Source organism: Vipera berus (genome assembly GCF_964194415.1).
Source record: "Vipera berus genome assembly, chromosome: 1".
Lineage (NCBI taxonomy): Eukaryota > Metazoa > Chordata > Lepidosauria > Squamata > Viperidae > Vipera > Vipera berus.
The window spans coordinates 252,866,083-253,010,261 of record NC_138202.1 but is presented as its reverse complement, the minus strand read 5'-3'; the positions used below and the strand labels follow the sequence as shown (position 1 = coordinate 253,010,261).

General features: G+C 40.0%; 3 protein-coding genes across 3 annotated transcripts; 1 reads left to right on the top strand and 2 right to left on the bottom strand.

Moving 5' to 3' along the window:
* Positions 1–42,707: 42,707 nt before the first annotated feature.
* On the bottom strand, positions 42,708–61,609 carry QRSL1 (glutaminyl-tRNA amidotransferase subunit QRSL1). The gene is made up of 11 exons (XM_081325479.1): positions 61,466–61,609; positions 58,578–58,737; positions 56,234–56,332; positions 54,585–54,681; positions 54,316–54,492; positions 53,138–53,313; positions 52,928–53,040; positions 48,348–48,540; positions 45,481–45,598; positions 44,736–44,941; positions 42,708–43,168 (listed from the first exon to the last, which is right to left on the bottom strand). Exons 1-11 carry the CDS (start codon positions 61,499–61,501, stop codon positions 42,957–42,959), a joined length of 1,587 nt encoding a protein of 528 aa, XP_081181605.1. The 5' UTR covers positions 61,502–61,609; the 3' UTR covers positions 42,708–42,956.
* A 117-nt stretch (positions 61,610–61,726) lies between these two features.
* Positions 61,727–84,446, top strand: RTN4IP1 (reticulon 4 interacting protein 1). The gene is made up of 9 exons (XM_081329165.1): positions 61,727–62,486; positions 64,131–64,282; positions 66,802–66,870; positions 73,912–74,036; positions 74,827–74,875; positions 76,521–76,657; positions 77,154–77,337; positions 77,484–77,576; positions 84,320–84,446. The coding sequence occupies exons 1-9, from the start codon at positions 62,198–62,200 to the stop codon at positions 84,437–84,439; spliced, it is 1,218 nt and encodes a 405-aa protein (XP_081185291.1). The 5' UTR covers positions 61,727–62,197; the 3' UTR covers positions 84,440–84,446.
* Positions 84,447–85,683: 1,237 nt separating this feature from the next.
* On the bottom strand, positions 85,684–130,920 carry CRYBG1 (crystallin beta-gamma domain containing 1). Its single transcript, XM_081346591.1, has 21 exons — positions 129,470–130,920; positions 123,134–124,562; positions 122,801–122,968; positions 119,081–119,128; positions 118,871–118,989; positions 115,844–116,006; positions 113,528–113,664; positions 111,800–111,926; positions 110,968–111,003; positions 109,895–110,052; positions 107,771–107,897; positions 105,137–105,282; positions 102,094–102,220; positions 101,947–101,979; positions 101,216–101,325; positions 100,350–100,479; positions 97,672–97,811; positions 94,546–94,669; positions 93,385–93,543; positions 90,540–90,702; positions 85,684–87,855 (listed from the first exon to the last, which is right to left on the bottom strand). Exons 1-21 carry the CDS (start codon positions 130,168–130,170, stop codon positions 87,767–87,769), a joined length of 4,434 nt encoding a protein of 1,477 aa, XP_081202717.1. The 5' UTR covers positions 130,171–130,920; the 3' UTR covers positions 85,684–87,766.
* Between the last annotated feature and the right edge of the window lie 13,259 nt (positions 130,921–144,179).

Below are 144,179 nucleotides of genomic sequence, written 5' to 3'. Positions count from 1 at the left end.
ATTTAACGAACAGATGCTTTGGGATTAAAAAAAAAGACTGACTACATTTGATTGTGTATCACCATGGCATTAAAACAAAATTCGAACAGCGTATGAAAAATAAAGGTTCCCTAACATCTGCTGGCTATATCTATACATTTTCCTTGATAGCACTCTATTGCCTTCTTTTTAGCCTTTTTTTCAACTTCCCAGCTTAAAAAAGACAAGGCACAGGGAGCTGAAAGTTACAGAGACAAACAGTATCTGCTAAGCAACCTGTTCACACTCGGCCTTTCTTATCCTCCCACTTTTAAATTAGCCTGTACGGATTGCATTTCCTTCGATTTGAGCCATCTGAAGGCCCGTTACTGTGATGCATTCTGCTGCTCTGCAACCTGGCTGCCTGAGGAGAATTTGGCTCTCCGGAACAGTTTCCTTCAGCTCTGTGTGTGTGTGTGTGTGTGTGTGTGTGTGTGTGTGTGTGTGTGTGTGTATGTGTGTGTGTGTGTGTGTGCAAAAAAAAGGTGCCGGAACGCCGTTCTGAGCGTTCTATGGGAAAAAAAGCCCTGGATATATCACATATAATTGAAGATTGTAATTAGTTGCGTGTGCACGTTCAGCAAGTGTGATGTATTTGTGCTGGCATTTCTAGGCCTCTTTCCAACCACATCCAGAAAAATTTGTAACTGTTTGGTCCAGACAGACGAATGACTCAGTGAGGGTTACAACAATAAGGTTTATTAATACACATATGTCAACTGACAACTGTCAAAATAACTCCGGCTTATATACTCGAGCTGTTTGAACTGTATCCAATCCCAAGCCCGGGTTTTCCCGCCTTTACAACATTAGCCAATAAATGCACCCAAATCTCCCGCTTCAAAGGAACCTTCTTTGCAACAAAGCAACTGACATAACACCCCTTCCCCCCCAGTTGATGTTATTTGTTGACGTAATCTCTTAGGTATTTGGGTGGCCTATGGACCCTAGATGGGTATCTATTGGGTTGGCTACCAATGTCATTGTTAACTGACTGTCTGATTGACTGGCTGATATTTATGGGTCTGGAATTTTGAGTTACAGGCTCTGAAGATTCACTACTAACTGATTGTGATTGCTGTTGTGTCAGTTGTGGTTGTTCAGGTACTGCTGGCCTGTTCATAGGGGACAGCTCCCAATCAATCTGACAATGTTGTGGGTTTGCTGCAGCCACGCTGGTTTGAGTTTCCACTTCTCCACTGACTGGCAAGTTGTTTTGATTAAGCCGAGATGCGGTATCGCCCCCGTGTACGTTTTGACCCCCATTGACTGGCATACTTTCGGCAACCCTCTTCCTTAATTGATCAATATGTCTTTTACTTACTCTATTCCCTTCCCCCTCAATGGTGTAAGACAACGGCCCCATTCTGTCAGTGACTACCCCTGGAACCCATTTGTCCCCCTGTCCATAGTTTCTGGCCCAAACTAAGTCTCCAATGTTGAAGGACCTGTTTGGGATGTCAGGTTCAGCCCTTGAGGGTAGTTTGTCAGGATGTAACCTGTCCAGTTTAGTGGTCAGCCGTTTGCCCCACCTCATTTCCGCAGGGCTTTTCCCGGTAGCCGTGCAAGGGGTTGTGTGTTGAGTCAGCAAAAAGTCCGCAAGTCTCTGATGCCAGTCGCCACGGATGATTCGCTTCAAGGCGTCTTTGGTGGTTCTCACGTTGCGTTCAGCCAAGCCATTGGTGGACGGGTGGAAAGGTGCTGATGTTGTGTGTCTAATCGAGTTGGCCCTGAGGAAATCCTGAAATTCAGCAGAGGTGAATTGGGGCCCATTATCAGATACAATCACATCAGGTAACCCATGAGTGGCAAAGAGGCCCCTTAAAACCTGTATTGTTCTACCAGATGACATTGAATTAACAGGCACTACCTCCAGCCACCGAGAGAAACTGTCCACCACAACTAGGAAGGTTAGGCCTTGAAATGGCCCTGCAAAATCAATGTGAATCCTAGACCAAGGATTCCTGGCCAATTCCCACTTATGCGTGTGTGCGTGTGCCAGCTCTGGTCTAGATCGCTGACACAGATAACACCCTGAAACGCATTCTTCAATATCTTTATCCAGCCCCGGCCACCACAAATGACTTCTAGCTAATGCCTTCATTCGAACAATTCCGGGGTGACCTTCATGTAATTCAGTTAAAACTGTATTCCTGTGTAGTTCAGGAATAACAACACGGTTACCCCACAATATACACCCCAAATGGGATGATAGTTCATTCTTCCTCCTAAAATATGGGATGTACTTGGAATCAGGGTTAGTACTTGGCCAACCCCCTAGTACCCAGGTCATAATCCTATTGAGAATAAGGTCTTTTTTAGTAGCTTCAGCTATGTCTCTAGCTGTTAAGGGGCATTCAGGAATTTCATGTAATGACATAATTTGTCCTACTGGGGCAGGGTCCTCCTCGGTGTTGGTTAAAGGCAGTCTACTAAGGGCATCTGCATGGCCCATTTCCTTACCTGGTCTATGTTGCAGTGAAAATGAATATGCTGAGAGGAAAATTGACCACCTCAGCATTCTGGGAGACATTATTTGGGGTGTCTGCTTATCAGTTGTAAACAGTCCCAATAATGGTTTGTGGTCAGTGAGTATGGTAAAGTTCCTACCATAAAGGTAATCATGGAACATTTTTACTCCTGCCACAATAGCTAATGCTTCTCTATCAATTTGTGCATAATTCCGTTCAGCTTTAGTAAGCGTCCTGGAATAGTATGCAATTGGCTTTTGAATGCCCTGACTATCCATGTGGCTGATAACAGCCCCTACACCATAAGGTGAAGCATCACAAGCTAAATAGATCGGTTTGTTTTCAATAAAATGAGTAACTGTGGATTGGCTTGATAAAATATCTTTTAAAGTTTGAAAACTGAGTCTATGTTTTTCTTGCCACTGCCATGGGGTTTTTCTATCTAATAGTCTGTGTAATGGTTCCGCGATGGCAGCTTTATGTGGCAAGAATGTATGATAGAAATTGACTAATCCTAAAAAGGCTTGTAATTCAGCCTTGTTTTTTGGTTCTGGTGCCAATTTAATTGCCTTAATTTTATCAGCTGTAGGGTGAATTCCATTTTTATCTATTCTAAATCCTAAGAATTCTGTGGAGTTAACTCCTATACAGCATTTTTCCCTTTTTAATTTAAGTCCAGCCTCCCTAAATCTTCCCAATACCTGTTCCAGACGCTCAGCTAAAATTTCTTCATTTCTTCCAGCTATTAAAACATCATCAAAGTAAGGGCATACACCAGGTATGCCCTTTAAGGTCCTCTCCATCACCTCCTGGAAGATGCCTGGAGCTGCTGCAATACCGAATTGCAGTCTGTGGACTCGGAACGCCCCCTTGTGGGTAACAATAGTTTGAGCTTCAGCAGCTTCCCTGGAAACAGTAAGTTGCAAATACGCCTGCGCCAAGTCTAACTTGGCAAATATGGCGCCGTCCTGTATCGTGGCGAGGACCTGCTTCACCGTCGGGACCGGGTAAGCATGCTTTTTCATTCCGAGGTTCAGGGTGGCTTTGTAATCAGCGCAAATCCTCACATCCCCATTGGGTTTAAGGGGTGTGACGATTGGCGTCTCCCACAAGCCACCCTCGACCGGTTCTAGAACACCTTGGCCTACAAGCTTCTCAAGCTCGGCCTCGATTTTTTGCTTAAGGGCAAAAGGCACCCGTCGGGCCTTAAGCCTGATGGGTTTAACTGCTGGGTCTAAATTAAAATTAATTGGGGGCCCTTTATATTTACCCAAAGACCCATCAAATACGTCTGCGAATTCATCGCAGACAGATTTGGGGGTCTTATTATTATTAATGGTGTTTATTCCCCCGACCCAAATTCCCAGGGCAGTAAACCAGTTAAGGCCTATTAAACTAGTTCTATGGCCTTCTGTGACTATTAAGTCTAAGAATCCATTAAACCCCTTATATTTAACTTTAAGGGTAATTTTTCCCTTAATTTTTATTGGGGTTTTTTGGAAATCGGCCAATTGAATTTTGGTTGAACAGAGTGGAATTTTACGACCACTTTTAAGTTCAATCTGTTTAAGGGTCTCGCTAGAAATTATGGACACTGAGGCCCCAGAATCAATTTCCATTTTGCAAGGAATTCCTTGCAACTGGACTAAGATTTTTAATTTTGATTTCAAAATATAGTTTATTTTTCCCTTTCCTATGTGATTGACTCGCGCCACCTCCCCGCGGTTGGGGTATTGTGCCCTAGGTCTAGGGGTCTCCTTGCCACTATTGTAAGGGGTTACCTTACCTTCGGCCCAAACGTCGATTTCGTGTAGACGATTGTCGCGTGCACGACCCCTGCAAATGGCTTGAATGTGGCCAGTCTTTCCGCACAATCTGCATCTAGCAGAGCGGAATCTGCATGTTGCACAGGGATGGTTGCCCCCGCAGCTTCCACATCTGTTGTCGCTGTCGCGCGGTCTTGTTGGAATATCTTTCGGTTGTCGTTGTGGTGTTGTTGTTTGGAATCGGCGACTCGGTTCTTGTCCTTCGCTGCGGGATGGTTTTGCCGCCATTTTCCCAAACCTTCTGGTGACTTCGGCTATGTCGGCTTCCCATTGTTGGTCCACCTCCCCACTGTTCACAAGGCTTTCTTGGTTAATTTCGGAAGAAACAGCCGTGCTATTGCGGGGGGGGGTCGCGATACCCAGTGGATTCATACGTTAAAAGTTCGTCAAGGACTTCTTGCAAGTCGCCGGTGGGCTTAGCAATAATTCTATTTTGTAACTGCTCGTCTCTCAAGCCCAGCACCACTCTATCACGGATCCTTATTTCTAAATTGTCATATTTACAACGTAACGCTGCTTCTCTAACTGCAGCAACGAATTTGGTTATTGACTCGCCCGGTCTCTGATTTCGTTTTTCGAAAATGCGCCGCCAAAAGAGTTCTGATCGTTTCGGCGTAAAATGTACCTTTAATTTGGCCAGTAAGTCCGCATACGAAACGCTTGATACCGGCAATGGTTGACAAAGTCCCACGGCAACCCGGTACACAGGTGTGCCACAGATAGTTAGTAAGGCAGCCGCCTTTTTTCGGTCGTCGGTTATGCCGTTCACGAGCAAAAACCCTTCGACCTGTCCCACATATTCTTCCCAGTCCTCTGGGTAGTTAGGATCAAATTCTTTTAAAGAACCAATTTGCGCCATTCGGAGGTTTGTTGATTCCGCCGCGGCCGCTTGCGGTTGACTGTGAATTTTTAAAGTTACCGCCTTACGCGCAGCTGTTTGTCGCCGATCCTTCACTAGTCCGCCGTCAATCCCATCCTCGTCGCCAGTTGTTTGGTCCAGACAGACGAATGACTCAGTGAGGGTTACAACAATAAGGTTTATTAATACACATATGTCAACTGACAACTGTCAAAATAACTCCGGCTTATATACTCAAGCTGTTTGAACTGTATCCAATCCCAAGCCCGGGTTTTCCCGCCTTTACAACATTAGCCAATAAATGCACCCAAATCTCCCGCTTCAAAGGAACCTTCTTTGCAACAAAGCTACTGACATAACAGTAACAAACATTGGAATTCTTAAGGCCATGTTTGGTATTTCCCAGCAATCTGTTACTGGAAGGAAAAAGCAATCCTTGCTGCGTTACTGATCCCAGAGAAGCATTTGCATGTATGCAGGTATCCTTAGGGTGCCATAGTTATGGATGAGAAATATTGGTTGCAAAGTTGGCATTTCTGGATGTAATACAGATATTTAGGACTTATTTTTGTTTCTTTGCATGTTTGATATTTTTAAAAAGGCATATGCTACTGACTACGCTTATGCACATATGTAACATCTTTTGCTAGGATACATGATCACTACTTGTCCAAAATTTTAATGTACAGATAATGCCACCAGAAATTATTTTAGCCTTTTTAATAAATGTTGTCATTGATGTTAAGCTCACCATGGAAAACATCATATATTGTTATGTATATACTAGGTTAATTATTTAAAGACTGAAGTGCAACATAACTAGATTCTAAATAATCTATTTTTCAAAACACACAACAGTCCAAACAGTAAAAGTAAAATCCAAATTAAGAATATTTCATTCTTAAGAATTGTTTAATTTAAAGTGGTTTAGTTGTAATAGATGGTTAGATTCAAAATAGTTTTCAAGAGTATGTACAAAAGATACTATTTTTTTTCTAGCATCAACTAAATTAGACATATTACATTGAGAAAAATGTTTCTCATTTCTTTCCTGTTACCTTTATTAATTTCATTGCAGAGATGTTAACATAGAAAATAGATTATTTTGTTATCTAATTTTACCTTCCAAAAGACAGAAGCAGATGAAAAATCTGAGGTTCTTTCCTGTTGGCTTTTTTGAATTAGCCGTTTTAGATTCTAAAAGTTTAGTTCCTAGGGTAGGCAACCTTGGCTCTTTTATGACTCAAGGACTTCAATTTCTAGAATTCCTTAGCCAGCATGGCTCAGCTTGGAAACTTCTCCCTTTCCCCTCAGCATGGCTGGCTCAGGATTTCTGGGAGTTGAAGTCCATGAGTCATAAAACAGGGCCAACATTGCCTAGCCCTGCAATAGGCTTTCAGAGGAAGACTTTTTTTTGTGCAAAAAAGGGTGCCGGAATGCCGTTCTGAGCGTTCTATGAGAAAAAAAGCCCTGGTCGTCATCCATCCATCTGGAAGAATCAATTTTGGTGGTGGGTGGGAAAAGACACCTAGAGTTCTGGCAGGAACTGCTTAATGAGATCCGAAAGAAAATTGCATTAACTATTTACCATCTATTGTCTACTGTCTACCTGAGCAAGCCATTCTTATGACTTCTAGTATTGCTTCCTCGGTGTAATGGAATGTGAGAAAAATCTTGGAAAATGTATATGTGTGTATTGGGGGGGATATCCCTAAGGTAATGATTAGATAAAAGAAGGAGTAGCCTACAAGTGAGTAACTAACTAATCAGTGGGTAAAAAGAGAGGATGGGAGATTTGTACTTTCAGAATTACAAAATTCTGTTAATGTATCCTTTCAATAAAGTAGAATTAACTAAACTTGTGTTTCTTGTCTAGTCTACTTGGGTGGCTGACAATGACTACTCTCAGGTCTCCTCAGAAAAGGGAAGACCACTAGAGCCTCATATGGGCTGCAATAGCAACACTAAATGTCCACAGCAGTAACAATATGAATGTTTGAAGGAGGGGAGAGGGTATAGACTTTTCCCAGAACCCTGTGGTCTGGTAATAGAATAAAACTGAAAAGCGAACATTTGCCTAGGGATAAAAAAAACAACTGTGATGGCTTTGTGCTATAAAAGCTTTCAAATCTTTCAGTATAATTGACCCTCTTTTTTCCAGGTAAAGAAGTTCATAATTAAGCTAGGTGCATATGGTCAGGCCTAGCCTGGTACTTATCTGTAAAATCTCCAAGGGAGCTGAGGAATGCAGAATATGACTTTTTTTTTCCACAGGTGAAACTGTGTGAACCTCTTTAGCCACACCTTAAATACCTTTCGGCGGGCTGTGTGGGAGAGCGGATTAAATTGCATAGGAGGAACCCAGGTCTGTGTTGTGGACCCTCCTGGGTTAAATATACAAGGAAATGCTGTCAAGTAAATGTCTGTTTTCCTGGAGACTTATCAACAATGTCTCCTTTATTTATAGTTTTTCTCTGGGCTTCCTCACAAAAGGATGGTGGCTTTATTTTACGCCACACTTTTATGCAACCCTTATTCAGTTTCACACATCCTAAAATTGTGTGGGTCATAAAATGATCCTGTTTCTTCAGGAAGTTTTTTCCCTCCTTGCCTACAACTTTCAAATGGTGTGTGATGAATAAAAACCTGGGCATAAGTTTTAGAAGCTATTTTATTTTTTTGTGTGGTATTGTTCATCTGGAGCCACATTGGAATCAAAAGAGTGCAATATAAAACCAGGTACACCTGCCTGTCAATTGACCTCATTGGGAAATAATGACTGTTGCTTTAGCTGAGGTAAAAATGTTCAGCGGACATTCAATTTCACTTAATTCAGTATGGGAGAAACATTTAAACAGAACATCCCAGCATCACTGTTACATGCACATTTTATGTGGGATTTCAAAACACTCAAGATAGCAATCATCACTGCTTAATCAAAGTCCGCCTCTTTTTTTTAACATGCATTGTGATCAGTTTTGATCACATGTTTGTGGCCTTGGTCTTGACTTTTTGATATCTCACTTGTGCCCCTAATTATATGATCAGACTTTTGATTTCATCAGGACATTATAAATGTTGTGCATAGATTACTTAAAATTTGATGCAGTTTTCAAAGTTAGACATGGCTACACTCTGCAGTTGTGGCTCTTGCATATGCCAAAATTGATGCATGGCACATTGGGGCTTCTGCTATAGCTGACAGCTTACAAAAGGACCTGTGTAATTTATGAAAAAAAGATATTACATCTGTAGATTTGATTTGATTTTACTTATGTTTTTACATTTTTATTTTGCCTTTATTACTTTATAAGTAACTCAAGGCAGTAAACATACCTAATATTTCCTTCTCCTCTTCCTATTTTTCCCACAGCAACAAACCTGTGACGGGGGGATTGGGCTTGAGGGAAGGTGACTGGCCAAAAAGACACCTAGCTGGCTTTCATACCTAATGTCAACGCTACTAACATAGAATGTTATTGCTTGACAAGAGATGAAGAAGTAGCCATTTCATATGTTAAACTTGTGTATTGCTTTAAAAGATTTAGTTTAAGGTTGGGAGGGGGAATGAGTAGGATTGCACCTTCAAGGCCATCTCTCTAACTAAAGAAGATAAGGCCTTGGTGGGTTTTCTAACGGAAGGGAAACTGATTCTTTAAATTAATTGGAGAATATGATTAATGACAAAATTAGAAAGGTGGACAATTGTGTTTTAATATATTGTGCAAGGGGTGGAGATTTCAGATTCCAGCTTCCTTCGAGCAAGCATTTGCCAGTGTATTAGGCTAATAAAGGACTTTTAAGGTAAACAATGCCTCAGAGTCACTTGAAAAGCCCATAGGTCGGAAACTTGACACCTAATATGGGACTAGACTTCACAGTCTCCTAGTTTCCTGCCTGGTGCCTTAACTACTAGATCTGATTTTGGATGTGACATGAAAAACTGGTGTGTGTGTGCAGACACCTACCCACACTGTGTGGTTTTAGGGTCAATTAAACTGAGCAAATAAAGAAAATTAGCTTCTCTGAAACAATCAAGTCATTTTAATAACAAATTCAAGCCCTAAACCACAAACTGAGGCTGCCAAGAAATGGACTGAACACAAACCTAGAACAGCAAACTTCTTGACTATTTAACGACAGCAGATCGTGCTTATTAGCTACAAACGGCTCAATGTCTAAAGGGAAAACTCAGAAACGAGAAAGAGGGACAGAAATGAGCAGTGTGGAGGAAATCAAGATTGGCTATTTATCTTTGGCCGAAAGTAGGAATATAGGTACCGGTAGTTATCAACTTATGACCACAATTGGGTCATAAGAATGTCAGTCTCTAAGTGATATGATTATTAAACGAGTCACAACTATTTTTTTTAACCACAGTTGTTAAATGAATCACTGTGGTTGTTAAACAAATAATGTCATGAAGCAAATTTGGCTTCCCCCATTTATTTTGCTTGTTGGAAGCCACCTGGGAAGGTTGCAAGCCGCAACTGTGACTGCAAGAGGTAGCAACAACATCGTGGCTGAATGAGTGGGGGAAAAAAAATGACAGGTGGGATTCCTTCTAAAGAAAACCCAGATTTTCTGAAGGAGTCTGGGGCAGCTGTACCATGTGAATTGGATGGATAGTTCACTGGAAAGAACAATTAACCAACGTCTATTAACATTCTCTCATCTCCTGACTCAGTGTAAGTGAATTTTAGTTGTATCTTTAAATCTCTCCAAGCACATTTCTTGCTTATTGGCTTTCAGAATTGGAATCCTTACCTTTGTAAACAGGCTGGGGGAGGGTGTTGTATTTTGCCAATGTGGGTTTTGCTTAGAACAGATTGTATGATGACTGATTTAAAAAAAACACACAACTTAAATTTGGCTCAACATTCCTTCAGTCGCTCACTCCTCTAATGATTTGCCAGTGATTTCCTCTAGTTCTTCTACCCCTTTTTCCTTTTACATTCTGTATCCAAGAGACAGAATCACATAATGGAAAAGGTCATCTATGAAAGAAGCTGAAATGATAAGGACAGAAACTGTTCTCAGAAATGTATCACTTGTGTCAAAGTTTTTCCCCCCCATCAAATATTTGCATTTGCCTATGGTTTTTGGCACCTGCCGAAGTAAACTCTTCCTTCTCTCTCTTCTAATCAGATAATATGTTTGAGATTTTAATCTGTACAGAGGCAGGTCTCTTTTTTTTAAAGAAAAAATATTAATTTCCACTTTAGATTTTTTATTAGATTACCTTTTATTTAAAAGGCCAATTACAGACTTCACTGAGATTGAATAAAAGTTATGGCTGCAAACATCACTAGCCTTTATGAAAAACAAATACAGATAGTTCTTGATTTATGACGTCATTTAATGACCATTCACAGTCACAATGGCATCACAATGGGTGCTTAACCGCTGAAGTAAATTCTTCCTCTTTTCCTTTTCCAAATCTAATAAAATATTTGAGATCCTAATCTTCATGAAGGTAAGTCTCTTTTTTTAAAGAAAAAGATGAACTTCCTCCTCATAGTTTTTTAAAATAGATTTATTCATTTATTTATATTTCCTATTTCTGAACTGCCCATATCTGGACCGGCTCAGGTGAGAGCAGAGCCGGACTGGTGGACAAAGACATGTTCCAGTTTTAACATCCTATAACATCTGATAACATCTGACCTCCATTGTGAATAATGGCTCACACGGACTTTTGTTTGTATGGTCCGATTACAATACTCTGGACCGGACTTGTACGCCCTCAGGGGGGCTCCTCCCTCCTGGTCACGACCAGCCCGTTCGCTTACCATCTCCCTTGATGACGGGCCCAATTGTTGGGATCCCGAGAGGTGGTTGGGTTTACCTAGGGGCCTCTGGGGAAGACGCATCAAGAGGCCCCTGATACGTTTTCTGGCCGGTTATTTTAAAGGGTTAGGGAGGGGGAGGAATAGTGGTGAGGGGAGGGAATTATTAACCGGCACCCAGTCTGGGCCGATTATGGCCTCTGGCGGGATGGGGTTGGGGGTGGAGGTGGCTGGCTCCGCGTGTGCTGGGGTGGGGTTCCAAATCCCCACGACGATAGGGAATGGCAGCAGGTGCTTGCACGGAGGGCCACATCAATATCCGGGATCGCGCCCTCGCTATCTTCGAGCGGTGGCGCGCTCCGACCCTCCGGTTAGCACCCTCTTACCCGGGGATGAGAGTGATCAGGTCCCTGAGCTTAGGCTGGTTTATTTTAACGCCAGATCCGTCGTTAACAAGGCTCCCCTCGTTCGCGATCTGATCGAGGAGGAACGCGCGGATTTGGCATGCATTACGGAGACCTGGTTGGGCTCGGAGGGAGGGGTGCCTCTGACCGAGTTATGCCCTCCAGGTTTCCGGGTGCTACACCAGCCACGGGCTCAGGGCAGGGGTGGTGGGGTGGCGGTGGTTGTCCGGGAGACTTTATGTCTGCGGGAGGCCACCATAGTCCAGATGGCTGGGAGTGAATCCCTCCTCTTGAGATGTGGTCCTCGGGCTCAGTTGGGCTTGTTGCTCACATACCTGGCGCCCATCTGTGTGGCAACAGCCCTGCCCGAGCTGCTCGACACTCTCTCAGGGTTGGCGGTGGAGTTCCCCAGGCTTATAGTTCTGGGTGACTTCAACCTGCCTTCACTGGGAGGGTCATCTGAGTTAGCTCGGGAGTTCATGGCCTCCATGACGGCCATGGGCCTGACCCAAGTTATTGAGCGCTCGACTCATGTGGGGGATCATACTCTCGACCTGGTGTTCCTATCTGGACAGTGGCTGGATGATCTGGGAGGGGGTTCACCAACCATTGCCCCCCTGTCATGGTCAGATCATCACCTCCTGCGGCTGGTCTTCCGTTATGCCACCCCCCGCCGCTGGGCTGCGGAACCAACCAGGTGGTTCCGCCCCAGGCGCCTAATGGACCCGGAACGGTTCCAGAGGGTGCTTGGGTCTATACCCATCACCCTCACCCACAGCCCAGTCAATGTCCTGGTGGATGCCTGGGAAAGGGCGGCCGCCGGGGCACTTGACTGTGTTGTACCCTTGCGACCTCTGACCCGGCGCAGATCCCGTTGGGCTCCATGGTTCTCTGCGGAGCTCCGGGAGATGAAGCGTCGGAGACGGGGTCTAGAGAGCGGTTGGAGGTCCAGCCGGTCCGAATCTGACCGATTGCAGCTAAGAACCTTTATAAGGTCTTATCTTGCTGCGATAAGGACAGCGAAGTCTAACTACTTTGCTGCCCTTATCGCGTCTGCAGATAATCGCCCGGCCGCCCTGTTTAGGGTAACTCGCTCCCTCCTTAATCAGGAGGCGAGGGAGGACCCTTTGCGGGGACGAGCCGAGGAGTTTAGTCATCATCTGGTGGACAAAATCGCTCAGATCTGGACCGGTCTGGACTCTGACTGGGCAGAGTCTGATGTGGAGGAATCGGACGGTCTTGAGCATGTTATCTGGACTGAGTTCGATCCTGTTTCCCATGATGATGTGGACAGGATCATGGGGAGGCTGAGCACCACCACCTGTTTGTTGGATCCGTGCCCCTCCTGGCTAGCTTATGCGGCTCGGGAGGGGACACGAGGCTGGTTCCACGCAGTAATAACTGCTTCCTTGAAGGAGGGTGTCTTTCCTGCCGCCTTGAAGGAGGCGGTAGTGAGACCCCTCCTCAAGAAGCCTGCTCTGGACCCGGCTGTTCTAAATAAAGGTAGTCCTTGATTTATGATCAGTCATTTAATAGCCATTCACAGTCACAATGGCCTCAGCATGAGTGCTTTACAGTCTAGAAAGCAATACCGGCCATCCGCCATTGTGAAACCTTACACTGGCCCTACCTCCAGGTTCATGACTGTAGCTTGGATGCTTGTTGACCTGTTTACATTTGTAACTGGTTACCAAGTGCCCTGAGATCTTATGATAGCTATTTGCAATCTTCTCTGCTAACTTTCCTAGAACGTCAACAGGGAAATCAGCAGGGATGGTTGCAAGCAGAAAGGGACATTGGCTTTAAGGTCCATTTCTCCAACATGTAAAGGGATGTTTTTCTTCCACGTACTGAAGGAAAGGACTTCAGTTCTGGCAAAAATGTTATCAAACACCAGCATCCTGAGCCTTTTCAGAACAAAGGTATTTGCTGGCTTTTCAGCAAACGCCATGGTATCTCCCGAAGGGAAAATGCTAATGTACCAAATACTAGCATTCTTAGGCTTCCAGAATGATGGCATTCACCAGTTGTTTTTCCAGATCTGAGATCCCTTCCTCCACCATGCTGAGAATTTTCCCGGTGGCAGAGTGGACCTCATATCTGGCAGAGATGATGGCAAACACCATCATTTTCACAATCATTCTCCTACTGCACTAGGGCAGGGATAGAGGTTGGATCTCCTGGGTATGATAAGAGGCCTGGACTCTCTCTCCAGTGTTTCCATTAAGAATGTGTGCAGTTACTTAATAACCACAATTCAGAGAGCCGGGATTGCGGTCATTGAGCAAAGCAATCATGTGGAGTCTCACTTAACAACCGCTTCACCCAATGACCAAGATTATGGGCTCAGTTGTGGTTGTGTAAGTTGGAGGGATACCTGCAACGATATAACTTTCTGTAGTTAGACTGTCACAAAATTCTTGAAAACAATTGTAGATCCTCCACCTGACTTTGTGAGCAATTTGCATTAATGGTATAAATTCAGACAAGTTCCTGGCTGGGTCTGCCCACAATTATTCACTTTATAAGCTGTTCTTATTTTTAATAAAGATAAAATTGTTTTCAGAACTGCTTCAATAGTTCGGAGAAGGTGGGTTCATAAGCTTCACGTGTGTATCTTCTATAAACATCTTTTCATGGATGTACCATAGATTGGAGACTTGTAGAACTAGTTTTTCAGAGTTATCCCTGGAAGCATTAAAGGTCATGTTTGTTCTGAGCATCGTGAAGGCACTTGCCAAATTTCACTAATCTTCTAAATATGTCACTGTTTAACCCAAATTTTTCTTTCCTTTCTTTCCTTATTTCAGCTGTACTGGGATTGAAATCTGTTAATCTGAACAGGAAAGTTTCCAGGTAGCTTGTTTTGAACAAATAAAGATAAGCATCTAATTTGCTACAATGAGTTTCTGTGAAACTTGGTTGGCTTGCATTTCCTTCTTTGACTGACCCACAAGACAATGATTGTCATAGTACCAAAAATGCAAAAAAACACAAACAAACAAATGGTTTCTTTTTCCTGGATTTTGGCACAATGAAACGGCTTTTAGCAGAAATGCTACACTCCATGTTTTCTACTTCCAAACTAACATGGAAAGGGAAACGTTAAAGTCACACATTCGTCAACTGTTGAGATGTATTTAGCCTAAAATGCATAGGTAAGTTACCACAATTGCCTTTAAAAGTGGAATAATGTTTGTGCACCAAGAAACTTGCTCTTTGACATTACATGAATACAAGACATTAAGGATGTTGGAGAATAGCATTGGTGCAGAAGGACTCTTAAAAAAAAAAGAGTGAGCACGGAAGGAAGAAATGCTTTTTGTTTCTTGTGTGACTTGTCTAATCTCAGGCTGCTTCCAGACAAATGTTCTATTGTTCTATTAATTAAGTAACCTCATCTTCTTTTTTCTAGCTCACTGATATTTCTTAGAATTTCTTCCATCCTCTTTTTTTACTGCAGTCCCTTCTGATCAATAGCAATGATCTATTTGGAAGTACCGGTATGTGAAAAACGTGTTTTTTTCCTTAAATAGATAAACAAGCACCTTTAACTATAGCTCAACACCTGTGTTGGACAGAGGGCTTGATCAAATGAATGAACAAAACATGCCCAAGGCTTTCTAGTCAAAAAATGTCACATTTTTAGTGCATTAATACATATTTTTTGTTACAAGAATATGGTAGAGAGCAACAGGTAGGCATTCTTATATATCAGGTCTCTATCTCACCACTGCCTTTCATCCATAATAATGAGTAGGACCCTTATTATTTCTTTATTAAGCATTTCACATGCTTTAGAGTATGATTCTAAGAGATGTCTACTCAGATGTAAACTGAATCACATTTAATCCCAGATTAAAACACGTGATTAAAACGGAAACCTTGATGTGCTAGAGAAAATGACACAGGAGCTCCTAGGGAGATAAATTACTTAATAAATTACTTAATACACTGCATAACTCCAGTTTCAGTTCCCTCTTTAAGATTCTCAGGCAATGAGTAATCAATATTCAGAAGGTGTTGAGTAAGTAAGATTGAGCCTGGGGTGAAATATGTGTTTGCAACTGGCTCTAGATTTTTTTCAATGCTTGGTCCAAAGTGCCCAACATCATGCCAGGCTCTTCCAGGTTCACTTTATGCCAGGCCACACTTCCATTTGGAATTGTTCTCTGTGGTGTAGCTATTAGCACACCAAAGTGTTCAATCAAAGTATAGCTAATTTACATCTGTTGGCTCTTTTGCTCTCTAAAGAGTATGTTAAATTGCTAAGAGCAGTGGTGGCCCAGTGGTTAGAAAGCAGTACTGCAGGCTAACTCACTGCTCACGCCAGGTGTTCGATTCTCACCAGCTCAAGGTTGACTCACCCTTCCATCCTTCCCAGGTCAGTAAAATGAGGACTCAGATTGTTGGGTACAATAGGCTGACTCTGTAAACTGCTTAGAGAGGCACTGTAAAGCACTATGAAGAAATGTATAAGTGCTATTGCTATTAGCTATATTGAGGGGCAGGGAAGAGGAGAAACCACATCAGTACTGTAGGCTAAGTCTGCCCACTGTCAGGAGTTCTATCATGCCCGGGTCAGGGTTGACTTAGCCTTCCATTCTTCTGAAGTGGGTAAAATGAGGATCTAGATTGTTGGGGGAAACAGGCTGACTCTTGAGAGGGCCCTTAGAGAGGGCTGTAAAACACTATAGCTATTGCTATTGCTTTTTTGCCCCTAACATCGCCATACAGCCTCCCTATAATAGCATAACAACCCCTCCCATCCAAGAAAAAAGGCTTAGGTTTTCTCTTCCATCAATTGCACTCTGTTCCATCACTATCATAGGGTAAATACCATTAAACTCAGTAACTTACCTCTGAGTAACCTTTGCTAGGAATCTTTCTTCCCATTTCTCACCTACATTTTAAAATTTAAACCCACTTGGGAGCCAGCACGCAGCCTATTTTGACTGATCAGAGAGAGCTTAGCAGAATTCTTAAAAAGAGGACAATTGGGAAAGCTAGACTGGGAAGTCAAGAAAAACTCCTAGAGGAAGACAGGGGCTAAGGGCTTCCATTCTGCTGCTAAAACAATCACATGGAGATGTCCTGTGGATCTGAGCTCAGCTCAAGGGAGATTTTATCTTTATTCCATTAAAGCAATAGCAACAGCACTTAGGCTTATATGCCACTTCACAGTGCTTTACAGCCCTCTCTGAGCGGTTTACAGGGTCATCCTATTGCCCCCAACAATCTGGGTCCTCATTTTACCCACCTCGAAGGAAGGAAGGCTGAGTCAACTTTGAGCAAGTCAGGATCGAACTGCTAGCAATCGGCAGAGTTAGCCCGCAATAGTGCATTTTAACTACCTCACTGCCACGGCTCTTGAAAATAATATTGATCAAAATCTGGAGTGCAAGAGCTCTGTCTCTCACCCACAAGAATTCCACCAAGGCTATCTTTCTTTTCCCCCCAAACACATTGATTTTCTTTCAAACTGAATGAAAAACATTGAGGAAAAAGTGCTGAAGCAATTTCTGGTACAATACGAAAAGAAATTGTCCCACAAACTTTCTCCAGCTACTACGGAGTTGGCTTCTTCAGGTGTATCCAAGGATACAGACTTACAGTAGTTTCACAGCTTATCCCAGGGGATACTTGTTTAGTGATGAATGAATGTATTGTACCTCATACTATTGCTCTGATACCCAGTGAGCAAATGTACATACTGTGAAATGTGAAATGTAATATGTAGTATCATTGTGTTACTGAAGGCCAGTTTTTCAAATGTTATGAAATGGGAAAAACTGATCACAGGATCTTTATTGTTTTATAATATCACTACTGAATCCCACTGATTAGTGGGCAATAACTGGCTTGATCAAAATAAGCTAGACTGGATCATTTGGATATATGATTCTATGCGGCTGACATCAGCAAGGGATTTGGCCTTTGAGTTCAGTGGAAGTTGGATTGCATCTGCTTTTCAAAACTCACTTTTTAGTGAGGTATACAAGCCTGAATTTCAATTTCACACACACACACAAACACACACACACACACACACACACACACACACAGAGAGAGAGAGAGAGAGAGAGAGAGAGAGAGAGAGAGAGAGAGAAATTAGTTGCTCTGATTTCTTGTATTAACTATGTTGAGTTGCTGATATGCCAACGGCATATCTTTCCAGATTTAAAGCTGTTATGTTTTATAGACATTTGAACCATTTTAATTATTGACCAGCATGTGAATAATTAATCATGCAAAAAACATTAGCCTAATGTCTTTTAAAAGAATATTCTTAGTTTGCTCTAGCTAGACATTACAAGGTCAGGGTTGCTTGTAAGAAGAATCTATCCTCTTAACCTTATAAAAATTATTGCTCTACATTTTATCCATCTGGTTAGAGAAAGTTCAGAGGAAAGCACTTATTCACCTAAAGTTTCCAGTATGGTGTTAATGGCTGTTAAAATAGGTTTTACTCTACCCTCAGCAGTGGAAATTTCCTGATGACTTTGTCTCAATTACAGACTGTGGTAATGTTGGAGGACAGAAGGCTGTTTTTGCAGCCTTGAGTTCCTGAATAAAAGGAGGAATATAACATGCTGACTATTGCAGGGAGAATACTGTCTACAACAGGGGTCTTCAAACTTGGCCCTTTTATGACTTGTGGACTTCAACTCCCAGAATTTCTCAGCCAGGCATGAAAAAACAGACTTTCAGAGGGATTTATGTACTAGTGATGAGCATCTCATTGCCAAAATATATAAATAAACTGTTGTTGAAAATGAATAGGATTAATATATGTCATATGGTATAAGATTAAATGGGGAAAAATTGGATATAACTTTATGCTTGATCAGTGGGAAGATATGTGGATAAATGGAGTGAAATTTTCACTGAACTATAATTTGAAAGAATTTTTTTAGTAGAATGATATATCATTAGTATTTAACTCCTGAAAAATTATCAAAGACATATCAGGGAATATCAAATAAATGTTGGAAATGTAAACAATGTGAAGTCCTCTTTCATCATGTTTGGTGGATATGCTGGTCTGTCAAGAAGTGTTGTTTGATTCAGGAAAAATGAATGTAAAATTAAAACCAGAAGTTTTTCTTTTAGGTGTCATGGATAAAGATATTGAAAGAAAACATGGGGTTGTTTTTATATATGATAATGGCAGCAAGACTTTTAAAAGTAATTGGCAAAACTGATTACTTTGATGAAAGACAAAATCTAGCTTTCTTATTAGTTGGAAAACACTTTTGGATATCTTGCTTGAGAAAGATAAAAATTAAGTTTTGATTTTAGGATTTGATTATTGAATCTATTATGATTATAGAAATATGTGTCTTTCATTTTTATTATTAAACATATATATTATATATTTTTAAATGTCTAGGTTTAAACCTAGAGTAAGGTTATTTTGTTACATAATTCTAATGCTATTTTGATTGCCTAATGTGTATTTTTATATGATGGATTTGTTCTTTTGTTTTAATTTAGAGTGTGAGGTTATTCTACTACATATACAGGTATTTGTATCTATACTGAGGAAAGTTGGAAATCAATCTTTTTTTGTGTCACTTTTTAACTTTCTCCCTTTTGACCTCCCTTTCACCATTTTTTTTTGTTATTTGTATTTTATCTGTTTGTGAAACCTAATAAAGTTAATTTTAAAAAGAGATAAGCTCCATCTACAGTTCTTTCAAAAAGCGAAGCAACCAAAGTCAAGAAAAGAAGCAAACAGACCTAAGCACATCCTTTCTCATCGTGCTCCTCTTAACCAACCCCAGATTAGCAGGAACTAGCACCAGATAAACAAGAACAATAAAAGGAGAAACAATCATCCATTCAAAGAGCAATCAAGGAATAAACTTTATCCCAATTAAAGCTGATAAGACGACACACTACTATATTTAAGCAGTCAGCAAAATTTATTCACATGGGCACTGATGATGTCACCTAGCTCGCTAATGAAATGTCTGCAGGAAGATAAGCAAGCTCAGAAAACAGCTGGAACTCAACAACTCAATCCTGAGCTAAGTATAATATCAGTCTATGGCAATTTCAGTGTTGATTTGCCAAGGAAAGATAAGATTTCTTATATCTCTAGAAGGCATTACCATAGTCTTGACAAGGTCCACTAACTTCAGTAAGCAGTGGTGGTTACTTTTGGCCTGGGTTCAAATAGTATGTTAAGTCTCCATAATTCAAACTGTTTTAGCTTAATATATAATTTGTTGAGCCATGGTGGCTTAGTGGTTAGAAAGCAGTATTGCATCCTTCCAAGGTCAGTAGAATGAGGACCCAGATTGTTGGGGGCAACAGGCTGACTCTAAACTGCTTAGAGAGGACTGTAAAGCACTGTAAAGCAGTATGCAAATCTAAGTGCTATTGCTATATTATGTAAGCCACTGTTGCCTATAAACCATGACTGATAGTTGAACATGCTCTGATAGCTGGCATCTAGAGGATCTTGGATGGTCTCAAAAAGCTAAGCAAGGATGGACAAGGGCAATGTTTGGTTGGTAGCCCACTAGAAAATACCAAAGAACAGACTAGGCGAGGGAGTAGAAAATGCATGCTGGAAGATGATTTAAATCGTTTCTATACCTTGCCAAGGAGATTACATGGATATGTCCATGAAGTCACCTAAAAATAATTTTTGATGGTAATATTATGCAAAACTTTCCAACTGTGCTTAGTTTAAGAAACCATGGTTTACTTTGGTCACTGAGGCAGGTCCCCATAAAAAAAGTTTGGAGACTAAGGTTATTTTAATTATTTATATTTATGGGGATATGCATATTCTTTGTTCTGGTCCTCATGTGGGTCACCTAAGACATCTCACAACCTTGGCTGAAACATAAATAAAGCGTAATTGGAAACAGTTTTCTGACCTCATGGCTAAGGAAGTCTCCTGGTTTCTAACCTGGGTCCTTATCCACTAGTCCAAACTGGCTGAAGGTGATGATGATAATGGATCTTATGTAGAAGTTAGGGGGTGCAGCATCATAATGCATGTTTCGTCATTTTGGTGTGACTATAGTTAGGCGAACTTTCAAAATGTTTACTCTGATATTTTGTAATTGTTGAAATAGAATTTGTTCACACATATTTTTTAAAGATTTTTTTTATCATGTCTTTATGGTTTTTATAAATAACTCAAGGTGTGTACAGACCTAATACTCCTTCCTCTCCTATTTTCCCCACAACAACAACAACAACAACAACCCTGTGAGGTGAGTTGGGTTGAGAAAGATTGGCTGCTCTAGTTTACTAGATATGAGCTTCTGTACACTCAGTCAAATATACTGAAGTCCTTGGATTGTTGTATCTTGTCCTTAAAGGCAAACAAAAACTTTGGTCTAAAGTCTATTTGTAAGATCACCATAATATTAAATTCATTTTCTTTTTCCTTGGAAAAAAAAATGGGCAAATTTTACTACTGTAATACTTCAAACACAGTTCAATATTTCTTCAGCCTTCTCCTTCTTTCTGTTGTTCTGTTGTTTTTTTTCAAATGGCTGCTTAATTTTCATATAGTTTTTTGAACAGTCAGTTATACGATAACAGTTTATTATACAACTGAGTGTTGGATTAAAATCAATGAACTATGGTTTTATTAACAAAAATAAGAACAGAGCATATTTAGAAGTAGTAGGACCACTTTCAGCCCCATTAGATGATTGTGTTCTATAAACAACCAGGACCTTTTACATTTAAAATTTCTCTGCCGTGAAGGACAAAGAACTATTTACTTTTTTAAATCTCTGCTGTAGCTGTATTAACAATCCCACCTCCATATAATTATGAATAATGACAAACAAGGCTATTAAAGAAATAGGTAACTGATTGCTGTTCTGCTAATGCAGTTATGAAAGTAATTGAAATTTAATTGGTTGGTCACTATATTTTAATTAATTCAAAGAGAAAGAGAGAGAGAGAGAAAGCTGATCTAGAGAAACGAGGACTTGTATATTTGGGTTTAAAAAGTGTATTCTTCATTAATCAAATGTGGTATTGTTAGGTTCTGTCATTTCTAAAGAATGTGAAATAGGAGATCAAACTACGCATGTGCATTTCCCAGCTTAATATGACTTTTTGTATACTTTTCTTGTACATGTTTATGTTACTACTGTATCATTATAGAAGTGTGTTTTGTTTGTAATCACCTATAATGTACACATTTCTGTGGATTTTCCCATACAGTGTGCATTTTATGTATATTTTCTAAGATGAGAACCAAACCAGTATGGACTTTCTCCCAATGTCTCCGCTTGTTCTGTAAGATCTGATAGGGTGGCATTCTTTACATCCCCTCTGTTAAGCAACACCGTCTGAAGCGCCTTCTTGCCTTCTAGAATAGAAATTGCCTGGAAATCCAAACGAGCCAACTCTACTGTCCTTAAATATGCCTTGAAATCTTGCCTTTCCCCCCAAACTATAGGTCAGTGGTGGCAAACCTATGGCACATGTGCTAGAGGGGGCACTCAGAGCCCTCTCTATGGGCACACGCACCTCACTCTTTGGCTAAGATTTTGCAGGAAAAAGCCATTTCTCAAGACCCTTCCTAGCCAAAACAAGCCTCCGGAGAGAGCGCGCTGTTTTCAGCTTTGAATTATATCAAATCTGACACCAGAAACAGACTAATAGATGACCTGAGTGCTGCATGTGTTGCTCTCAAACTTACAAAGTATAAGCCAAGGTTAGACAAATTATCAGCATGCATACAACAGAAAAAATCACATTCATTGTTCAAAAGCATACCAAATGCAAACTTTTACCTTTCAGTAAAAAGTTGCTTGTGTCATTGAAAGCTTTGTTATTGTGTTTTCTTTTAAGACAAAAGATATTAATGTAGGAGTTGTTTTTTCTAAACTAAAACTTCAGTATTTAGATTCAATTGCCGTGTTGGCACTTTGCGATAAATAAGTGGGTTTTGGGTTGCAGTTTGGGCACTTGGTCTCTAAACGTTTCGCCATCACTGCTCTAGGTTAAGTAGGGTGCATTTGGGGTTTGTCATTTTCTCATAACTATCTATCTATCATCTATCTATCTATCTATCTATCTATCTATCTATCTATCTATCTATCTATCTATCTATCTATCTATCTATCATCTATCCATTCATTCATTCATCCATATCTTTCTATCTATCTATCTATCTATCTATCTATCTATCTATCTATCTATCTATCTATCATCTATCTATATCTAAGATAGATTAAACACACACACACACACACACACATATGCATGCACGCGCACACACACACACACACACACACACACACATATTTTGGGTAATGTTTTTAATTTGCATACTGCCCAGATTCATAGTGGGTTGTGTGGACTTATAAATTAATATTATAAATACATAAATAATACAAATACTAATTTTTTGCCTATATGCTAATTTATTTTGTGGGATTGTGTATTTTCTTAAAGAAAATCCAATTATGGATTGTTAAAAAATTCAGAAGATGGTAGATCCTATCACCCTACTTGATCATTTGCTATACGGATTGCAGATGACATGCAATGCTGGGAAGGCCCGAGGCTGCATATATTTAATGGAGGAGGCAAAGATTCCTACTGAGGGAGATCCTATTGGTAGAATGTTTCAATTGAAGCATGTCATGGCCTCCAGTCCATATGAGGTTTGCTATCTTTTTATGTGCTTTTTGGATTTCCTTCCAGGTGCATTTTATTCTGAGTAAGAAACATGTGGGACTTTTAGTGAAATAAAAAAAATCTCAACAATAAAAAAAGAACATTCCAATCCTCCTACTCACTTTTCATAGCCTCAGTCAGATCACCATCACTTTACTCATTATGGAAACCACTATGCCGCAGGGGTAGGCAATCTTGGCTCTTTTATGACTCGTGGACTTCAACTCCCAGAATTCCTGAGCAGCCTTGCTGGCTCAGGAATTCTGGGAGTTGAAGTCCACGAGTCATAAAAGAGCCAAGGTTGCCTACCCCTGCACTATGGAATTCCCCCACCTCCTACCCCAATTCCAGTAAGCATTGCTTCTAGATACCACTGTTTGGTCTGTCCTCACTGGAGGCTCCACAGGAATCTTCCACAAGGGGTAAATTTGTTTCTCCAAATGTTTTTGACTGCAATTTCCTTAATCCCCGATTATTAGTCTTCCGCACTCTGAAGAAGATAAATGCTTGGGGAAAGATTTCTAAAGAACTTTATGGCCAGCAATGTGACTCAGTGCAATGCAGCACAATGAGTTTTATGACTCATTAATAAGACACAGATCTGACTGCATCCAATTTGTTTAGTAGATTTAAAAAGGGCTTTATATAGAAAAGGATGGGTCCTTATTCCAATTCTATGTTGTGCATATGCAATAAAGTAATCTATCAATCCCAATTATGTCTCCTGTGATAGGCAGTGGTTCTCAAAACTTCAAGCTAGAATTTTTCCAACTCTACCTGGAGATGGTTGAGCTTGGTTTTATCACCAGTCTAAAGCCCCAAGCCAGTGGGTAGAGCATTCATCCCATTATTGGTATGGGAGTTCTGAAACATTGAGGACTATTGCAAGGGAGTCTTAGTTCCACCTGTTATAAAATGGCTTTTCAGATGACAAAATGTTATTTTTAGTTTTGCTTTAAGGAACCAGAGACCATCATGAATGTTCTCAGCAGAAATGTTATCTGTTTCCTGGTGTGAGCAACCCAAAGAACACCATTCCAGCTCATTCTTTCACGAGACTTGAGTAGGAGCGGTGTCAGTAAACCAATGTGAAGAAAGGAAGTAAGTTGAGATCTTGCCGTCATCAATTGCAGAGTTGTTTTCTCAGCTCAACTCAAATGTCATGGAAAGTTAGGAAATATATTATGAAAAAACATTTCCATTACATGCTTCTTCAGAAAAACTTTGAGTAGCATATCTTAACCTCCCCCCCTCTCTCTCTCTCTCTCTCTCTCTCTCTCTCTCTCTCTCTCTCTCTCTCTCTCTCTCTCTCTCTCTCTCTCTCTCTCTCCACACACACACACACACTGTTTGTGATCTTTGGGCTAATGAGTGTAAAAATAACATGAGTTTCAAGGGAGTCTCCTAACTATCTATCCTAAGCACTATTCTGTATCATACTGCTGTTAAGGCAAGGGTTAGACAGGAAAAGAGAACCAGTTTGGTCTAGTGGTTAAGCTGTTGGCCTAGAAATGAGGAGGCTGTGAGTTCTAATCTCACTTTAGGCTTGAAAGCTGGCTGGGTGACATGGGCCAGTCACTTCCTCTCAGGCCAACTCACCTCATAGGGTTATTGTGGGGAAAATAGGAAGCAGGAATATTATACATGTTTGCCACCTTGAGCTATTTATAAAAATCATAAAGGCAGAATATAAATAAATAGATAAAAAGTAATAGAACTAGCATGCTAGACAGTTCCTTAAAAATCAGAGCTACCCATCTTTTGTTAGGAAAATGACCACTATTATAGGAGATATCTGAAGATATCTGTGGAAGAATAATTTTGAGTAGAAAAAATGTGCTTCTCTCTTCTAAATATCTCGATTGCACATAATATAATCTAGATTCGGGTGTATTTAAGACTTAGAAAATGTTCATGTCTCAATGAGTTGGGTCATTATAAATCAGCTGCAGCTGCTGGCACATAGACATGACCTTGTAACCAAAGGAGGGAGCAGCTGGTTGAGTCAGCTGTATGATGCAAAGTCAGCCAGATAAAAGAAACAGGTTTTGACTGTCCACCACTTTTGTGTAGGCTGAGGAATTTTCCAGTTGAGATGCTTAAGCTGCTTTCCTCTCTGTCAAGCCCCGCCGGTCCGCCGGCCGCTCGGGCCTCGACATTGCCACCAAAATACTCCGGAACCTGCCGTGATGGGCGTGGCTTCGCCCAAACACCGTGGAGCGCGCCGCGGCTCCGCCGATCAGCTGGCCGGCGCTCAGCTGACCGGCGCGCCCCCTCCGACTCGTCAACGATGCCTCCGTCGAGCTCCGGAACCTGCTGTGAAGGGCGTGGCTTCGCCCGAACGCCGTGAGGCGCGCTGCAGCACCGCTGAGCAGCTGGACGCTGGAATGATGGGCGTGGCTTCGCCCGAACACCGCGGAGCACGCCGCAGCTCCGCCGATCAGCTGGCCGGCGCCCAGCTGATCGGTGCACCCCCTTCGGATCGTCGGCTTCATCGGGCCCCAGGCATTCGGTCGATGGGCGTGGCTTCGCCCGAACTCTGTAGAACGCGCCGCAGCCCCGCCGCACAGCTGGCCGGCGCCCAGCTGATCGGCGTGTCCGCTTCCAGATGGCCGGCGGACGCGCGCTCACCTCGTCGGCGAGGACGGCGCCAGGCGCCCACCGAACTATTGCTGGCGTCTGCTCCGGGCCCTGTAACATCTCGGCGGCAGGACTCTGAGCTGCAGGCAGCGTCCGGGCAGGAACAGACTGGAGGCACCGTAGGACTGAACGGTCAGCCAGGCCCGCCCCAGCAAAACGTAGAGGGGTGTGTGGCTGTGCCCGTTTTGCCAACCTCACTCACTGGGCGCTTAGATGGACTCGGAGGGGAGCTAACAGCCGCAACGCCGGCACGGACTGGGGCGCGTGAGGGAGGCTTACCTGGGAGGGGGCTTGGCGGGCCGCAGCAGTGCACACGGTGGGTGGTGGCTATGCAAGGTGATGGGTGGGGCATTTATGGGGAGGCGGGCGGATGCCGGTTTGCTTTGAAGGGGTGGGGTTAGGGTGTGGTAACATCATAAAAGAGCGTTGAGGCTAGATGCCTCAACGCTGACTTTACCGCGGTTTGATTTGTGCGAGAAATAAACCTGGTCACCCGTTCCTTTTGGAGTGCTTGTGTTTCCTGGAGGAGGACGTCGTGACAGTAAGTCAGCGTTGTTTTAGCATTCCTACTGCTGTTACTCACACTTTGGGCATGGCAGAGGATCCACCGGGGCTTGATTTGGCAGCCGAGGAGGAAGGGGCTGTTGGGGCTGCAGCTGCAACACCACCTGACCCTGATGTGGCAGAGGGGCCGGCGGTGCGGCCGAAGACCAAGGGGGTTATGGTCCCAGCTGTGGCTGGTGAGAGTTGGGAGGAAGAGTCTCTGGCTCAAAGCGGGGAGGGTTGGCAGAGCCCTCCCTTGGAGCATCTGGACCAAGTTCGTGGCGAGAGCCGTTCATGGGCCTCAGCATCGGCTTGGAGAGAGCGGCGGCTGACGGAGGAGGAAGGCGAAGAGTGGAGCTACTCCACGGCTCCAGGGGCCTATACAATGGATGTGTTACGGGACCGTTTTGGGGAGTTTGGGTATCAGAACACTGCACCTTGGTCACCTTCGGGGCCGGCCCGGGAGACGCGGCGATGGTCGCTACAGAGGTTGACACCTGGCCAGTCGGGCCAGCCCAGTTTTCGCCTGGCAAGCCCAAGGTTCCGGGGCCCGCCATCACGGCTGATGGAGAGGGGAGCTGTTCAGGCTGAACGACAACACCCCGGGGCGGCAGACCAGGCAGAGGCCACCAGGTGGGCAACAACGGCTGGGGCGTCCGCCAGGCCATGGAGCGGGCGGCACCAAGCACCAGGTACAAGGGGGCCCAGGGCCCAGGGGGGCCCTTGGGGCCCGGGGTATTACTGTGGCCCACCACAACTGCCAGTGACGTATGACGGCCACCCTGACCGGCTCGCCATGTTCCTAAGCCACACCATTCACCACCTGGATCAGTACGGTGCAGCCTATGCCTCCCAATGGGCCATGGTGGTGGCCATCACCGCAAGCCTGCAGGGAGAGGCTGCGGCCTGGGCAGCTGACCTGTACGGCGAGCATGCCAGGGAGTTGGCCGATGTCGGACTGTTCCTAGAGTCGCTGCGGACGCAGTTTGAGGATGTGGCCCGCACCCATAGGGCTGAGGCGGAGGTGGTGGGGCTTCGACAACAAGGCAGGCCCGCTGCGGAATATGTTGGTGAGTTCTGCAGGGTTGCTCGTAAGCTCCGCTCCTGGCCAGAACGCTTGCTGGTACACCATTTCCAGTCGGGGTTGGACGGTGCGCTACGCAGGGTGTGCGTGGTGTGTGGAGTGCCTGAGCGACTACTGGAGTGGTACCGGGTCGCTGTAGAACTTGACGTTCGGCTGCGCGAGTGCAGGGGTAAGTCGGAGGGGGTGGTCGGGGCCCGCAGAACCCCGGAGAAGCCAAAGGAGGAGGAACGGAAGGCCGTGGCTCCAACGGCGAACCCACCTGTGACGCTTCCGAGATCAGCCATAAGATGTTTCCGGTGCGATCAGCCGGGGCACCGTGTGGCTACCTGCCCTTTGCCGGCACCTCGTGCCGCTGCAACAACTCCCGCTGGAAAGGGCCCCACAGCACGAAAGTCGGTGGAGCGTTCCAGAGCTGCTCACCAGTTGGCGACCCTGATGATGACACCAGCAATCGGCGCAGAGACATCCGAGGTCAACGACCCAGAGCCCTACGAGAGCCAGGAGGAGGAGGAGGATCCCATGGTGAGTGACCCAGTGGTACCCTTCACAGTTCCAGTCGTGCTCATCAACCTGCGAACGGGACGTAGGGAGGCCTGCCCAGCACTGATCGACACAGGCAGCACCCGGTGCCTTATCAGCCAAGCGGTGGTTGCCCGGCTGGGATTAGAGGTGCGACGCCTGCCGACTCCTCTTCGTTTCCAGCAGGTGGACGGGTCCCTTTTGGGGGGGGCTCCGGTCACCCGGGTGACGAGACCTATTCGATTAGAAATGGGGACCCATTGGGAGACTTTGCGATTCCTTGTTGTTCCATCTATGACGGAGGCGGTGATTCTGGGGTTGACATGGCTCGACAAGTGGGGACCCACGATCTGTTGGGGGGAGGGCTGTCGGCACCTACGGTTGGGGACAGGGCCACAACCACCACCACACGCATATGTGGGACCTTCTGGACAGCTAGATGGCGAGCAAGTTCAAGGGGCTGAGGGGGTGGAGGAAGCCTGCTTTCCACAGGTGTACGCCGACCTGGCGGAGGTTTTCAACGAGAAAGAGTGTGACGCTCTACCTCCACACCGTGCGACGGACTGCGCCATCGAGCTCGAACCGGGCGTAAAGCTGCCGAAGCCACGCATGTACGCTTTGACACCTCGCGAGATGCAGGAGCTTCGGCGTTATATCGACAAAAACCTCGCGAGGGGGTTCATCCAACCTGCCCGGTCCAAGATAGCAGCGCCGATACTGTTCCGGGAGAAGAAGGATGGTACGCTTCGCATGTGTGTCGACTTTCGTGGCGTCAACGCAGTCTGCGTCGAACATCTATATCTGCTGCCCCTCATGAAGGATCTCCTGGCACATTTGTCGACGGGACGCATCTTCACGAAGCTAGATTTACGGGAGGCGTATTATCGGGTGCGGATCAGAGCTGGGGATGAGTGGAAAACGGCGTTTAACTGTCCGCTGGGCAGTTTTCAGTTCCGAGTCATGCCGTTTGGACTCCAGGGGGCCCCAGCCGTCTTTATGCAGATGATAAACCAGGTGCTTCACAAGCACCTGTACCGCGGGGTGTTAGTGTACCTGGATGACATCTTAATTTATACTAAGACTATGGAGGAGCACATCGCCCTTGTGCGCCAGGTGCTACGAAAGTTGCTGGCTGCCCGTCTTTACGTGAAGCTCTCTAAATGCGAGTTCCATAAGACAAAGCTGGATTACCTGGGATTTCGAGTGTCTGCGAGCGGTATAGAAATGGACCCTCACAAAGTGAAAGCAGTGCTACAGTGGCAGGCGCCGCGGACGCGACGACAGCTGCAGAGTTTTCTCGGCTTCGCGAACTTTTACCGCCAGTTCATCCCGGGTTTTGCAGCGACAGCCCTGCCGCTGACGGACCTGTTGCGGACGCGGCAATCCGGGGAGAAGCCACGTCCAGGGTTGAAGCTGGCATGGACCACCACGTGTCAACAGGCATTCGAGACCTTGAAAGCCCTGTTCGCTAGGGAGCCGGTGTTGGTACACCCCGATCCAAACCGTCCGTATGTGGTCCAGGTCGACGCCAGTGATGTCGCGGTAGGGGCTGTACTGCTGCAACGGAACACGGAGGGCGTGCTGCAACCGTGTGCCTACTCATCCAAAAAGCTGTCGCCGACAGAGCGCTCGTGGGCAATTTGGGAGAAGGAGGCGTTCGCCGTGCGCACGGCCTTGGAGACGTGGCGTCATCTACTGGAGGGGGCTGCCCATCCCTTCGAGGTCTGGACAGACCACAAAAACTTAGAGGTCCTGCAGTCCCCAAGGAAGCTGGCGCCCAAGCACGTCAGATGGGCTCTCTTTTTCCGGCGGTTTAACTTCATCCTGAAGTACGTACCGGGGGGGCGGAACTTTCTCGCTGATGCACTCTCACGGCTGCCGCAATACAACACCAAACGAGAAGCAGTGGTGCAAGAGCTCATCCCGCCCGGCGTATCCCCGAGTGCGACCCAGGCAATTTGCAGTGTGGGGGACGATTTGTCCCGTGCCATGGGTGAAGCCTTAACTACAGACTCCTGGCTGAAGGAGCATCCTGGTCTTCTAACTATACGTGACGGCTTGGCCTGGCACGGGGATAGGCTGTATGTGCCCCAGGCGCTACGCCCCGCCATTCTGCACCGATGTCACGATGCCAAGCAGGCCGGTCACTTCGGCTTCCTGAAGACCTTACACTTAGTACGCCGCCAATTTTGGTGGCCGTGCATGAAGGCGGACATAGAACAGCACATCCGGGACTGCCACGTGTGTGCCACAGTAAAACCCCGCGTCGGGAAGCCATTAGGTCTGCTACAGACAGTTTCGGACCCCGTGCGGCCATGGCAAGACATTGCCATGGACTTCATTGTCGGGTTGCCGGAAAGCAGGGGTTACACGGTAATCTGGACAGTAATCGACCTTTTCTCCAGACAAGCACACTTCGTCCCCTGCAAGGGGTTGCCGTCCGCCAAACGGCTGGCACAACTGTTTCTGACTCATATCTATCGGCTGCACGGGGTCCCCCGACGGATTATTTCAGACCGTGGGGTCCAGTTTACAGCACAGTTTTGGCGGGAGTTCCTACAGCACATTGGGTCTACCCAGGGCCTCAGCTCTGGTTACCACCCGAGCACTAACGGGGCCGCAGAAAGGGCCAACGCCACGGTGGAAAGGCTCCTCAGGAGTTATGTGTCGTACCAGCAAACGGACTGGGTAGACCTCCTGGTATTTGCTGAAGTTGCTCACAACAACGCCGTGCATAGCAGCACGGGGTTGACACTGTTTCAGGTGGTGGCGCGGTATGATTTCGTCCCCGTTCCTGAGTGTGGACAGGGATCGACAATACCCAACGGGTTTGGGGAGTGGACACACCACTTAGGGGCCGCTTGGAAAACCGCTAGGGAGGCGATGGTGAAAGCCCAGGCATGGGTGAAGGAGCAGGCAGACAGAAAACGGGAACCCTTCGACACCCCCAAAGTCGGGGAGTGGGTGTACCTGTCGACCAAGTATTTGCAGTTACGGGTACCGAGCAGGAAGCTAGGCCCCAAGTACCTTGGCCCGTTTCAAGTGGTTCAAGTAATCAACCCCGTCTACGGTTGCCAAAGTTCCTGGGGAAGATCCACCCTGTCTTCCATAGTAGCTTACTAAAGCTCGCTAGAGGAGTGCCAGGGAAGGTGGGTGGGAATGCTCCGGGACCTGTTCACGGGGACCGGTACGAGATACAGGCAATCTTAGATTCTCGGGTACGGAGGGGGCAGATACAATACCTCGTGATGTGGAAAGGGTATCCACTGGCAGAGGCCTCATGGGTGGAGAAAGGGGATGTGCAGGCAGCTCGCCTGATCACGGCTTTTCACCGTACACATCCGTCCAAACCGGGGGGTAGCATTGGGGACTCAGCAGCCTGTCTTCACGGAGGTCTATCTTCTTGTTCTTCTTTTGCAGGAGGGCAGGTGGTAGGGGAAGCCGACTGTCAAGCCCCGCCGGTCCGCCGGCCGCTCGGGCCTCGACATTGCCACCAAAATACTCCGGAACCTGCCGTGATGGGCGTGGCTTCGCCCAAACACCGTGGAGCGCTCCGCGGCTCCGCCGATCAGCTGGCCGGCGCTCAGCTGACCGGCGCGCCCCCTCCGACTCGTCAACAATGCCTCCGTCGAGCTCCGGAACCTGCTGTGAAGGGCGTGGCTTCGCCCGAACGCCGTGAGGCGCGCTGCAGCACCGCTGAGCAGCTGGACGCTGGAATGATGGGCGTGGCTTCGCCCGAACACCGCGGAGCGCGCCGCAGCTCCGCCGATCAGCTGGCCGGCGCCCAGCTGATCGGCGCACCCCCTTCGGATCGTCGGCTTCATCGGGCCCCAGGCATTCGGTCGATGGGCGTGGCTTCGCCCGAACTCTGTAGAACGCGCCGCAGCCCCGCCGCCCAGCTGGCCGGCGCCCAGCTGATCGGCGCGTCCGCTTCCAGACGGCCGGCGGACGCGCGCTCACCTCGTCGGCGAGGACGGCGCCAGGCGCCCACCGAACTATTGCTGGCGTCTGCTCCGGGCCCTGTAACATCTCGGCGGCAGGACTCTGAGCTGCAGGCAGCGTCCGGGCAGGAACAGACTGGAGGCACCGTAGGACTGAACGGTCAGCCAGGCCCGCCCCAGCAAAACGTAGAGGGGTGTGTGGCTGTGCCCGTTTTGCCAACCTCACTCACTGGGCGCTTAGATGTACTCGGAGGGGAGCTAACAGCTGCAACGCCGGCACGGACTGGGGCACGTGAGGGAGGCTTACCTGGGAGGGGGCTTGGCGGGCCGCAGCAGTGCACACGGTGGGTGGTGGCTATGCAAGGTGATGGGTGGGGCATTTATGGGGAGGCGGGCAGATGCCGGTTTGCTTTGAAGGGGTGGGGTTAGGGTGTGGTAACATGATAAAAGAGCGTTGAGGCTAGATGCCTCAACGCTGACTTTACCGCGGTTTGATTTGTGCGAGAAATAAACCTGGTCACCCGTTCCTTTTGGAGTGCTTGTGTTTCCTGGAGGAGGACGTCGTGACACTCTCATTTTGGGTTGTAGTCCACTAGAATTCCAGATTGAACTTTGAACTGTGATTAACTTGCCCATGAACTTGAAGAATACCAAAAGAAACCCCTTCAGTCTTCATTTCCTTTCAAAGGTGTACCATCTGGGACTAAGACGAAGGCTTGGAATTTCTGACAAATCAGTACTTGGTGAACAGAGTAAAAATGTGATTGTGGGTTAGTGGCTAGAAAGTTAAGCTGCAAATTGAAAAAACAAAAACAAAGTTCAAACAATAATTGCTCAGCATGCCGATAAGAGGTCTTGCAACAATGAGAGAAAATTGTCCTTACCGCATGAGACAATGCAGACACACATGGCCACATTTATGATGCTGACTCTTGTAAACTAAAAAAATAAAAATCAGCACAGAGGGAACTTCCATACCATCACCATTTCTGTCCTCCTTAACGCTCCCAAGTGCACTAGAAAATCCCCAAATCTCATGTCTCAATGAGTTGGGTCATTAGGAATCCATGCTGAGGAATTGCATGGATTGGCCAATACTCCTTCCAACTGGCCAATGGGAGACACCCCCCCCTGCAAAAAAAATCAATGCTCTTTACATTTTCCATCCTTCCTTTCTCTGCTCCTCATTTGATTATGGGAAGAAAAAAAATAAGGCAATTGCATGCAGAAACAATAAAATATCTCCCACCCTGAAATATTTGAATATTTGAAACCAAAAATATTTGGGGAGGGAGAGTAGAATTGCAGAATGCTTTGACCCCCCCTCCCCCCCAGGAGGAAGGGGAAAGTTTGAGCCAGTCACTCTCTCTCAGCGCAGATCACCTCACAGGGTTGCTGTAGTGGGGAAAATAAGAGAGGAAGCGTTTGGGGTAGGTTCACCACCTTGAGTTATTCATAAAAATAATAAAGATGGGATATAAATAATCAAATAAACAAAAAAATCGCTTTTTATGGAGACTGAATTTCTAGCCCTTTTAACGCTAATAAATAATTTTTTTAAAAAAACCTAAAACTAAGTCATTGGATGTGAACAGAATGGATGATTTGGCTGACCATCAATAGAGAGAAATTGTGTCTTTCTTCCCGGTATATGTGCCAATGAGCTTCAGATCCCTTTCTTAAATTTCTTTTTATTTCTTCAAAGTGGGGAGAGAGCAGCGGGGGGGGGGGGGTGGAAAGGGAAAGAAGAAAGGACAATTTTCATGTACAGAGAGAATTTATCTGATCATATCTCAGATCAGCCAAGGCATCTGATTAAATCAACTGCGGCATCCTATTTTTATAATCTTGGGGCATTCTTTTTCTACTGTAAGATGAAAAGAGGTGCTCCTTTGCATTCTAAAAAGAAACTGTGACCTTTAGGCTTGAAGATCCTGCTTTGTGCCCTAGGGGATTGTGATCCCCTTTGCATAAAAACAGAGGCCATTGAGCAAGGCTTTGCCCAACAGCATCTTGGATCAAAGCAGATTGTTTTGTTGGCACCAGTTGACTCAGATTTTATCAAAATTAACTCAAAAGGGGTGGAGAAAGAGGCCACAGAGGAGAATGCTTTTGAAAAAAGAATTAAAAAAAAACATTGCAATGCATCATCTTTCCAATCTCAGAATCAGTGTAGCCTTGTACTTAATCTCCTGAATAAAACAGAATGAGATTTAATGTGAAAGCTTGCATTTGGGGAGAAAAAGTAATTTCTTTAGATCGCTTAATCAGGCCGTGCTAGATTGGCCATCATGAGAGACAGACCCTGGATAATTAGGAAATTTAGTCTCAGTCAATAAATCATAGTTCTTAGGGCCATGGTGAACCATTCAGTTTCTTTTCAGGTCAAGGTTAAAAGATGACCTTTGTAATCTGACATCTCAGGGTTTGTTTATGGTTAAATATTATTGCTTTAATCAAAGAGATTTACTAAGCACTATGTGTTCTGTTTTTTTATGACTTTGGTCAAGAAATGGTAATCTTGTATCAGTTGCTTTCTGACAGCACTCATACCATATTCATAAACATCTTTCAGCCACATTGGATAAAAAATGAATTTGTAAAACAAGTAGTTTTTTTTATTATCAGATGCTGAGTGTGACATCTGTCTGATATCCTCTTTGTGATATTTGAGTGATACCTTCATTTGGACAGGTATAGAATAGGTGGTTAGGGTTAACCTAACCTTAATCCTGGATCAATAGTAATGACTGTGAGAGGGATCCTGGAGTCCTAGTGGACAATCGCTTAAATATGAGCCAGCAGTGTGCTGCAGTCACAAAAAAAGCTAACACAGTCCTAGGCTGCATTCACAGAGGGATAGAATCAAAATCACGTGAAGTGTTAGTACCACTTTATAATGCTTTGGTAAGACCATATTTGGAATATTGCATCCAGTTTTAGTTGTCACGATAAAAAAAAGATGTTGAGATTCTAGAAAGAGTGCCTAGAAGAGCAACAAAGATGACTAGTGGACTGGGAACGAAAACATATGAAGGAGGGTTGCCAGAAGTGGGTATGTCTTGTCTAATGAAAAGAAGGACTAGGGGTGACATGATAGCAGTGTTCAGTGGTGGGATTCAGCCAGTTTGCACCAGTTTGGTAGAACCGGTAGCTAATTTTTTTGTTACCCAGGACCAGAATGGACTTCCGGAAGCAGCATCCACACAGGAATTGATTGTTCACTTATTTATTTATTTATTTATTTATTTATTTATTTATTTATTTATTTATTTATTTATTTATTTATCTATACCGCCCTATTCCCGAAGGACTCAGGGCGGTTTACAGGGCAATATTTAAAAGACAATATAAAATTAAGATAAAAAATAGAATTAAAAAGAATTAAATTAATTAATAGTCCAACAATAAAACAATGTTAAAAACTTGAAACTAAAAACCTCCTCAGTCCAGGCCAGATAGATCGAAAAACCAGGTTTTCAGGTCCCAGCGAAACGAGCACAGGTCGGGGGCAGTCCGGAGTTCCACAGGTAAATCATTCCAAAGGGCAGGCACGCCCACAGAGAATGCCCTCCCTCTGGGGATCACCTGCCGGCATTCCCTGACCAGCAGCACCCTAAGGAGGCCCTCCCTATGGGAGCGCACAGGACGATGGGAAGTTGATGCTGGCAGCAGGTGCTCCCTAAGATAATCTGGGCCCATGCCATTTAGGGCTTTATAGGTCATCACCAGCACCTTGAATCTCACCCAGAGGGCAACTGGAAGCCAATGCAGCTCGCGGAGAAGAGGTGTTACACGGGAGTATCGGGAGACTCCCATCACAACTCGCACAGCTGCATTCTTCACCAGCTGAATCCCACCACTGGCAGTGTTACAATATCTAAGTTGCTGCCAACAAAGAAGAGAGGGATCAACGTATTCCCCACAGCAGCTGAAGGAAGGCAGGACAAGAAACAATGGACTGTAGGAAGAAAAGTCTCCATCATGGTTCTTCCAAGCGGGGAATAAACATGGCAACTGCTTTGGGAAGAAGGTTGTAGTTTATTGCAGAGGAAAGGCAGACAGAAAGATGGATCCAAAAGGAAAAGAAGGGCTGAGCACATGTGGGTAGTGGGTTTTTATACCCCCTGGACTCTATTGTCTGGAGTTATTTCCTGTTTCAAGCTTTGTATTTCCTTTGTCACGTATTCTGTCCTGAGCCTAGGTGTGCCACTCTAGGATTCTTGCTGGTTGTCTGTCCCAGTCCACCTCCCTGGGGCAGGGTTATGTAGATTTTACAAGTCTGAAGTCTTCTTAGCTTCAACCTTCCTGAATGGTTTACATCTGCATTTCTATAGAGTTGGTTTCCGGTTGGGGGAGGGAGACTTGGGGCTATTAAGAAAACCTGGGCATGCTTTTTCTGTCTCTTGAAGATCCTTTTAGGAAATATATTTTCCTGCCCTTTTAATATTTCCTTCTCTGGGGAGCTGACTTCCCACAGGACGAAAACTAATCAAGGAGAAAAACAAGGAGAAACTTCCTGACACTTAGAACAATTGATCATTGGAACAGTTTGCCTTCAGAAATTACGGATGCTCTTTTTAAGATGAGATTGGACAGCCACTTGTCTGAAATCATAACGGTCTCCTGCTTGAGCAGGGGGTTGGACTAGAAGACATTCAAAGTCCCTTCCTTATTCTGTTATTCTATTTCTATCCAGCAAATCAACATGTAATATTAGAGGATATCTTTGGCAATCTCACTCACACTAATATTCATATGCCAGCTCTTGACACCCTCATCTACTATTTATTGTAAGACCTCCAAATAAACGATAAAAGGATACAAAGGAAAAGTGTATAGGAAGATTTTTAACAAAAACATGGAGGATAACAAACTTACATTGTGTAGATCTAATTAAAAAAAGGTACAGTTAATTTCAACCAACTGCAGCTGCATATCCATCTCATTGGTATGTTGAGCCTTCCTGCCTGGTGATAATAGAATAATCTAACATATTTGAATGACTAAAGATTAGGGCAGGTTTATAGATTGACTGAAGAGCAGGGATCTGGACATTTATTATTTCTTTTAAAAAATTAATTATAATTTTATTGAAAGTTTTTACATAATTAAATAACAAACAAGAACCAATGTAAAAAAATAATAATAGAACAAGTGTTTGAAACAGAGAGAAAAAGAAATAAATAAAGAAGCAGCTTCCAATCTTTAGAAGTTAAAAAAAACTTTTATCTTTTCTCTCCCTTTAGAACTATATTACATAGTTCCCTTCTTCCCATATTAAACCACCCCCAAATCACGTTCATTTTTATCCAATTTCAGCAAAAAGTCCATAACAGGTTTCCAGTCTTTCATGAAAATAGTTGTTTTTTCCCTCTAATTAAACAAGTCAATTTTGCCATCTCTGGAAGTTCTGTTGTGTTCATAATCTATTCCTCCATTTCTGTTTTTTTTCACCGTTGTGCTTATACATTAAGTAGCCTTGCTACAGTTTCCGTATATGGACATGTTGTCTACAGTAGCCTGTTGTGCTCCATTGCTGACCTGATCCAGTGGGCTTTTCAACCATGAACATCCAACATACAGAGAAGGCATAAATAGAGGAATGGCTGATTTTACCTATTGCAATTTAGGTATTTCTCTACATGATAAGAAACATAAATATTCAATATGAGAAGCTTTATCTATGCATCCCATACCAAAGATTCTAATAATGCAGAATAGTCAATGCCTTTTTCATTCTCTTTTCTTTCTTGGTATCTGCCAACTGTATAGCAGTAAGACTTACCAAATGACTACCTTCCCCCCCCTCCAATGAAAGAGTCACTACAGTAAAATTTTAACCATTATTTTATTTAATAATTGCAATACTGCTACTATTACTACTAATAAAAATGGTATGTTCTAGTAGAGTGTGAGAAAAAAATGCTTGAAGACCTAATTCCACCCACTCTCTCTTCCTTAACATTTTATGTCCTGAAACGGGGCTGCAGCCTCATGATAATTCATTAGCATCTTTATAATGTAAATGTGGGCCAACATGGAAATGTGGTATTTGCATAATGAGGTTGCATGGAAGAACCTACAGGTGAAGGTTTAATGAATAGCTTGCCTGGGTGGTAAAAGAGAAAGGAATGGCTGTACACCTCGGTGAGATAAGCTTGTTGATTGCTATGGCTACTAACTCTTGAATCTTGATTCCCAAACTGAAATACATTTACAGCAGCAGCAGCCATTAAAAATACAAAACAACAACCTTCCGCATTCATGGCCTTGAATGAATTAAGCCTGGGGCCAGAGAGGGGATTAATAACACCCCTCATGTGAGAAAAAGAGATAAAATGGGAGGAGGGGTTATACAGTATTATTCTGTTTCCTTTTACTGAAATCCTATATTGTCCAAATGCAAATAGATTACACTTATCCTTCCTTGTGCAGGGCATCCAATAGGTACAATTATTTTTTTTGTTGTTGTGGTGACGGTGGTTAAAAATCAGATAGATTAAAAATAGGAAGGCTGCTTGACAGGCTTGTGTTTTGAAATGAGTGTTGCCAGATTCCTAACCCTACTTTTTTGGGATCTCTGTTCACAGAGCTGGAACCCTACAGATCAGTTTTAAAATCTAAGTATCCTGACAATGGTTGATACAATCGTTCTTGAATACCCCCTTTAAAAAAATGAAGATACCTCCCCTTCATTTAATCCCAACTGCAGCATTCAGCGATCAATATATATATATATTTTAAAAAAGGTTTTGACGACTTGCTGATAAGAATTACTGTAGCAGTACGTATAGGCATATTCAGGTAAACATTCCTTCCAGAATGTCAGGGACCCTCCTAATTAAATAACAAAAGTCCTTTCCCCAAAGATATTGCTACCTCCAGGTGCAGTGTTAACTAAGTGGAAACTCCAAACTCAGCAGCCTGACCACAGCCTGCCCCCTTCTGGAAATCTGGCTAATTCTACTCTCTTGGAATGTCTGAGCTTTTTCTCCTGCTTTCAAGGAACAAACACAAAATTTTGATTATGAGGGAAGGCGCAGAGTGGTCACCTCTGACGGCTGATGATTCTGACTGAGGCAACTCCCTCCATTCTCTATGTGGCTCAGAAACATATCTGAAAACATTCTTTTTAATGCCACTAATAAAAAATTTTTTCTAAAAAACTGCAGCAATGTATATGCTCCCTTTGTACATTTCAAACTAATGATCAAAAACCTTCTGAAAGACACAGTTTTATTTGGGCTTGATGTGTTGTATGTATCCTACCTTCACGCAGTAAAACAAACGATGCTTTAGTTTGTGAATCCAGCTAAAAGGAAGCACCCAAAGGATGTGACTTTGAAACCAAATCAGTTGAAGTGAGTGATATGTTTAGCATTTCAGAAATCATTCACTTTACCTGCTGAGTGACTTCTGTCTATGTCCTGGAGAGTCTACACCAGTGGTGGCAAACCTATGGCACGCGCCTCACTCTTTGGTTAAGATTTCACAGGAAAAAGCCATTTCTCAAGACCCTTCCTAGCCAAAACAAGCCTCTGGAGAGAGAGCATTGTTTTCAGCTTTAAATTACCGTATATCAAATCTGACACCAGAAACAGACTAATAGATGACCTGAATGCTGCATGTGTTGCTCTCAAACTTACGAAGTATAAGCCAAGGTTAGACAAATTATCAGCAAGCATACAACAGCAAAAATCACATTCATTGTTCAAAAGCGTGCCAAATGCAAACTTTTACCTTTCAGTAAAAAGTTGCTTGTGTCATTGAAAGCTTTTGTTATTGTGTTTTCTTTTAAGACAAAAGATATTAATGTAGGAGTTGTTTTTTCTAAACTAAAACCTCAGGATTCAGATTCAATTGCCGTGTTGGCACTTTGCGATAAATAAGTGGGCTTTGGGTTGCAGTTTGGGCACTCGGTCTCTAAAAGGTTTGCCAGCACTGGTCTATACACTACAGAGTATATGAACCTCCTAGCCAGGTTTATGGGCTTTTCTTATATGAGATATTTTAATTTAATATTAATAGTTTAAATCCCTTTTTCTAAGATGGAATACAGAAGTGTAAATTTACAGATGAAAAAGTTGATTTTGAACTGATGTGAAGCCTGTGGAACAAAACCAAGCTAGATGGATTTCTTGATAATGTGTCTATGTATATCTGTAGCAGGAGGAGGGGGTTGAGAAGCAAGAACACATGGCTGTCTCTTTTGAGTGATGAGCTCCATTTCCAGGACCCATTATATTATGTGGTTCTTCTAATCAATATATGGTAGCTAATTGTTAGTGCCTTAGTTTTGTTGATTTTCTGGACCCCTCAACCCCAGCCTTTGCCTCATGCAAAATAACCATTTAAATTCTCCCCCCCCCCAGCCTCCAAGATTTTCAGTAAAAAGTAATGGTATCAGTCTGTTGATCCTCTTGACTCCTCCAGCCTTCCCTGATAAGGGAGATCAGTTATTCCGCTTTCTTGTCCTTTAACTAATTATGTAATTTTGCATCTGAAACAAGGGGAAAGGCTGACATGAGGCAAATAAAACTAAGTCAACTTTTACAAGTTACAAAAATTACTTGGTTGTGAATAGAGTACTATAAGGAAAACAAGAGAAGGCAGAATTTCCAAAAAAATCACTCAAATTGGTTATTTTCCCCCCTCTTGAATAAGATCTTAGGTTTCACCGCAGAAAGGATGATTTGAGAGTGATCGATGTTGGGTCCTCTTGTTTGGAAGTCCACAGATAGGTCCTTTGTCATCTTCTTGCTATTTTATCCTGAACATTTATATTTGGCTGATAATCCCCAGGTTTGGCCTAGTCCAGAGGTCTTCAAACTTGGCCCTTTTATGACTTGTTTACTACAACTCCCAGAATTCCTCAGCCAGCTGAGAGTTGAAGTCCACAAGTCATAAAAGGGCCAAGTTTGAAGACCCCTGGCCTAGTCTAACAGTGTCTCCTAAAGTAGCTGGTAAGTTGATCCCCTGCTAAGAGGCCTGAAAATATGGATTTATTTTTCTTTCCCAGAAAAACATCTCCCATGTAATTTTTATAAAAGAGAATGGACTCTCATTCTCCCATACTTTCAATGCTCCATCAAGGTTAATTAGGAAGGTGGGTTTAATCCCTGGGTCATTCCTGATTTGTAGGCTAGTCACAACGCATCAGAAAAGAACTACTGCCCTTGACTGGAGAGTCACAATCAATCTCTCCAGAGTCTGGCTTTTTAAAAATCCCCTCATTTAATTAGGCTGGAGTTTGAAGAGCTGAAAGAGGGAGCCAGGTAGATAAAGAAGAACCTTCCTATCAGCAATCAGCCAAAGTCTCCAAATTCTCCCCCAGCCTCCTCTCGGCAATGAATATGCATTTTATTCAAGGAGGTAATTAGTAACTCCTTCTGTGTTTGTGATTGCTGCCTTCCCTCAGTTTCCCTGTAGTTCTCTTTTCCCAATAAACTCTTTTGAATATTTAGATATTTGACTTCCATTGACTCAAAAAGGGAATTTATTACACTCTTCCCTGGAGGCAAATTATCCCCTGGCTTTCAGAATCTTCCTTTTGACTTTCCTAAGGCTCATCAGGAAAAAGGTCCCGAGGTTCAGCTGCTACAGTACTTATTTTTTGCTGAGTATCCCTTGGGAAAAGATATCAGCCAGAAAGCTTTGAAATCATCTTCCCTCCTGGGTTGAAACACCACCAGTGGGGATCCCCAGGACCACAATTCCTTGCAGAACTGCATTGCTATCCTTGCAATTTTTTTTGCTGAAGCAGCATTAGAACTGGAGGATAAACAAGGCTGCTGCTTAAGACTCCCCCCAAAAAACCCAAGGAATGGCACCCTGAGAATATGGGCACACTGCAATGGTTGAGAAGGGTCTCTGTTTAAATTCTGAAAATACAAAGCTTTCCTTAAAGGTAAAGGTAAAGCTTCCCCAGCACATGCGTGCTAGTCGTTTCCAACTCTAGGGGCCGGTGCTCATCTCCGTTTCAAAGCCGAAGAGCCAGTGCTTGTCCAAGGACGTCTCCGTGGTCATGTGGCCGGCATGACTAGATGCCAAAGGCGCACGGAACGCTGTTACCTTCCCACCGTAGTGGTCTCTATTTTTCTACTTGCATTTTTACGTCCTTTCGAACTGCTAGGTTGGCAGAAGCTGGGACGAGTAACAGGCGCTCACTCTGTTACGCGGCACTCAGGATTCGACCCGCCAAACTGCCGACCTTCTGATCGACAAGCTCAGCGTCCTAACCCACCGAGCCACCGCATCCCTAAAGCTTTCCTTACCTGTGCTTTATATAAATGTCCTTTGTCCTTTCTGCATTGAGATTAGTGGTGAAAACATTTCATTTTCAAAAAGGAAGTCAAACCCAGTTTCAATATGTTCTAATTAGTTCTCCCATCCATGTGCAGAATTAAGACATCTAGATTAGCTATTTTGAAGAAGAAATATGTTTTTCAGGCCTCTAGGATAATAATGGTTATATGATATTAGGCCAAGGCTTACAAATATGATTTTAAAAGACAAATCAGATTACAAAACAGAATCTATGTAGGAAGGGCAAAAATGATCTAGGAAGCAATTAATTTGGTGGAGGGTGTGTGTGCTTTTGGAGTCTTCATTTAAAATTAAGAAAGAAATACAAATAAAGTTATTTTAAACCTGGAACCAATTTGACTAAAGTGCTGTCTTTACATTTATATAGTTTTCTAGTACCCGAGCTACAAAATAAAGTGGAACATACTTATAATTAAATGAAGAACATACAGGCAGGCCTCTCCCCATCATCAAAAAATCTGAAAGACACCCAGTTTATTTGAAATTCAGCCCCAAAGATGAAAAGACAGGGAACGGAGGCTGACCTGATATTCATACTCAAATTCCTCTTTAAATCTTGCACTTTGGAATGATAAACAGATTGTCAATCTTTTTCACTCAATCATCTGCGAATTTTAACTACTGTATTGTAAAAATCGACTAGGCTTTTATTTAACAGTGTTTTAGAAACTTATCAGTTCTAAACTTGAAAACAGTGTGATTGCTCCATAAATAATCTGGATAATGTAACTCTGTATTTTAGTCTTTAATAGGAAGTGTTTCATTTATAAAAAAAACTATGTTGAAAGCTTTGATATGCTGAGATTTGTAATTTTCTAAATCTTTTTTTTAAATATATACATAATAAACTTTCCCATCGTCGTTCATGAAAAAAATGCCGACTTCTCCTGGTGAGACGTGGTGTCAGGAGGATCCATGATTCCTTCCAGGTCTAAGGCAGGGAACTGCACTTGTGTTTCAAACCATCTGGCTACAGTGAGAAGCTGAAGCTCATGAAAAGCACGGCCAATAAACTGCAAACCAATCGGTAAGCCTTTTGCTGAGAGGGCGGAAGGAACACTTACAGCTGGCAACCCTGAAAGACAAACAAACATTTCTTTCTTTCTTTGTATTGCCTGATGAGAACATACAGCAATTAAGGTGACTTTGTAATAATGCCGCTTGGGGGTGTGTGTGAAAGCCCTAATAAGCAGGCATATACATAGAATGAAGGCTACTGCTAAGCTTGTAAGCCGCCCTGAGTCTTCGGAGAAGGGCGGGATATAAATGGAATTAAAATAAAATAAATAAAATAAATACAGTACAACAGCAAAACTAAAGCAAAAGCCTCTCTCTCTCTTGAAGGCAAATATTTAATTTAGCTTTGTGGCTTTTCAAATTGTATTTAATTAAGTTAAAAAACAACAATAACAACCATCATTCATTCTTCAAACATTTCTTTTCTTTTATAGGCACAGTTAATAAGTACTTATGATTTAGATTATATAATGATTTAACCCTAGATCTCCAGTGTCTGGGGAAAAATGTGGATGATTGATGCAAATTGTCCTTTACTGGGGCATGAGCAAGGTTTCATCATTCCAAAGTTCACATATTCTTCCTAACTACTCATCGCTATATCCTCGGATTAGAGTTCCAAATACGCCAAGTTTAATTTTTCACTTATTATCCACTAACTCCTACTTGGATAAACTAATGTGAAAAAAATCACCTGAAAATGTTTGTTTTTTTTCATGTGGATTTCATCACAACAAATTATTACCTTGCTAAATGGGTAAATTCAGCAACCACATATTTATTTGCTTATAATTGCTAATTTAGAAAATTACATACAAATGCTCAAAGACATAATTGATCAAGCTTTGGCAGAGTACTGGTGTAACCAAACTTCACAGTTGTTATTTGTTACAATTACATATGCCTCCAAAACTCCTTATGGCATAAACATCACTACATTATTTCCTTCCTCTTGTTTTGGATCATTGTTTTGTCTGATCAAGTTGATCTGAAAAAATCAGAAAATCAGACATAATTTTGCAAACTTTCAGTTGACCTAGTATAGAGATACACGCAAACTTGGACAGCGTGCCAATTAGCAATACTTTGAATAGCTACATGTGGAATATTGCAGTATCAAGTAAGCCAAGGTTAATCACATCTGACTTGCACACTAGAAGTCTGACTTGGCACCAGGTCTTTGCTGCATTTAATGTCTTAATGTCTTTAGTTTTTCAGTTTTAATATGGCTTTATATGTTCTTTTAACTTTTCATTGGGAGCTGCCCAGAATTGGCTAGAAAATGGGTGGTGACATAAATGTTTTAAATAAATAAAAATAAATATTGTGTTGTCACTTGCAATGTTATGATGGGAAACTCTATAGCGGGGGTATCAAACTCACCACCTCACGTGACATATCACAAATTTTCCCCCATTGCCGGAACTAGGGTGGGTGCAGTTTCGGCAGGACGCATCCGGCCCATGGGCTGGCAGTTTGACACCCCTGCTCTATAGTGAATAAGTTTTGTAAAGGACCAGATTTTCCTGAAGGTTGGAAGCTTTTATATATTGAGTAAAACAACTGCTGCCTGGTTTTAATTCACGAAATAAAGAGAATCTATAAACTTCCACTTTTTTTCTCACCAGCCATGTTGGCAGCCTGAGTGAAGATATCATCCTGTGCGCTGCGAGTCCTGTTGTCTTCCTGGATGAATTCTTGATACAACACAGCTTGATTCAAGGTAGTTGGGGTGAGCAGGATATCCACACCAGAACGGAAGAGTTTTGCAAAATCATTAGCTATGAGTCTTCTCACTTTCTGAGCTTTGATGAAATAATTCTCATAATTCCTAAGGGGGAAGGGAGGAAGTCCCATAAGAAACCAAAAAAACGTACAGTGAACCATCCCACCAGGCTCAAGGTTGACTCAGCCTTCCATCCTTCCGAGGTAGGTAAAATGAGGACCCAGATTGTTGGGGGCAATAAGCTGACTTTGTAATAATGCCGCTTGGGGTGTGTGTGAAAGCCCTAATAAGCAGGCATATAAATAGAATGAAGGCTACTGCTAAGTTTGTAAAGCCGCCCTGAGTCTTCGGAGAAGGGCAGGATATAAATGGAATTAAAATAAAAAAATAAAATAAAAAATTATTCTAGTTTTCCAGCTGGCTAGGCAATGGGTGGGTGGCTATAAATTGAAGCAGGACCCTGATATTTCTAAAGCTATTAATAAAACAAGACATTACTTCTAAAGCCAAATCAGTAATAATAATAATAATACTGATTTGGAAAGATGAAAAAATCTTGTACCCATGGGTAACTTCTCCCTTAATCGAACAACAAATAAAATGTCGGCTTTGTAACTTTGATCTTTAAAATGGGCAAAACGTACTGTTTTAGCAAGAAGTAGTTCCCTGATAGAATTCTTCCCCTTACAACATCATTAAAGCCTTCCCGGCGTGTGGCTGCAATCAAAGTTTCCGTGGACTGCTCAGCGTTGCTACGATGCCCTAAAAGGAGGAGCAATCAGCAGTTGACAAATACATCCCCACAACATTCAAGGCTGATTAAACTACACAATCCCTTTCAGTATAAAAGGCTATCCAAGGCTGACTTGTTATTGCTGCTAAACCTCTTACGCTTCATTTACTCATCAACCCCAAAGCTAAACATTTCACATGGGTTTTAAGAGTTAGTAGTAGTAGTAGTAGTAGTAGTAGTGGTAGTAGTAGTAGACTTTATTGTCATTTCAACAATATACAGTACAGTACACAGTGAAACGAAACAACATTTCCCCAGGACCAAGGTGCTACATCCTATGACACATATCAAAAGAAGAACAGAACACAAACTACACATAACTCTAAACTAAAAACTTTAAAAAACTACAAACACAAGTATTTATAGTTCCAGTTTCTTCGTGTTGAGAATTCTAATGGCTTGTAGGAAGAAACTGTTACACAATCTGGATGTCCAAGCCCAAATGCTCCTGTAACTCTTTCCAGATGGCAAAAGAGTGAAGAGTGTGTATGAGGGGTGTGTGTAATCAGCCATAATGTTTCTGGCTTTACGGATGCAACGTGTGATGTAAATATCCATGACAGAGGGAAGAGCAACCCCGATGATCTTCTCTGCCATCCTCACTGTTCGCTGTAGGGTTTTGCAATCCGAAACGGTGCAATTTCCAAACCAGGCAGTAATGCAACTGCTCAGGGTGCTCTCAATAGTCCCTCTGTAGAAGATTGTGAGGATGTGTGGTGGAAGCTGTGACTTCCTCAGTTTCCTCAGAAAGGAAAGACACTGGTGGGCCTTCCTTGTTATGGAACAGGTGTTGAGGGACCAAGTGAAATTCTCCGCCAAGTGAACACCAAGCAATTTGGTGCTCCTTACGATCTCCACGAAGGAGCCATCGATGTTCAGTGGAGAGCGGTCATATTTTGTCCTCCTGAAGTCAACAACCATCTCTTTTGTTTTGTCTACATTCAGAGACAGGTTGTTGGCTTTGCACCAGTCTATTAGCTTCTCCAGCTGATCTAGCAGTTGGAAGGATTGAGCTGAAGCTTCTTCACCAAATATTTCCTGCACAAAAAGGATGGCCACAGGGATGGAAATCCTCCCCAAAGATGTCTAAAATTTTTATGTCTCTTTTTCCTGATTCTTGCTGAAGAAGGAAAACGAGAGTGAGCGAGCTAAAATTAAGTGTGGCTATTGAGACCTTACCTAGAATACTTGGATTAACATATTGACACAAGCCAAGATTTATATGCCAACATGAAACCAAGACTGTATTCATTCCTGACTCGAGTACAAGATCACAGTAGAGTTTAAGTGTATGTGCTTTTTGTTGCAATCAGATCACTCCTCAAAGGACAAACCTGAGACAATATTTCCTTAAAGATAAAAGCACTCTTCCAAAAACATAATAAAGTTATTTCCACCATTCACCAAGCCTCAACTCAATTCAAGGAGACTTTTCTTGTGTTTTTTTTAAAAAAAAGCTTTGGTAGGCACAGACTTTGTCACCTATAATTAAACATTTATTTCATTACTGGTTCAAAGTTGGCTCACTCTTTATAAGTCGTTTGCTACTCTGGAACGTATTAGTGGATCCTCATTTATTTAATTATCTCATTCTGTGTGATATGATTCATAGACAGGTGTATATAAAAAGCTCAAATTTTACTTTTCATGCATGTTGATGAATTTAAAAATATTAGGCTTTAATTTTGAATGCAAAATCTTCTAGTGATGCAGTTTTCTACAGCTGAAGCTTCTCAAGTTAGCTGGGCCTAACTAGATTATCCGCCCAGGTCTAAGTATTTTCTACTTTTATGCGTAGGTGAGATACTCCAAGAAAGGTCAATGTACAGCATTTCTTCTCTAATCCTATTGTATCATGGTACAGGTTTTCTCTAATTTCTGAGGCCATTATTTCCAATTATGTCTTTCACTGCTAGGTGCCAAATTATCAACAAATCCACAATTACGAGTTGGAATAATTTTTGTACCAGGAAGCAAAAGAATAGAAATACAACTTCCTGGAATGTCTCAGAACATTACTCATATTCATAAAATGCTAAATCCATTTTTTTCTGTTGTTATCTCAAACTTTAGTATAAGATTAAGGAGATATGCCAGATATCAGATTCCTCCTGCTAAAATGCTTTAACTTCCTGTATCATCAACCACAATTTCTTTTTATTTAGTGACTTCGACCAAGACTCAACCAGCCTTGTACTTGACTCCTAACGTAGCAACTGCATAGCATAGTCTGCCTTTCCTTCTTTGTGGGGATAATGGAGAGTGGCCCAACTAGTAGGCCAAAGGAAGGACTAGAACTTGGGTTTCTGCACATAGTCCTTTAATTACAAGATCAAACTGGCTCTCTCATATACCATACTAAGCCATGATATAATTGATTTGGCCCTGTTGGTTGTTTGTAACTGGTTATTATTATTATTATTTTTACAAATAACAGTGTAGGGTTTACACATTTTGTGAATGCAACTCTTTTCACATGGCTGTACCTGCAAGCTTTGTTAGGATTAGGCAGATGAACAAGTTATTAGTAGAACGTTGCAAACGTTGCATATTTTATAGGGCCCCTTTTTGCCAAATAAATTGTCGGTTGAAGAACCAACATTCTTAATAATATACTATCTTTTGTTACCAAGATTTTTACTACACAGAGTTTGGTTGCCAATAATTAAAGTTGAATATTGAAAAGACGACTCAATCTTCAGCTGTAAGAAGGCTTACCATATTCCAGACCATCAAATCGAGCCATATTAGAAGCTACCTCTGCTGCACATAACACATGATAACAGACAATGGAATAGGAGGTGTGGGGCAGGCTCACTTCCATCACTTTAGCTCCAGCTCTCTCAAAGAGGTCAGCTGCCTTGGACCACACAGCTAGAGTCTCACTAGATAATCCTGCAGTATGGTATTCCTGGGAGGGAGGAGAAAGCAGAACGTTTATGTACAACCGGAAGCATTTCATAGGGTTCATCTGATATGAAGATGTCAAAAATACTCAAGTGAATTGCGGGATGACAATGAAAGGTCCTGTGTTTTGAGAGGGAAATTGCTCTCTGGATTATTTATTTATTTATTTATTTATTAAGTTACATTTATATACCGCCCTATTCCCTGAGGACTCAGGGCGGTTTACAGGAAATTAAAAAATCCACCATACAAAAGTTAAAAAACCAAATTAAAAAATATTAAATTGACCCTGTATACTTAAAACCCCAATTAAAAATTTCTCCTCAGCCTGGGCCTGAGAGCTCAAAGAGCCAGGTCTTCAGGCCCCGGCGGAATGATCGGAGGTCGGGGGCAGTCCTCAGCTCCACCGGCAGCTGGTTCCAGAGGGCAGGCGCTCCCACTGAGAAGGCCCTATCCCTGGGTGTCACCCGCCGGCAATCTCTCACCGGCGGCACCCTGAGCAGACCCTCCCTGTGGGAGCGCACTGGGCGAAGGGCGTTTGATGCCGGCAGCAGGTGTTCCCTCAAATAGCCCGGACCCAGGCCATGTAGGGCTTTATAGGTGATAACCAGCACCTTGAATTTCACCCGGAGGGCAACCGGAAGCCAATGCAGCTCGCGGAGTAGAGGTGTTACATGGGAGTATCGGGAGACCCCCATTACAACTCGCGCGGCCGCATTCTGCACCAGTTGAAGCCTCCGAGTGGTCTTCAAGGGCAGCCCCATGTAGAGAGCGTTACAGTAGTCCAAACGGGAGGTAACAAGCGCATGAGTAACTGTGCGTAGGGCGTCTCGGTCCAGATAGGGACGCAACTGGCGCACCAGGCGAACCTGTGCAAAAGCCCCCCTGGTCACGGCTCCTATGTGGTCTTCAAAATTGAGCCGTGAGTCCAGGAGGACGCCCAAGTTGCGAGCCCTATCAACGGGGGGTAACACCTCACCCCCCATCATTAAGGATGGAATAACTTGGTTAACCCGAGATGCCGATATGCACAGCCACTCAGTCTTGGCGGGATTGAGACGAAGCCTGTTTCTCCCCATCCAGACCTGAACCGCCTCCAGGCACCGGGACATCACGGAGAGGGCATCGCTGGGTTGGTTCGGGGTGGAAAGAAAAAGTTGGGTATCATCAGCGTACTGGTGATACCCCACCCCGAAACCACGAATGATCTCGCCCAGCGGCTTCATATAGATGTTGAACAGGAGAGGCGAGAGGACCGACCCCTGAGGAACTCCACAAATGAGAGACCTCGGGGCGGATCTCTGCCCTCCTGTCAACACCGACTGCGAGCGGCCCTGGAGGTAGGAGGAGAACCACCGTAAAACAGTGCCTCCCACTCCCAACCCCCTGAGACGCCGCAGCAGGATACCATGGTCGATGGTATCGAAAGCCGCTGAGAGATCTAATAGGACCAGGACAGAGGAACAACCCCTGTCCCTAGCCCTCCAGAGATCATTCACCAGCGCGACCAATGCCGTCTCCGTGCTGTGTCCGGGCCTGAAGCCCGATTGGTACGGGTCCAGATAATCAGTTTCTTCCAGGAACAGAGGGAGCTGATGCGCCACCACACTCTCAACAACCTTCGCCAGAAAGCGAAGGTTGGAGACTGGACGATAGTTGTTTAAAACAGCCGGGTCCAAAGCAGGCTTCTTGAGAAGGGGTCTCACCACCGCCTCCTTCAAGGCGGCAGGGAAGACACCCTCCTTCAAAGAAGCAGTTATTACTGCATGGAACCAGCCTCGTGTTCCCTCCCGAGCCGCATAAGCTAGCCAGGAGGGGCACGGATCTTTATAAAGGTAAAGGTTCCCCCGCACATGCGTGCTAGTCGTTTCCGACTCTAGGGGCTGGTGCTCATCTCTGTTTCAAAGCCAAAGATCCAGCACTTGTCTGAGGACATCTCCGTGGTCATGTGGCTGGCATGACTAGACGCCAAAGGCGCATGGAACGCTGTTACCTTCCCACCGTAGTGGTCCCTATTTTTCTACTTGCATTTTTATCTGCTTTCGAACTGCTAGGTTGGCAGAAGCTGGGATGAGTAACAGGCGCTCACTCTGCTACGTGGCACTCAGGATTCGACCCGCCAAACTGCCGACCTTCTGATACCTTATTTCTAATTCTGTATTAGGGAGTTCTCTATACAGGGCAGCTAAGATGGCCTTGAATCTGATACAAAACTGCAGCCTATCTCAGAGTCAACTTATTTTTGGAAAATGCTGGGATAACATGGGCTCTTGCTCAAGAAACAAGAATGATATTAAGTAATGTTAAAGTAATAGCAGTAGCCATTCTAAGTATGGAATGAATAACAATGCTAAGAACTTGTTCTAAGACATTTTATAAACCCCAAAGTAGGCTTAAGAAGGTTTGGAAGGGTATACATCTTCTAAATGAGGCTTTACTCAGTTACTCATGCCTTGCTCACCACTAGAATGTGTCAAGCTATGAAGATTACTTGTGTTAGAGCTGCCATGCTGCTTCCAGCTTGCCTACAGTTGCGAGGGGAAGGTTTGGAATGCACAGGTGGATTATATCCGGATGGGAACCAAGGTCACCAAAGAGATGTTGTGGCAAACAGAGATCTTCATCTCATAACCACTGCCTGAGGATTAATTGGACAATGTGACCTAAACTGTTAGAGAGGGGTGGGAAAATTTTATCCTTTTCCCACCATATTACTAGAGCTGATTTTCAACTGTTTAGTGCCAGTATGCTGTACCCAATAAAGATTTGCATTAGAGATGCAGTCCAGAGTCACATTTGTATACATTTGTTAAATAAATAAACACATACTAACTAGACACAATAGAAATTTACAAAGCAAGGTTTAACATAAGTTCTTCTGTTACACAATTATCAAACCTAGTGCCATCCTCTTATTTTTTTATAATAAATAACTCCGAAGCACATTAATCTGTAGAAGTCAATAGCAAAAGGATGCTCCGCGGAAGTAAGCTGCCATTTCAGCCATGTTCTTTATTAAATAAAGAATATATTTTTAACATGTTCCAATGCCATGTTCATTAATTCTACACACTTTTCTTTCTGTAACAGTAGAATGAATTTCTGTTTAACAGCCTCCATTAATCTGAACACTCTCCAGAAGTATGGACTCCAGTTCCCATAAATCTCAAACAGCCATGTGGCTGGAAATTATGGAGGTGAAATTCTCGATGTCTGGAGAGTGCTCTTGGAGAAATTTTATTTATACTTTTTTTTTTAAAAAAAACAAACCAATTCTCAATTCATTTAAGTAGTGAATGGAAAAATTATAATTCATAGGCCTTGGTCTTATATTCAGAATGTGAACTTCATTATCTAAAATACAAACATAAGCTTTGAATATCAAGGTTTTGGTTTTGAAATTTAAATTTTTGTAAAGGGAAAAAAAAGTTCTGAAAGAAAAACACCACACATTTCTTTTATATTTTTACTCTGGCACTGGCATATATCTCTTCAGAAGACAAAATAGGTATTTGGAGTTATCACAATACAACCAAAGATTTCACAATCCTCTCTAAAACATGCAATACATACTTTTATTCTTGAAATATGAGATGGCCACATTGCTTTTCATGTGTTGTGAAGTACAACTCCTAGCATCTATCAGCATTAGCAGTAGTGCCTGTGGCTGCTAGGAAGATCAGTTTACAAATGAAGGCGAATACACATGTCCTAGGACCTAGGATAATGTTACAGGATCCAATATGGGTAAGGCACCAGGTGGGGCAGACATGTCTCCAGATTTTACTAACTTAATCGATTTTGCAGGATCCAATCTGGCTCGGTCAGCGGGACCGGAGGTTTAGTCTTCTGAACTTTTGGACTTGTGCTGGAGCCCATCTCCAGGGAACTTCTCTCTCGTCCTGGTAACTGACCCAGATTGGATCTGCAAGTTAAGTTTAGTAATATCTGGTGACACGTCTGCCATAAATAGGGGGCGGGGGAAGCTTAAATTTCACTTTATTTTTGGTAAATGATACTGAATCAGTACAATCAATACAAAACTCAATGCCATAGAATAATACATTCAGTGCTAGACTCTTTAAATTAGGAATTAGGGACCTGTGTAAGGGAACACCTATTAAATCCCTCTGATTATTCATCATCCTAAGACTGGCAGAAGCTGTACTCCAGCAAGACTTGGAGAGGCACAGGTTTTTAGTCTTCCATACAGGCTTTATTAATTTTGTACGGTAAGTTGAAAACATGAATCAAAAGACAGAAGGGTATTAATTTAATTTAATTTATAATTTAATGGTCACTAACTTAAATGCTCACTAATTTCCTGATTTAAGGCAATTTAGTATTACATTTAATGTACCTTAATGCTCACTAATCATATATCCATTTACCTTAGGAACCCCAATGCAAAGATTTTTCATATCTATCAAGTTAGGTAGCTGAAATGGGCAAAAGGGATCTTGTACTGTGGTCGAATCTTTTGGGTCATGCCCACCAAGAACACCTGAAAGAAATGGAACGGCACCCATGAGATAACGGGAAAAAGAGAACTGCTAAACAAACTTGGGACAGATACCTAAGGAAGCACATAATTGTTGTACCTAACACAGCAGCTGCATCATCCACACATCTGGTTAAAATGCCTGGGACATCCATTGAGTTCACAAGTGGGATGAGACCATAACGGGAAATGAGGCCATAGCTGGGCTTTAAACCAACAACTCCACAGAGGGAGGCTGGGTTTCTTGTGGAACCTCCTGAATCAGATCCCAGAGCTCTGTAATTGAATGAAAAAACATGGGAATCAGAAGCAAATACAAAACTGTATCCCGTTAGGCTCTCCTTTCACATCTGCTATCTGAAAGCCATTTTTGAATGAATGAACGAATGAATGCACATACAATTACATTTTCTTCTAGTTAACTCCTGAAGACTTCATGGAATTTTCTCAACAACAGGACACAGGTGCTTCACCATTACTTTCTTCTGGGATTTTTTTCTTCACCCTATCCTGCTGCCTGAAATTTATTGATGGCCTCCTATCCACGAATTAAGTATGTCTGACCTGACAAGATAGACCAGATATTGTCATCTGCTGAGGCAGAAACAAACAAGTTACACTTAAAATGTGTGCGACCAACCAGTAATTTTTAGCTTATGCACTGGACCTTTCATCTTTCAGCTCTCAGAAGAGGCATGTTTGCATTCCAATGTATCTTTAATTCCATTATAATTTGGAAAGAACTTTAAATGGTACTTGAGCAGGACATAATGCATTGTTGATATTCATCAAGTACTTGTCCCCAGTTAAGGGCAGTCCTCGACCTACGTCCACAATTGAGCCCAAAATTTCTGTGGCTAAGTGAAACGTTTGTCAAATGTGTTTGCCCCATTTTACGACCTTTCATGCCACAGTTGTTCAGTGAATCACTGCAGTTGTTAAGTTAGTAACCTGGTTGTTAAGTGAATCTGGCTTCCCCATTGACTTTGCTTGTAGAAGGTCTCAAAAGGGGATCACATGACACACACACACACACACACACACACACCCGGGACGCTGCAACTGTCATAAATATGAGTCAATTACCAAGGGTCTGAATTTTGATCACATGATCATAGGGGTGCTATAAGAGTCGTTAAGTGTGAAAACTGGTCATAAGTCACTTTTTTCCCCCAGTGGTGCCGTTGTAACTTTGAACGGTCGCTACACAAACAGTTTGTAAGTGGAGGGCTACCTGTATTACAATGTTCTAAATTCAACGTCGTGAGATCCTCTTACACAAAGCATGTGAAAGATGATACCGCAGCAGCACTGCCGCCGGAGCTTCCTCCAGTTATCAGCCAGCCAGGATCCTCGTGTTGAGCAGGGGACGTTGGTGCAGATTTTTCTCTGTACTGTCTTGAATAACTCCAGGGGTTCCGCACTGGCCCAAAGGCCCCATCTGTGCTTCCAGACCTGTACTTCCAAGTCAAATGGAAATTTTAAGAATTATGAATGAGTAAGTGGGCTATTTTTTTTTTGCCTTTCAGGAATTTAATTCAACTCACCCCATAGCAAATTCATCTAGGTTTGTTTTTCCAAGCAGTACAGCTCCTTGATCCAGCATTTTCTGAACTACTGTTGCATTGTATGGAGGGATATAACCTGAAAAACAAATGTAAATACTGGATTGGCTAAGACTCTATCTTATAATACTTAAGAGTGTTTTACCTGTGTGACTTATTTTATTAATCTGATATATCTGATTCTCGCTCTTCAGTCAAAAAAAGGTGGTGCGTAATGATACACTGTCATGAGAGAAGTTCAAGCTATAAAAGCAGTGCTGTAGTTTGGACTACATTCACATCACTAGAGCAAATTTCTGCTTTTATAATGCAGCCTTTCTCTTCTCTTTCTGCAAAATACTGATGGGGTGAGGCTGCAAAAGGGGATCCTGTTCTGCTGGTGGAGGTATTCCATAAGCAGGAAAATATCACTGGATTTCAACTGCAATTTACAAAGCCTGTAGTAACAACAACCACAATTACATCAAAATTTTGTCTGGAACAAAAAGCATAATAAAAGTGTTGTCTTGTGGAGAGATGGATGAGAAACTAATTTAATAAATAAATAATGCAGAAATAAATAATCAGAGAGTCTTTCCAAGCAGACTTGATAAATAAGGCACTATGGCTCAGTCTTACAGCATGTGGTTTGCCAAATTTCGGTTTCAATCTGTCATTTGAGACAGGAATAGAAAAATCTGTCTCTAAAGCACAGAGAATTTCTGCCACTGAACATGGTTAATATTTGGTTAGATGAACCCATGATTTGCCTCAATGGCAGGCAGCTATCTATGGTCCCATGCTTCTACATAAAAAAATATTTTACTCTTGAATCCTGTTGCTGTCTTGCCCATAGCATCAGGAAATCAGCAATTTCATCCTGAATTAGCTGGTACTGCCAGCATCAAGTTCCCTTTGTCCAGTGCGCTCACACAGGGAGGGTCTTCTCAGGGTGCCGGCGGTAAGAGATTGCCGGCGGACAACACCCAGGGGGAGGGCCTTCTCAGTGGGTGCGCCTGCCCTCTGGAACCAGCTGCCCGTGGAGCTTAGGACTGCCCCCGACCTTCGTTCATTCTGCCGGGACCTGAAGACCTGGCTCTTTGAGCTCTCCGTCCCAGGCTGAGAATTTTTAACTGGGGTTTTATTTTTTAGGGATAATTTAATCTTTTAAAATTGTTTTTAACTTTTGTATTGGTTTGATTTTAAATACCCTGTAAACTGCCCTGAGTCCTTCGGGAAAGGGCGGTATATAAATCTAATAAAATAAAATAAATAAATAAATACTAGGAACTAATTGCTTGGTTTCCTGCTATTAATGACAGAACTCCATTTCCTGCTCACTTAGTGGCCACACAGATTAGTTGAAGATTAGAAAATTAGTCTGGAATGTCTCAAAATCACAAGGGTTGCATTTTGTGGCTAACAACTGCATTTTCTTATTAATTATATTGGAATTTTTCCCCCTACCTTCTTCCATTACTTTGTAAGAAAATATTATTTTGAATTTGATGAACTTATGATAAAACTCTGGCACTGCTATCAAAATGATCAAAGGCTTCGCCATTAAAGCCCTTAGATTAATGTGAGACAATTCAGACACTAAGAATCAGAGATCTAAAGTGTGGACTTGTTTTTTAAAAATTGAACTTTACCTTTCAACATCTTGGATGCGCATGTTGTTTCAATGCCAGCAGTGCTGAAGTTGTCTTTCACAGCAACAGGAATACCATCTAAATCACCCAATGGCTGACCTTCATTACGAAGAATACAAGGTTAATTAAATCAATGTTTTGTCAGAGTTACTTGAGACCATTTTGCTAGTAATAATAAACAAGGATTTTTTAAATACGGTCTGACTCCACAATACCATACAGGTAGACCTCAAATTACAACTGTAATTAAGCCCAGAAATATGGTTGTAAGTCACGGCAATCATTAAGCAGATCGCCATATAACTGTGTCTGACTTTACAACCCATTAGGAGAACACAATGGTTGCTAAGCAAACCCAGTGCACCCTAAGGATGTTTGAAACTGCAAGTTAACACTGGTTTACAGCAAAAAATAAATAAAATAATTTGTGGTCATGTCACTGCAGGATGCTGCAAATAGCTGTAAATGAGGGTCGGTTGCTCAGTGTCTAAAATGTGATCACATGGGGTGTGTCTGTGGGCTGCCATTGGAATTTTGAAACTGGGTTTTAAGTAGTCTTGGAAAGGTCCATTGTAACTTTGAAGAATCACTAAACAATCAGTTGTAAGTTGGAGATTACCTGTCTGCACAATATATTGACTAAGCCATAATGCAGAAGTCTCCAACCTTTCCAGGCTCATGGCCCGGAGGGAAGAATAGTTTTTAAATTGGTGCACACGCATGCACGCATGTAAATGGCACCTCAGACTATGGTGTGGCACTAGCAGCCCCATTCACACATCCACAAACGGTCTGTGCAACCCACCTGGGCTAGCGGCCCCATTCGCGCCTGTGTGCATGTGCAAATGGGGCTGTGGGCGCTAATGCGAGTGGGGGGGGGAATGTGCACGAACGCACACATCAACCAGCCATTTCCACAGCCTACTGGCCAAGAGGCCATGGCCTAGTAGTGGGCCACGGCCCTTAGACTGGGGACCCCTGCCGTAATGGCTTGATTCATACATCACAGTAAGCCATATTTTTGGGTTTGTATGTCATGCTAAACACAAACAATACATATTATGGCTTATTGTGTGAACTAAGTCCACAACACTAGTTAAAGGGAATAGTTTACATTATTTTAGAATTTCATATTGATACATAGGTTCAACAATAAAATCTCTCTCTTGGATACAGGAATATCTATGAAAACAAACCTAATCTAAAAACTACCTGCTCTCACATATTAAGTCCTTTCTGTGGAGGATGACAACATTTAAACCAGCAAATATATGCGGGCCATTTACAACCTCTGAGAAAACCGGAGAAAAATGTTACTTTAATCTCCATAGACAGTTACTTTAAACAAACAGAAGCGAGATTTTTCTGTTTTATAAATATTTATTTATTTATTTATTATGGGACTTATATGCCGCCCTATCTCCCAGAGGACTCAGGGCGGCTAACAGCAATAAAAAACAACAGTACAAAAGTTAAGAAAAAATTAAATAACAGCCCCAAATATTAATTACAGAGTTAAAAATTAAAACTTTTAAAAACCCATCATCAATCCAGGTCAGCCTGATGGAAAAGGAACGTTTTGAGGTCGCGGCGAAAGGACCGGAGGTCCGGGGCCATCCGAAGCTCAAGGGGGAGTTGATTCCAAAGGGCTGGCGCTCCCACAGAGAAGGCCCTCCCCCTGGGGGTCACCAGCCGACATGGTCTGGCCGACGGCACCCTGAGGAGGCCCTCTCTGTGTGAGCGCACTGGGCGATGGGAAGTTGTCCCCGGCAGCAGACGGTCCCGCAGATATCCCGGGCCTGAGCCATGTAGGGCTTTAAAGGTAAGTACCAGCACCTTAAATCTTGCCCGGAAGACAACCGGTAGCCAATGCAGCTCACGCAGGAGGGGTGTAATATGGGAGTATCAGGATGCTCCCATCACTACCCGCGTGGCCGCATTCTGCACCAGCTGGAGCCTCCGGGTGGTCTTCAAGGGCAGCCCCATGTAGAGAGCATTGCAGTAATCTATACGGGAGGTAACGAGTGCATGAGTGACCGTACGTAGGGCATCTTGGTCCAGATAGGGGCGCAACTGGCGCACCAGGCGAATCTGGGCGAATGCCCTCCTGGCCACGACTCCAATATGATCTTCGAAACTGAGTTGTGAGTCCAGGAGGACACCTAAATTGCACGCCCTATCAACGGGAGGCAACACCTCTCCTCCCATAACCAAAGATGGAACCTTTGTAACTTAGTGGTATATTTCTTATGATAATCATTAATTATTGCTCTTGAGGGAAAAAAATTAGGCTCAGACGCTAACAATTTTAGAAGAGAGCAACTATTCGGTAGCAGTATCTTACCTTGTCTGTATCTCTCCTCTGACGCCTGAGCTTGTTTTATTGCTGTGTCTTCTGTTACTGTTATGTAAGCATTAAGAAATTTGGTAGTTTTTATTAACGAGAGACATTTCTGACAAAGTTCAATTGAACTAATATGACCTTTCTTTAGTGCTGCAGAAATCTGAAATGACAATGAAAAAAGAGAAATACAATAATTTGAACAGAATAAGTACTGTAGTAATTATACAGTGAAAAAAGAGCATATATAACTTTTGATAATTAAAATACATTAATGCAAAAGAGAAAGGGGGGGAAAAAGTAAAAAGAGAAAAACACCCATATAATATCCATTTAGTATTAATAAAGAATTAATTCAATTCTAGGTAACAAATTTGTATCATGAATCCATTCCACAGTACCAGGAGGATAAATTTCTATTTATGTAAATTATTCTTTTTCACCGAGCCCCAAAATCAGTGTAACCAAAACTCTTCATAAAGTATATTTTAAGAATAAAGTTTAACATCACATTTACATCCTTAACCACAACATTTTTTTCTAAAGTTGTATTAACATATGCTATATCTGAAACAAAGACAAATGGTAAGAGGAGATCATGAGCCAAAGAACACTCAATTTTCTTACAATGCTAGCCAAAAAATGAATTTCAACTCCTTTTAAGCGTTCTTTGAGGACTTCAACAGACATATTTTCTGATGAATTAATTTCTATCAGTTCCCTCCAGGTAAACCAGACAAGAAACTTGATCAGATGAGCCAATTCTGCTTCATTATTATACCACGTTAACAAAAACTTGTAAATCTGAAAGCACAAATCTCCTGTTGAATATTTTTAATTGCCTGATCCATCCCTAAGTTTCTTTCTCTGACCATTTATGCAACTAAAGTCTCTTCCCTCTTGTCGGATAATTTTCTAGGCAGCATCTCTTCCCTTAATCCCGTTGTGGCAAACCTATGGCACACGTGCCAGAGGTGGCACACAGAGCCCTTTCTGTGGGCACATGCGATGTCGCCCCAGTCCTAGGCCTTCAGCTGGGTTTTATAAAACCTTTTCGCTTTAGGCCTCTGCCGCCGTGTGCAAAAAAAAAGGTTCATTCAATCAATCAATTTTAACATCTCACGGGAAAAAAAAATCTCGTAAAGTTGGAATTGATTGATTGAACTTTTTAGTCCCAACCAGTCTGCCATTATCACCACAGCCATGCCCACCCAAAGGGCCACACCCACCCAATGGGCCATGCCCACCTGGCATCTGACGATATATAAGTGGGTTTTGGGTTGTAGTTTGGGCACTCAGTCTCTAAAAGGTTCATCATCACTGCGTTAATCCCTCAAGGACACACACACATACATACATACATACACACACACACACACACACACACATATTTGCCGAGGCAATAGAAATAAGAGATCCACAAATAAATGCATTCCAGAATATTAATGTAATGGTAGAATCCCTATTAAAGGGACACGGTGGCTCAGTGGGTTAGGACGCTGACCTTGTTGATCGGAAGGTCGGCAGTTTGGCGGGTTGAATCCCGAGTGCCGCGTAACAGAGTGAGCGCCTGTTACTCGTCCCAGCTTCTGCCAACCTAGCAGTTCGAAAGCACGTAAAAATGCAAGTAGAAAAATAGAGACCACTACGGTGGGAAGGTAACAGCGTTCCGTGCGCCTTTGGCGTCTAGTCATGCCGGCCACATGACCACGGAGATGTCCTCGGACAAACGCTGGCTCTTCGGCTTTGAAACGGAGATGAGCACCGGCCCCTAGAGTCGGAAACGACTAGCATGCATGTGCGGGGGAACCTTTACCTTACCTTTAGAATCCCTATACTTATTTATGTAAGAATGAATGAAATTTTGATACATTCTGCAAAAGAAGGCTCTCTTACAAGAGAGGTATTCAAACATCACCTGGATTATTCTTGATTAGATTTTTAAATTTCTCCTGCTTTTGGCAGATCAAGTCATAGACTCAGTAGGCCCCACTGCTATCTTAGACTGTGCTCCATTTTTAACTACAAATACTAATAAATCTTCTCAATAAAAATCTTATCATCATCAGGACGTCGTAATTTCAGGTAGTCAAATAGAGACCCTTGCAACCTCTCCGTTTTGTACATACATAGCTGCCTGTGTGCAAATATGAATATATTACTTCATTCATTCATTGGCATCCTTCAGTCTCGAGAGACTATGGTATCGTGCTCTGGAAAGGGGTCCTAAAGCAGCATTGAAAAAAGCATAATATACCTACAAATGAAATGTTAATTTATATTCGTAGTCCATGTATAAGATGCCATATGCTAAGTAAATAAATAACTTACAAGTAGCATAATCCTGTGCCTGAAGGACCTCACTGTGTTCACTGGGGAGGTTACTCTTATACAAACTGTACAGGTTATATTCTTACTTAAATATAAATAGATGGTTTATTTTGTATGGATTTAGTGAGAAAGTCTGGTATTTGTATCATGTTGAGCATAAGTAGCTATTTGAGTGTGTGTGTGTGTGTGTGTGTGTGTGTCTGTCAAAGGACTACTGACATTTATGGTTTCTTTTGCACTGCCAAGATTGCAGCCTACATTGCAAATATCCGAAAGAACTACTATTTGAGCTTTCCATATCACTTTGCTGTCATCTACTGGTCATCTGGATTTCTACCACCCACATCTGTTCTCTTAGCCTTACTATAACAGCAATCTAAAAAAAAAATATCCTAGAAATGCGGTACCGTCATGCAATACTGAAAATACTGAATTATGTGGATTTCTACCCTTTGTATACCAAGTATACTTGGAAGAACAAGAATCTCCCCTAAACGCAGAAAACGAATCCAGATCTAGAGACAGAAATAACTCCCGGAGCAGCCAAAAAAACGACGCACCTCTCGGAGCGAGGCGCGCAGCATTTTGCCTGGCATCCCGGGATCGAAGATTTCAAGGGACCGCGGACCTTCCTCGCTGCACGAACCTCTGTTATTGGTACGGCAGGAAGACACCTATGGGGGCATCCATCTTGGTAAGCATTTTTAACATTGAGAGCGCTGATTGGCTCAGCGCTCACAGCATCAAAGCATGCTGGGTTTGTATTGGTCCAGACGCCGGAGCCCGTCAATCGGTGTCTGTGTGCTTGCATAGGTTTTGGGTGACCTGGGGTATCAAGCGCTGATCTGCAGGAGATTTAGGATTAAGACGGTAGATCTTTGCGGGGGTTGAAAGCCATAGGAAGAACATTGTGGAGGGGTGGAGAGAAGTATTTCAATATTTGGGGCCGTTTTTCTGCTGGTGGAAGAGATTAGTTTCAATCGCCTTGAGGACTTGGTGCATGGGTGTTGCATTCTGGAATTGGAAAGGAAAAAAAATAGTTTTACTTCCTGTGAACTTTAGAGTTCTTTTGCTCACCAACCTGGAGGATCAATGAAAGCTATTTCTGTTTTTTCTCCTCCACGGTTTTTTTTTCTTGTCTTGTGAGAAAAAAGAAACTAAGGGCAGATTTTTCACAAATTGTAAAGGAACAAAATGATGATTTTAAGATAAAGATACACTTTTCTAATTCATTACAAGATTTTTCAAAGCAGAACAAAAAAGGCTTAACATTTCTATTGTCTTTTGCAATAATGTTGCTAAGGGGATACACACTTAGCAGGAAAGTAGGTTCTAAATTGTTGGGCTGTCTTAGCCTGGCTGGATTGAGGAAGAGTTTGAGTCTACAGCCGCTGAGTAGAAAGTTCCACGTTTCCTATGAAAGATGCTCAACAATGCCTTCCTGGGTGATTGACCGCTATGGGAAAAACGATGTACTCCGACTCACAAGTAACATGATATTTCCTGCAATTCGCCTCCCTAATGAAGTTATTATTAAAGTTCATGCTGCAAGTTTAAATCCCATAGATGTTAACATGCGAAGTAAGTAGATGTTATGCATTGCATATTATAGGTATAGATCCTAGATAGATAGATAGATAGATAGATAGATAGATAGATAGATATGAACATCAGTGAACTAACTGTAAAAGTACAAAAATAAATTGTATGGATGCTTTCTGTACTTTTATTTCAGTCCGGATGGAGTCTGATGTTAATTATCTTTTTTTAAAAAACAAATTAGGCATGTGGAACATTGCAGTAGGCATGTAACTGCTCTAATAACCAGTTTTGTGCCAGATGTTTTTATTTTACTGTTAGTATTGTATGAATTTGTCTTGTAGAAAAAAAGTTATAGAAAAGCTGATTAATACAGAAATCCCTTGTCACCTTAAACCAGGACTACCAGATTGGAATTGTAAAAATTCAAACAAGTACTAGATGAAAGCAAATCAAAATGTCTCTATTTCTTTGCGACTTTCTACTGGTTGTTAAATATTTGCAGCCAAGATATAATAATCCTGTCTTAGAGATTTTCATAAATAAATTGTGCCTTGAGCTTCTTTAGAGTTAGGTCTCTTAAATGTTTTGAAACCAGTATCCTAATATTATCTACAGAGTGAATATTGTTGGAGACTTATTAATTTTCATGGAATGCAAGTGACATTTAATAGAATAGGCCTGGATTCTTGCACTGTAACCTTAACTGTGTCTGCTTAAACATTTTCATTAACTTAATTTTCTCTTAATCCAGTCTAAAAGGGCATAGAATTATCTCCATTGACATCTGCTCTTTGACTTTGCTCATTCCTTTTTGTCCTACTTGATTTTACCACTTACAAGGAAATGTGACCTCATTTTCTCTTGCAGTCAGATCATCCTATTAGGATATGCTGAGGCTTGCTGGGGAGATTCCCCTTCTGTTTTCACATTGGGTTATATTTAAGAGTAAATTTAAAAGTGGGAAATGTGCAGTAGGAAGCACCAGCAAAAATAATAGTTCTATTGTTATCTTCTATTAACCACACTTTTGTTTACAAATACACAATTTAAAACTTCATTATATACTAAACTAAACAGATCCAGACAAATCTGACAACCCTTTGGGACAGGCTGATGAGACTGCAGTTTAAAGAAAGAAATTCACTTTTTCTTGTTTAAAAAAGCCAAACTGGATTTTATTTTTTTTAATTTTTATTCCATTTATATCCCGCCCTTCTCCGAAGACTCAGGGCGGCTTACAAGCTTAGCAGTAGCCTTCATTCTATGTATATGCCTGCTTATTAGGGCTTTCACACACACCCCAAGTGGCATTATTACAAAGTCAGCTTAATTGCCCCCAACAATCTGGGTCCTCATTTTACCTACCTCGGAAGGATGGAAGGCTGAGTCAACCTTGAGCCTGGTGGGACTAGAACCTGCACTAATTGCAGGAAGCTGGTGTTACTTAAGGAGGCATTAGCCCACTGCTCCACCAAGGATACTGGATTATATCTGTTTATACTGTGGCTAAGACTCTAATCTGATGTCTATCTCAGTCTCAGTTTTCAGTCTGTAAAATGGGAATACTCAGTTTGGAATGAATAAGGTATGGGAATATTGCAAGCAAATAGTGAGGAAAAGAAGTATATAAATCTCAGTAAAGGCTCATCAAATTGATTCCTGTTTTTCCATTTCTTTTAATAGATGGCTATGGAGCTCGTGCTCTAAGAGCAAAACGAGATCCGTTACTCATTTCAGAAAAAGGCAATGAATTTCCTCTAGTTCTAGGTCGAGATGTTTCTGGGGTTGTTATGGAATGTGGACAGAATGTTTCCTCTTTCAAACCTGGAGATGAGGTAATGGAAATTTGAAAGTAGAATCGTAGAATTATAGACTGCATAAGTGGAAAGGATCCTAATCCTTCTTCCTCTTTTATACAGGAATTTTTAAACCACCATGGCAAATTATCTAGCTCCCATTTGAAAACCTCCAATGAGGGGATTCGACCACTCTAATTTGTTTCATTTCTTCATTCCTCTCATTATTATGATGTTCCTCTTAATACTCAACCTGAATCTCTTTAATTTCAGCCCATTGTTCCTTGTTTTGCCCATGGTTTCAATAAAAATCAGATCTGATCTGACCCGTATGTAAAAGCCATAGACTGCTAAACATGTACTCCTTGACTTATCATGGTTTGTTTAGTGACTGTTCAAAGTTAAAAAAAAACACTGAAAGAAGTGACTTACGACTGTTTTTCACATGACCGTTGCAGCATCCCCATGGTCACGTGATCAAAATTCAGTCGCTTGGCAACTGGCATGTATTTATGATGGTTGCAGTGTTCCGGGGTCCTGTGATACCTTTCGCCACGTTCTTACAAGCAAAGTCAATGGGGAAGCCAGATTCACTTAACTGTATTGCTAACTTAACAATTGCAGTGATTTACTGAACACTGTTGCTGAGAAAAAGTCGTAAAATGGGGCAAAATTCACTTAACAACTGTCTTGCTTATCGACAGAAATTTTGGGCGTAATTGTGGTCATAAGTTAAATATTGCTACCTGTAACATTTTCCTTGTGTCTCCTCTTTAGAAAGGTAAGAATGCTAAATTCTTTTAATCATTCCTTGTAAGGTTTGGCTTCCAGACCCTTTTTTATCTTGCTAACTTCATTCCGAACTTCTTAAAACCTGTTAAAAGTCCTTGTTTAAAGCATGGGGTCCAGAACTGGACACAGTTTTAACTTCATTCCGAACTTCTTAAAACCTGTTAAAAATCCTTGTTTAAAGCATGGGGTCCAGAACTGGACACAGTTTTAACTTCATTCCGAACTTCTTAAAACCTGTTAAAAGTCCTTGTTTAAAGCATGGGGTCCAGAAGTGGACACAGTTTTAACTTCATTCCGAACTTCTTAAAACCTGTTAAAAATCCTTGTTAAAGCATGGGGTCCAGAAGTGGACACAGTTTTAACTTCATTCCGAACTTCTTAAAACCTGTTAAAAATCCTTGTTAAAGCATGGGGTCCAGAACTGGACACAGTTTTAACTTCATTCCGAACTTCTTAAAACCTGTTAAAAGTCCTTGTTTAAAGCATGGGGTCCAGAAGTGGACACAGTTTTAACTTCATTCCGAACTTCTTAAAACCTGTTAAAAATCCTTGTTAAAGCATGGGGTCCAGAACTGGACACAGTTTTAACTTCATTCCGAACTTCTTAAAACCTGTTAAAAATCCTTGTTTAAAGAATGGGGTCCAGAACTGGACACAGTTTTAACTTCATTCCGAACTTCTTAAAACCTGTTAAAAGTCCTTGTTTAAAGCATGGGGTCCAGAACTGGACACAGTTTTAACTTCATTCTGAACTTCTTAAAACCTGTTAAAAGTCCTTGTTTAAAGCATGGGGTCCAGAACTGGACACAGTTTTAACTTCATTCTGAACTTCTTAAAACCTGTTAAAAATCCTTGTTAAAGCATGGGGTCCAGAACTGGACACAGTTTTAACTTCATTCTGAACTTCTTAAAACCTGTTAAAAGTCCTTGTTTAAAGCATGGGGTCCAGAACTGGACACAGTTTTAACTTCATTCTGAACTTCTTAAAACCTGTTAAAAATCCTTGTTAAAGCATGGGATCCAGAACTGGACACAGTTTTAACTTCATTCCGAACTTCTTAAAACCTGTTAAAAGTCCTTGTTAAAGCATGGGGTCCAGAACTGGACACAGTTTTAACTTCATTCCGAACTTCTTAAAACCTGTTAAAAATCCTTGTTAAAGCATGGGGTCCAGAACTGGACACAGTTTTAACTTCATTCTGAACTTCTTAAAACCTGTTAAAAATCCTTGTTTAAAGCATGGGGTCCAGAACTGGACACAGCTTTCCATGTATGATTCAATAAGTGAAGAGTTCCTTGAGACTACTACCTCCTGTTCAGAAATCTGGCTTCTATCATTTTGTTAATGCATCTGAAGATTGCATTTTACCTTTTTAGCTGCTGCATCGTGCTGCTTCTTTAAATTCAGCTGGCAGTATATTAGCACTTTCAGAATTTTCTCACATAAGAAAGACAGTCCTGGCTAATAAAAGCAAAAGAAAAAAAAAAGAAAAAAAGAAAGAAAAAAATCCGTATTTTGAGTGGATTTACAAATCATTAGCACAGAAACCAATGACTTCAACAGAGATTTACATTTAAGATGGAAAGGAGTAGTATTTTTCTCTTTTACTGCATTTTACGGGAATAAAAAACTTGCTGAAAACTTTTCCAGAATGGAGTGAGGAATATGAATTTTAAGTGCTTGCTTTAGATGCACCACCTTCTACAAGTCAAAAAAAATGGGTTATTTTGTGGAAACAAAATATTTCAGATTCTTTATTTTCCAGGTATGGGCAGCAATTCCACCCTGGAAACAAGGTACCTTGTCAGAGCTTGTTCTAGCAAGTGGAAATGAGGTAAGTCAACAAAGTTTTATTTTCAAATGAAATAAACATATGTGTGAATGCAAAAAAAAGTTGTTTTTTAAAATAGCAGTAGCACTTGGACTTATGTGCCGGTTCAAAGTGCTTTACAGCCCTCTCTATGTGGTTTGCAGAGTCAGCCTATTGCCCCCAACAATCTGGGTCCTCATTTTACCAACCTCAAAAGGATGGAAGGCTGAGTCAACCTTGAGCCCCATCGAGATCCAACTCCAGATTGTGAAAAGAGTTTGCCTGCAATACTTCATTCTGATCACTGTGCCTAATATGTGTTATTTCTATATTTACCCTTCAAATGGTAAAAAAAAAACCTTCGAAGTTAAAATATTAAAATAACATAGAATCTCCACTCGGATCCTCATACTGTAGTATTATAAGCATTTCCCTCTTTTCTCTTTGGCTTTGGAAAAGAGAGTGGAAAGGAGGAATCTGACTGGGTGCTGCAAAAGTACTGTGCTTTATTTGGCCAGCTAGCAAAACAAAAGCTCTGCAGGATAACCAACCGCAAGACAGATAGAGAATATGCATTCTCTTGCTTGAGTTTATGATAGAATGAGATGTGCGTTCTGTCAGTGCAGTTCATTCGTTGTGGAGACGGAGAAGGTTACAGAAAAGACCCGTCGCTTACTGTCAAGTCTTACTTGCCATAGGTGACCTACAGGTTAGGTCAGGGGTCAGCAACCTGAAACAGTGAAAGAGCCACTCGGAACTGGTTCCCTCACAAAAGGAAAAACTGGGAGCCGCAAAAAATGTGTGCATATGTGCGCATGCGCAGAACAGGATTTGACTGAAGAGTGGAGCCAAGGCGAGATATGCACCTACCCTGCATATTTGAATTGATTGGTTGAACTTTTTTAGTCCCACTTTTTTTTTTTTGGACTGCACATGGCAGAGGACTAGGAGCTGCGGGAGACGGCTGAAAGAGCCGCATGCGGCTCCGGAGCCACAGGTTGCAGACCTGTGGGTTAGGTAGTCCTTGCCTTACAACAGTTCATTTAGTGACCGTTCAAAATTACACCGGCGCCGAAAAAGTAATAATAATAACAACCAGGGCTTTTTTTCTAAAAAAAAAAAAAAGGTGCCGGAACTCTCATCTTGGCGGGGGCGGGGGGGCGGCGCTGCTGCAGTCACGGGCGTGAGGTTTTGGCGGCGGGCTGTCCCCTGGGGCCGGAGCCTGCGCGGCTGGTGCAGTGGGAGCAGTGGGGCCCGCTCTATATGGCGGGGCTGCGCGGGGCGAGCGGCGGAGGCGTGTTGGCCCAGGCGATGCAGGGTGGCCACTTAGGTGCGCAGGGCAAGGCAATGGTGGCACAGGTCCAGCACCAGGTAGGCCACCAACCTGACTGACACGGGTGAGCACAAGAAAGGAATGCTCATGGACTCCGCAGAACCCACCTCCCACTCCTTGTCCTCTCTTACTTACCTAGTTGAGATAGTATAGTTGGACAGCAGGGAGGGATGCAAACTTCCTGCCAACTCACCTTCGCTGCAGACAACTTGCCGGTGCAATGTTTGCTGGCTGGGTCTTTTGGCGCTTTCAGCAGCAATTCCTATTGGCTTTCAAGTAGCATAGCTTGTGGGAGGGAGGGAGTAGCATAGCTTGTGCAAAAGCTTTTTTTGTGTGTGTGCAAAAAAAAGGTGCCGGAACGCCATTCTGAGCGTTCGATGAGAAAAAAAGCCCTGCTTTTATGTTTTAATCTTATGATTTTATTTTTTTTCTATTGTAAGTTGCTTCAAACCTCGCCGTGTGGATTGCATACAAATATTATATAATCGGTAAATAAAGGTAGAACATACGATACATCAAATGATAATATGCTTCTCTACAAAGTCAATTCTTGCTCAATGACAAACCAAGCAGTTAGCTCACAAAGGCAAGAGGAAAATCTAGAAGAGGTCTGTGCAACTTGTAGAAGGGAAAGGCCCACACTGATAAATTAAAAATCGTTGTGGTCTGCAAAGAAATGCTGGTGGGCTTATCAATGATTTGGTGACTAGAGGAGCATCTACAGTGTTGGAGCTCGTGGTCATGGTAAGCCATGGAGACACTAGGCAACATGACTTTCAGGGCAGTGGTGGTGATTTTATTACTTTTTTTTTTTTAAAAAAAAGTCTGTGCTCTGTCCAAGGGTGCTTGGCAGGCTGCATGTACAGGCCTCGTCTAGAATTTATTTTGGAGCATTCAGCTATCTAGAGCAAGCATGTCAAACTCATTTATTTATTTATTTATTTTGAGGCAACTTCCTATAAAAGAATTGCCATTAATTTGTTTTAATAAAATAATTTAAATAGATTTTTCACTTGATTTTAAATTAAATGAATTATATTGGTTGACAATGACATTTTTTTTTAGTACAATTGCCAAATGCAATAAACTGGTTTTAGGTATATGTTACTGGAAGGAAAAAGCAATCCCTGCTGCGTTACTGATCCCAGAGAAGCATTTGCATGTATGCAGGTATCCTTAGGGTGCCATAGTTATGCATGAGAAATATTGGTTGCAAAGTTGGCATTTCTGGATGTAATACAGATATTTTGGACTTATTTTTGTTTCTTTGCGTGTTTGATATTTTTAGAAAGGCATATGCGACTGACTACGCTTATGCACATATGTAACATCTTTTGCTAGAATACATGACCACTGCTTTTCCAGAATGTGAAAAGTGAAAGATTGTGACTAAACAAAATTTTAATGTACAGATAATACCACCAGAAATTATTTTAGCCTTTTTAATAAATGTTGTTATTGATGTTAAGCTCACCATGGAAAACATCATATATTGTTATGTACATACTAGGTTAATTATTTTAAGACTGAAGTGCAACATAACTAGATTCTAAATAATCTATTTTTCAAAACACACAACAACACAAAACAAACATTAAAAGTATAGTCCAAATTAAGAATATTTCATTCTTAAGAATTTTTTAATTTAAAGTGGTTTAGTTGTAATAGATGGTTAGATTCAAAATAGTTTTCAATAGTATAAAATAGTACAAAAGATACTATTTTTTTCTAGCATCGGCTAAATTAGACATATTAAATTGAGAAGAATGTTTCTCATTTCTTTCCTGAACTTTATGAAATCATCATTGCAGAGATGTTAACATAGGAAATAGATTATTTTGTTATCTAATTTTACCTTCCAAAAGACAGAAGCAGATGAAAAATCTGAGGTTCTTTCCTGTTGGCTTTTTTGAATTAGCTGCTTTAGATTCTAAAAATTTAGTTCCTAAAGAAGTAACCCTGTAAATATTTTTAATGTCCTCCTCTACTGCAGGATAGGCAACCTTGGCTCTTTTATGACTCGTGGACTTCAACTCCCAGAATTCCTGAGCCAGTATGGCTCAGCTTGGAAACCTCTCCCTTTCCCTTCAGCATGGCTGGCTCAGGATTTCTGGGAGTTGAAGTCCACAAGTCATAAAAAAGAGCCAAGATTGCCTAGCCCTGCAATAGGCTTAGGAAAGCCAATAGAGGGAGCTTCTTTTTTTTTTTTGCAAAAAAAAGGTTCCGGAATGCCGTTCTGAGCGTTCTATGAGAAAAAAAAGCCCTGATAACAACAACAATAATATAATGATGATGGTGGTGGTGGTGGTGGTGATGATGATGTTGTTGGAAGGGACCTTGGAGGTCATCTAGTCCAACCCCCTGTGCAGGCAGGAAACTCCATACCATTTCAGACAAATGGCTGTGTGGTGTCTTCTTAAAAGCTTCCAGGGTTGGAGCATTCACTGCTTCTGGAGGCAGGTCGTTCCACTGATTAATTGTTCTGTCAGGAAATTTCTCCTTAGTTCTAGGTTGCTTCTCTCTTTGGTTAGTTTCCATCCATTCCTTCTTGTCCTGCCTTCAGGCGCTTTGGAGAATAGCTTGAGTCCCTTTTCTTTGTGGCAGCCCCTGAGATATTGGAACACTGCTGTCATGTCACCCCTCGTCCTTCTCTTCATTAAACTACACATACCCAATTCTATCAACTGTTCCTTATATGTTTTAGCCTCCAGTCCCCCAATCATCTTTGTTGCTCTTCTTTGTACTCTTTCTAGAGTCTCGACATCTTTTTTACATCATGTTATTCCAAGTGTGGCCTTACCAAGGCATTGTAAAGTGGTGTTAACACTTCACGTGATCTTGATTCTATCCCTCTGTTAATGCAGCCTAGCTGTACTGGCTTTTTTGGCAGCTACAGCACACTGCTGGCTCATATTTAAGTGGTTGTCCACTAGGACTCAGAGATCTCTCTCACAGTTACTACTATTAAGCAAGATACCCCCTATACTATACCTGTGCATTTGGTTTTTCTTGCCTAAATGTAGAACCTTACTCTTTTCACCATTGAATTTCATTTTGTTAGATAGCATCCGATGTTCAAGTCTGTCAAGATCCTTCTGTACCTTAAGCCTATCTTCTGGAGTTTTGGCTATTCCTGCCTGCTCGGTGTCGTCTGCAAATTTGATGAGTTCCCCATCTATCCCCTCATCCAAATCGTTGATGAAGATGTTGAAGAGCGCTGGGCCCAGAACAGAGCGCTGGGGCACCCCACTACACACTTCCCTCCATGTAGATGCAGTTCCATTGAGGACCACATGCTGAGTATAGCCGGTCAGCCAGCTACAAATCCATCCGGTGGTGATGCTGTCTAACCCACATTTTTCCATCTTGTCAAGTAGTAGGTTGTGATCTACTTTATCAAATGCCTTACTGAAGTCCAGGAAATTACATCCACAGCATTCCTCTGGTCCACTAATTTTGTCACTTGGTCAAAGAATGCAATAAGATTTGTCTGGCATGATCTGTTTTTGACAAACCCATGTTAGCTTTTGGTAATGACTTTGTTTGCCTCTGGTGTTCGCTGATTCGTTGCTTGATTATCTTTTCCAGAATCTTCCTAGGTATTGAGGTCAGGCTGATAGGTCTGTAGTTTCCTGGATCCTTTTTTTTCCCTTTTTTGAAGATGGGAACTACATCAGCTCTTTTTCAGTCCTCTGGTAGTTCCCCAGTGCTCCAGGAAGTGACACTTATGGCTGTTGTTCACACTTACAACTATTGCAGCATCCCCAGGGTCACGTGATCAAAATTCAGATGCTTGGCAACTGGCGTGTATTTATGACGGTTGCAGTGTCCCAAGGTCATATGATCACCTTTTGCAACCTTCTTGACAAGCAAAGTCAGTGGGAAAGCTGGATTCACTTAACAACTGTGTTATTAACTTAAAACTGCAGTGATTCACTTAATGACTGTGTCAAGAATGGTTGAAAAGGGGGGCAAAATTAACTTTACAAATGTCTCACTGAGCAACAGATACTTTGAGCTCAATTGAGGTCGTAAGTCAAGGACGACCTGTACTACCTAAAGCAGACATGTCAAACACAAGGCCCGGGGGCCAGATCCGGCCCGCAAAGTGGTTTCATGCGGCCCGCGAAGCCATCCTGGAAACAGTGAGGGAACGGCCCCCACTGCCTTGGCCCTGGCCCAGAGACCCTCCTCCTGCCAGAGACCCTCAGATCTCTCCCACTCCTGTCCAGGCCCCCATAGGCACCCTTGATGCGAACGATGTAGAGCTGGCCACGCCCACCCAGTAGGCCATGCGCACTCTAGCCACGCCCACCCAGTAGGCCACGCCCACCCTGGCCATACCCACCCGGCCCCCTGAGGGCAACCGCAATGCTGATGCGGCCCTCAATGAAATTGAGTTTGACACGCCTGACCTAAAGGGTTGCTATTCATTTTGTAGAATTAATTATCCTGAGGTGTCTTTCCAAATACAAGGTTTTTCTAACTGTTTCACATTGAACGCATAAGAGATACATGTATGAATTTGACAAGTGAGTGTTCATTTGCTTTCTTTGTTTTTTTTATTAAAGAGTTTTACAAAAACAAGATTTTACAATATATCCCCAAATCCCCCCCACCCCAAACCCGCCCACTTTTCCCCCCCTCCACTTCCCAGAGCTAAATACAGGATTATTGTTATAATAATCATATTCTAAATAAAAATTATGCATAATATACAATTAACCAAATTCATAATGTGCTTTAACTCCCCTTTAACATAACTACAAACAAAGTACCAATAACAATATCCCACTAAAATCTACTCATAAGCTAAATGGAACTTTTTAGTCCCATATTTGTTCTGAATATAATCTATCCATCTCTTCCAAACTGAAATATATCTTTCCTGTGAATGATCTTTCAAGTAAGCAGAAATCTTAGACATTTCTGCAAGATTCGAAACTTTAAACACCCATTCTTCTATAGTAGGCAAACTATCCTTCTTCCAATATTGTCCCACCAGTAACCGTGCTGCCGTTATCATATTCAACATCAGATTAGTCTCTTTGACATCACAATTTACAACAATACCCAATAAAAACAATTGCAGAGAAAACTTTATCTTTCTCTTAAAAATCTTTTGAATGTTCCACTAAATTTTAATCCAAAAAGCTTTTATATTTCTACAAGTCCACCACATATGAAAATAGGTGGCTTCTAAACTACCACATCTCCAACATTTAGACTGTAAATTAGGATACATGTTAGACAACTTCTTGGGATCCAGATGCCATCTATAAAACATTTTATAAAAATTTTCTCTTAAGTTTTGAGCCTGAGTAAATTTAACATTTCTGACCCAAATTATCTCCCAAGTGTCCAACGAAATTGGTTCCTGAATATTTTGTGCCCAGTTTATCATACAATCTTTAACTAATTCCGTTTCCGAATCCAATTCAATTAAAGCATTATATATCCTCTTTATATGTGCACAATTTAGATCTCTAATTTGTTTTACTAAATTTTAATCTATAATTGTGATGCCAACCTTTTGATCTAACTTCCACCTAGCTTTCAATTGGGTATATTGAAACCAAGAGTAACTTATGTTTTCTTGTCTTAATTCATCTAATGATTTAAGTTGCCAGTCATTCCCTTGCAATCTAAGTAATTGGTAAATCTGTATTTAAGGAAAAAGTTCTGATTGAGGGAACACAGGACAATGTCTCCATGGGCTTATTTTTGTGCAGATATCAAGGAAACCGAAGTGTCTCACTCACACTGAAGCTGCGTCCTTGCCTTACGTTGGCCTAACAACATGGTCTGCAGTGTCCAATGCTGGGGGACTTGATGCAGAAAATTGTCCTGACAAAAGGTAAACAGCCAGATGATCTATCAGAAGTTGGTCATGGACTCTCTTGTCCAAAGTAAGTCCTCAAGTTTCTTTTGGATGTCTGTGAGTGTGAGTATTTTCCTCCTGATTCAATTTTAGCATCTCTTAAAGCAGAGATTCCCCAACCCTTTTTGCACTAGGGATCCGTGCCATGGAGAAATGTTTTTCCATGGACCAGAGGGGGTGTGGTTTTGAATACTGCCTGTATTCTGAGGATGGAGCTTTGCTTGTTTGTGTGGCCTGCTTGCTGGCATGCTGTGGATCGGTCCCAGTCCACGGACTGGGGGTTGGGGACCCCTGTTTTAAAGAATAATAGATTTCGTGCTTTTGTTAAATAATACTTCTTTGAACATAACTAATTTAAATATCTTATATCAGGCATAGGAATATGCCACAGATAAATTTAAAAAATTCTTCATCTGTATAATTTTTTCAACATTGCTAGATTTTATTCTCTATGCCAGTATTAACAAAGTGTAATCAATTTACCTATTGATTACTCATAATATTTCTACTATGTTGATATATTACCTGCAAAACATTTAAATATTACCGTCTTGTGCTTTAAACTTGCAATATTTTAAATTTAAGGTTACCTGAAATGTAGGTTCCTCTTAATTTATGGTTTCTTAACACTGCACTATATAAATTGAGTTCCATAAACACAGTTTGCACAATAGGCATTTTTATCAGTTTAATCCTTTTGATTACTAGATATAAAATTACACAGAAGTTAATATTTTCATTATTTGTAATTGTTCTTGCTTCATAGAATATTGATCATAGGTGCATCAGGTGGAGTGGGTACCTTTGCTATACAGGTAAATATGTTAAATCTGAGCATCTTGGCAGAATTTTTCCTTGTTTCTTGAAAGAAACTAGAATAGAGTCTTTTGCAATTGTATGAATAAAAAAATGATGATGATGGTGGTAGAATGGACCTTGGAGGTCATCTAGTCCAGCCCCCTGCGCAGGCAGGAATCCCCATACCATTTCAGACAAATGGCTGTCTGGTCTCTTCTTAAAAACTTCCAGTTTTGGAGCATTCACAACTTCTCGAGGCAGGTTGTTCCACTGATTGTTTTGTCAGGAAATTTCTCCTTAGTTCTAGGTTGCTTCTCTCTTTGATTAGTTTCCATCCATTGCTTCTTGTCCTGCCTTCAGGTGCTTTGGAGAATAGCTTGAATTACCCTCTTCTTTATGGCAAGCCCTGAGATATTGGAACACTGCTACCATGTCACCCCTCGTCCTTCTCTTCATTAAACTAGGCATACCCAATTCCAGCAACCGTTCCTTATATGTTTTAGCCTCCATTTTGTTACTTTATTTTCACATTTATAATAGTGGCTACAATAAATACTGTAATACTACCACTAAGAGTATTTGAGCTCTGCAGTCAAACAAATATTAGCAATTGCATTGTAGTGTATAGAGATTCTTAGAAAAACTTCGACAGTGCGTTATGTGAATTTGTACATGTGTTAATTCAGGTTAAGTGTTTCATGAATCCCTGCTCCTCAATCATTCCTTTGTGGGAAATTGCTGCAGAATGAGATAATTATTAGTGCAAAATAGAACATAATTAAAAGCAGTGCAGAAATAAGACTCTCTTTGGGAGTTAAGGTTTTTTAAACATCATTTGCAGGTAGTCCTCAACTTGTGACCTTTGTTTAGTGACTATTTGAAGTTTCAACAGACCTCTGCAGGGCTACTTATGACCAGGATTCAAAGTTGGAGGGCTGCCCCTCCAAAAATCACATTTTGGGTGCTCAGCAGTTGCCCTGCCTTTATGGCCATTTGCAGTGCCTTGTGGTCACATGATCACAATATATGACTTTTTTTCCTGGAAATCAGCATTTACTTTTGGTTTCTGACAAAAAAAAGCTCATTGCGGACAGTGGATTAATTTAACAACTGTAACATTCCCTTAATGTTTGCTCTATGACTGCTGCAAAAAAGATGACCACCTTATGACCCACTTAATGACCGGCATGACTTAACTGCTGTAATTCTGGACACAATTACAGTCATAAGTCAAGGTCTACCTGTATTGTAAAGCACACGAAGAGCTGTCAAGTACATTTTTGGAAGATACTCAAAAGCACATAATTGGAGCAGGGGGGGGGAAACAATTCAAGACACAGTGATGCTGTTGCATTATAAGGCTCTTCTAGTTGGGCCACACCATTTCAGAAATGAGGATGCAAACTGGAAAAAAATTGCAGAAAGGACAACAAACAAGTTAATCTTCCCCATTCTGCCATCCTGAGGTGTGGTGGGTAAGATGTTAAGGATGAAAGACTGTGGAAAATGCGACACTGCCAAGTATCCCCCAAAACAAAACAGCCCTTGCTGTAAACTTGAGCTAGAATCAGGGAAGTTTGTGTAGCCTTCATAGCAAGTGAGTCGAATCATTTTTGTCTATGTGGATGTAGATTTCTTTTCCTTTTTCGTCTTCTCTCTTAGTTAATGAAAGCTTGGGGTGGTCACGTCACAGCGGTTTGTTCCCAGGATGCCAGCGCATTGGTAAAACGTCTTGGAGCAGATGATGTAATTGATTATAAATCTGGAAATATGGAAGAACAGCTCAAAACGTTACCCATGTATGTAGTAATGTAATTAAACCCTAACCCTAACCCTATTTATTTTCTGGATACCTTGCAAATCAACATTGCTATTGCTAAGCACATTGATTTGTGCTTTAAATTGTAAGCCGCCCTGAGTCTTCGGAGAAGGGCGGGATATAAATGGGATTAAAAATAAAAATAAAAAAAATAAATATTTTCCACAAACCAGAAATTTACTTTCAGATGGCCCCTGTCCCTAAGGCAGGGGTGGGCAACTATAGCAACTTCAAGACCTGTGGACAAGAATTCCTCAGGAATTCTGGGAGTTGAAGTCCGCAGTTCGTGAAGTCACCATAGTTGCCCACCCCTGTTCAAAGACAACTTCTTCCTCACCTCTTTTGAGTATCTTAATAGGAATTCTATTTGCTTCTAGCATGGTTTGTGCCTCTGTTTCCTTACAGGGGGAAAATACCTGTCATGTTGAGTCACTTACTCTTTGAACATTAATTGGTGCGTGCATTTTTCTTTTTAGGTTTGATTTTATCCTGGATAATGTTGGTGGATCTACTGAAAACTGGGCTCCTAATCTGCTCAGAAAGTGGTCAGGGGCCAGATACGTGTCTTTGGTAACACCCTTTTTAGTGAACATGGACAGACTTGGCGTAGCTGATGGCATGCTACGGACTGGCATCACTATTGGCGCAAAAGTTTTGAAGGTCAGCTAGGAAATAAAAAGTATTTTTTTGCTCCCCCCCCCTTTTGCTTACGTAAGTGGCAGCTCACTAAAATGCTTGTAGAAGGTTATGCAGTTTTGCTTCCTTTTTGGTAAGCAAAATTTTCTTTCTTTTTCTTTCCTTTACAGCATCTTTATAACGGGATCCATTACCGCTGGTCATTTTTTGCCTCAAGTGGTCCTTATCTGGATGAGATTGCAGTGCTTGTTAATGCAGGAAAGGTATGGCTAAGCTAGCAATTTCACTTTTGCTATTTAATGAACCCATGTTGTTTTGGTTCAAGCTTTTCTGCTAAGTTTAGCAGGATGGCAACGCGCCAGCCAGTGCACTTTCTGCTGAATATCCCTAGTGGTGGGAGGGCTGTTTGATTTCCCATATTGTACTACCTCAGCTTACCAGAAAAGATGTAATTGGCAGAGTGTGGTCCTCTAGCTTTTTAATTCCCTTGGGGTTGACCCCTTCAACCCGATGTCAGGAAGAATTCAAGAGCATTAATGGATGTCTACTGCATTGGGAAAGTCAGGCCTTCCTTTATATAGGCTTTGGTTTTTAATTTTATCCCAGGTTAGGGGTTGTTTTTTGCGGTTTTGAGGGGGAGGAATTGAATTTCTTTCCCCTCCCCTTGAACTATTCTTCTCTTTTCCTTTATTATTGGATACTTTAGAAAAACAATAGGCAATGCATAGTCAACTAAGTTAGCATGCTGACCTAGTAAGAATTGATAAATAATGAAAAGGTCACCCAGATGGGTTTATCTACCACATTCCAACATCATGCTCTAATTTACATTGTGTCTGCCTCTTCCTTTTTTTTTTGTCTTTGAAACTTGGCCAAAGGTATATAAGCTGAGATTCTGCTTTTGTTTGGCAAGCTGCCAGTGCTTTGCTGGGAGCTTGGCGTACCCTACAATTGTTTGCATGCTTAACAAATTCATGTTGTATGTTCAGAGTGATTTGGTTGCTTTAGGTTTTGGTCACACAACAGTCTTGTCTGTCAAGGCCATTCTCTATGCCCTTTATATCCCCCCCCAACCTGCTAGCTCTTCAGTTTTGATAATTCCTGTTTATCAGCTTGTTTGATAAGAATAGAATTATAATGTTCATGCTATATTTCACAATACTTTTCATATATTACCTAGCTGTACTCCTTCGAATGACCTTGTAGAATTAGGGCCTACTCTTATTTCCCAAAAGCAAATTAAGCATTTTAGTAAAGATGTCATAGCGTGATCATTGTATAGGTAAATTCTTGATAAGCAATTCATGTGCTGTTGCTGTAAATTATATAATGCAGTGGTGGCAAACCTATGGCATGAGTGCCAGAGGTGGCACTCGGAGCCCTCGCTGTGAGCACGCATGCCGTCGCCCCAGCCCTGCCTCCCCTCGAAGCTCCCCAGCAGCCACCCCCGGAGGAGAGTCACCCCCGGGTGCGGCCCGTGCAGAGCAGCGCAGCCAAGCACATGGCAGCAGGTGATGCTGTAGGGCGTGGCCACCATGGTGCTGCAGGGCCACCTGGGTGACCTCTGGGTGGCCCTGAGGGCAGGAGGGGTGAGGGCAGAGTAGGGCGGGGGTGGGGTGGGTGCGGGGCAGTTTCGGGGCACTAGGTCTCTAACAGGTTCGCCAACACTGATATAATGTATCTTCAAGGTTGTTTCCTGTCATGTGTGAAATTGCAGATCTAACAACTTTTCCTGTAACAAATTGAAAAAAGAAGCCAGTGGATTCTTATTATTTATAGAATGACATACCGGTACTTCATCTAAGTAGGTCCTTTCAAGCAAAACCAGCAAACTGACCATGGCTGCGAGTAATCCTGGAAATATTACAGATAGAATTTGGCCAAATGGGCAAGTCACATTTCTTTTGTAGTTGGGAAGGTCTTGCCATTGCCTTTGTATATGAAAAAGAGAAAAGGGGTGGCTTTAAAGTCATCCGTTTGCACAAGACCAGAGCACGTGAATGGTCTTACTATTGAAAATGTGGTTGGCATGTTTGTGGATGACTAGTTTTCTTTTGTCATAAGAATAACAAAGAATAAGTATTTGCTTAATCTTTTGTTTGCTTTCTTCACAAGGGGCAGCTTTTAATGTTGTATAGTTTTATGCTTCCTTATTTGCAGAATGATCTTTATTTATACTTATTTATACAGTATCTATCTATCTATCTATCTATCTATCTATCTATCTATCTATCTATCTATCTATCTAATATTTATTTATAGAGTAAATATTTATTTACTGTATGGCATATCATACATGTCATAGCAATATATATTAACATTTCACCTGGATTAGTAAAACACAATAAAATATAAATATAAAAAAGTTCTATGCGCAAATACCAATGTCTAGGCCATCTAACCATTGTAGAGTAAATAGTTTCATATTTGTTCATTGAGAAAGCAATTGTGATGTGAATTTTAACATTTTTGCCATAAGCTAAATAAATAAATATTTGATTATTCATTCAATCAGTTTCTATAGCCATCCAGCTTAACCAAATGACTCTGGGTGATTTACAATTCTAAAATTATAAACAATTAAAACAGCTAAACAATAATAAAACTAAGAACATTGAAAAAAACCAATACAAATATCAGCTAATTGTTCAACTAATACAGTATACTATAATAAAACTATATTATAAAATGATGGCCAACTTTTAAAATTTAGTTATACAATATGTATTCTTATTTCTGTTTTGGTGTGTTGATGTTGAACTTGAGGAACTGCAAATTTAAATAGGGAAGCCTGAGAATTTTCTTCAGACTGCAGCATACAAGCATACTGATTGTCCTTGGGAATTGTTTGGAGGAAACATGTAACAAGGTTTTTTTGTGGCAGCATCTGATTACAAAATTTTCCCACCAATGTGGTGAAATCCCTGAATGTTTAAAAGGCAGGAAAAGTAAGTTTATTCTAGTTAGGGCTGAAAAGGAAGATATATCCCAACATAAATATATGATATGAAAAATGTGACAAATAAATGGATAGTCTATTGGTAAACTGTAAAAACATAAAGGTTTTGAAATGGATTACTGTTTGTGCCTAAGTACCGTTGCATCATATTGCCAATGTTTTTGATGAGACAGTGTAGTTTAATTATGTTTAATTAGTTTAATTCAATGTGGCTATCTTTGCTGTGATCTATGTGCTTTTTCTGTTATTTGTTCAAAAGATGTTGCTCTGAGGGAGAACTTTAGCAGTCTGCCCTCCAGTCTTTTCATTAGGGAAGCTGCAATATGACACTGGCTCCATCCAGAGGGAGAAGGGAGTAAGAGAGCCAAAGAACCAGGATGAAACCAGAATTCTTGCTAGAATGGGGTTATTTATCCACTGTTATTTTTAAGAACAGTATTATTTATTATTTATTATTATTATTTTAATTCCATTTATATCCCGCCCTTCTCCGAAGACTCAGGGCGGCTTATATGATTCCTTCTGAGCCACAATTCAACCAAATGTTGATTTGCAGGGCAACCAAGAATATCAACATGAGGTAAAAAGAAGTGGCTTTTGAAGTCAGTAATTTCCTCAGTTTGAGTTTCATTACTATCATAAGTCATTAATGGATGTTGTTATATATATATTGTCTGGGCAACTGTCTTTCCTATCCAAATACACAGAGCTTTTTTTATTGACTATGTGCCATTAGGACCCCATAAATAGATTTGCTCCATAACAATCTATACCTAACCTAGTCTTTCAGGTATTCTAACGGTATAAGCCCAGTGCCACTACTGTGTAGCTGAGTTCATTCATCTCGCTGCTGGTTGTCCTCTTCTTTTCACCTTTTGCCAACATGAGACCTTGTTCCAGAAAGTAGGTCTTTTCATAATGTGCTTGAAGTATGAAAAAATGATGGTTTCTCTTTGGGCAGTTTCCATGGCTTATTCTGATATCCAGTTTGTTTTTTTACTTCTTCATCTTTGTTTCCTGTTTTCGCATTCATTCTTAAAGACTTCATTAAGTCCAATCCACAGTTTCTCAGATTCCCTACCAAGGAGATTCAGCACTTCAGAATAATTCCTCCCTGAAAATGGTGGTAAATGCTCAAAGTTGTATTGTGGAAACTGGTTGGCTTTTCTTCTTCTTCTTTAGCGTGGAGTGGAACGTGTATTTTAGCCGTTTGTGATCAGCACCTCACCTTGTTTTTGATGCAACGATAGGGTCCATTTGATTTTTATGTATCCCACCTAGTGATGTCCATATACACAGGCCTCACTTTGGCTGTTTGAAAACAGTCTTAGCTGTGAAGAAATCACTGTTTTTTGTGTTGTCATAAAACCTGTTTCCTTGAATTGTCAGTGTTCTCTCCAACATCAGAAATAAGAGTTATCAAGAGTTTCACAATGTCCTCATTGTTCTATGGCAAGGCAAGGCAAGGCAAGGCAAGGCAAGGCAAGGCAAAGGAAAGAAAAACCCAAGACAGAAGGGAGAGGAGGGAGATCCTAGAGCAGGGGTCTTCAAACGTGTCCCTTTTATGACTTGTGGACTTCAACTCCCAGAATTCCTCAGCCAGGCACGCTGGCTGAGGAATTCTGGGAGTTGAAGTCCACAAGTCATAAAAGGGACACGTTTGAAGATCCCTGTACTAGAGTCTGGAGAACAGTGCTGAAGCTCATGGGAAAATATGCTCTAAATCTCTAAAGGGTCTTCAAACTTGGCCCTTTTATGACTTGTGGACTTCAGCTCCCAGAATTCCTCAGCCAGGCACGCTGGCTGAGCAATTCTGGGAGTTGAAGTCCAATAGTCATAAAAGGGCCAAGTTTGAAGACCCCCTGCTCTAAAGGAAGCACTACAAAACTCACTATTTCCTGCTTTTTTGAGCCCCACAGTATCACTGGAAGATACAGTGTTTTGACTGTGGAAGGACATGTTCCTTTAGTTTATCAATATGTGTCAGTGGAACCCAGAGTATAAAAGTACAGTTGTACCCTGCCACAACTGCAGGATACATTACTCTTGTCCAACCAAATAAGGTTTCTATTTCAAGGGTCTGTTTTGATTGCCCTCCTGTTCTTTTAAAATCTTGATTTATTTTCTCCATATTTGTGGGTGAACAAAACTGAGGGTTTTGTTAGCGACTCCTAATAATCTTGTTACATCAGGACACTATTTTGCCTAGAGCATGATCAACATAAGAATTCAGTTTGCTATTAATATATAGAATGATTACATTAATGAGTGATGGACCAATAATGGACAATTGTGTAGTCAGAATTCAGTAATAGTTCTTTGTGGATGTATACAACCCTTTTCTGCTGGGGAGGCCTTGGTCCTTCCTGGGTTTGGTCATTTGTTTGCAGACATTTCATTACCTGATTAGGTAACGTGATCATGCTGGTGAATCTAGTATTTGCTCTCTAAATATATATAATTGTTTTCCTCGGCCAGTGTTGGTGGGAATGTAGTTATCTCCTTGGTAGTTCCTTGATTAGGTTATTTTCTACTTGATTGTTTGTCTGCTTCTATGTCGTTTGATTAGGCTATTGTTTTCTGCTTAATTATTTATCTGGTGTTAATCTCTGCTTATCTGGGTGTTGGCTGCTGAAGAGGATGTGTTCTGACCTTTTTTGTTTCCTTCTTAGGGGTTTTTTTGGGTGTCTCTTTTGAATGGTGTGTAAATGTAACACAAAGATAGTGTTTTCATTGTCTTGCTAATCTCCTTTTACTGTCACATCACCACCTGCTGACTCGCATGGTTGTGTGTACCGAAAGAAATATTTGTCTTAGTCAGGCTGTTTGGAGTAAACAGTGAATGACATATTATACTAGGTTACACGATCAGCCCTTTTCAGGTTTATTGAAACAATGAGTCTGGATCAACCAGCCAGATAAAGGGCTTAATGTACCAAAGTGCTGTGCTCATCAGTCCCAGCCCTCATTACGCTTCCTGTCAATGTTGAAGGCCAGCAACCCAATCGTATTGTGGTCTGCAATAATATAGCACAAGGGAACTAGTTTGCTGTAGCCTTGAACAAAAGTCTGTTTAAGCTGAAAGCAACTTGCTTCTTTGAAATCCCCCTGCCCCCTCCCCCCCCCCCCGCGCCCAATGTTGTGGGCATCATGGAGTAGTAAAATTGTGCCCTCTAGAGAACGATCCTGAAAATTACATATTTTTTTTTTAAAAAATTACATTATATGTAATGTTTTCACATAGTAGTATGAGTATAGCTTCCAAAAGAAAGTGTTTGGAAATTAGAAACCATAGTTTGGGTAGCTTCTTCAGTCTTTTAGCTCTTCTTTAATTTATTTACCCCTTCTTGTGTACTAATTTGCTGTATTGTAGACAAGAAATGAAAAAGTATTTCATTATTCTGAATGAAATCACCTTGAAGTAGCTCTCCCCTAGTAAGTAGACATTGAACTAAGTGGTGATTTTTATGAAGAACCTTATCCCGGCAAGAGATGTATTCGCCCCCTCTGTCATCAGTTTCTATTTGATTTATTTAGGGTAAAAAAAACATAGCTGCAAACATATGACACGAATTAATTCATATGTGTGGGGGCTGGGGGTGAACAAATGCTCAGCATTTATTCCATAAAACTCGTGGTTGTTTGGATAACATAAATATTCGCAATAAAGAACTTCCTTAAAACTGGTGGGAGGGAGGGTATTGAAAGTATTGCTAAGCACATTGATTTGTGCTTTAGATCATAAGCCGCCCTGAGTCTTCGGAGAAGGGCGGGATATAAATGGGATTAAAAACAAAAGTATAACTAGCTTTTGTTGCTTATACTTTTTCACCTCATCTACAGTATTGCTTTCATAATTAGCTTCATGCGCAACAATAGATAAGCAATCAATCATTTGAGAATTTGTTTCATTGCTATAGAGTTCTGTTGAAAGGCTTTTGAAAGCTTCCGTGACACCTCTTGTGAGACAGGCAGATGTTACAGATCAATTACAAACATACTGAAATTGGTGGCAGTTTTAAATAACGGTATTTTTCTTCCATGTAGATACATCCAGTTATTGACCAAGTCTTTGAATTTTCTGATGTTCCTATGGCCTTTCAGAAGATGGAAAGAGGGCATGCACGTGGAAAAACAGTGATCAACGTAATTAATAAAAAGTATTGAAATCGTTGCTTCTGTGATATTTCTTCGTAAAAATTAATTTTCTTAGAAATTCCTGTGCTACAAATATTCTCTTTAGCCACTTGTAGGAATTCCTACTTCAAAACAGGAACATACTCTTTGGAAGTATTCTACTTTTGTATTAGCCTTTTAACATTTTCCAACTGAAACTCATAGAATGTTTTTGTGCAGTCCCTTGTTATTATTTAATAATAGCGGGGTGGATGGGTGGAGAAATTTAAAAAACCCCGATTATCATGCATTAGTATGAAGTTGTTGGGAAGCTTTAGAAGTTATAGTATTTGTAGAATGGCTACATTGGACCAGAGTTATATGTGGTTGAAAATGTTGGTCGCTTTAGATATAGATATCCGAATTTAGATATATTAGTCTCCTGGTTCTATGAATATTAATTACCCTTACAGGGTGGAATCATGTACATGCAAATATATGTTAGGTTTGTCCATCCTGTTGATCCAGCCATTGGTGGGATTTCTATTCAGAGTTTATGTGGGTGTGTGTAAATGCAGTGATGGTTCTCTATGGTAATTAAAATGTGCTTTTTGTTTATCTAAACCAGGGGTCGGCAACCTAAAAAAGGAAAACAGCCACTGGGAACCGGTTCCATCACAAATTTAAAAAAGTGGGAGCCGCGTGCGTGTGTCCATGCACACGCATGCACAAAACGGTTTTTTGCGCATGCGCGGACACACGCAGTTGCCATTTTTTTTAAAGTGAGATGGAACCGGTTCCCGGTTGCCCGACAGCGACGGCCTGTCTGCAAAGCTGCCGCTTTCGGCAGCTTTGGAGACGGGCCGTGGCAGCTTCCTCAAAGAGCGGCGCCCCTGCCCATTCCGAGAGGTGCGCGCGCACCTCTCCGAACGACCGGAGGTGCGCGCGCACCTCCGCCCATTCGGGGAGGTGCGCGCGCACCTCTACAAACGGGCGGTGCCACTCTCCATTTGGAGAGGTGCGCGCGCACCACTGCCCGTTCGAAGAGGTGCGCGCGCACCGGGCGGCTGGGAGCTGCAGGAGACGGCTCAAAGAGCCGCATGCGGCTCCGGAGCCGCGGGTTGCCGACCCGTGATCTAAACCAAGGGCTCTCTATTTCTAATCAATGTTGTGATTACCATGTATATTACCTTTAGAGCAAATGGCTGAAATTCTGCATAGCAGCAGTTGCTACATTGATGTTTCCTGACCATTTTGTCAGAATTCCTATGTATGTAAAACGAAACAGATTCCATCTGAGTAATATTTATTTGTAAAATACATATGTTTATACAAGGGTTTGGACACAAAGACATTTTCTGCAAATACCACACCCTAAGATAGTTTCTTTATCAAAGATATAAGCAGCAGTTTCAAAATGTCACCAGGAAAATATAGCAGCTACATGATTGTTGCAAACAGTTATACAGTAGACTGGGGGTCAAAGTAAACATTTTAACATTTGGATTGAGTATTATAATTTCCCAATCATGGCAAATTAACACAATACCGGTTTCCAAACAAATCAGTGCAGCACTGTTAAATCCTTATAGATTTTCATGACATTTGACTAAGCAGCCTAAGGGCATTGCTAGTTATGACTTCAGATCTGTGTTGGAAGCTAATTGAGCCCCTACTGATTTCTCCGTGTGGCATAGCCAGGCACTTTCCAAAGCACCAGGCTTGGCTACTTCCTGCTGCAGTGGCAGGTTTTTGTGTGGTATTATTGATTGTGTGTGTGTGTGTGTGGGGGAGAACACTCAGCTTCCTGCATGGGCTTCAAGCAACATCTGTTAATGCTCCAAGATAGTTACTTGGAAATGCTGCTTTTCAAGTGGTTTGTGTACATGGTAACACAAAGAGCAGAAATAATAGTTACAGATCTGGAAAGACCAGTGAAGACTATTGATGCAGGAGTTATTTCTAATTTCTCTTGTAAAATGCAGTAGCAGGATTAGACATTCTGAAGAAATGGGGATTTACCGTATTAACAGTGTTTTCTATTCAGTAGTATTGTGCAGTTTTGTCACTAGCGATGACAATATTACAAATAATTTTTGGTGGAATTTTTTTACCTGCCAGAATTGCAACATATAAATCAATTTTTACCTTAAAAGTGGGGTTTGTTTTACTGTAGAAACAATTGGTCTCAAGTAAAGCCAGCCTGAACATTAAAATAACTGTTCTTCAAGAAGCTACTAGGTATAATATTCAGATTAGATTTTTCTGAATTCAAATTTTGAGACCAATTTTCATGTTAATGATCAGTGCAGCATTAGAGGAATGTGGATGCAAATAAGGGGTGTAAAGCAGGAAAAGTTGTACATTGAATATTGAAATTACATGAATACAGAATCAGAAATACACGTAGTGAGCAAAGAAATAGGGAGATATTTCTTAATGCAGCTCATTAAAAAGCAAGAACTGCTATGCAAGTCACATATAGCTCGTTACACAAGTTAAAGTAAATCATTTTAGAATAGAGAAACAGTATACTAGCCATGTACATAGACAGTAAGTGCAAATTGTGTAAAATAAGGCAGCAATGCAGATAATTGGCATTTTTAACCGATGGAAAAACTTAGCAACAAACGTTTGTTAGGCACTAAAGCATTCATCTATGACAATTCATTTATTTTAAAATAATCTGAAATGATTTAGATTTTACATAAATAACTAATTTATTTTTTGATAGCACTGAACTAGTTAGCAATGAGTTTTCGCTACAAAATAGTCCAGTGAAATTTTAAAATATTCCAAATTCAGTCTCAGCTCCAAGCATGGAGCACCAAAACATTTACATCTACTTTTAGAATTGCACATTAAAACGTTAGTAGCCTTAGTGATACAAAAGAGCTGCTTGTGATGCATCTTAATGTTTGTAATAAGAAAAGGACAGAAAAGTCTAAGACTATTTCCTTTCAACCCAGAATATTTATACCGTACAAAATTTCATTCATGGCAAAGTATGACTGAGCTTTCCAGACCTGTCATTTTCCTTGTATCCTACCTAAAGAGTTGGAAAAGAGAATCTGAAACGGAGTCCGTTCTAGGCATGTTATAGCTCCATATTTACTAATTTCCTCACTTCTGGTTTGGTCTGCCCCCCTGCAGAGCATGGAGAACAGTAGGCTTGAACAAAAGAATGAAACAAGGCAGAGTCAACAAACATAATAGAAATTAGGTGACGTGACTGCCATATAGGGCTACTCTACTCTTGGATGCAGTGATGGAGTGCATACATTACAATTTTTGTTTCTTCAAATGATCAAGCTGGTTAGAAAATCACCATTTGTCTAATTCACTTCTCAAGTATTGGGTTGCATCTCAATCTGCCTTTTAAATAATCAATGGTTCCCAGCACTGCGTCGGTTTGTCTTCACTGGCTGTACTGAGAATTAGGTGGTTTTGATCGTAGTGTTGTCCCCCTAAAAATGAAAAAAAGAGAGTTTTAATTTAGTCAGATTATTATGATTTACCTTTGGATTGAACATTTCAGATATCCTAAAACTTCCACTCCTATTTTTTTGCTTAAAAAAATACTTCAAAGATATACTCTTCATTTTATTTCATTCTTCTGATTGGCTGTCATATAAATGTTTTCTGCATTTGCCTTGTTTTGCAAAGGTATTTCAAAAGCACGTTACATGGTGTAAGGTAGTGCTCGATTTACCACCACAATTAACCCCCAAAATTTCTATTGTTAAGCAAGACAATTGTTATGGAAATTTTGCCCTTTCTTGCCAGAGAGTTGTTAACTGAATCACCACAGTTGTTAATTTAGTAACAGGGTTGTTAAGTGAATCTGGCTTCCCCATTGACTTTGCTTGTCAGAAGTTCACAAAAGGTGATTACATGATCCCAGGACACTGCATATTTATGTGAACCAGTTGCCAAGTCTCCAAATTTTGATCACATGACCATGGGGATGCTGCAACAATCGCAAATGTAAAAAACAGTCATAAGGTTTTCAGTGTCATTGTAACTCCGAACGATCACTAAATGGTTGTAAGTCGAGAGCTACATGTACAAGTGTTTAGTTATCAAGCAAATATTTTTGGCTTTAGTTGGTGGGGGTGCTCCAAATTTAGAAATCTGTTTTAGAACCATAGGAATGTCATTTCTCAATGTTAAATATAGCTACTTCTAGAGATGGATCAAAAGAACTACGGGAATTGCATGTATATAAAAAATTATTTTGTAGTAATTTGGGGATATACCTTTTTTAAATTAAATGTCCATTCCGCCTATCTTCTCTCATGGATCATAGGCTGGATATACTGGTACTTCAGGCAGTTTCTTATTGAAACCTTGGCCAGATCTCCAATGTCTTCAGCTTCATCAAGCTAATTTTGTAACCTTTCTAGATTATACACCTCAAATCATGGTTGAAACAATGGTGGGATTCAGCCAGTTCGCACCACTTTGGCAGAACCAGTAGCTAATTTTTTTGTTGCCCAGGCCCAAAATGGACTTCCGGAAGCAGCATCCACACAGAGAACTGGTTGTTCACATATTTGAATCCCACCACTGGGTTGAACTGACACAAATATTTGCCAGTTTTAATTCTCTGTGATCTGAAAATGTTTTTCTTAACAGATGCTTTTTGATTAGGAGAATCAGTGCGTTAATTCTGCTGCATGCAAGTGCATACTTTTGCATTCAAATACTAGGGTAGGGCCTGTTTTTTTGTCTGCAGCTGGAAATATAGATATGTACCATCTGTCTTGTACTTGCAGGACAGATGGTAAAAGCATCTCATGATTGAAAATAATCCATTCCTTACATATTAAATGTATAGAATGTTCAGAAGCATTTTGGTGTATTTCACGGGGGTAGCATATAAAGAAAAATTGTTATCAATGCTATTTATTAAAAAATCCCCACAAGCTTATCTGTAAAAATATAATCAGCAAGAAGACATTTTGGTAATGTATGAGTGGGTAAAAGATATGAGGTATAAAATTAAGACTTGAAATAGTTCCATTTATTAGTTTCCTGAAATGCTAATGATATTTTTATTTATGTATACTTCATATTTCTAACCTGCTCATCTTCCTCAATATATGAAAGTTTAAAGTATTGTTATGCAGATTAGTTCTATGAAACATAGCTAGTTCCACCTGGGCCTAAAATCCATGAAACTGATGGATTTGTTATGAATAGATATACTCAGTCATGCTGTTATTGTTACCTCCTGTGTCCTCCAGAGGGCACTCTTACATTATGAAAGTAATGTATAAAGTTGTACACTAGGATAGGAATTTATGTCCCAATTAAGGCGTGTCCTTTAAACTTTGAGGAGTCACTACATACCATGTTTTTTAGACTGATAACCAAAACAGCAATGTAGAAAGGGCTTTGATACAAATAACACATCCTATATTTATTGCTGAATCACATAGTGATTTTTGTACGTTCACATCTATTCCAATGCTCAGAGCTTAATCAGACTTGCTATAAGATAAACTTGTTCTCCTCTGGGGATAGGAATTGTTTCAGAAGAGTTTTTTTTTCCTGAGAGATCTCATGTAAATAATGATTACAGGGTCATCATTTGATTCCTCACGTTCATTTTACTTGGGAATACTCTACAAAATGAACACTTCTTCAGCTTGCATTAGGTATAAGGGTTCAAAAGCTGCCTATTTAAAACCGCTTCTTCATTACAATTTTAGAAGAAAAAGTCTTGTGTACAACCAAGTCAGAAAGTCAACAAAAAGCAATAGTGTCCCTTATTTTAAAACATTGTCTTGGATTTCAAAAGACACTAATTAAACACTTCCCATTAGTTAAGCACTGGGGGTGTGTTTTTTCCCCCTTTGGGGTCATTATGGTTTTATTTTTATTTTTGTAACTGATGATTTTAAAAAATTACTCCAGTTTGTAAATTAATACTAATAATTCATATTATTCATATTCATACAAATTCATTATTTATAAATAATTCAAGGTGACTGAGTTATTCTGCTATTATTATTTGGACAATTATAAATGGAACTTTATCATACTTGTTACATGAGTTAAAATGAGGATCTTATTTTTGCATTTACCATATGAAAATTAATTTTCGTTAAACAAAGTTCATAACGTATCACTAAAAAGTTCTTACCTTTAATATCTAATGCTAAATGTGGTTTCATTTTGCTGTAAATCTTGCCATTAGAATTAAAACTCCAGTTTTGCTTTTTGTCATTCTGCTGAAGAGCCAGGCCCAGCTTTGTACCAGGGGTGATCAAATTTCCTACAATCGTTAAGCAGAGATCTTCTGACCCCTGTGCAAGGAAACAGCATCAATTAGAGCCCAGTTCACACTATCATATAAGTAAATGGTCACATGCTTGGATAAAAAACAGTTGTGTCTGAAAGGTCACACTGAAAGTCTTGACAAGCACTGATGATGTTACCTAGTTTGGGTAATGAAACGTCTGCAAGAAAACAACCAAGCTCAGAGGCCATCAAGGACCCCTCATGTCAACCCTGAGCTACAAATATTCTCCTTTATTAGCAGATATTTCTATTTACTACTTGAAAATTTATTCATGCCAAAATGATTCCCTATATGGTGTTTAAAGATTTCAGCTTCGTTACTTAAATAAAATATATCTTTGTAGAAATGCTGCAAACATTCACAGTATTTTAAAAACAAAACTATCCAGTTACTTGAAATTCAAGATACATCACATTTATAGTTCAGTTCACATAAATTATTTTCTCACCCATTCACGCTGCTTAGCATCATTGAATTGCAAGTAAGCAATAGGCCTTAGCTTCTGTTTAAACATATACAACTTTTGGAGCTACTATAATGAGGCCTACTCTATTGAAAAACCTGTTTGTTTTTTTCTCAGCCTAGTGGCCTCCTTTTAACAGGAGATTCTATGAGGTTGTGCTTTATCACTAAAGAATGGCTTCTTCCCAATCCTTGCTAAGGACTGGTTACAAGAATTCCAGCAAGAATATGCTCAAATGTAGAGAAATCGAAGCCACATGACAAATGTTACCAAATATCAGAAAGGATAACACTGAAAACCCTTTCATGTTGTTTTAGGTGGGGCATTAAAATTAACACCTTCACTTTTTTAGTCTGTTGTAAGCTACAGCGTACGTCTTCCCATGTCCAAACATGCTCTTGCAAAGGAGGAACCCTTTTTCGCTCTGGGACTGGTTCACAGAAGGATAGTTGAGAAATCTCCCCCTTTGGAAGGATGCTTTGGGAGACATTACCCAACTGTAAACAAGAGATCGCTACAGAGCTTGTCACTTGGCTGTCTTCACTGGATTTGATGTTAACGATCCTGTACATTGTTAAATGTGAAAACTGCAAATCTGCTCCTAGATCAATTGGTCAGATTTAACGGACAGGCAATTAAATAGAAAGCCTCGATGTACGATGGAAGTTTGTAATTTGATTCAAGAAGTGCAAACCGTGTTCTGAAGAATTGGGAATCAAGTAGTTCAAGTGGTTTTTGGCATCTGACAACAAATAACTAGATAAATAAATTAGTAACTGAACAATTATTTCTACACTCAAAAGCTGATTTTTTACAATTTTACAGACAATTCTCTTTCGTTGTTAATTGCTATGGGTCAGCAATAGCAGACGTATAGAATTTGCCTTTCTGAAAAGCTCAAAACCCTAATCAATGTAGCTGAAGAAAAGGCAAAATAAATAATAATCACACAGACTCCTCTTCCTCATTCCTAGCTAATTCCTGAATATATGTGCAGTGTTGTGAAAAATATGACTTTAATTCATATTTCTAATCACCTTGATAGTGCCTGAAGACAAATGTTCAAGAAAAGAGGGGTGAGTCTAAGATTCAACTGCTAAGTAATACAGTATAAACCAGACATGTCAAACACAAGGCCCGGGGGCCGGATCCAGCCCACGAAGTGGTTTCATGTGGCCCCCGAAGCCATCCTGGAAACAGTGAGGGAACAGCCCCCGCTGCCTTGGCCCAGAGACCCTCCTCCTGCCAGAGACCCCCAGATCTGTCCCACTCCTGCCCAGGCCCCCATAGGCACCCTTGATGCCAATGATGTAGAGCTGGCCATGCCCACCCAGTAGGCCATACGCACTCCAGCCACGCCCATCCAGTAGGCCACGCCCTCCCTGGCCATACCCACCCGGCCCCCCGAGGGCAACCACAATGCTGATGTGGCCCTCAATGAAATTGAGTTTGACACCCCTGGTATAAAAAATTGATTAATGAAGGGGGAAACATATAGTCCTTTTTTGTTTTTAATTTTAGGAACTGTTATGGAACCACATAAGTAGAATAATGTCCTATTTTAGAAGAAAACAACAGACTAGTTAGTAGATTGGGCATTATCAGCACCCAAGCATACTGAGACTGGCACCAAGGCCCTTGGGTCATGACCAAGCCTTCTGAGATAATTACTTTGCCATTGCCGAGGCCTACAGGGATTGCCTACAAATCTCTGCCACTTTTCATTTCCTACCCTATTTGCTTACCCAGCAGGTAACACTTTTAGAGAGGAACCAACCCAGCTGCTGCAAATTTAGCCTCTTCAAATGCAATTTTGCTGGATTAAGCATATCTAGAAGGAAGGGTGATTGGCAGCAATGACACGCCGTGCAGATTGCGTCTTTTAGCTTGGCACAAGAGAGGCATCAGCTGGAGGCACTGTGAGAATGGCCTAGTTCCCAATCCTGCTAAGGACTGGTTATAGCCATAATTAATAGGAAGAAGAAACTTAACTGTAATGAAAACTAATGATAGAAATAGCCGAAGAATTAACAAAAAGAGGCTTGTTGCTCACAGGCTGTATTTATTAAGTAAGTCAACAAAAAAGAGAAACAAGGGTGGATTCCTTTCAACTACTTTTTTTCTGTGGGGAAGCAATACCTGTTTTCTGTTTGTCTTATGGAAAGTCTGTCAAATATGCTGAATTGTATTCTATAGCAAGACGTGTTTCATATAGAACTTTACCCTACACTTGATGAATCCATCTTGATAAACCCAGATCTGCTCGCCAGATTTATTGTCTTCCACAGCTTGTATCCTCAGAAGACTCAAGTCATCCATATTTCCATCAGCTGCCATGAACTTTCCGGTGTCTTTGTTTCTGAGTCTGAAGTACACTTGTCTCTGTAATGTAACTAGTTTTCTTTAACAATATGAAAACACCTTCACGATTTAGCATTCCCCCTTTTCTTTTAAACTAACGTTAATATTATTAAAGGAAACATAACTAAAATATATGTACACATTTGTAACTACAATTTGAATATTAATTTTACTGTACATTTTTATCTTATTTCATATTAGAAACAACATGCAGATTAACAGAATCTATTCCCGAGACTTGACTGATAATGTACACATTGAAAACATGGTTTTCCCACATAGAAATTGATGCCTAAATAACTTTTATGAAGAAGACTTTCATGTTAAGTATTTAGGTTTTCCATAAGGAAGTAAAAATGAAATCTATTAAATAGTTGGGACATTTTAAGTAAATAATCATACCTATTATATTTTTTGGAGCAAGAGCATACGAATTTTGTAAAAGAGAAGAAACATGGCAATATGTTTAAAATGTACTACCCAAAATTGGAAAACTGAACTAAATCCTAATTTTCAAATTTAAAAATTTTTCACTGAGAACAAGAAATGTGTGATTTCAGCATTCAGTATCAATAATAAAAGATATTTCTAAAACCTTAAAATGAGAAGTGGAATAATATTCATTGGTGTGAAATACTGAATAGATTCACTAGTGATTTTATTCAGTGTTACTTGTGAAAGGCAATATGCTTACTTTTTGATTCAGAGATGTAATTTTGAATAAAACTGGATGGTAGAATGAAAACCACCATTTAAAAATCCCAAAAGACCATAGATATTTCTGCAGCTCATCATATTCACAGAAGATAAAAATCACATGATTTTTATCATTTGATTCAAACGGTACTCAGGTGGAATATTAACACAAAGAAAATATATTGGAAGAGAAGTTGCATGATGATGATGATGTTGTTTGTTGTTGTTAGCTGCGAAGTCGTGTCCGACCCATGATGATAGAATGATTAAAAAAAACTTTGTAACAAAGCTTTGATATCCCAAAATGGGCTGTAGTAAGTCTCTTACCTGCAGTAAAGGTCGTAGAGAACCAATTTTGTGGTAGCCGCTTGTCTCTTTCCAGTTTGGTATTTTTTTAGGCGTTAGTAAAATCTGACGGCCTTTATAATTATGATGTTCGTAAATAATCCATCTGGAAAAAATCTCTAGTAATTATATCTGTAAAATCATGCTTTTGCTAAAATATCCCTTTTTAAAAAGTTCGTAATAGCATGAAACATCATATAGGTAATCCCCAAGTTACGAGCGTTCACTTAACACTTGTTCGAAGCTACATGATGAGCGCCCCCTAGTGTTTACGAGCAAGTCCCAAAATTACAAATATTGCAGCACCACGGCAGTTGTTCGCCGTTATGAGCGACTTCAGTGGCTTTGCAACCATCACCCTATTTCCCCCCGCACTCCTCACAACTGCTTCCCCCTCCCTTCCTGCTGCGCCAGACTCACCTTGCAAAAATCCTCTCTGCCACGGTTTCTTTCCCTTTGAGGGAGAGGAAAGTCAGCTTGGAAATGTTTTTTGTGCCAAGAATGGAAATTTCTGGAGTCCATGATCTCGTGTGAATGTTTGAAGTTGTGCCAAATCACGGACCTCAGAAAATTTCTATGCGACAGGTGCCTGTCTCCTGCTCCTGCCCCCAACTCCTTTCTGCCTGACAGCAAGCCTGAAGCCTTCAACTGAGGAAGAAGGACAACGGGGCCCCTGCGTCCAGACCGCCGGAGCTTGCTGCGCTGGGGGAGAAAGTAACCCCGTTGTCCCTAGAGCCTCAGAGGCCCCCTCTAAGCGGCCCGGAAAGGAGACCGGGGGACAATTCTGTGTGGCTCTGGAGGTTGGATCCAGCCCTTGAAGGACTGCTCTAAGCTGCTGCTGCCCAGAAAGGACTTCTGGAGGTTGGATCCAAGCCTCGGAGGGGTCTTCCAAGCTGTTTACGCCAGGAAAGGAGGTTGGGGGGGGGCTTCTGAATGCCTCTGGAGGTTGGATCCAGCCCTCGGAGAACTGCTCCAAGCCGTTTGCGCCCAGAAAGGAGCTTCTGGAGGTTGGATCCAACTTCTGTAGGCATGCAGAATCCCCCCTCCCTGACCTCCGTTCCTGGCGCAAACGACTCGTAAGACCCCTCTGAGGCCTGGATCCAACCTCTGGAGGCATCCAGAAGGCCCCCCTCCCATCTCTGTTCCAGGGGTGGTGGCTGCATGGCTCCAGAGTGGGGAGGAAGAAGGAGGCAGGCACTGCAAAGCACGAGAATTCAGGCACCCAATTCTATGCGAAAGAGGATCAGTGCCTGAACTCACACGATATTACAGCACTCAGGGGCTTCCATCGACGCTCCTGTCCCTCAAAAATAGGAACCGCGGCGGACAGGAGACGGATCTTTTCAAGGTAAGTGAGTGCGGTGTGGCAAGAAGGGAGGGAGAAGCATGAGGTATCTTAGTGGGTTGGGTAGGCCTTGGGAGCCTGTTCCATCCCTAGGCCCCCAATGGCCTTCCCCACCCTCAGATACCTCATGTGCACTTAATGAGCCGTGTGTGTCTTAACAAGCATGAAGTGATCTCGTTCAAGATACAAGATTCATTCTATGAGTTTTCGAGTTACGAATGGAATATGCAGGCTCCATTACACTCGTAACTCGAGGACTACCTGTAGTTATCTATTACAGGTATATTTTAGATCAATTTCAAGTATATCATTATACTTGTCAATATATTTCCCATGACATTCTATAAGAGATCTTCCAAAGTCTTTTTATGTCTATTTTATATTCAATAATGTTCGAATCTAACAAAGCCATTTTCACGTTTGAATCTAATAAAACGACAATGTTTAATAGGCTCTTAGAAAACAAGGTGGTGTCACCAAGAAATAGGAGCCTCTCTTTGTTCTAGCCCTCCCTCATTTGTAGAATAACATAGTTTTATTTATTTTATTTATTGGATTTATATACCGCCCTTTCCCGAAGGACTCAGGGCAGTTTACAGGGTATTTAAAACAAAGATCGATACAAAAGTTAAAAACAATTTAAAAAGATTAAATCAAAACCCTAAAAAATAAAAACCCCAATTAAAATTCTCAGCCTGGGCCGGGTCCCAGCGAAATGAACGAAGGTCGGGGACAGTCCTAAGCTCCACGGGCAGCTGGTTCCAGAGGGCAGGCGCACCCACAGAGAAGGCCCTCCCCCTGGGTATTGTCCGCCGGCAATCTTTCACAGGCGGCACCCTGAGGAGACCCTCCCTGTGGGAGCACACTGGACGAAGGGAACTTGACCAAGGTTGGTCTGTAATTTTCATTATAGAACTGTAGATGCCACAGCTGTCAGCCCCAAACCTATTTCCCCTCTATTCAATCTGTTTCTGAATACAAGCAAGGAAACAGCTGCTGTTAAATGCTGAGGATTTATGTCAGATACTGATTCATTACATTAATTTCCAGAGGAACTGTAGGAGCACATATTAACACCTAAATAACTATTATGTCTGAATTCTTGAAGCATGGTTTAAGGTTAAGATTTGAGATTGGCTTAAAAATCAAGGCATTTATGAAGAATGAGCTAAATCCAATGATGTGTGAGCAGATTTTTCCTCCTGCAATCTCTGATTCCCCAAATTAGTTATGCAGACTTCCAGAAGCCGCTAGAATAGATTTTGAGAATGCATAAAGAAGTCTATTGACCTTTTTCTGTTGAAAGAGTTTTAATGGAGATGTTTCTACCTTAAGGGAGCAAGATGGAGATACTTTTCTTCCTTCAAATATACAACTAAACTATGTTTAACTTTTTTTTAAAATGGTATAACCTGCATGGTGGAGAGTGGAACATAATATCTACCTCTAGCAAATCTGTGATAAAAATCTTATCAATTGTGTGAAATTAAGTATTATTTTTCTGGGATATTATATTAAAAACACAAACACAATTTTGCTATTTTCTGTAATATAAGCATCTAAGAAAAAAAATTGGTTTGGTTTGGTTCCCTGGGTAAATCTGAAACCAGTAAATGTCAATTGTCTGTTCCTAGGTTGACAAAAAGACAGGTATATTATATGCTTTCATATAGAGAACAGAATGATATATTAAAGCAAGCATTATAGGAAATCGTATTTAAATTCTACAAATAATCAATGTTCAAGTTCAAACTGTAACTTACATGCCACCCTGGACTTCTACTGAAGCAACATGAGGATTGTAGCCAAGAAACGGGAAATTTACTATTTCTGTAATGAATTCAAATTTCTTTCCTCTGAAGTTTTCTTTTTCGAAAAGGGTTATAACTGGCTCAGAAAGTTCCTGTGGTTTTAAAAAAAGAGAGGTCTTAAGTTATTGTTTTGACAGCAGGGAATTATAGTGCTAATATTCTAGATATAAAAAATGACGTAAACATGTAACACTGGGCGGGACTTTTTTTTGCAAAACTGAAAATATATATATTTTGAATAGAATAAACACGTTATACCTTTTCCCACTTCCTTTATTGGGAATTGTTTAGTCCCGAGGAATAAATCGACATCTTTAAAGTTTTATGTTCTCCTAAATAATTTATTTAAGTAAAATATTTATCTTTTCAAATAATTCCTCCATATAAAACTGTCCAGATGGCAAAGTCTAGAATAAAGGACTTTACTCATTGAAAAGTTATTCCAGGTGTGGGAGGAAAACAAGGAGGAGAAGCAAGGTGGTTACTTACAACCACACCTTTCATTCTTGGCTGACATTTTCATGACTCAGCAATAGCTGAGTTTCCAGAATTCCCTTGCAAATTGTTGGCATCTGGAACATTTACAGTTCTTTATTGCTAGTACCACAATGTTAGAATTCCAAAAGACTTGCTTTCTCTGAGGAAGAATTACTAATAAAACCATATAATTTTCCAAATGAAGCCTTCCAGCCTTCTATGAATCGGTGGTATTCAGATTTCTTGGACTTGGTGATTCTTAGTGGACTTTAGTGATTCACTGAGAGTTCATTTGCAAGGAGCTAGTTTTATGTATTATATAACTGACTTTCTGCAGCAAGTATCTGCCATTCTGAACCATGTAAAATAGACAATTTTTTCATTTTGTTAATTTACATTGGCGTATAGTTTTATTCTGTTTAATAATCAGATAAAAAGTGCAATGCATAACCTTACTTTATCTACACATCCCTTTAATTCTATAATAAATACCCGACTGTTGTGTGGAAAAATCATTTTATATTCCTGAATCATTAAGCAAAAACCAGAGCACCCTTCAGTACAAGTTCAAGTTACCCTAATGCTAAAAGTAATCTTTGCTTTGCAGTGGAAAGTATTCTGTTCAAAAGGGTACAACCTTTTTTCAAATTCAAAACAGACTTGGTTGGATTCTTCAGGAACAAATTAACACACTCTTCAAGTAGGATTATCTACTCAGGTTGAATTAAGCTTTCATCTAAGAAAAACTGAGGGGCGTAAACATGTTGAAATTCCAGTCCATGTTTATCATCGCTGTTAATACCCACACAATTATCTTTCTCTCCCTATTTTGTAAAATCTCTTTATTTTTCTTTCCGGTATTATTCCAGCCAATTAGTAACATGCTGTAATCAAGAAAACATTATGGAATTATGGAGTTCAACTTAGTGACGTCTTCTCATATTGTGCTACATAATAAAGCAGTCGTGTCAAGTATGCTGCAACATCCAGGGAAATCTTTTGTTCTAATATTATCTCATACACATACATCCCAGGAAGGCATAGATTAGGGGTCTTCAAACCTGGCTCTTTTATGACTTGTGGACTTCAACTCCCAGAATTCCTCAGCCAGGCATGCTGGCTGAGGAATTCTGGGAGTTGAAGTCCACAAGTCATAAAAGGGCCAGGTTTGAAGCCCCTGGCATAGATATAGCTATAGGCATATGATGCCTCTAGCCTGATCATATAAAGATGGAAGTTTGGTTTCTATTTCTGTACTCAAAGAGTACTTAGCAGAAAAGAACCTTCTCCTCTATTGAACTCATTGCATACTTTCACTTATTTATTTATTTGTTTGATTTGTATACCGCCCTTCTCCCTAAGGACTCAGGGCGGTGAACAGTGACATAAATATCAAAATGCACAAATACAGAAATTGAAAACAAATTAAACCCTAATGCCCAAATGCAGAAGATAAGTTACATTAAAACAATAATTACAACAGAACCCGTCAGACCAGACCGGATTGCTCAAACAGATCGGTTTTTAGGTCGCGTTGAAGCTGTTTTACTTTTAATTCAACTCCAGTACTAGAAACTGAGTTGGTCTAGAACAGGGGTCTTCAAACTTGGCCCTTAATATGACTTGTGGACTTCAACTCCCAGAATTCCTCAGCCAGCATGCCTGGATGAGGAATTCTGGGAGTTGAAGTCCTCATGTCATAAAAGGGCCAAGTTTGAAGACCCCTACTCCAGAGTGAAAAATACTTCAAGCCACTGAGACAGGGGAGATACATTTTTGTTTTACATTTTTATTTTTGTTTTTATACTATTTATAAGCCACATCATCCTAAAAGATTCGGGGGGGGGGCATATATTAAAAAACAGAACACATTTTAGTTGCAAAGTCAGCTCTGAAAAAGAAGACTGGGTTATCAAAGAATTAACTATTATTTTTGTAAAATTTTTTGACTAATGGAGTTATAGAATAATAACTTTCTAAACAAATTAACAATCTGTAAATACTTAAAAGTATCTAGAATAAAATATGTTATTACTTAGGATTATAATTCATATGCTCTCACTGCTGTGCCTCACATAAATCATTCACATATATTTTGAAGCCTCACCCTTTTCTAACCTGCTTGGCTATAAAACTCCCTTTTTATAACTTACAATATTTACAACTTGTAAAGACTTCAAGCATGTTTGGGGTAGGCAACCCATTGCAGACAGATCAGGATAGGCTCCTTCTTCTAACACATACTGATTCCCAGAGTAATTTTCTTTATCGTAGGCAATCCAACTACAAGAAAAAAAATGTAAGTAAGAACATAAGATAGATTTTAAAAAATTTCAAGATTGAAAACTTGCTGACAAAAGTGCTGGGCCAAATGCAGCAACTATTTAGTATTTCTATTCATTATTTCTATTCTATTATTTCTTTGGTGAAGACAAGGGACAGAAATCAGATTTTTAAGAACAGCAATATGAAATTGGAACGATTTACAAAATTGTCCAACCGTTTTCCTTCCTTTTTCTCCTTAATTAAAAGAGAATCCAGAAACACTTTCTAAAATGTAAAAGAAATAATTCAAACAGGGCAAATCCTTTGGATCTGATGAAAGAAATGTAATCAGGAGCACTGTAAAATAGCTACAGTCTTAGAATCCTTAGAAAAGAAGTCTTACTGACAAGTCCTCTGAGTCACATTTCTCCGTTCAAATGCAAGGCACCAGTAAGTCTTATTTACTTCTATGGGAAACAATGTTGATTAAAACATCTTTCAATGTATTTTTGGAGTCATCCCTCTGTCATTCATCTTAGGTATATTTTAACTTATTAAAAACAAAAAATACAGGAAACTCAATATAGTTGTGGTTGCCCATAAACACCCCATAACTTAGAATGGTTTTGTGCATCAGCATAAAAGTATGTATCCATCCAGCCCAGCCTAGATGACCTCCCTTTGCGCCTCTTTCAAAAATGTGCTTCCATAACAGCTTGTTGACTAGAACACCTCAAAGTAACTTTTCACTCACCTGCCAGATAATACCTTTGAAGATTTAGCAGGAAATTCCACAATTTGAGAAACATCTTTCTCAAGCATTTGACTGCTGCCTTGGAACTCTGGTTCTGAAAATAACTGGACCTTTAAAGGTAACACAGATCACATAGATCAGACATGTCAAACACAAGGCCCGGGGGCCAGATCCGGCCCGCGAAGTGGTTTCATGTGGCCCACGAAGACATCCTGGAAACAGTGAGGGAACGGCCCCCACTGCCTTGGCCCTGGCCCAGAGACCCTCCTCCTGCCAGAGACCCTCAGATCTGTCCCACTCCTGCCCGGGCCCCCATAGGCACCCTTGATGCGAACGATGTAGAGCTGGCCATGCCCACCCAGTAGGCCATATGCACTCTAGCCACGCCCACCCAGTAGGCCACGCCCACCCAGGCCACACCCACCCGGCCCCCTGAGGGCAACCGCAATGCTGATGCGGCCCTCAATGAAATTGAGTTTGACACCCCTGACATAGATTAACAATACATCTAGACATAATCCGTCTTTTCTCTCTTGATACAAATGAGCTGTTTCAGATATGCAGTCTTCTTTTCTTTTGCTGTTCTTTCCTGGATTATGTTTATATTCTGCAAACTATTCTATCAGCAACTCTCCCCACATCCCAATTCTTCCCTTTTTTTTTAAAGTCACTATACTTCTGACTCGGCTTCCATTCCATATTGCCTGTGCAAAATATTTGGTTAATTTTACCTTAAATTTTCCCACATGATCATTGATGATATCCTAAAAAATATAGAGAACAAAGAATAAGAAAATGACACCAGAAAAAATAATTATGAATGAGGAGATACATTTTAAAAACCTGTATGTTTTTCTAAAAAAGAGGAATCTTCTTACCAAAAGTATGGGTTGAACTGAAGATATCCTATTATTCTTTGCCCCCCAAGCTTCATAGCTGGGGTACATTCCTTTATCAAGAATATATTGTTCTCCTGTAAAGTCAGGGTTTTCATAAGCCACCCACCTGAAAAAATGTCAATTATATTATACTAGGATTTTAATGGAACTTTACATTTTTATATATATAAAAAGAAAAAGTTAATAAAAGAACAGAATGACATTGTTGTATACATAGGTTTTTTAAAGGAACATGATTTGCCTCTGTACATAATTTTCTTCAGTCCATGTAACAAATAATTCTGTTTTTTTTTAAAGGAGTCAATACCTATTTCCATGCATGATTTGTAGGAAACTGCTCTGTTCAGACTCTGCCATATACATTTTAGGAAACCTTTATACTTTTTCCTATTATTATGCAATTTGAAGACACCATCCTACCTCCTCTAGGAGTATCTCCTATTGAACTCAATTCAGTTTCAGGACTGACATGTTAATAATGAAGTTAAAGCTATTTTTTATTGTTACCTGTGATTTTATATATATGTTCCTTTTGCAAAGTTTTTGTATGTTTCGCTTCCCCTAATTCTCCAAGTGTTACAGCAAAAATATCACTATATAAAAAGCTAGGAGAATGGCATATTACATGGCTGTTATGTGTTTTGGCCTCTTCTTTTATGTTTATCCTTTTGAATTTTGTTTAACTACTTTGGTAATTAGTTAGTTAATGTTTATTCTGATAGACAGCTGTAAATTGCTTGGCCAAAGTGACAAGATATGAACAACATGTTAACCACTAAGTCCAACAAGGTGTGTTTGCACTTTAACTCAAGAGTTTTGAAAACAGTTCAGGCCTGGCTGATTCTCAAAGATATGAGACTTTTCATTCTACAAACACCATGCTACTCTTATTCATGAATGCACAATTGAAAACATTAATATAGTTTTATACTGAGAATCTAAATAAAGAATAATGATTTCTTCACTCTGCAGTAAGACTATCATGAAAATGCATTGCATGATTTGTGCCAACTATAATTTACCTCCTTTTTAGTATTACATATTCCCTTAATTTGTGCTTTTCTCAAGAAGAACAAGCACAGTACTGTATCCTGCTTGTGGAGCTGCTATTGCAGGACAAACATTTTGAGTGTCCCTTAAACTGTTTAACTAGTAGGCATGGTTTTCAATGAAAAGACACGCTCAGGGTCTCACAAGTGAAGTTGGTTTGCAAAGAGAAAGCCAAATGTCACCATCTTGCCAGACAAGGCGTAGTTTGTTAAGTAAAATAATACTGCTTGTTTGCTAATTTTAATTATGACCCACTTTAAGTCCTGATAAATTTCAAGTGAGTTTTTTCCCTGTACTTAACTGTATAAATTTAATGGTTTGCATATAGTTAAGAGAAAGCAAACATGAAGAAGCTAGAATAGCACTTTCTTCAAATTATAGTTGACCTGACCCAACCCTTATGCTTCACTTTCTGTTCATACCTAAAAGGACAGAGGCACCTTTGCACTTAGAATGATCTATTTGTTGTTTAAATTCCAGTATTTTGATGGAATTTGAGCAGCCAGAGGTTTTTTTTTTTAAATCACAGTGGGTTACCCAAAGTGAGTTCCACTGAAGTCAGTAATAATTCCATGATCAAATGTTGTGCAGTATAAACCTTTAAAGGAAAAGTTGGGGGAAAACCCAGAAAATTCTGAGTGGGGATATATTCCATAGGAACGTCACAAAACTAGATGTCCTTGGCGAATAGAAGTTCTTCTCTTGCTTTGATTTCATTCATGGGAACTCAATGTAGTGTAAGAAGACTAATCTGAGTAGGATTAGGAACCTGTGTTAATCACCACTCCTGAGTCAGAACAAGGACATTTGTTTATGTTGCCAGGCACTTCATCTTGAAAGTGCTTTGACATAGTTGCCAAACTATGACAAATGTATTCCTGGAGGGAATTAAATATTTATGTAAAGTGGCAGAATAGTACAGCACACCTTATGTCTCTGAAAGGAAGAAAGCAGTAAGTAGGTTTGTAACCTATTACGCATATATAATTGCAAAAATGTACCTTACAAGATAAATTTCAGAGCACTGAAAGTTTTTACTTAGGGCCACGGATCACCAACATATTAATCAAACAGTCTTTAAAAAAAACCTTGGAACACTTAACTGATTTTAAACTGAATATGAGCCAACAATGTGATCTGGCTGTAAAAAAGGCAAACTAGTTTTAGCCTGTATTAAGTTATATAATTTTCAAATTATAGAAATGGAAAAATCCAGTCTATTCTCCATAGCTGAGATATTGCTTGCATTTATGTGCTGAATTCTGGGCACCATGTTTTAAAAGGATTCAAAAAAATTAAACAAATTCAAAGAAGGATACTTGAAATTATCATGGGACTAGAAACAAGCTCACTAAAGAGAGATTAAGAGTGGTGGGCATATTTGGTTTTGAGAAAAATGCCTGAGAAGGGAGTAATTGTACTTCAAATAATTGAAAGAATGTTATATAGAACTTATTTTCTCTTGCTCCAAAGTACAAGAACTCTGCTCCAGAAAAAATAATGGATTTAAGTTACAGGAAAACAGATTCTAAGAGAATGTTAGAAAAAAAGTTCTTAATACTAAGAACAGTTCACCAGCATTACAAACAACCGATGGACAGAGATATAATGGACTTCCCTTCATTGGATTTATTCAAGTGGAGGCTGAAGAACCATATATTTAAGATACTTTAATTTAGATTTCTTTACTGATCAGAGGAGTAAACTCAGTTGCTTTTATGACCTCTTTCAACTCTGTGAGCCTATGGTTCTAGTTTAATCTATCATCTTCCTAATAACATTTAAAATTCACCCAAGAAACTGCACATTTAAAAAAAAAACAACCTGTTTCACAAGGGAAAGCTTTTTCCTTTGGCATTTTAATATGAAGAGTTTTTGCTCAAAATGCTAATGAATATAATGTCTGATGCACTTGTATTTATTCTCCTACGTCAACATTCACCCTTAAATTTAAAAAGATCATCGTACTTACACTCCACTAATCACATTTACGGATTGTGTCCTTAATCCATAGCCAGTATCCTTCAAATTTGAAATAATCCCTAATACATTTATACTGGAACCTTTAGTCCCAAAGTCTTTTTCAGTGTACATTATCATGTGAGGGTGCATCAGATCCTGAAGAGAGAAAAACCAAAAGAAGATAAAATAGAGAAATGAAAAAAAAATTAACTGTTTATCATATAAAAACAATTCCCACTTGATTGTATTATTGTTGCCTTGTATATACTATAGATGTGGTAGGAAGACTGGGACAGTGTAAAGAGGAAAGCAACAGTAAGAAGAAACTTGGAGGATTAAAAAACCCCAGAATGAATGCCTTAGCACTCTCTTGGAAACTGCCTTCACTCTTTACAGATATTAGGAATATCTGGTTTGAGGGTATTTAGCAGATTAATTGTTCAAACAAAAGAAATGTGAGGGCCTCCTCAGGGTGCCACCGGTCAAAGAATGCCGACTGGTGGCCCCCAGGGGGAGGGCGTTCTCTGTGGGCGCGCTGGATTTATGGAACCATCTTCCGGTCGAGCTCCGGATGGCGCCTGATCTCCGCTCCTTCCGGCGCGATCTTAAAACCTACCTTTTTGAACAAGCTGGCCTGGCCTGATGGGATGGGGTTGGGTTTTATAAATTGGTCTTAACTTTTAATCTGTACTAATTTATTACGGGCATTGTTGTTTAATTACTTTTTAATTTTTGTATCTTGTTTTTATTATGTATTGCCCTGTTCACCGCCCTGAGTCCTTCAGGAGAAGGGCGGTATACAAATTAATTAAATAATTAAATAATTAAATAATTAAATAAATAAATAAATAAATAAATAAATAAATCCTCTAGAGGAGGAAATTAACCCTTAAACAGCCTTCAGCTAACTCAGTGCCTTCTAGATACATTGGAACATCAGTGCCCAAAACTCTTAGTTAGCAGGCCCAATAGCCAACATATCTAGAGAGCAGCAAGTCGGAAACAAGTACACTCAATTGCTAATGGCACATTTCCGTTGATGCTCCAAAGTCTGTGAAGACAAAGTTGCCTTGTAGCTAAAAGAATCACAGTGAAAGAGCAACGAGAGCCAACCTCATCGGAAAAACTAATTTCAATGACATGAGCAAATGCTGCCTTAGCACTTTCAGTGCTGTAGGCAATCTGGATGCTGGCTAAAACAGGCATCTGAACACGGGTACTTTGCTACAGGCATTTCTCTCCTCAGCCTTTTAATGCAGGAAGTGGTGTACTTGCAAACCCTCCCCTTCTTTCCTATACCAGTTGGTGACACTACATAATTACATTGGAGTGGTTGTCCTGGCTCTCAACTATTTGCTGATGGATCCATTAATGGGAATAAATACAAAGAGAGGGGAGAGAGCTCCACTTCCCTATTTAGGAACAAGGAAAAAACAACAACCCCTGTTTGATTCTGGTGTGGGGATATGCTTTCACGCCTCAAGAGGAGGAACAAGAGAGGCTCTGCATGGCTGTTCCTTCCACCTTTTCCGGACTTCAGATTAGCCTCAAGTTCTGACTGATTTTCACCTATGCTGTTTTAGCGATCTGGTTTCTCTGTTTTCAGAGAATGCAGAAAGCTTAAATTGCTATCATTAAAAGTCCTCCTGTCTTACTCCCCTTCTGCTATATATGACAAATACACAGTCGTTCCTTGCACGTCCATCTGTACAGCCTGGGATTTCATCAGAATCATAGGCAGCAAAGGAACCGTTCCCAGATAAGCAGGCAATGGAACAAATCCTTCAGATACCTAGAATGCCACAGGGACGAGGGTCGGGAAGATACACAGTAAGTAATATCTTGGACTACAGTTCACATCATGCCAGTAACCAAGACCTCTGCCGATGGTGTTTGGGAAGTTGGAAGCTGCAGCCCAACGGAACAGGAAGGAAACAGGTAGGAAAGCATGCAGCATTGCTTTTCAGGTTTATACTTCAGATTCAAATACAGATAGTCCTTGACTTCCTGTATAACACTTCATTAGTGGCCATTTGATATTACAACGGCACTGACGTATGACTGTTTTTCACACTTATGACCATTTCAGCATCTCTGTGGTCAGGTGATCAAAATTCAGAGGCTTGGCAACTGACTCATATTTATGACAGTTGCAGTGTCCCCAGGGGTCATGTGATCACCTTTTGCAACCTTCTGACCTTCTGACGAGCAAATTCAATCGGGAAGCCAGATTCACTTAACAACCGTGTTACTAACTTAACACCTGCAGTGATTACCACTTAACGACTGTGGTAACAGAAGTTGTAAAATGGAACAAAACTCACTTAAAAAAATGTCTCACTTAGCCACAGAATTTTTGGGCCCAATTATAGTTGTAACTCAAGGAGTACCTGTACACATTTTCATCCCCAACTGACCATACAGTTTCAGATAAATGAATCATCCAACCGGTTCATGATCCAGCAAATGACTCACTCTTTTGCAAACATACTTTTTGCCAACTTGTCTTTACTGAACTGGGCAAAGAAGCGTAAGTGTAATGTGAAGAAGAAAGTAAGGAAGAAAAAAATTGTTCTGCAAACAATGAAAAGGGTACATTGCACTTCTTTAAGTCTATGCCAAGATTATATATTCTTAAACTTACCCCTAGAACAGGCCGTAGTGATTGCAACTGTTCATCATAACCACCCCAGTCCGTCCATTCCTGGTATTCGCCTTCTTCCAGTAAATACTGATGCCCTTCAAACTCTGGCTTCTCATAAGCAACCCAGCTACAAATAGTGAACAAAAATGGAAAACTCAAAAATAAGCGTGATTGTTAAAATGTCATCTTAAAAGGACCAAAAATGGAGCATGAAATAAACTTACCAACATTTTAAATTAAATACAAGGAGAACCCGCATTTCAAGGTAAAATTTTAACTCTGATTAGATTACCATGAGTAACGAATGGTATTATACTGTCCAAACTTACTCAATTTTAGCTAAATTTTAAATCAGATTGGTAGGAAAAAATAAACACAGATTCATATAGCTTCAAAAAAATAAATCACTTATGTTTTTATATTAGCATTATCTACTGTATGGCATTTATGTTTACTTAACAGTGATGATAATTCAGTCATTTCATTTGAACATATTTTGAATGCACCTAGACTTGCACTATTTGCCATCATATTAACACAATTTTCAAAAACCGCTCTCGAATAAATAAATAAATAATGAAAACATGAATGGTTTTTACTATTATAAATGCTTTACTGACTTCTTCAGAAGGTCAAAATCTGTATTTTAACTTCTTTAGATGTCCTAATCTTCCAGTTTAATGACTAATAGTATGCTACTGTTTCCACAACAGTTATGAGTAAAATCACAGGGGTTTTAAAATATTGTTTTCTTAAACTGCACTTTAGGATCTAATTTCTAATTCCAGAAAGGCATGGAGTGGTAGTTTCAACTTCCCAAACAGTCCTGCATTTTAGGAATCTTAAAGGGTTTTAAAGATTTTCTACAACTTTTCCAAATACTTGTGCCTTTAATGTGAATCAAATATTTTAATGCTGGCTCGCTAATTTATGGATTAGATCCAATCAGCTATATTATTTGTGATATAACCAGCTTAAATCCCATTAAATCAGTGGGCCTACCTTAAATATGATTTAATCTGGATCCAACTGTATATGTACCCACTGTTCCTGAATGACACAGATGGCAGCATATTCTGATGCTGTAGATTCTGATTTAATTATATTCTTTCATAAACCTGCATGCTGTGAACATGGTCCATCTATCACCTTCCTAAATCATATATTTGTAAGATTTATGTCCCACCTTATGTACAGGTAGCCCTCAACTCACAACCATTCATTTAGTAACTGTTCCAAGTTTAAAAACACTGAAAAAAGGGAGTCACGACCTTTTTTCACACTTACAACCATTGCAGCATTCCCATGGTCATGTGATCAAAATTCAAACATTTGGCAACTGATTCATATTTATAACGGTTGCAGTGTCCCAGAGTCAAGCAATCACGTTTTGCGACCTTCTGACAAGCAAAGGGAAGCCAGTTTCACTTAATAACCATGTTACTAACTTAAAAGCTGTGGTGATTCACTTAACAACTGTAGCAAGAAAGGTCATAAAATGGGGCAAAACTCACTTAACAAATGTCTCACTTAGCAACAGAAATGTTGGGCTCAATTGTGGTCGTAAGTTGAAGACTACCTGTACACAGCACTCACTCGTCCATTTTTTTTCCTACCAATAATCCTATGAGGTAGGTTAAGAGCCTTGGTGGAGCAGTAGGCTAATGCCTCCTTAAGTAACACCAGCTGCCTGCAATTAGTGCAGGTTCAAGTCCCACCAGGCTCAAGGTTGACTCAGACTTCCATCCTTCCGAGGTAGGTAAAATGAGGACCCAGATTGTTGGGGGCAATAAGCTGACTTTGTAATAATGCCGCTGGGGGGGGGGGCGAAAGCCCTAATAAGCAGGCCTATACATAGAATGAAGGCTATTGCTAAGCACATTGGTTTGTGCTTAAAATTGTAAGCCGCCCTGAGTCTTCGGAGAAGGGCAGGATATAAATGGGATTTTTTTTAAAAAAAGAGAGAGTAATTGGCCCATAATTATCTGTGAGTTTTTGTAGCTTGAAGGTCCTACTCCAACACCTTAACCACTACATCACATTCAAACTCAATGCTTTTTCTCAGCTTGCATACTTCCAGGAGATGTAAAATGAGATGTTATCATTTTCCCCCTTTGTACCTACATTCCTCCCTTCACTTTTATGGATCCTATTGATGTAAGCAGCTCATTTCCCAACTCTTCAGATTCTTCAGTACTGTTTCCTTCCATGGCAAGAGCTGTTAATTCTGAATCCAGTTCTATATGTTTTCCTTCAAAGAATGGCTTTTCATAAACAATTACCTTAAGCAGAGGTAAAGCTTACAGTTAGACATTTGCTTTCTTATAAAACCTCAAAATGCTTTCATATACATTATGGCAGAATTCCTCTGAAAAACCTTGTGTGCAGCAGCCAGCATTATTATTTCAGATTCAGAACAGATAACAAAAAGACAAAAGCATTATATAAGACATTATGTTTGTTCATAACTGAGAAAACATTTAAATCTGCAACACCTCACTCATAGCTCTTCTCTTCAGTCACCAAAAGCGAATATATTTTAATAATTTAATTTAATAATTTAATTTGTATACCGCCCTTCTCCCGAAGGACTCAGGGTGGTGAACAGGGCAATACATAATAAAAAAAGGATAAAAAAATTAAAAAGTGATTAAACAACTATGCCCGTAATTAATACATAATTAATACATAATATATGATTTACCAATGAAGTCAGAGGTCTGAAACCAGCTATCACCATCTGTTAAAGGAAGACTTCCACCAGAGAAATATATTTCTTTTTCTTTTACACCCACACCTTCACATCTTTTCCAGGGTATCCGGTGAACAAAGATGCCAACATTGCACTTAAAGGTACAGATTTGGAGACACTATCTAAGACAGTATTTCTCAATTTCACTAACTTTCAGATGTGTGGACTTAACTCCCAGAATTCCCCCAGGCAACCATGATGACAGGGGAATTGAAGTCCATACATTTGAAAGTTGTTGAGATTGAGAAACATTGATCTAAGGGTATCTTAGAAAGCATAATTTGTCAGGATATACAGTAAATAAATAACATAATCAGTGGCATGAATGATTGGTAAATGAATAGAAACTCCTCTGGAAAAAGTGATTACAACTTCATTATAGTTTAAATATAAATGACCCACATTCAATAAATAATACATTTGTACCGGTATATAACTATTTTACCTTTCGGCTTTTAGGATATTCAACCTTGCGTCCACCCTACAAAAATTGATGGGAAAATATTACTGGAATGTTACATAATTCAGACTGTTTTAAGTTAGCAGAACAATTCAAGTACCATGCATTTTCCAATGTGTCTATAGACAATCTATTGATAGCAATGATCCAATAGTTAAATTTGAATCACACAAATGTATATTTACTATATTTAACAGTAAGACCTCAAATAAAAGCTTAATAAAATGTCTTAGCTGACACCTCCCAATGAAAAAAATTTCTGATCCAATTATATTTTTGCAAAATTCAAAATTTCAAAACTTATTTTTATTTTGAACTTGAAAAATAGAACAGGTGATTGAATGGAGGCAAAACTATTCTTTCATTGTTACAGTCTTTTGTGTGTGTGTGTGTATCTTATAGGTAGACCTCAACTTACAACAGTTCGTTTAGTGACCATTCGAAGTTACAACGGCACTGAAAAAAAGTGACTTGTGACCACTTTTCATACTTACGACTGTTGTAGCATCCCCGTGGTCGCATGATCAAAATTTGGATGCTTGGCAACTGGCAAATATTTGTGACAGTTACAGTGTCCAGGGGGTCATGTGATCACCTTTTACAACCTTCTGACGAGCAAGGTCAATGGGGAAAGCAGATTCACTTAACAACCGTGTTACTAATTTAACAACTCCAGTGATTCACTTAACAAATGTGGCAAGAAAAGTTGTAAAATGGGGCAAAATTCACTTAACAAATTTCTCACTTAGCAACCTAAACTTTGGGCTCAATTGTGGTCATAAGTTAAGGAGTACCTGTATTGTTTTAATCATCTCACCATTTTCAAGGGCTTCAGAGACCTAATATATGCCTCTTTTTTCTCCCAGCATGACAGATCAGGATATTCTCCTGGTTCCAACATTAAAGGGATTCCCTGGTAACCAGGTTCTTCATAAAGTAGCCATCTAGAAATGAAAAACAGTAGGGTGTTTACAGGAAAATTCAAAAATGTTCAGAGAATACATAATATTAAGAATGTCTCCTCCGGCTATTATCTAGATGGGAGACCGCATGGACAGAAATTCAAACATGTTTACCTATTTAATGAAAGATTGTTCATTAAATTGTTTACAGCCTACATATTATCCAGCGGATCTTGTGCTATTGTACAATAATAAAATCAAACCAGACAAACGTCCATTTAAATCACACAATTTAAATAAATAAAGCATTTAAAGGGTAAAAGGTAGGGTCGCTCTGTAAACACTAAAGCAAAAATGTGAGAGGAAAGGCTAGACTTTCACTAGTAAATGTTTTTGTTACGTGATTTTACAAAATTAGTTAATAGTAAAGGTTTTCAGCCCAAATAAGTGATAGCATTTAGCCAAGTTTGATCTCAGAAAGCCTGGTTATCACTTGAATGGAAGGTTACCAGGAAATCTAAAGGCTGTAGTCTAGACTGCAAAGTTTTTGTTTTTTGTTTAAAAAAACCACACTTATGTGTTGCTGCTAAGAAAACTACAGAAACTTTTCCTGTGGTCAAACTCATGTTGAAGGAAAGATTATATTTAGTTACAGGATTTTAAAGTGCCAGATTGGTGTCAGTGAATAGCTATAATGAAATGCGTATAAATACTTTGCCAAGACATGTATGTAGCTTCATTCATATCCACACCCACCAGAAGAAGCATTCCCAATATACCCAGTAATGCTATGATTCATATTCATAATGCACTTTGGAGAATGATGAAACCTAATTTTGTTTTTTATACTGCTATCTTCAGAAGCTGACAGAATCAATTATTGTATAATTAGACATTATACATTTGCCCTGTCTGAGAATTCAACAGCAAATAAACCTTTTTGTATCCTTGACAGTTTTGAAAAATATTGCTGATAAAGAAGTCCTTGCATAATGAAAATGTATACAACCTAAGACTCAGTACAGCAATAGAATCTCATTTTAGCTTTTTTTATTCATGTTTTAGTTTATCAGATTTATATTCTTTCTTTCAATCTGGCATAAGACTTGCTGTCTATAAAGTTACTGTTGTACTTTCTAAATATTTCTTGTCTGCACACATTTCTCTATACAATTTTAATTTTCATATCTATACCCATACCCTTTATCTTGGATACTCAATGATTCTAAGCAAGTTTTAATTGATCACATGTACTCAGCAACTACCCGGGAGGCTAGAGCTATTCATCCAAGGGAATTCTTCATTCAGTAAAGTGCAAACTTCCACATAGTTTTATAAAGATTAATGCAAAATTATTCTTGGGCATGTAATAGCTACAACCAAGATTTCAGTCTAGATGCATTTATGCTCATAAGAAGACCAAAGATATATTAAATAGCCACCAAAATGTCTATCAGATATTGTATCACAAAATAAGCTACCTACAGTACGTATACTGTATGTTATATTTTGTTTTGTTATCAATGAATCATTCCTGAAATAACTATCATTTCTAAAAACAAACAAACTGTGAGCTGTAAGATATGTAACAGATTCAGGGGTTATCCAATAACTACGGCTAATATACATATTCACATACTTACATGCCCCAAAACACTTGGATAGAACAAGTCTTCGGAGAAGAACCAAGTCGCGTTTCTTCAGTATCATCAAAATATGCATTTACTAAACCTAATCCTTGTGGTTCTGTAAATAGGTCAATTCGGCAAATTCTATAATCCTGAAAATTTATAAAATTTAAATTAATTGCGAAGTCGTGTCCGACCAATCACGACCCCCATGGACAACGTTCCTCCAGGCCTTCCTGTCCTCTACCATCTTCTGGAGTCCCTTTAAGCTCACACCTACTGCTTCAGTGACTCCATCCAGCCACCTCATTCTCTGTCGTCCCCTTCTTCTCTTGCCCTCAATCTTTCCCAGCATTAGTCTCTTCTCCAGTGAGTCCTTCCTTCTCATTAGGTGGCCAAAGAGCAGTCAGGGTTGATCTCCTCTAGGACTGACCGGTTTGATCGCCTTGCAGTCCAGGGGACTCGCAGGAATCTTCTCCAGCACCATAGTTCAAAGGCCTCAATTCTTTGGCGTTCAGCCTTTCTTATGGTCCAACTTTCACAGCCATACATTGCAACTGGGAAAACCATGGCCTTGACTATGCGCATTTTGTTTTAAATTAAGTAGGCATAGCCAAATTGCTCTTACCTTGTCAGTTCTGACCTCTAATAGCATCTAAAAGCATCATGCCCTGTTCACCTGTCAGCTTGGCTACTGGAATGTGCTTTATATGGGGTTGCCATTCAAGACCACCAAGAAGCTTCAGTTGATCCAGAATGCAGTGAACAAATAGTGATGGGCATGCTTCTTATGGCCCATGTGACACTCTGCTTTATAAACTGCACTGGTGGCCAGTGTGCTTCTGGGTGCCATTCAAGGTGCCGGTTACTACTTATAAAGCCCTACGTAGCACTAGGCCTGATATCTGAGGGACCACCTGTCTTCCTGGCCAGGTCAATCTGACAGGGTTGAATTGCTCTGGGTTCTATCAATTAAACAATCTATCGACATCCTTGAAACACATCTTTTCTATAGCAACACCTCTTCTCTGAAATAAGGTTCCTTCCGAGATACAAGCGGCCCCCGCTTTATTTTTATTTTGAAGGGGCCTGAAGATGGGCTTCTTCACCCAAGTCTTTGGTGAGGATGATTACTGACCCTCTCTTTCTTTTCCTGGCCCACCTCTAGGTTTGTTTTCTCTGCCATTTCTGTTCTTTTGTATTGGTTTTCTGGTTCTGTGTTGTTCCTTTTTCAAAATGGAACAATTTGTAATCCACCCCAGAGTACATATTATTAATTATAAATACGGAAATGAATCAAAATCAGAATCAAACACATTAAATCATGTGTGAATGCCAATACACATCCCCTACTAAATTACAACACTACGTTACTCAATCCCATCAAACTAATAGTGCATATTTCATAAATACTGATCTTACAATAATGATAAAGATATACAACTGCATTTCTCTGTATTTTAGGGCGTTTCAACCGTACCTAAATGTTGGTGGAGTTTCTCTTCCTATACATATTGAAATCACTTCAACATTCAGAAAATTAATTTTTCCATAATAAGATTGTCTTTAATAGGATATAGAATCCTCCATGTGAAAATTAAAAGAATGGAATGATATAATTAGTCTATGCCATTTATCATGGCTGATATATGTAGTCTATCTGATATCTTTCCAATTTCCCTCTTAATTCCTATATTTATTCAACCATAAAGGGACTAAAAGGGACTATCATGGCCAACTGGTTAAGATGATGGGCTTATCAACTGCAAGGTTGGTAGTTCGAAACCAAGTACTGCATGATGGAATGAGCTTCCGTTACTTGTCCCAGCAACTGCCATCATAGCAGTTTGAAAGCATGCAAATGCAAGTAGATAAATAGGTACCACTTTGGTGGGCAAGTAACAGTGTTCCTTGTGCTTTTGGCGTATAGTCATGCTGGCCATATGACCATGGAAGCATCTTTGGACAAAGCTGGCTCTTTGGCTATGAATCAGTACCGTCCCTTAGAGCTGGATATGACTGGTAGGGGAAACCTTATCTTTTTTTTTTAAAGACTACTAAGGTGCCATTTAATCTTTAAAGCAGAGGCAGAGGAAGCATTTAGGTATGGGTTAGCATACACTGTGGCTTTGTTTAAAATCCCATCACCTAGAACACAAAGTTGTTCACATAGGTTTATCTTATTATCTTATCTTATTTTTCTTGGTTCTAGCTGGAGAATTACATATGCACAAGATTTATGTATAATTTACTAGAGTAAATCTAAGCAGCATTGGATAGAACTACAAATAAAATCAAATTCTGCTTGTTGTAATTTCACTCCTTACTTGCCTTTACTACATGCCTGACTGAACCAATTACAATAGGCTCAGGAGCTTTGCATGTATCTTCATTGTCAAATGCTTCTTCCCCCCAAAGATTTGAGAATTCAAATTCTCCTTCTTCCATCGGAATAGAAACGCCTTCAAAATTTGGTTTTTCATACAGGATCCAACTGTAATACAAGAAGACAAATAAAACTATTGGCATGGATCAAATACCTATTAATTCCTATTGACAACTGTTTATAATTTTGAACAAAAAAAACTTAATGTGATTTTTAAAATACTAGTGCAAAATTATTATAAAAAGTAACAAACAGGTGGTTAAAGATTGGTGCGCGTTTCTACTTAAATGAGTGGCTCATTCTAACAGCAATAGCACTTAGACTTATGTACCTCTTCACAGGGCTTTACAGCCCACTCTAAGTTTCCAGTGTCAGCATTATTGCCCACAACAATCTGTGTCTCATTTTAGACTCGGAAGGATGGAAGGCTGAGTCAACCTTGAGCCAGTGAGGATTGAACTATTGGCAGTGGGCTAAATTAGCCTGCAATACTGCGTTCTAACTACTGCACCACCATAGCTCCAACTAGTGAACTTAGGTCATGCAAATCCCTTCATACGTTCCCAGTTCAATCCTAGGCTGTGTGTGTCCATTATATAATAGATATAGAGGTACATGGTGGGGGGAGAGGGGAAATTAAGGAGGAACTGTTGTTCTATCAGTAGATAAACAGAACCCAAATATCCTTCATATATATATTTCTGCTTTATTTTTAGGACAAAGAAATCATAGTAATTTTCTATATATTCTCTATGTTATGAAACTCTTTTGTCCACCCAGTCTTTTCTCCACCTATGTATCTGATAAACAAACTAAGATTGTGGGTGCTTTTTCTCCAAATGGACACAGTAATATGCTTAAATCTACCAAGATTCCTGACATTAATGCATAGAACATGACTCATCTACAAGGGCAGCAATAGTACTGAATGACTCTTTTATGTACTTAAAAAAATAATCAATGTACATAGTATAACTAGTACTGTGCATATGCATGACTACTAAAATAATCAAGTATTGAAACATACTAAGAATAAATCCTCATATAATCCTGCTATGTAAATGTAACAATAAACCCATATAATTTACCACAAAGCAGTTGAGTGAGAAGGTGACTAAAAGTAACATCCTACTTTCTTCAGCATACGAGTATTAACTTGTTTGACATAAGGCAACAATCACTAAGAGAGAAGATCTTGCTAGTGCTTGAGGGAGAGTGATGCCATTTTCAAGAGATCAGAATGAAGATCAAGAAGATAGGCTGGGAAATAGAAAACAGATATCCAGAAGTAATTCCAAATAAAGCCAGAAGTCAAAGCAAGCCAAACCTCAGGTGCAAGAAGTACAGAGCTTAAATCAGATTTTAATGCCAATTTCTTTTTTTTAAAAAGTGGAAAATAACCCTCTCAATTGTGTCCAAAGCCACATAGTTAGTGAGTAAATTAAAAACAGGCAGGCAAGCAAACAAGCAAGCTGTAAAAAAGAATTGAATGAAAGGATGTACTATAAGAAGGCGAAAAGAAAGGTGACAGAATAATACTGTGTCTCATATACTAGATTTTATGTAAGGTCACCATGTTTATTTGTAATTGCTAATTACTTTAGCAATTTAGCAGTAATTATGGACAGGAGTCTATGTCAAGGAGTCCACTTGTGCAATTTGGAATTAGCACTGCAGTCTTGTGATCTCATAATGCTGGAGCTCATTAGCATTTCTTTTGCCATGGTGCCTTACCACCTTGCTTGTTATACTACATAAAAGGTTACAGCTCCCCCCCAATGCCAGCCTTTCCCTATTTCTCCCAATGATGTCAATGTTAAGCCATCAATGTGGAGGAACTCTGAAGAGGACTAACTCATGGGATGGGATGGGATGTTACTAGGAATTGAAACGTGTATTGCTCTTTTATACTCCTTTTCTATACAGAGCATAACTGAACACCTGGTCAACTGGCAAATATAAACAGTGGAATGTTTGTTTAGGTTTTGAGAATTTCACATAGAATGAGTGTATCAAGCAAGATGTTTGAAAAAAAGACATGTAGCATATTATCCTGGCAAAACAAAGGAAAGATACTAACAATCGTTCAAAGCGATTGAAAACAATTAAGTGCTCAGTCATAGGCTGCTGTGGAAATTTTTGAAATCTTCTACAAAGCTAAACTTAATGTAAGCATTTCAATACTTTTATTATGCTTTTATCATTTTACCCTATTCATCAGCTTGCTAGCATCTTGTGAAAGATGGCAGATTTTAGAAATGAATTTTAAAATGAAAATAAATTCTTGAACTATTTTAATTCTATCACTTTAAATTAAAATCTAATTCTAGATACAAACATGATAGTCATGTCTTCTGCTTCGAACCAAGCTCTTTTGCCTTATGTAAAAAATTCTTATTTCTGTGACATCCTTGAACTTCTTCATTAGTTGCATTCTTTCTATCCTTGGCTTTATTAAGGCTTTAATAGTTGCAGCAATTCTGCCATAGAAAACAGATCATTATTTGATAAATGCAGTAAAACAAGCTCTCTCCAGCTGTCAGTTAAGAAGTCCAGGAAAAATCTTTAAGAAAGTCCAGCGTTCAATAGCATTTAAAGCTAGATTTCCGATTATTTTTTTCCAAGGCAGAAACTAGTACTCATTTGACAGAAATAAGACAGCATGTAGCTTTTAAAAGTTATAGGCAAAGCTTTTAAAACATCAAAGAAAGAAGAATATATAAGCAAAGCTAACAATAAAGGTTCTATAAATATTAGATTATACATGTTACAACGCTTTAAAACATGTCTTAAAAACACTTCAGAGTAAACTTGTTTAGTCAAGCTTAGCTAGAAAACAGGCATGAAGCCAACCAGAAAATTTGCTGAAGAAATAAAGAAAGCCACTTTTACATAGAAAGGGAATAAGCAGCAATGTGGCAGGATACACAACTAAAGGAAATAAGTAAGAGACTAGAGACCACTGTTCTTACCATCCTCGGATGACTTTAATTAAAATCACAGGCGACAATTTCCAAGAGGTGCAATCCAACACATCGTGAAAAACTTCAAAGCTACCTTCAGAAGCATCTGGTTTATTGTAAATCATGATCTGTATTTTTTTAAAAGAAATTCAGTCTCATTTAATCTAACAAGAAAATTACAATAAAACAACAAGCATTAATGAAGGAAAGCTCTCTTACCTTTCCAGGTCTAGGATTAATTTTATTCTGGTTTTTTCCTGAAAATGTCTATGGAAAAGCAAAGGGGAATAAACTGTAAAAAAAATCAAGCATGAAATTGATATGTTCTATTTTCACAGCAGTCTTAACACTGAGCTCATAGCTCCAGCCTCACAGCACCGCAGCATATCCAAACTGCTTTGGTAGAAATGAGTATGGAGACACTCATGGTATGAATATTTGTCTTTTTCTATGCTTTAATTTGGCGGGAGGGAATGGGCATGTAACATATCTTCTCATGCAGTGCAAAGGAATATTTTGGACCACCTCAAAAATTGATCTATTTTTTTTCCTTAAATTTAGAAATATTTATAAAACATTTTTAGTGTTAAAGAATGCTGGGATCCTCTGAGCCTCCTGGCATGTACAAGCCTGATTCCCAATAAGTCTAACTTTGGAACTTTTCAAGTTTGGGATTTCTCAATGAAAAGAAGCCCACTATGGGCTGGGCAATCTTGTACTGATTGTTTCTTGTACAGAAACTTAAAAGAGGGTTGCTAGCCTTGGAAGATACCAGAAAACAACATATGTGCTCTGGGATTATTTCAATGACCATAGGATTCACCTGTGAAATTCACATTCAGTACAGTTAATTTTTTTTTAGTATTTCTCAGTATTTCTCAAATCCTACATGGATTTATCCCTAATTTACATATTTGAAAGTATAACTATTCCTGCATCAGACAAGTTGTCCCTACAAAACATTGATCAAATGCAAATATGTATACTGAACATCCTTTCAATTTACCCATAAAGGCCTATTTTTTCCTGCAAGTTTCCAAGACTGATCAGAGGGTTAAGAGAGAACTGTGCCCTAAGAATACATCTTTATCAGCTAAATGTGCTATATCTCTTCTGTTATTCTGTGCAAGTAATTTTTTTATATTAATGCAGTTCATCCCGTTGACTATACCATGTGGAACAGTTAGTACAGTGAAGATAGGGTAAAACGTCTGAAAATCGGTACAAAGAACCTTTTTAATTTAATTTATTATAAGTTAAAGTAGTTTCTAAATAAGTCCTAAATATTAAAGATATGGAATTAGATTGTGATTATTACTGTCAAGGAGATTGCTGTCAAAGGTTAGTATGTGCAATAATTGATTAATATAGATAATTGTGGAATGGAAGTTCAAATTCATGAGGCAATTTTTTTTTCTGGACTTGACAGTATTTATGGAAAGCACAGAGGACAGCACTATGGCCACTAGTATCTTTTACCAGTCTAAGCTATTATATTTATTTAGAGAATATTGATCTCATCTTAGCTACCTGAGCAACATATATGTATAGACACTCATACACATATCCCTAAGCAATTGCTGGGCTTATACTATTGGGATATATTATTCTAATCTGTGCCAATTCAGATTATTGTGCCATTTTCTGGTTCAATTCAAAGTATTATTAAAAGGGAAAGTAGAGTGGTGGATGTGCCTTTGAAAGGGGAGGTGGTGTGTTGAACTACAGTGAAATGGCAATTTCCCAGAAAGAAGGAAACACATTCCAAGCTGTATGGGTGTGTGAGACAAGGGTCAACATAGCCCAGAGCTAGATTGAAGATAGAGGAAGAGTTAGGATAGCCACTCCCTAGAATCTATCAGGGTACATCCATTAGGGTGAGTGTAGTATTCATTTAGTCTGGCAAGATTCTGTCTATTGGGTGTAAGTAAATAAAGAACTGAACTTTGGCTGGATTGTTCTATGCTGTTCTTGGGCTTGGCCTGATAGGCAGGTAGCAGACTAAATCCAAGACATCCGGAAGATCTGTCTATGCCAGGATGAATCTGAATCCTACACATCAACATCAGAGTCTTGGCTTGTTGGCTGATTCTAGGTACTAGAACCAAGCTCCTTTGCAAGGGACACAATATTGACATCTTCCATCTTGGTATTCAGTCACAAAACTGCAGCTTTGGAAGGGGCCATTTAAATCAATCTGCTGTGCAGTACAGGAAAATGAACGAAAGCATGCCTAAAAAAATGGATATCTAATCTCCACTTGAACACATTCAATGATGAAGAACAACTCTTGCTTCTATGTTGACTCCAATTCACTTCAATCTTTTTGCATGGTCACAGACCAGAATAAAAATTAAAATATTAAAATAAAACAGAACACAACTCTCAGTTGAACTCTCCTTACAGTGAGAAAATCTTTTCTAACATTCAGTCAGAATGGATCTTCTAATTCAGGGGTCTCATTTCGCCGAGACCTGAAGACCTGGCTCTTCGAGCTTTCCAGCCCAGGCTGAGTTTTAATTGGGGTTTTAACTGGGGTTTTATATGTTTTATATTTTTTCAGGGATTTAGTTTAATCGTTTTTAATTGCTCTTAATTTTTGTATTGATGTTTTATATGCCCTGTAAACCGCGCTGAGTCCTACGGGAAAGGGCGGTATATAAATTCAATAAAATTCAAATTCAAATTCAAATTCCAACCTTGGCAACTTTAAGATTTCTGGACTTCATCTCCCAGAATTCCTCAGCCAGCAAAGTTGAAGTCCACAAGTGAGAGCCTTGGTGGAGCAGTGGGCTAATGCCTCCTTAAGTAACACCAGCTGCCTGCAATTAGTGCAGGTTCGCATCCCACCAGGCTCAAGGTTGACTCAGCCTTCCATCCTTCTGAGGTAGGTAAAATGAGGACCCAGATTGTTGGGGGCAATTAAGCTGACTTTGTAATAATGCCGCTTGGGGGTGTGTGTGAAAGCCCTAATAAGCAGGCATATACATAGAATGAAGGCTACTGCTAAGCTTGTAAGCCGCCCTGAGTCTTCGGAGAAGGGCGGGATATAAATGTCTTAAAATTGCCAAGGTTGAGGACCCCTGTTCTAATTTAAATCTATTATCCAAGTTCTGCACTCTGAGGCAATCGAAAGTATTGACTTCCTTCTGTTTCATAACCCTTCACGTATTTGAATAGTACTATCAAATAGTTCCTCTCTCCTGTCCACTAGTTTTCTTTTCTCAAGGATAACCATTCCTTGGTTCCCAAGTCTCTACTCATAGATTATCTTTGTTGTTTTTCTCTGAACCTGTGATTTCTCTACATCCCTGTTGTATAGTGTCCTAGCCAAAATAAAGTAGGACTATGCAACATTGCTTTCAGTGTAAATAACTTCCAAATGTAGCTGAAAACTGCATTTACTTGTTTTTTGCAATCAGATAGTTCTCTTTAATGTCAACTACTATTTTAAGATCTTTCTTAGCAGTACTATTGTCAAACTAGCTCCCATTATACCTGTGCTTCTGTCTAATCTATAAATAAATAATTGCACATTTGTCTTATATTTTATTTTTACCCATGTATAGGTACAATTTTAACTGTTCTTGGCAGTATAATTTTTCCTCAGAGGGATTAGCAAAAATTTATCAAGATCTTTTCCCCCCAGAAGGACAATCCTGTGAGTAGTTTGGGATATTTTATTGTGATATGCATAATCACAACATACTGCTAAACCAGATTTTTTTTGATACGAAGAAAATGGCAATGACATTTTCAGATGAATGTTTAATGAAGGAAAAACCGTTATTCTTATAGCAACTCGCATTGCTAATTTCAGTTTTGCTTTTAAAAGTTCAAAATGACTGTACTTCACTGAAGAATAAAAACATGAAGTCAAAAATTCACTTCACTATGCAGAAATTTTTGAAATTTCTAGATAGATTGCATTCAACCCACCTCAATAGCTAAGAATTCATTTGATTCACACTGACCAGGTTTCAACCAGTTTGAAAAACTGTTTTCAAGGCTTCCAAAATTTGGCATTTGCAAAATTCTCTCTTTTTTTGCATCATCGGTTTGTAAATATTTATCCATATAGTTCGGTGCGTTGAAACCCGAAAGAGGCTAAACAGAAAATAAAACAAATGATTGGCTGCAGGTGAAATATATTTCAGATAACATATGTTTCAGGTAACATACATATATAAAATAACATACAAATAACATGGCACATAAAATATATTTCAGATAAGATGTATTTCAGATAACATGTAGTTATAAAACAATTACCTCAGATTTCTGAGATACATCAAATATTAGAGGAGGTATTCCTGGAGAAGTGGCACTCTTCTGAGATGCAAAAGATGTTGTGATTGTGTTTACAGTGGTTACAGATGGGGTGAACATTTTTTCTTTAGTTATGGGAGCTAGCAGACTGGAGAAGATGGTGCTGTTTTCAAGCCGAGATCTCTTGATGTCACCATCTGTGCTGTCCTTGCTCTCTTTCCCACTCGTTTCCTGCATGAGAGCTGAATCTGCTCTACCGGGTAACTTCAGGGACTGGAGAAAAAGGCTGTTTTCAGCAGAGGCCCGCTTGGGTTTAATCCTAGCCTCAGTCTCTAAGCTTTGCAATTTTAACTGGACAGATGGAGTTAGATCTTGTGATCTGTCTCTCTTTATTCCCAAACCCAGAGTAAATATATTAGGGTCAAATATTTTCTCTAAATTGTCCTCATGAATTGGAGGCATTGCAAAGTGAGGGGCAGGAGTCTTTGGAAGTTTCTGCTTTTTCTTTTTCTGAGGTATACAAACAGAACTGTCTAGATTTTTAAGTGTTTCTGTAAACTTGGCCATATCTGAAGGAGAGTCACAAATGCCATCCGTGCTGCTGCCTTCCGAAACATGGCAACCACTGCTTTGATCTTCTTGCCCACTGTTGTTGTGTTCAAATTCTTGGCTGTCTTCCGAAATTGTATTAATCCCCTTTTGATCTTTATTTTCAATCTGAGAAACCTGGTTTAATTCTGATTTTTGGGGCGTCAGGTCAGACTGCAGCAAAGATTTATCATTGTTATTTGGAAAATAATGATCTGAGGTCAAGGAAAATGTCTCTTCACTTTCAGGAGATAAGGAAGTGGCATTCATACTCCAATTATTTGCTTCTGTTTCTTCATTCTGCAATGTAGATGAAACATTATCTAGGTCTTTGACCTTGACTAATTCTGTATCAATTTTTGTAGAAGTGAAATCATTCACTTCATTACCCTCTACTTTGTCATTCTCATTAACTTGAGATTTAACAACTTTTCCAAGTTCTTCATTTTTTCTAACATCCTCACATGTAATGTTTGCCTCAATCTTTCCCTGTGACTTAATGTTGACGTCTGAAGAGATTTCTTTTACTTTTGTGCCATTTTGCAGTAATTTCTGAGGATGGTTTCCTTTATTTGTTACTCTGTTAGTCTGTTCACTTTCAGTTTGCTGTCGTCCAAACTTCAACTTTGCTCTGCCAACAAATGTATTTGATACAGAACCTCTTTTTGAAGCAGGAGCATCAGCAGATTGATTTTGATTATTTTGTTTGCTTTCAAACATAGATATTTTATTGGCAATACTGAAGTTAACTTTAACTTTGTCTATAGAATCTTGCTCATTTTGCGTATCTTCCAGGCTTTTCGAAGCTTTAAGGTTTAATTCAACATTCTTTGGTTTAGCTGGCCTGTAAAAATAAAGTAATAAAAAGTAATATTTTTTTAATAATATTTACTTAAAGGAGAATTTTCTTCTAAATTTAATTTATGGAGCAGTTATGCCTGTGTTTAGGAATTACTGTATTTCCAAATAAACACATAACAACTTGTACTACATATTGCGCTGACATACTTCCTATTAATGGTAGAATTATAATCTTGTTTTCTAAAAGCAGAATCCTAAATAAATCGCATAAGTATTTCCCACTGAGTCATTTAATTTAATATGTATAAAAATGTACAAAATGATACTCTAATAATTCAAAGGACTAGTAAGATGAAACTAATTCTAAGTGAACCTGTGACAAAATTTTAAATAAAGCCTCAGAAAAAGTCACTCAAAGCAATGTAATTTCTTAAGCCACATGTTAACATAGGAACATTGGTTTTTTAGCAACTTATTGATTCCTTTTCTTTTAATGTTAAGTCATAGGCTTTAGTGCATAAAAAAGTATGTTTACTATTGGAGGCTTTCACTTTTTATTTCTGTTAAGTCATGAAGTCCAAATATGTTCTCCATTTTCACTTTGAAAAGTTCTCTCTCTTATGGCATTTTTTTAAAAATCAATTTTTGATCATATATTTCATTTCTTGATAATGCTACTGGCATGCATGTGTATGTGTGTATATATATATGCATGCCCCCCCACAAATACACTATAAGAGAGAGGAGTGTGAGGTAAATTTGAGATCTTTATTGTTTTAGAAAGCTACCATAAATTATACACACACACATACATTTGACATTTATTCAAAAATATCTTTCTAACCTTTATTTTGTACTCTTAAAAAGCTTTATACTATCTTATTTCACTTTGTCCTTTACATATTAAGGCTTATTAATGAAGCAGAGAATTGAGGATTCAGGTGCTTTTGCATATTGCTATGACTCATTAAATTCATAGTTTTGTGTTCACTGAGCAGAAGAGACGAAAGGTTTCTAGTCCAGACAGACCTGAAGTAGATGAGATATGTAAATTGAATTAAATCACTATGTTCATTTACTAATTCAGAACCAAAGGGGTTTTTTTTAAAGAAAGCTGAAAATGACCACTTTCTCTGGAACAGCATCTACAATCTTGCAATGTAATTTAAAAAATAAAAAGTGATACCAATGTTTTTCTTCTCTTCGTAAGAATAAGGAAGCATAACCCTGTTCAAAAATTGATTTGTAAGCAATTAAATGGAAAATGCTTAAGTCCTTCATACTTATAATTTTTTTATAAATTCCTAAAGGGAATATCTTGGAATTAGTGTTAATAACTTCAAAGAGTTAGAATGGGATGCCAAATTTGAGGAACATTGGTTAAAGAAAATTATAAAAGAATAGGCTATCCCTTGAAAGATGTTGAAGCTAATTTTTTGTTCTATTCTAATGGAGCAAAGGAAGCCAATTCTTGAACCATTTAAGGTTCTCTGAGTGCAATAGAACACACAGTGCCTACAGCAGTAATTCATAGTCTTTGCTGGAAACTATATCAACGGATGTGTCAGAACTGGAAAGCAATGCAAACTGATTGCAGATGATTGCTCACCCGAGGATCATGAAAAATGACACTAATATCTTCCTGTCAAGCATATTTACACAGACATACATACCATTGACTTCAACATAATTTATTTCAAAGTATGGCTGTTTTTCCCCCCTAACCTAATAATTCTTACTCAGAAGTGCTGCCAGTTTTAGTCCTAAGAAAATATATTTGCAATTCCAAGTGTGTTATACACATTTAGTTCAATTTCAGTGAACTTAAATTCAGTGTAAATGGATTTAGATTTATATTATGGATATATAAAGCACAAATATGTAAAACATCCCTCCTTATATTGATGAAGTGGTCACATCTCCTGGAAAGCTCCACATACTTTCTTCAAGACATTTTTCAGGTTGCATGTATGTACATGCCCTGACAATATTTCACCTGGAACTGCTGACAAAACAAGGCTGCTCTGCATGCAAACACATGTGAAGATAACCTTGGAAAACTTTTGAAGTTTGAAGGTTACCCTGGCAACCCCAATGGTTTGAAAGAAGGTTTTCTTCACACCAGCATACTTTATGAAATATTTCTTTTAATACTTCGCACAGTCCTAATTTATGGTGCAATTTTGTAATTAAGTGCTAAGAAGTATCGGTATGTTTAAAGAAGCTTATTTTATATATTTGTATGTGAAATGTAAATATGGACCAAACTGTTGGGTTGGCCACAAATCTTTTACATAACAAAACTACCAAACTGTAATTTTGAATGTAGCAAAAGAAAAGTATTAAGCAAATTGGAATATCAACTATATTAGTTTGAATTCAAATAAAATAAATCAAATTTAGCATGGGATTCAAGGTTACTATTTCGCTTCCAGACAAATATTTGGATCTATCAGGGAAGAAATACAATAACAGAAAAAAACAAGAGATGTACATTTTGGGAAATATCTAGAATTGTATGCTGGTTATCGGACACTGGTATTTATAAATAGAAACAGCTCTTGCTTCTCCGTTCTGTTAGCCTTTCTGAGAAACCAATTTGGATTGAAGTTTTAATATAATACTATTTTGGATATACTTATTAAGAAGAGTAGCTAGATTTGCCTATTTTAAATGCTTAACACCAGAGATACAAGATACTGTATGTCAATTTATACATAGTAGTACTGTAATTGTCTTCCCAGGTTCACAGAATATACAAAACCAAAATTAATTAAATATATAAATTATAGGACCAATTTATAATGCTATCATTAATTTTTTGTTTCCTGCACAAATTTATTTTTCAATTTGTATATAGCATTATACTTACAGGTTTTGTGAGCAAAGTTTATAGGTAGGCCAAAGATAAGTAATTTATTAATTAAATGTGATGACTGCCCCTAATCTATTATTGGAGATCATATCAGAGTGCACAGATACCTTATATGTTTTTTTAAAGGGCAGCTATGCTTCCTCTCTCCCTCCTAAATCAAGTTTAAACCATAATATATTTTACTTTTCAAAATCCGTATATGGATTCCAAATAAAACATCTTTAGTTTGCGAAGTTAAGTGTACTTTCAGATGCAGTTTAAACCTGGAGGGATAGGTGGGTAAATTCTTCTCTTACAAATCATACAACTGTACCTGAAAAAATGTCATGGATTCACTTATCCTATCTTGAAGAGATCTCATGTAAATTAATATGGCCACAAAACCCATGTTTTTAAAACATTGCTCAGGGAAGCCATCTCAATTTTTGTTTTTTGTTATCAGGAACATTGCCTCAGAACATTATGTTATTCCAAATGTACTATACATGACAGAAAATAAGGCTTACAACATTATTTACAGTATTAACAAAATCCATCACTGTGCAATTCAGTTCATCTGCAGCATGATCACTTGAAATGTGTCTTTCAAGATAAAACTCCATGTGGCAAAGTTTCATTTGTAATTTATGAACTGAATTGTTAAGAATCTGTGCAGTTGATTGGGTAATTGGTTCACATATATGTTTATTATGTGTAAAATCTGCATATGAAACTGTACCATTTATCTACAAATTGGCACTAAAATTCTTCTCCACGTACAGAATTCTATCAAATCATCTGACACAGAGACAAGTTGTTCTTGAGCCTGAAAAAACACTAACTTGTAATGATAGATTGGAAACCATACAGGCACACTCTGTATTCAAACTATAACATTCTTAATACAAATAGAAACAAGATTGTAACTGTCCAAAACTAGGTTTCTGCCAACTATTTCAGAAATGCTATCTTTAATTAATGACAAGATCCAACTGACACCACCGTTGCCCCAATATTGTTGTTCTGGTTTTATAGAAAGGAACTTTACTAGAGCTTGCAGCTGGGACAGAGAGGATAATGGCAATGGGGAGAAAGGCAGAGGACCTCTAGATGTAATTGTCTCTTCAGTGGATGGAGGGAAGGGGAAATTTTAGAGAGGAAGACAGTCAGGGAAATATTTAAGAAGCATTAACCATCTCCAATTAGCTCCACTCTGCTCATGGTTAATGTTTTTATTAAAACAAAAAACAACTCCAGGAATAAATTTAAATGAGTAACGATGGTTAAGGCAACCATCCATTGCAAGAGGCATAAAGAAATTTCTCCTGCTCCTAAAAGATTTTAGATAATACCGTATTTTAATATATAGGTTGCCCTCAACGTACAACCACAATTGAGCCCAACATTTCTGTTGCTAAGCGAGACAATTGTTGAGTTTTGCCCCATTTCATGAACTTTCAGTGAATCCACGCAGCTGTTAAGTTAGGAACACGCTTGTTAAGTGAATATGCCTTTCCCTTTGACTTTGCTTGTCAACAGGCAGGAAAAAGTGATCACATGACCCTGGAACACTGCAACCCTCGTAAACATAAACCAGTTGCCAAGCACCTGAATTCTGATCACATGACCATGGGGATGCTGCAATGATCATAAGTGTGAAAAACAGTTGTAAGTCACTTTTTCAGTGCTGTTTTAAATTTGAATAGTCACTAAGTGAATGGTTGTAAGTAAGGACTACCTGTATTTAGCAAAATATTTTTATAGCTTGGTGCTGGCTGTAATAAGAGAGAAATGCAAGAATAGAAAATGGAAAGCACTACTATGCATTGTGCTTCATTAACGAAAGTGAACAAGATGAAAATATTCTAATTGCCATCAGCTACATATGTTGTAGCAAGTATTTGTAATTATAGTGCTGGAGTTTCTTTCTGACAGTTGAAGTATATTATATTCACTTACATCCAAACAAGTAGAATCCATGCATAAAGGCAGATATTTAGCAGTTAAAATCCCAGCTTACTGAAAGATAGGTGACGTGGGTGGCATATAAGTAAATAACGAATATTTCATCATATGTAAAACATTGAACTACTTACAGGCTAATTTTTGTTGTGACTGTTCTGGAAACGTCAAGGCATATATTCCTTGGCTTTGCTTCATCCAACTCAGAAGAAATATGCCTTCCATTGGCTTCTACCTCATCATTTTTATGCCTGTCAGCCGGCAATATAACCTTGCCATTGGAACTTCTGACAGAATGCAAATCTTGAGATTCGGGCTTCTCTTCAGGTGGTGACAAAGTGCTGCTATTGCTCACAATGCCTAAAGGAGGAACTACAATGTTTTGATCAGAAGGCAACTCCTCTACTGAAATACATTTGGATGTTGGATTATTATCCATTACGCTGTCCTTCTGTCTTTTGGTGGAAGGATTTTTCCCAGGGCTTTTTATGCCTATGGGTGAAGGAGGACCTGCATCAGATTGATTCTTTTTTAAGGATTTCTTTTTATACAGGGATGAGGCCGGGCTATGCTGCTTGGACTTCTCAAAACCCTTATGATTACTTCCAGACCTTACATCATTATTATTCGTAGGAGATATAATCTGTTGACAAGGCCTAATTTTTCTTTCCGAAGTGCTTATTTTTTCTGAAACCATATCAGAAGGAGTACCGTCAAAACCTGGCTCCTCTTTCCCAGTATTCTCACTTGCATTTCTATCCCCATTTGGCAGATCACTGGAGCTCTGAGATTTTCTCCTCTTTCCAGATTTCCTAATTGCAGTTTTTTTATCCATTATGTCTGTGCTGCTACAATCGTCGTCTAATACAACAGCTACTGGTTTGTTCAGTTTTTGTTGCTCAGTTCTACGAAGAAAAATATCCAATGTCAATATTCTAGAAGGTTGGGGATGCTCATTTTGCTTGGGTTCCACAAAAAATGATCCATCTTTTGAGTCTGCATATTCTGATTCTGCAAACGTAAGAGGCTCCACTAATTCCTTGTGGTTTAATATGATTTCTTCTAGATTTTCATCAGAAAGAGTAGATAAACTGTTAAAGAAATCTGGAGTCGTGTCTGTATCAGTGACAAGTTCGTTCTCTCCTTCCAATGTCTCAAGTGAAAGATTGCTATCAAACAAGGTATTTTTTATGGTTTCATTACTACTGTGCCAATCAAGTGACCATTCACTGCCAGAAGAAATCCCTTTAGTGTTCCATTCTGAAACAATGTCATTATATAAAGGTGTCAGATCTTTATTGTAAAGATAATCTTCTGAATTGTCAATAGTATTCTGGGTCTTTGATTGATTCTGCTCGTAAATGGAATCAGTAAGAGATTCCTCACTTTTAGATAGATCATTTAGGTCCTCTATTTCTATGGATGCCAATGGAGCTAAATTCTTATGAGGAGATTCAGGCCTGATACTTTTTGTACTTGGTTTTAAAGAAGATTCCTGTGTATTCTTTGGGTTTTTTCTCCTCCCGGTAGTAAAAAAATGTCCAAACTTTCCCAAAACCGGCTTCTTTTTTTCTTCCTTTGAAGACTCTGAAGAGCGGGTTTTAGACTAGAAAAAATGGAAAGAAAGAAAGGAAGTGAGATTGTATAATAATCAAAACTTCCTTATTAAACATTTGTTCAAAATAATTAAGAAAATATATCTGAAGTATTTGTTGAATGCTAGAACCTTCTTTGAAAATGGCACTTTAACATATAAAATATCGTATTTTATAAAATGCATTAAGTGAAATCTTGTTATGAAATCAAAGCAGATGGCAGCACCTAGCCAACTTAAGTGGACCTTAAAATAGGTTTGAAATAGTTCTGTACTTTAGTGGGAGTACATCAGAATTTCCTAGGTCTGCAAATTATACTGAGAAGTCAGAAAATATCACACAAGGTAGCAATGGCAAACCATTTCTGTGCAGTTGATAAGAAAACCACGTGGACATGACCTTACAGTTTGCAGAAGGTGACTTTAATTCAAAGCAAACTTAACAATCCAGTTCTTTGATATCAGATTAAATACCATTCCCAACCCTACCCCAGTTTAAAAAGTTTACTTCTAAATAGTCTAAATTGCTAACTTAAAAAGTTCTCTAAAATGTTACTCTTATTAAGAACAAATATCTTTTTGAATTTTCAGCAAAACAAAGGGGAACAGATTTTTCTCATGTTTGTACAGTTGTGACATTTTTAATAAGCATGTTTAGTAAACATTGTTTGGGTCATGTTAGTGCATGTGATAATTTTCAGATCATCTTTTACTTTTAAGGTGTATTTGCATTGCTCACTAAGCCATAAATTAACCACACATGTATTAATTATTGTGCTGTACAAACTAAGTCCATGTAGTTAATGGCTTAACATATACCCAAAGAAATTAGGCTGAAATTGGGCATTGGTAATTATATACAGCCAAACACACAAAAAAACCAAGAACTAGAATAAAATCTATTTATTCTAAGTCACTAAAACTGCTAATGTTGATTAGGTCCTCTCTGAATTTCTCCAATCGGTATCTTACAGTCACAGATTTGACTGGGTGCCAGAACACACTGCCCCACAACCCAACCAAATCGGATTGAGGTGGACAGCTATAAAAAAAATGAATGAATGAATGAATGCCTGGATTAATGAACGCCATGTACTTCAGCGTGTTTGTGAATCCAACTCTTGGGAATGCACAATTCTGCCTCAATGGAAGCATTAAAATTCCTTGCAACAACAACAGTTTTGGTCACCACAATATAAAAAAGATGTTGAGACTCTAGAAAGGGTACAGAGAAGAGCAACAAAGATGATTGGGGGACTGGAGGTTAAAACATATAGGGAACGGTTGCTGGAATTGGGTATGCGTAGTTTAACGAAGAGAAGGGTGAGGGGTGACATGATAGCAGTGTTCCAATATCTCAGGGGCTGCCACAAAGAAGAAGGAGGCAAGCTATTCTCCATAGCGCCCGAAGGCAGGACAAGAAGCAAGGGATGGAAACTAGTCAAGGAGAGAAGCAACCTAGAACTAAGGAGAAACTTCCTGACAGTTAGAACAATTAACCAGTGGAACAACCTGCCTCCAGAAGTGGTGAATGCTCCAACACTGGAAGTTTTTAAGAAGAGACTGGACAGCCATTTCCCTGAAATGGTGTAGGGTTTCCTGCCTGAGCAGGGGGTTGGACTAGATGACCTCCAAGGTCCCTTCCAACTTCATCATCATCATCATCATCATCATCATCATCATAACAGCCAGCTTCGCGGAAAGAGCCAGAACCCCTTCTCTAGCTTCTTCCACGTGCTTCCTAGTAAATACAAGAGTGTTGCGGAGAAAACACCTCTCCCCAAAGTTCAAGCCAGAGCTAGTGGTGCCGCGACTGAGCCGAAGCGGTCATTCGACCCGCTGTCTTCGGCCAGCCTCTCCCCGCTCCTTCCAGCCCTGCGCATCTTTCGCTGTGGCCTCGCTTCCGAGGGAGAAACGGGGCGGGCGGGCGCGTCTCCTCGTCCAGCACAGGCTCACGGCCCCTCCACCCAGCCTTTCCCTATACTCGGAGAAGACCGAAGGGCAGATTGCTCTCTCGTCTCCCGGGATTTCTCGGCAACTTCTCCCTCCCCGACGCAACGACCCTTCCCCGTCCCCGCTTCTTTCTCGGCCGGCCGGCTGGCTTACTCCCTTGTGGCTACTCACTAAGCGGCTCTTCTTCCCGCAGTCCCAGCCGCGAGTTCGATGGCCGCCTCCAAGCGACCTTCAGTCCGCAGGCAACTGCTGAGAAAAAGAGCGCCAAGGCCGGGTTCCCAGGAAGGCGCCAAACTACAGAGCAGCCAGCCGCGCCCGCCCGACGGAGCGAGGGGCCCGCCTTCGCCTGCGGTATCTGCAGCTGCTGCGGCTGCCTCTCTACCTGGCACAGGTGGGACGGATGGAGGGCGGGACGAATTCTGGGAAGGGAGAAAAAAAAATGTCCGCAGAAGCCGGCGGGGAACAAAGGTTATTCGGGTACAGGCGCCTTGGAAGAGTCAAAGGAAGCCGAAGGTGGGTGGGAAGGAGCGTGAGGAGAAAGCGGCTTCGCAGTCGCGCTGTAAAACGCTCCGAACCCACACTCCAAGCCAAGTTTGGGGTTTCGCGGGAGAAAATCGTCCATGGAGGACGATTTTCTCCCGCGAAACCCCAAACTTGGCTTGGAGTCTGGGTTCGCAGCGGTCCCGCAAAGATTCGAAATGAAACCGGCTGACTTCCGGGTCCACCTGAATTTCAGCATCTCCTTGAAAGTATTTCTGGACAGGCCACTACGTTAAAAAAATATATCAGAAAAACTCGATCCAGTGGAATAGTGAGTTTTCTGCTTAAATTCTGAGGGTAATCTGCAGAGCACCAAATAAAACTCTGCCATTTTAGGTATTAATCACGATATGAAAGGAGGAGGGTACAGCTTTATTATTTAAAAATATACCTCAATCTCATAACTTTTCCTCTGGGTAATTTTAAATTAAAATCAGTTAAACTAGCATTCTGTTTTGTGAGAACCTAGCCAATTTTGGTTTAGTTCATAAATCACAAACTATGGTTTACTGCTGAGCTTGTTGATCAGAAGGTCGGCAGTTTGGCGGGTCGAATCCCGAGTGCCGCGTAACAGAGTGAGCGCCTGTTACTCTTCCCAGCTTCTGCCAACCTAGCAGTTCGAAAGCACGTAAAAATGCAAATAGAAAAATAGGGACCACTACGGTGGGAAGGTAACAGCATTCCGTGCGCCTTTGGCATCTAGTCATGCCGGCCACATGACCACGGAGACGTCCTCGGACAAGCGCTGGCTCTTCGGCTTTGAAATGGAGATGAGCACTGGCCCCTAGAGTTGGAAATGACTAGCACGCATGTGCGGGGGAACCTTTACCTTTACCTTTAATGAACACAAGCTTGCACACTAGCATATAAATGTAGCAACAAGACACAGAGAATCAATTACTTTAAGGTGGCATGGAATCAGGCTGAGCGTTCCAGAAGAGAAAAGGGAAGGATGCCAACGAACACAACAAAACTCACAAAAGATGTTGTTCTTAAAAATGCTTCCACAAGCCTGAGCAATCTGAAATACTGCCGGTACGCTGCCTATTCTCATCTATTCAGGACAGAAAAACTGCCGTAAGCAAAACTGACACTTTGATGGTATGGTAAAAAGCCAAGATTCTTCTTGCTTTTTAAAAAATTGGTTATAGGTTATTTAATCAACAACCACATCAGACGTTACCATGGTTATAAAATAAGACATGGTATAAAACATATATTTCAAAATAAATGTGGAGTGAATGAGGTATGCTGATTAGCTAATGGTGTTTAAGGAGCTGTATCTGGTGAACAGTGAATCTCTACTGTTCGTCTTTGTGTCATTCAAGACAATGATGTGGAAGAAAATTATTTAACACAAATTGATCCCTTCCAAAACAATCTGATATATTATACTATAAATAGAGTTGTTATTTGTAAACAAATTCAATTAACACAGCCACTTAGTTTTTCTGCCTAAGGAAAGAAAAGACCCAATGCTTCTGCTTACTCATCGAAACTTTCCATACTACATTACTGTATGCACTTTAGAGTATGCTTCCAGAGAAGAATCACTTAACAAGAAATGAAATACACCGTACACTGATTTGTCTAAATTTAGACCTGATAACAAGAAACCAAATTTTCTTTTTCTAAAAATACCTTTTTCCTTAGTTGCTAAATGCAAGTACAATTTCCTTAATAAAGTTCACCTTGTGAACTCCAAAAGCTTCCTCCTTCCGTTATGTATTCAAGATGGACAGTGATTAATATTTATATGTTACTTATATGTAAGGGTACAGGTCTATACATATGTTGTATATATAGCATGTTTAAATGTGTGTTATGTATGTGTACATTTAAGAGCAACCATCTAAATTCATTTTTAATATGTGCCATTGTGCTCCACAGTAAAAAATGACAATAAGGTCTGTCTGTCTGTCTGTCTGTCTGTCTGTCTGTCTGTCTGTCTGTCTGTCTGTCTATCTATCTATCTATCTATCTATCTATCTATCTATCTATCTATCTATCTATCTATCATGCTAACCACCCATTTTTCTTTTTCTTTTTAGCTACAAGCTACTGCATTAAAAAGATGGTAAGTGTAAAAAGATGTTCTACAACTAGATGCTGAAGTTCTCTTTTTCTAATTTGCATTAAGCTTCAAAACAATTCAACCTAAATAGGGACCTAAATTTTATTTGCTTCCTATGTCCGGAAACAAGTTGCCAGTAATCCAAAGCTTTTCATGTTATTAAATCCAAGTTCTGAAAAATTTCCTAGTAAAAATGCCTAGGAATGCTGTCTTTAGGAATATATTATTACTTATCTTTACCTTCAGGTGTGTAAGAGCTGAATTCACAAGGGCACTACTGTAGTTATTAAACCAAGCAAGAGAGTATAGTTTTTTAAAAAAAACCCTTCCCTTTCTTTAAGCCTCAGCAATATAAAGCTGCTTGCACTTTTCTACGTATATTTTATTATTTTCATGAGATAATTACAAGCTTCCTTTGGTATCTAGGCAAGTTTCTGATCAGCTGCACACATGCAGTTCCTTATTCTAATTAATGAGCAGCCAACTTCATTTCTTCTCAGAAGATTAAGCCAAACTCAGAAGAAATGAAGTTACAATACTTTCTGTACATATTTATATATTTCTTTTTTATTACAAACTCTAATAAACTTAGAGCAACTGGCTGGATTCTTCATATTTTTCTTTCAAGGTCAGTTTAATTGTAGTTGCATATAGAATTCAAGATTCGTCAGCCCTTCGAGAAAGGCCAATTTAAGAAACACATTGCAGGCATTCCAGAAAAACTAGAATACTTTATTGTTGTAGGGCCAATGTCAACTCTAAAATCCAATAACTACATAACTGATCTGCTGTACACATAACTATTGGCTAGGTTTTTAGACAGTGTCATGAAATCCTCATAAAATGTATGGGAATCCTCATAACTTACGTATATGAATATAGGTTTGTTTTTTTTAAAAAACCCAACAACTTTGAGTCAGTCTTGACTCCTGATAACTGGCTAGACGAGTTCCTGAGTTTCCTTGCCGAGGTTCTTCAGACAGGATTTGCTATTGCCTGCTTCCTAGGACTGAAGGTGAGTGACTGGCCCAAGGTCACTCAACTGGTTTTGTGCCTTAGGTGGGACTAAAATTCATATCTTCTACTTTCTACCACTACACCAAACTGACTCCTTAAGTGAAATAATAAAGGTTTAAAAATTCTTCATTGAGCAGTCACTATTGCCGAGGTTCTTCAGACAGGATTTGCTATTGCCTGCTTCCTAGGACTGAAGGTGAGTGACTGGCCCAAGGTCACTCAACTGGTTTTGTGCCTTAGGTGGGACTAGAATTCATATCTTCTACTTTCTACCACTACACCAAACTGACTCCTTAAGTGAAATAATAAAGGTTTAAAAATTCTTCATTGAGCAGTCACTATTTTATTATTATCTCTATATATGATATGATAATTTACTTTATTACTTTAGTGAATAGTATCTGTATTCCAACACTAAGGTAAGAAAACACAGCAATATCAGTAATGCAGATAAAACAAGCAAAATGTTTTTTGTGAGGTAATAAATTCTGAAACTCATTTGCAAGGATATTCAATGTTACACTTTATAAATATACAACATAAAAATATGAGTACCATGTGTAAGAGCTTGAATTCAGTGCTCACCAAAGTTTTCTACTTATACCAATGTATCTGCAAAGTTTGTGATCTGGTCAGGTTTTGCTCTAACAACCTCATCACTGCCTCTAAAATTTCTGTGATTTTTTTTTTACAATATGCCGGATCACTCTTGCACATTTCTCTTTGTCTTCCCATATTTCCCAGTGAAACTCTAGTGAGAATCTACAACTTTCCTACCAAATATTAGCTCAAAATGTGAAAAGTGTGGGTTTCTTGAAGTACTATAAGTTAGGCGAACAGAAATGATTGTAACTTTGCATCCTAGTATTTGGGTTTTCTAACTGTGGTGCAAGAACAGTTAAGTTTTTATTCTAATTTTTAAACTTCCATTCTATCTTTCTCTTAAGTCATTAGTTTGTAGACAATATGCTGTGGTTTTTAATTGAATGATGCCACATTACTGTACTTTGACAGGAAGTTATTCCAACAATCTAAATTGCTGGGGAAAAAATCCTATGCAAATGCTCCCCACCAGAGCTCCCGCAGATGCCAAAATTACTATTATGGCCTTTACTGATTCAGAAGATTTTGACAGCAAGGAGAGCAATCATGAACCCGAGACTTATCTGGTTGGTAATCATCAAAAGCAGTTGCTCCCACAGTCGGATGATGAGAACCAAGAGGTGAGGTGCCTGCCCAGCCCTCGGGCACATCATATTCTACAGCAAGCAGAGCAAAGGTGCTCTATGTACAGTACTTTCTTGCCTAGCAAATCCATTCCCAGCCTTAACTATTGTTACCCAACAAGATGTAGTGGGAACAATTGCCCTCTCTGGACTTTGCACCTGAGGTCTTCAAACTCTTGCTTTCCAATTTGTCAATCTGAACCTGGACTGCTTGACAACCTACCTGCAATGTTTATAGCTTTGGATCATGACTGAGTAATGCTTCCACTTGTTGCTTTGGGCTCTTGCCATGTGGAACTTGTTGCAGGCAAGCTCAGGCATAGCTGAAATATGTGTGCTTTTGCACACAACATTGTCTGTACTTGCTTTAACCAGAAGTAAAGTCTTAGCAAGGTAGCGCCTGTGAGTGGGCTGTATAGCTGCTTCCTCTGGATATCTAGTGAAATCTAGTGAAAAGTCAGCTCTTCTCCTTTTATTGCAACCAGTGAATTTTGTGAATCAATTCATTACATCCATTTTTTCAGCTATCTTGTGCTTTTTTATTCACCAAACGGATTAGAATTGAGGTACAATTATCTTGGTAGTTAGGTACTCAATCCATAATTAAGTATTTGGGACCAATTTTACATCCATGGCTGGTAAAAAAATGTTTGCACATGACATTTTAACACTAGTAGGCAAAAAAAGGAATGACAGCGAAAAAAAGGAACAAGATTTATCTACAGTCAAGACAAATCTCTCTTTTCTGGTTAACTTTGGGAAGGTACCAGTAATACTCCCCCTCTATTCTGTAGATCCCACTGTTTTGAACAAGTTTCATTCAGCCGCCAATATCTCCTTTCTAAATAAGTTGTTGAGAAGATGGTTACCGTAAGCATCAGGGACCCTTAGAGGAAGCAGAACCCTTTGTAGCTATGTTTCAGGCCTATACATGGGACTGAAAAGGCAATGACTGTTACTGTGTAAGGTCTCTAGTGGAATGGGATAGTGCATCCATCATTGCTCTTCTTGACCTCTCAACCACTGATGATATCTTTCTGGAGCAACTTCAGGGGTTGGAAGTTGGCAGAGTTTTGTATCGGTGTTGGTTTCCTCCAAGGTAGAATCCTTGGTGCTCTCTGAGTTGGGTTGTTTGCTTGCAGACATTTCACTACCAGACTAGGTAACATCTTCAGAACCAAGGTTGGTTTCAGTTAGAGTTGACAGGGATTGAACCCAGGATGCTTGGTGCTCTCCATATTCGTATTTAACTTTAACATTTAACCACTGGGTGAAGTCATTCAATGGCATCATCAGTATGGGATGATTCCCAGTCTGGCCAATGTTGTTGTATACATTCTGTCCTGGTGACTGCAGGCTGTGGGGTTCTGGAATGGGAAGAACAGGCTTATTCCTTTGCTTTTCAAGCTATATCGGCTCCCAGTTAGGCTCTGACTGCAATTCAAAGTGTTGTTTGTCACCTTAAAGGCCTTCATGGCCCTGGGCCAGGTTTGTTTGAGAGACTGCTTTTTTTTCCAATTCTCTCCACCTGCTGCATCAGGTCTGGCAGGAGGAGCACACTTTAGGTCCACCTACTAAAGCAGGTCATCTAGTGGGACTCAAGAGGTGTGCGTTTTGTGTCACTGCGCTTGTCCTCTTAGACCAGGGGTGTCAAACTGCCGGCCCACGGGCCAGTTGCCTCAGGCGGAGACCACGCCCACCCCAGCTCCGGCAGTGCGAAAATAGTCGCAATACATCGTGACACGTTATGTGACACGGCAAGCTTGACACCCACGTCTTAGAACATCATCACCATCCAGTTAAATCAGCTGACCACTAATGTGTCAAGTGCATTCACTCCCCACCATCAATAAAACAAATAGGTTGACTAATAACTGGTAAAGGTTTATGGCTACTTTTCCTAACCACCTCACCCATAGGACAAGACTGACAAAACACACTCATCTCTTAACTGATGCCTAGTAAATAAAAATGCCCAATTTAAGTGGGTCATTTCAAAGCTCATATTTGGAACTATGGTACCATTTTCTGCAAAGGAATTATTCTCCCAAAAGACTTGCCCCTAGCTTCCTTCTTTTCTCTCTCTATTTATCTCTACTTCAATGAGTTTCAGAGCATTCTCAGTCTATAATTTCTTTTTTGTTTGATGTGCACAAGACTGGAGGTTTCATACAATGAAGGGTACAAAACATTCTTTCATAATATGCACCCCCATATCACTTTAATTTCTCCGCTCTTCTGACAATCTGGCCGCCAGATATTTTAAAGTAACTCCTTTTTAGAATAACTGTCAATTAGGTTCATCTTTATTAGAAATAAGTCAGTGCCAGTATCTATGTTATTGCTTAATGTATGCTAACAAACTCACTAGTTCTCTTAAGGGATCCTTAATTTCTTCAAATTTAGTGATGAGAAATCCACAATATCACTTTCTTTTAGATTAGGATTCACACCTTTTGTCATTTTCTATTTGTTTTCATAGGATCTACCCCACAATGGTCAGCCTTCTTTTTCAAAAAAAAAAAAAGGGAAGAACTACTATTTTTCTTCTTTAGCTACTGTTTCTCTTTTTCAGTAGGATTACTTGGGAAGGGGAATGACAACATGTCTATGCGGCTGATGCAAATGATATAATTGCCATTTCTGCAACAATGCTTTGATGCACATGTTATTTTGTTATCAAGGTGGATTTTTATAGATGTCTTTGATATTCTAGACTAAATTCAGTTAGATTTATTAATTTGTTGCCGGCTCAGTTGTCTTCTTTCCCTCAAACAAGGAAAATACTTATTTTCCTCTATTAAGGACTTTTAATAAGGCAAGTTAAGAGACACAGTTGGCCAGTACTTAGGAATTTGGGTTCTTTTTTTCCAGGAAATAACCAAAAAGGTAGTCAAAAGATTCCAGTGCAGGGGTTGGTCGGATTTGAGAATGATTTGAAATCATGACCTAGTACTTTATTACTTAAAATTGGAAGTCCATAAATCCTGGCTGTATTTTAAAGTGGAATTGGTGGCATGTATCTGTTTGCATCTGAGATTTTGCTGTGAAAGAGAACTGTAGATTAAATCAAGCTAACTTCTAACTTCTCCCATTAAGAGAACAGAACAGAACACTGTATCTGCTAATGCTAAGGAGCTGAGTTGTGAATGAAACAAGAATTTCTGCCAATGGTAAAACAGCCCACCCACATTTCTGAACAGCTTCAGGGCTGCAAATGGAAATATCACATTCTTGGCTAAATTAAGTTAGCTTAGCTGCCAAATAGATAATGATGTAACAAGGTTGTCTATACATGACTCGGGACTAATACAAAGTATTTCTGTGTACAACTGTATGTATGTATGTATGTATGTATGTATGCATACATATGAATATATACCGTACCCAGTATACTTTTATTTCTTTTACCTTTCTTATTTTATAATTTTGGGTATTCTTTGTTGGGGGGGCGGTTGGTATTGAGTTAATTAAAAATGGGAGAAAGCTATATGGAAATGTGTATATCAAAACATTGGCAATAAATATGGAAAATGTATCAAATTTCTTTTAGTTGCTTTTTGGAGTACTTTCTTGGACTATAGATTAAAACACATTTCAACAAAAGCAAAAGAATTGATACCAGTAACACTGAAATTAAATGGGAAATGCAGTGGGTATCATACTTCTCTTCAAAAATCATGTTTGTAAACCTAAGGAGAATAGGTCTACCACATTTGTACTGCAAAAATCTAAACAACCACTAGTTAACAGGAAAAAAAATAGTTTCCTTGCCAACTAGTGATCATCTAGATTTGTGCTACCCAGATCTAGCAGCTCTAAATAAAAGATAGTGAAATTCCCATATATATTTTTTGTTTTGGGGAGACCATTGACCAAACAGATTTACTGGTTACAAAAAAACAAAAGAAAAGTGACACTTTATTTCTGAAACAAGTGTTCTGATATGCTCTATAGTTTATTGCTCTTTGTAACAAAAGGTAGCCTTATTTTCCTCTGCATAGTTTACTTATAAGTAGGACTGTTAATATTATTAATTTTCTTTATTCCACCTTTATTTATAAAACTCAGGGCAATGAATACACCTGTCTCCTATTTTTCTCACCAAAAAATGTTTACCGGTATTTGTTAAGTGCAGTAAGGAAACTATGAAGGTTGTGTTCATGAAAACAATGGAAAAAGGCTAAAAGATGGTACAACATTCCTGTTCTAATTTTGCCATACCTAACAGCAAATACTTTGCAAACCATATTCTTCATCTCAATTTGTCAGCTGCAGTCTTTATTTTCCCCCCTTTAATTAAAGAAAAATACAGTCTTTACTCTGAAACATGTCTAGAAAGATTTAACTTAGACAATAAATATCAGATTAGAATAAAAAAAATAAGAATACTGCCTTACCATTGTGATGTTAGCTCTTTTCTACTTTTTGGAAAACAGACAAGGATATAAGAGGTGAAGTCATGTGTACACTAATGTAATACATCAACTGTCCCTCCCACTCTTACGTTAACTTTTTGATTTTATGCTTAGGGAATCTCATAAAGAAAAGCACAGTCCAAAACAGTATGTTTTCTTAGTAGTCAGGCAATGGCATCCACTTAAGTTGAAAAATAGGTTAGTTTTTCTCTAACTCCTGATAACTGCAAACATTTAGAAAACTAATACTTTTGGAAAAAGCAACAGAAACATGTTTTGAAGAATAAGAGAGAAAAACATGGAAAAGATGCCAAGTAACTAAAGATCAGTTATTGTTAGAATTCCAAATCTATAAACAAATATATGAATAATATGAATATGTAGGCAGCTTAATCATACGTATTTCAAAGGACTTTTTCAAAATTTACTGGAAGTACATTCAAGTTCTTTTTCACTTCTCCTAAATTTATTACTCAGAGGGACATACAATGTTTTAAAGATTAAAGTAAATGTTAATCTAACATTAGAGCTGAGTGCAGCAGATATCAGCATCCCTGCATAATTTTATTCATATTTCCATGAAATATAATAGCTGCAACTGAATATCCAGGTGCATAGGTTTGTCAACTCATGTTTGCTAGCTAGCATTATAAAAGAGCACAGAAATCATAGTTCTATGAAGCGTTTACGGAAAGCCAAACAATCTTTTTTGCTGAAAATTTCAGTAAAGCCCTATTTTTTTAAAAAAAGTTTTCAGTTCATCAGGAAACTATTGGGAATGGACTCAGTGTTACTAATTGTTGGTCTTACACATCTGGGTGTTGCAATTTTACATTATCTTCCATCTCTTTCTATAATTAAAAAGATCATGTTAATCTCAAAATGAGATGACGAAACATGGTGTTTTCATTATTGTTTTTTAAAAGTAGCCTGCCATCTTATTAGAAATGAGAGAGCTTATGATGAAGCTACTTTACGTGAGTTTGTTATCTTCCATAATATCTAAGATAAAAATAATACTCCAAGTACCATGCAGTTTTGAATTTGAATTTTATTGAATTTATATACCGCCCTTTCCCGAAGGACTCAGGGCGGTTTACAGGGTACTTAAAACATTGGTACAAAAATTAAAAACAATTAAGATTAAATTACATCCCTGAAAAAATATAAAAACCCCGATTAAAACTCTCAGCCTGGGCTGGAAAGCTCAAAGAGTCAGGTCTTCAGGTCCCGGCGAAATGAACGAAGGTCGGGGGCAGTCCTAAGCTCCGCGGGCAGCTGGTTCCAAAGGGCAGGCACACCCACAGAGAAGGCCCTCCCCCTGGGTGTTATCCGCTGGCAAACCTTTACTGGTGGCACCCTGAGAAGACCCTCCCTGTGGGAGTGCACAGGACGAAGGGAACTTGATGCTGGCAGCAGGTGTTCCCTCAGATATCCCGGACCCAAGCCATTTAGGGCTTTATAGGTCATCACCAGCACCTTGAATCTCACCCGGAGGGCAACCGGAAGCCAATGCAGCTCGCAGAGGAGAGGTGTTACATGGGAGTATCGGGAAACCCCCATCACAACTCGCGCGGCCACATTCTGCACCAGCTGAAGCCTCTGAGTGGTCCTCAAGAGCAGCCCCATGTAGAAAGCGTTGCAGTAGTCTAAATGGGAGGTCACAAGCGCATGGGTGACTGTGCATAGGGCATCTTGGTCCAGGTAGGGTCGCAACTGGCGCACCAGGCGAACCTGGGCAAAAGCCCCCCTGGTCACGGCTCCTATGTGGTCTTCAAAATTGAGCCGTGAATCCAGGAGGATGCCCAAGTTGTGAGCCCTATCAACGGGGGGTAACACCTCACCCCCCATCGTCAAAGATGGAATAATCTGGTTAACCCGAGATGCCGGTATGCACAGCCACTCAGTCTTGGCAGGATTGAGACAAAGCCTTTTTCTCCCCATCCAGACCTGGACCGCCTCCAGGCAATGGGACATCACGGCGAGGGCATCACTGGGTTGGTTCGGGGTGGAGAAAAAAAG

What these genes read in the sequence shown, in the direction of transcription:
- RTN4IP1 (XM_081329165.1), top strand. Translation starts at nt 62,198, where the DNA reads ATGTTGCTAAGGGGATACACACTTAGCAGGAAAGTAGGTTCTAAATTG. An exon ending in CAGCTCAAAACGTTACCCAT is followed by an intron (nt 76,658 to 77,153) that starts GTATGTAGTAAT and finishes TTTTCTTTTTAG; the next exon opens with GTTTGATTTTATCCTGGATA. An exon ending in TTGGCGCAAAAGTTTTGAAG is followed by an intron (nt 77,338 to 77,483) that starts GTCAGCTAGGAA and finishes TTTCCTTTACAG; the next exon opens with CATCTTTATAACGGGATCCA.
- CRYBG1 (XM_081346591.1), bottom strand. Translation starts at nt 130,170, where the DNA reads ATGGATAAAAAAACTGCAATTAGGAAATCTGGAAAGAGGAGAAAATCT. An exon ending in ATGAATTCTTAGCTATTGAG is followed by an intron (nt 119,129 to 122,800) that starts GTGGGTTGAATG and finishes GCTTTTCCATAG; the next exon opens with ACATTTTCAGGAAAAAACCA. An exon ending in CAGTCAGGCATGTAGTAAAG is followed by an intron (nt 113,665 to 115,843) that starts GCAAGTAAGGAG and finishes ATAAATTTTCAG; the next exon opens with GATTATAGAATTTGCCGAAT.
- QRSL1 (XM_081325479.1), bottom strand. Translation starts at nt 61,501, where the DNA reads ATGCCAGGCAAAATGCTGCGCGCCTCGCTCCGAGAG. An exon ending in TTTGCATTGGGGTTCCTAAG is followed by an intron (nt 48,541 to 52,927) that starts GTAAATGGATAT and finishes CCTCCCTCCCAG; the next exon opens with GAATACCATACTGCAGGATT. An exon ending in AACTACTTCTTGCTAAAACA is followed by an intron (nt 44,942 to 45,480) that starts GTACGTTTTGCC and finishes CTTCCCCCTTAG; the next exon opens with GAATTATGAGAATTATTTCA.